This window comes from Dreissena polymorpha, chromosome 13 (genome assembly GCF_020536995.1).
Source record: "Dreissena polymorpha isolate Duluth1 chromosome 13, UMN_Dpol_1.0, whole genome shotgun sequence".
NCBI lineage: Eukaryota > Metazoa > Mollusca > Bivalvia > Myida > Dreissenidae > Dreissena > Dreissena polymorpha.
This window is the reverse complement of record NC_068367.1, coordinates 15,191,670-15,306,592: the sequence shown is the minus strand read 5'-3', so window position 1 is coordinate 15,306,592 and position 114,923 is coordinate 15,191,670. Positions and strand designations below refer to the sequence as shown.

The 114,923-nt window shown below is 35.4% G+C and overlaps 1 protein-coding gene across 2 annotated transcripts; it reads right to left on the bottom strand.

The window, feature by feature from the left end:
• Positions 1-7,989: 7,989 nt before the first annotated feature.
• LOC127855236 (polycomb complex protein BMI-1-like) lies at positions 7,990-69,384 on the bottom strand. Of its 2 annotated transcripts, none has more exons than XR_008037418.1 (3): positions 69,291-69,384; positions 21,436-21,568; positions 7,990-8,107 (listed from the first exon to the last, which is right to left on the bottom strand). XR_008037418.1 is itself a non-coding variant. In XM_052390665.1 (3 exons), the coding sequence occupies exons 1-3, from the start codon at positions 34,229-34,231 to the stop codon at positions 8,007-8,009; spliced, it is 267 nt and encodes an 88-aa protein (XP_052246625.1). In that variant the 5' UTR covers positions 34,232-35,074; the 3' UTR covers positions 7,990-8,006. The 2 variants fall into 2 exon arrangements, 1 of the variants encoding a protein (XP_052246625.1); XM_052390665.1 differs by lacking the exon at positions 69,291-69,384 and adding an exon at positions 34,199-35,074.
• Between the last annotated feature and the right edge of the window lie 45,539 nt (positions 69,385-114,923).

Sequence of the window (114,923 nt, the reverse complement as noted above, 5' to 3'; positions counted from 1 at the left end):
GACGGACAGTTCCACTGCTATAGAATGCCACCTTACCGGAGGCCTAAAAAGAACTCCGATGAAATGGGAAGAAATTTTTTACCACTGCTGCGTTTGGATGTTTGACCAATATAACATCCACTCACGCCACTTTAATCTCCTAATTGCCCGTTTAGAAGCAGAAACGTGAGGCAGCGTACACTAATTATATTTTTCTCATGTCCGTCCGTTTCGTGTTTTAAGATCGGATTGTTTTTGGACAGCGCTCGCTGTAGTGTTTTGCCGACGAAGATTATATCGCAAATCACACGTTTTAGTACTCCCACTGTCAATAATATGCTGCTGCAAAATATTTTTATGGTATGTGTACTAAAAGTGGCACGGCCCGTACAAGAACGTATTAACTGAACCAGTACAAGCAAACAAAACAAGCAGAACCCGTGTCTTCGCTTTTAACGTAAAAAAAACAACAAACTAGTTGTTTATGTTTCACGTGCAGCGCAAAGCGTATAGCCACGTATCACGTATTTCAAATAACAAGTGACTGTCGATTTTTACGCAGTTACACCCAAAACAAAGTTCGTAATGTTAAAGAAGTTTCAACAACAAGGCAAAGTATTATTTGATAAGACGGAGAAAAGAACTGATACCATAACTGATACCGGTAATATTTGTTTGATTTTGGCTTAAAAGCATAATTGACTTGATCGATATTTTAAGAAATAAACATTTCATTCGGATGTGATGAGAACCTGACATTTCTAACATGCCGGCATGTTCGTTTGATATGATTTAAATGTGGATCCGCCATGAAGTTAGTTTTAACAGGAAGCCTCGTGCGGAAAACTGGCATCAGCCATGTTTAAGTTCGCAAGGCCTGTTTTAATTTACAGCTCATCTTTAATTATCATTGGCTAGCACCGTTCATTCACGAATCCTTGCTGATTTACTCCTCCACTCCTCGAGAGAGAACTAACGACGTGCACGAGAATGTGCTGACTTCCAGCCACTCTCAAAAGAGAAAACTGCCATGGCAACGCCATAAGGATGATTATCTGCAAAGTGCTTGTCGACCAATCAGAAGTGACCGTAATTAGAGTCTCGCTCTGGCTTCATTAGATCCGTTCTCATCATGTGCACGCTATATTGTTTGAAGCATTTACAAGAGTATACTGCATAACCTGTAATCTCGTTTAAACGACGCATCTGTGTGATACTGTGTAATCAATCATATATCTCTCTATCGAGTTTTATATTGGTAGGGTAAAATAATGCATAACTCTACATGTCGCACATATTTTAATTGTTAGGGAAAAATAATGCATGTACTATGGTGCACAACGATACATTACTGTCGAATGCAAAGCGACTTGGCTGTCATATGTTTCATTTTCATCTACACCGCACGACCGTTAATCACGGGCGTCACCTCTTTTTTGAGATGCATTAATAAATGAGCCAGTGCAACTTCCGAGGTGGCGCTCAGGCCAGGATGTTTTGAAATTTCATGGATAATTTTACAGGGTGATTATGGTTTATATGTTTTATTCAGAATATATCGCATTATTATTAAAATCGGTCAATGTAATGTGATTCCGCGAAGATTAATTCATCACATGACGTACATTTGATAGATAATGATATTTGTTATATTTATTAATTACTTTATTTTTCAACGTAGGCTCAATACATAGGCCCAAATCTTAACAGAACATATACATTCTATGATAAATAAGATGTAGCTTGTTTAGATGTATAAGTTATCAATTCAATAAAACATATTGTGCGATATATACCAACAAGAGAACCGCATAACGGGTTCCAACGCTCGGCTGCGGGTGCATTTTTGAATAAATGAAAGCTTGTCAGATTTTTTTTTAGAGGTCACAGTGACCTTTACCTTTGACCTAGTGACCACAAAATGGGTGTGGTGTGTAGAACTCATCAAGGTGCATCGAAATATGAAGTTTCAAAGTTGTAGGTGGAAGCACTTTGATTTTAGAGCAAAATGTCAAAGTTTTAGCACGACGCCGGCGGACGGCTGACGACGAGCTGGCTATGACAATACCTCGGGTTTTCTCCGAAAACAGCCGAGCTAAAAATGTGCGATACTCAAAATAATCTATAAAAAAAAAAATGGGGGGGGGTGGGGTGGGGGGGGGTATAGTGTTAGGGTGTGGTGGTCATTTGTGAGATGATAAAAAAATAAATTAGGGGGGATTCGAGGGGGGGGGAATTCGGGGGGGGGGAGGGGGAGGGGGGAAGGGCATGGGGGATGGTTTGGGTGGAGTCTATTGTGGTATGTCAGGTAAGAGTAGTTTTGTCAAAGTTGGGTGGAGTCTATTGTGGTATGTCAGGTAAGAGTAGTTTTGTCAAAGTATCAATATAAATCTAATCATAAATAAAGAAGTTATGGCAATTTTAGCAAAATTTAATAATTTGACCTCGAGAGTCAAGGTCATTCAAAGGTCAATGTAAAATTCAACTTGCCAGGTACAGTAACCTCATGATAGCATGAAAGTATTTGAAGTTTGAAAGCAATAGCCTTGATACTTCAGAAGTAAAGTGGATCGAAACACAAAATTTAACCATATATTCAAAGTTACTAAGTAAAAAAAGGGCCATAATTCCGTAAAAATGACAACCAGAGTTATGCAACTTGTCCTTTTACTGTACCCTTATGATAGTTTGCGAGTGTTCCAAGTATGAAAGCAATATCTTTGATACTTTAGGGGTAAAGTGGACCAAAACACAAAACTTAACCAAATTTTCAATTTTCTAAGTATAAAGGGCCCATAATTCCGTCCAAATGCCAGTCAGAGTTACATAACTTTGCCTGCACAGTCCCCTTATGATAGTTAATAAGTGTTTCAAGTATGAAAGCAATAGCTTTGATACTGTAGGAATAAAGTGGACCTAAACACAAAACTTCAACAAATTTTCAATTTTCCAAGTATAAAAAGGGCACATAATTCTGTCAAAATGCCAGTCAGAGTTACATTACTTTGCCTGCACAGTCCCCTTATGATAGTTAGTAAGTGTTGCAAGTATGAAAGCAATAGCTTTGATACTTAAGGAATGAAATGGACCTAAACATAAAACTTAACCAAAATTTTCAATTTTCTAAGTATAAATAGGGCACATAATTTTGTCAAAATGCACGCCAGAGTTATCTAACTTTGCCTGCCCAGTCCCCTCATGATAGAAAGTAAGTGTACCAAGTTTGAATGCAACAGCATTGATACTTTCTGAGAAAAGTGGACCTAAACGCAAAACTTAACCAAAATTTTAAATTTTATAAGTATAAAAAGGGCACATAATTCTGTCAAAATGAACGCCAGAGTTATCTAACTTTGCCTGCCCAGTCCTCTCATGATAGTAAGTGTACCAAGTTTGAATGCAATAGCAATGATAATTTCTGAGAAAAGTGGACCTAAACGCAAAACTTAACCGGACGCCAACGCCGACGCCAAGGTGATGACAATAGCTCATAATTTTTTTTCAAAAAATAGATGAGCTAAAAAGATAGCTCGGTCGTTTTCCGGTAACTTTTGTGTATAATACATGTGTAATGATCATATCTAACAAAGACGAACGTTTAAATCCATCAAGACTTTATATGAAAACTACTTTTTTGTAATTAAAAAAGCACGCGACTCAAATCTGCTGAAGTAGTCAATTTACAAAATTAAATGTAAGTCATGTTAACATATTAGAAACAATTAAATAACACATGTCAGTTAAATAAGCAATAAATGTGAACATGCGCCACCTCCTATTCTAAGCGCCACCTCATTGGCATTGGCTCCATCCCTTTGAAAAACAAGAGATGTGTTTGTCAGAAACACAATGCCCCCTAATGCGCCGCTTATTATTTTTTTGACCTTTGACCTTGAAGGATGACCTTGACCTTTCACCACTCAAAATGTGCAGCTCCATGAGATACACATGCATGCCAAATATCAAGTTGCTATCTTCAAAATTGCAAAAGTTATGCCCAAGGTTAAAGTTTTGGGACACACACACACATACAATGACAGACAGGCCAAAAACAATATACCCCCGATCTTTCGATCCGGGGGCATAAAAATGCAAATTTATTTACATGTATTAGATCGGCTAGAAGCCGATGTTTTTGTGCATGCATTAACTTGTACACGTTCAAATCAATCTTTTTATGTAATAAACGATTTAATTTGCTGTGAATGTGCTCGCCACACAGGCAGAAGTCTACCATGACATCCTGTAAAGGTCCTTTTGTTCCCAAATTGGTTGTGATTGTATGTGTCTGTACATTTTTGGATGAATGAATCTTCGCTGAATCGCACTACATTTGCCGATTTTTAATAATAATGAGAAATATGTTGAAATAACACATACAACGTAATCACCCTGAAAAATTATCCATGAACTTTCCGAGCCTGCGCGCCACCTCGAATGTAGCATTGGCTCATTTATTAATGCATCTCAAATAAGAGGAAGCGCCCTAGATTCACGGCCGTGCACCGGCTACGTTCAATTCGCCTCTGTAATTGGCTCAGAAAATAGTCCCAATTCACGGAGTTGTACAATCTCATGTAAACCGACAACATGTCACTAACCTCTTAAGTGAGCTCAGAAAGAAGTTCCATGTAATTGACATTAATTAAGTGACGCGCTTTGTGCAGAAGAGAAACCATCTATGCTTTGAAGCATTGAGCCAATGCAGAATTGTACAGTGTGTTCGTCGCAAGGAAACCCTTGTCTGATGCTAATAATGACCGCAAATGTATATGTTTAATATTAAAGGATTTTAAAAATAGATTTATCTTTAACTTTACCTTCATAATTTGAAATTTAAACTTAACAAAATGGCTGAACTCTTCAACGAACGGAAATAGAAATAACCTGAATGACGGCATACTGATATTAACGCAATTTCCCTGCGCATGAAAATTGATCACAAGGCATAAAATTGGACCCATTCCCACTCGCAGACTCATCTGTGAAGATAGGCTGCTAAAGCTCATATGAACTTCCTCGATCAATACCACCGACTCGTACCGCGTGGCCGGGGGCGTGCATACATTGCGCATGCGTATTTCGCGGAGGAGACCGCACGCGAAAGAAGAGAGCAAATATTGAAACACCCTGCGGTTGGGTTTCCCACTAAGCCGGGGCTATAACGGAGCTCGTGTTTAAACATCTTGAGGGAAGTTATTACATTAAACTCATTTGTTCCTAATAGTCGTTGGTACTTTACTAGAGTGCTTCGAACGATATGTGAGACGATATATTGTTTTAAAGTAATGCCATCAACTTAATCGATTTCTGAAACTTAAGAAGAGATGAAACGAGTTATATATTTTATATATGAACTGTGCTAGGTTCTGCATTGTAATACTTCCTTGAATAAGAAAAATGACAATGCCACGAAAATATTTTTTTAAGTTGTACTATAAATGTACTTTAATTCAAATGACTGCGGAATCCCAAGCAGGGTGTGCGTTAACACATCAATTTCTATAAATACAAACTAAATTTATTAAGCGGAAACCGCGATACTAATTTAACAATGACCTCGACTCGATTAGCCCCAACTACAATCGAAAGCTATGTTCACATTCAAGCGCGCGTGGTATATCCAGCGTTTAATCAAAACTGATCAACGCAAACCAACGCCGCCAAACCCGATTCTTCGGGTCCATACTCGGCTATGTTAAATAAAAGTGTTCAATTTAACGCCCGCTTAACTATCGTAAACGATATTGCAATCTTAATCCCTTCCTTAACTTCGGTAGTCGGAAGTCTTCGACTAGACCCAGGGATACACGACTCTGAAAGACTTTTCTAGCTGAAAACCATGTTTAACAAGCAAATTCGTTGAACTGATATCCCCCGCCAAAATACGTCTGGGCACAAATATTTCTGGACAGATGGACAATGCCAACATTATCCTCTTATCCATTTATATACTCATACCAAGTTTCAATGAAATCCGTCAAAGCACTTCCAAGATATGGCTCAGGACTCACAAAAAAGCATTTTCTTAAGATACAAAGGGCCATAACTCCGTTATTATCCAATGGTATACAATGCCATTTGGCGTGCATCATCCTCTTATCCATATATATCCTCATACCAAGTTTCAATGAAATCCGCCAAAGCACTTCCAAGTTATGGCTCAGGACATACAAAAAAGCATTTTCTCAAGATACAAAGGGCCATAACTCCGTTATTATCCAATGGTGTAAAATGCCATTTGGCGTGCATCATCCTCTTATCCATATATATCCTCATACCAAGTTTCAATGAAATCCGCCAAAGCACTTTCAAAATATGGCTCAGGACACACAAAAAAGCATTATCAAGATACAAAGGACCATAACTCCGTTATTATCCAATGGTGAACAATGCCATTTGGCGTGCATCATCCTCTTATCCATATATATCCTCATACCAAGTTTCAATGAAATCCGCCAAAGTACTTCCAAGATATGGCTCCGGACACAAAAAAGGATTTTTTCAAGATACAAAGGGCCATAACTCCGTTATTAAAGGATGGTGTACAATGCCATTTGGCGTGCATCATCCTCTATCCATATATATACTCATACCAAATTTCAATGAAATCCGCCAAAGCACTTCCAAGATATGGCTCCGGACGGAAGGATGGACAACGCCAAAACAATATCCCTACGCCTATGGCGGGGGATAATAAGGGTTCAAACTTATGTACCTAATATGTTTGCTATCCGGAGATGCTACACAAGTGTGGAACATGAAAATTCAAGTATGTGTTCGAACTTAAAACCATAGCAAGAACGAGTTTACCACCGAGTCCCCGATAAACTACATGTAGTTTAGTGAGATTTCACAATTCGTTTATGTACGTACATCAATGAAAACTTCTCTTGTATCTTGTGTTCTAGTTGATATGGAAACGTGAGAAATGTTTTAAGCTGTAGACCATGAATTTCGACATTAAAATCGAGCTATAACATGATTTTTGTCAAACGATGACTTTGAATAAGAATGAGAACCTCGGACAAATGGTAATTCTTACGACCGACTTGCAATTTACGCATGCACCATCAACGCATTGGATAGGGTTACATTTGAATGGACGATAGAATAAGCGACAGTTTTACGACTAGCGTAAATAAGCGAACATGGTCCGTTGTTTGAATAGGTTTCTATAAATGTCAAAATACAGCATTAAATGGGATATATATATATATAATAAACATGCCTTACAGCGGGAAACGGGAATGAGCGATTAACTAAGGCTTTGACTTTGTGTAAGCAGGAATTATTCAAAAACTGAATTTTCCTATCTACAAACTTTGATAGTTTGATAATTATATATTTTAAATAATAGTACAACTTTGATTTGAGGAAAACTCAATGCTCATTAAGCCTAACAATATTTAAGAACAAATCTAGTTTTGTTTGTTTTTAAAAGTTGACAAGCATTATTACAACACTTTTTATATGAAATACAATGCTTCTTCTTCAATGGGGTTTAACGCATATTAAAGCGCATTTAAATAATTAAATTGATAGCTGGTTTCATTCTCTTCAGTGCATGATCTGAATTGATCTATAGCCTTTTTGAACCTCTTTTATTTTCAGGAACAAACATAATTATAGACGCGCTAAAGAACAATATTTCCTTAAAAAATACAGAATTATATACTGAACTATTAGTACTAACAAGTATATAATAGTATTGACGATAATTATGATGGTAACGATGACGGCGATGATATGAGCATTGTTTTGGGGAAATGCGCTTAATGCATGTGCGTAAAATGCCGCCCCATATTAGCCTGTGCTCTTCGTTCAGGCTAATCCGGGACGACACTTTCCACTTATATGGCTTTTTTGTTGAAAAGGACGTTTCTACTTATCCAAAATCCGGTAAAGGCGGAAAGTGTCGTCCCAGATTAGCAAGTGCGCACAGAACAGGCTAATACGGGGCGGCATTTTACGCACATGCCTTCAGCCTTATTTCCACAGAACAAGGCCCATAATGATGACGAAGATTACCTGAGTCTCAGCTGTGGTTTGGTCTTGTGCACGAGATTGTCGCATACTGGACAGTGCTTGCTTGCCTCCAGGTATCCCACAATGCACGTCTTGCAGACTGGAAAAAACACACACATATTGATAAATAAATCACGGAAATTCATCTTCAGTTGAAAATGTCATGCTGTTCAATGGCAATCAGGACTATGTGAATGATTGGGCTGAATCAAATGGGAATTGCACTTCATGATGACGACATAGCTAACGCTCAAAATTAATCGCTTGAGAAATGTGGAAGAAGTTTAATCAGAAGACAAACAGATCGACTGACAAACCAAAAGTGTGTCTACAGTCGACTGTTTTCTGGTGTAATAGACGCGTCAGGCGAAAATGGGTCATACGCCATATCCGGCAATCGTTGCCCCAGACCAGCCATCACAATCGCGCAGTCTGGTCAGGAGCTACGCGGTCCGCTGTACAGTAAAACAAGGTCACGTGGTCTCATTAGCGGGCAGGGTAGCTCCTAATCACACTGCGTGAATGCGACGGATTTTTAAAGCACCAGTCTAATAAGTAATACCCCATGTACTCGAGTTAAGTTACTGCAGTTTGAAGGTTACCAGGAAATAAGAACAGTGAAATAGTTTGGTAAATAAAAATACGCAATGCGCGAGTTTGGCATCGGCATTTGAAATCGGCAAATACAAATGCGCAATACAAGTGTTTGCCAAAGAAATGAACGCAATACACACGATCGGCAAATAATAACACACAATCCATGGAATATGCAAGTACGAACACGTTATCCATGGAATCGGCCAAAACGAACATGTTATACATGGAATGGGCAAATACGAACACGTTATGCACGTGTTTGCCAAACAAAAATACGCAACGCACGAGGTCGTCAAATAAGAACGCGCGAAGCACGGAATCGGCATATAAGAACACGCAATGGACGAGATCGGAAAATAAGAAGACACAATTCATTTATAGCTTGGTATTGTGACACCCGATGCACGAGATCGGAGTATTTTACATAATAGCACGCCTGCGCGAGATATGGCAATTTTTAACACGGAATGTAAGTATTATATACAAACAGACCTTTGCGGCGTGGAAGCACGGAATCACGAGTAACGCTATTAGAAATATGGTGAACGGAGACCCATTTTAAAACATATAAAAACTGTGCTCGTATGCCTTTAATCATAAAACGAAATATAGGATTTGGCACGAGTTGTCATATCATACCATATTTTATTAAACGAGTTCAGGAATTTTGTTAGTAAGCGAGCCTTTGGCGAGCTTAATAACGAATTTCCTGGACGAGTTTAATAAAATATGGTATGATATGACAACGAGTGTCAGATCTTTTTTTATCACATGCTTTTTACTGAGCAAATTAATAAATATTTACGCAAAAATAATGATAAATCCCGAATGTTGTTACCATTTCGTGACGTCATTTGACGTTTCATTTCAGCAAAATAACAAAATACGATCATTGGTCAATAAACGAAAACTAAGCCAATGAAAACGCTTAAAAATGTTGTATAACACATGTGTAATATAAACAAATATGTAATGGTTATATTACATGGGAAACAAGGTATGGCATGTGATAAAAAAACAATATTGAGACAAGTATTATTTTAACACTATGCGTTGTTTAGTTAACACACAAATGATATATTTTTATACTGAGTGTATATTATTTCAAACCAAAATAATTCACTTTTTATAATGTCGGACATTTAACAGAAATGTAACCAAATGCTTATATTTCGGTTGCAAAATATATGTGATATTTCGGTTGCAAAATATATGTGTTAATTGAGTTCACTTTTTTCTTAATTTTTTTTTTGTTAACGCATACGAATTCACTAGCTGTATATATATTAATTTCTATTTAAGGAAAACAAATATAATACATTAATTAATTAATCGGAACAACGATGGAAGTCTGACCTGTTGCGTGACAAATTTAAATAAATAAATAAATAAATATAACTATATGACTTGGATCAGAAACAAGTAGGTAACGTTTTTCACGAATTAAATAAATAATGGAATTATCAGAGTTTTTTGTTTTAATCATTTGAAAAAGTGCGACGTTCGCAATCGTGATTTTTAACGTTTTTTTAGCGAATATTATTATAATATGTCAGTTTCCAAACAACAGCTTTGTACTAAACCATTGAATCTTTTTGAGTGTGTTTTATTTTATTTCCGTATATCACACAACGATCATTTTTAAATAAATATTATGACTGATAAACTTGGTACTCCGATGTAAGTGAACGCTTTATTTACTGAAACTGACATATGCTTATATATATCTCGTTACTATAGACATACATGTTTACAAAATATACAGCACGTTCGTGTTTGCAACATCTCTCCGACATTATGACGAATGATTCTAGATGAAATATTAAATATAAGCTCAAGTATTGCAGAAGGTCTACATGCTGGTTTACAGATTAAGACTTTAGTGATAACACAAATGCATCATTTATATATAGAATTTTCAAAACATACAAGAGCAAGAATGTTATTATGTACTGACAAGTTTTATAAAGTTTCATCATAAAGCTGGATATTAATATTAGTATTTCATATTCAATATATTGGTAAATCTAAGCATTTAGAACCACCTTACAATTTTATGACGCAACGCAATTCATAAAAATATGTTGAGTTTTTGTGTGTTTACGAATTTTTGTTGTGTTGTTCTTACACTAAACACAATCATAAGACTATCGCAAAGCTAAAAATAATAACAAGACAATGCTAAATTTTATTGTAATCGATCTGTTTATATAACAAGTATAATTGCTTTTCACGGTTTCTTTGCGGAAATTAATCAATGTTTCGAGCAATAAAATATTTGTTTTAACTTAATATGCTGAAAATCTATCATTTTAATCGAAGTAACACACAATTGTCATCATCCATCAAATTTAGAGATGTTGACATTTGTAAGCACTATTGCAAGATTTTACGGACAAGGTCTGGTCTTGGATTTGATTGATGGTTTCGAACGATTACTTCTTTCCTAACTTTGCTTAGCATAAAATATTTTATATCTAGACCTATACATTTATTACAGAGTTTAAATTTGACTCATATTTTCTAATTACTTATAATTATAAACAAATAATGCTATGTATACATATAAATACTATATTAGAACAAGAAATGTGTTTGTCAGAAACACTATGTCCCCTTCTGCGCCGCTTTGATTTAGGTTTTTTGACCTTTGACCTTAAAGGAAGACCTTGACCTTTAACCACTCAAAATGTGCAGCTCCATGAGATACACATGCATGCCAAATATGAAGTTGCTATCTTCAATATAGCAAAAGTTATTGCAAAATGTTAAAGTTGGCGCAAACAGACAGACAGACCAACAGACAGGGCAAAAACAATATGTCTCCCACTATAGTGGTGCAGACCAACAGACAGGGCAAAAACAATATGTCTCCCACTATAGTGGTGGGGGACATAAAAATGGATTTATTACATAATCTGACATTAATGGTATTTTGCTAGTCAGGTTATGAAGCTTCTAAAAATCAGTAAATATTGTTACGATGATCAGTACAGCACTTCACTGCCAACATAGTAAGTAGAACACATCATTTGAAAGTTTTGCGTTTATATAAATTAAAAATTGCATACGAAGTTTTAACTGTTGTGAACAATGTGTGTTTTGCTGTGTTTTTTTAAGTCAATTTAACGGTTTATTGCCGTTGACAGAAAAGACGAGTACTACCGGTATATACAAATGGTTATAACTTATAAAACATTGCGCGTATGAAATCAGCCACGTTAGTTTTTAATAAAACACCTTTGAAAAAAAGCATTGTCATTGAATCGCTAACAAATCCGTGATCGGTACACTTTTACACCGAATTGGCAGACAAAAAAGGCACATTTTATCAATGAAATATATATGTCCGACCAAATTTCTCCCAGATCACAGCGGAATTTGTAAGCCTACGCGGAAGAAATAGGACACCGTTCGGTAACAATGTACGTAAATTATGAGCATGTTGCGTGCTTTTGGATCGTTGTATATAAATCCATTTAATGTTTAAGTAAACTGCATTGAATGGCAAAATGAATTCACGCCATTCGTTGCCATTAATGTGGCTAATGTATATTGGGAACTTCGAAAAGCGAAAGAAATATTTTACGCGCGACTGGTGCTGTTTTTAAGCGAAAATAAAATGCGTGATCACGAATCAATTATTATTTCGGCATTAGATATTTTGTTCGCACGTTTCGTTTCTCAATTAAATGTTATTGCTTAGTTATAGAGCTTTATATAGCACAATTTGTAAATACATAATACAGTTTATTATTTGGTTAATTTGCTGTGTTGTGTCTATAGTGCATATTAAACGTCCTATGTTTCCTTTTTTTTTTGGGGGGGGGGAGGGGGGGGGGAGGGGGGACGGGGGAGGGGAAGGGGGGACGGGGGGACGGGGGGGGGGCTTCTTTTTAAAAATCAAAATCACTACATGTTCATTCAGTTGAATACATGAATTTCGGTCACTACTGTTAAATTACTAGACTACTTCTTTGCACGTTGTGTTTGTTATGAGAACATCGATTATTTGGTGATTATAGCATAATAATAAGTTTATCGGATGAAAACATAAATGTGAAATAGTCTCCAAAATAGTGTGTGCAATTCTTTAATTACTCATACGCAGTATTTCATTGTTGATTATAGATTGTTGGCCAACTTGTTGTGATATAAACAACAACATCTGAATTACGAGTCGTAGATATGAAGAAACCGATCGAAACATACACACAACTTATCATTCCTTAAATGAAGAACAGGTATTTATAAGTTTTACAATTATAAAATACAAATAAGTACTATATGTAAAGCACACATAGATCATATTTGATCTATTAATAAAACTGTTATTCTGTTTAAGAAATCAATATCATAGGTATCATTTTTCGGTACAATACGGACATGCAGCTAACGGAGAAATAATAATTATAAAAAAAATGATTGTGATTGGCTACACATGTTGCCTATATTGATAAGTGTTTGTAGAGTTGTTGAACATGTGTGTGCATTTACAATGTTAATATAACGATCAGCTAATAATAAATCTTAATGAGCACAATAAAGAAATTGATAGAAGTTTTAAACTTTATTTTATTGAAAATAAAAATATTTTCTGGACAAGCACCTTCTTTAGATTGTATAGATATGCACTATCAAATAATAATTTATAGTACTTTTAATTAGTTTCAATTTTCGTTTTAAATGCATCACAATTGTTATTTAAGGGTACATTATTAGGGCTCACAAGAGATAAGAGTAGCGACAAGAGATAAGAGTAGCGACAAGAGATGAGCAAAAGCACGAGCTCGTAACGCCGCCCCTTGATTGCTCTGAAGAAAAGTGGGGAAACATAAAAAACATGGAAACTTCCATATGGGCATACGCGTAATTAATACCACGTTTTGAACATTATGCATATTACAGATTATATGACCGAAAGACAAGCGTTCACTTTGAAGTGCTCTCAATGGGTTAATAAATGTATATTCCTAGTATTGATACCAGTTTATACTTTAGCCATTGCTCTTTCATCTACAAAGCTACAAATGCATCAAATGTATAAATCACACGCACGTGACAACGCGTGCTTCAGAAAGGCGAACATGCACACTAATTGCACTTTAGAGATAGACCATTGAACTACGTTATGTACATGTATATACGCATTATATTCAGGCGAAATTGTTACTTATGAACAGCTTCTAGAATTGTACTAATGTACATGTATTTCCAAGAAATCGTTCCCTGTGAATTTGCGACTTTTCTACTCGGGCTTTGCTTAAAGCATTACAGAGAGTTGACTGAATTATATACTAACTTAATTTATAAAATTAAAGTCGCATACACGTGCATCTTTTTTTCAAGATACATGTATGTGAAAAATATGACAATCGTTATTTTGCGAATCTGGTTCTTTCTAAGAAAAACACACACGACTTTTGCAGGAAAGGTGTGTTTACAACGTCAGCTTTACACGTAAAAATAGGTGCAATAATATGCGAGTACAATACCTAAATCAATGTCTTGAACAATAATAGGAGATTAGCATCAGCATCAAATGATGGCAAAGACTAAACTATTCTGTTCAATAATTTTATTTCAGGCTTCGGATAATGGAAAACCAGGTGTTTTTTTTCATTCCGAGTCCACATCTGTAACGGTATCCATCTATCATGATGAACGCGTTTTGTGCACGATTATACCAGAACGCCCAATAAACAAAGTTCTTCTTTACGACCATTGTCAGTTACAGAAAAAACACGTGGGGCAATCGTCTATTACCTTTTAGTGGGTAAGTTTATTATTTCGTAAGTTGGTTCTTTGGGATTTTTTCACTTTTATTGGCTTTGCTGTAGGTGAATCCTGTTTATAGCAAAAAATATTGTGTGACGTATTTCATTTGCTTCGTTTTTTACACAGCAACATAAATATATCCTCTGCAATGTAGCACATTTCAGTAAATAACAAAAGCATGTGGAGTTTTGCGCAGAGGAAGTCCTATTAGCGAAGTGGTTGGTACACGCGTTTCTCACCTAGGCGACGCGGGTTTAATCTCAGTTCCGGTGCTCGTGAGTTTGGCTGCTGGCCATCAAATCGAACAGGAGGGATTTCCTCCGGGTACTCCGTCATACAATGCCCCGCCTAAAGAAGTCCTCGTCAAAACGATTTCTTTATTACAAACTAAATAGCTTGAAATCTTAGCTCTAATAAAATTCGTACCAAATATAAAAAAATCATGTGTCAAGCAAAATTAATTCGCTATAATTTGTACTCAGTTATTTAAGGTTATAAAAATAAATTCGAAACATGCGCTATATATCTATGTGCGATGTTTAACGGTATCTTTATACGAATGTATTTATATGACTGTTCAATAGTAAAACACGCCAAATTAAATTTATACAGATCATGAAATATGAGTTTTAATAATATTTCGGCGATAATGTTAAAAATAATTCAGCGATAAGTTTGTCAGATTGTCGAGTATGTGTGAGGGACGAACTTGAAGTACATAGTCCGAGTCAACATTTGCTCATTAATAGACCCACCTGTTCTGACCTAAATATGCAAAAGGCGTGGTAACACACGTTATCATGTCTGGTATACGCATTAACAGCGCAACATTTTCAGTATACAAACATGATAAATGCGAATTTTATTCCGCTCGTCAGTCGACATTTCTTTTATACAAGAAACATCTTGGTACATTTAAAATGCATTAATTTGCAAGCTGATATCACGAGTGTAACGCAAATGTTTCGTATCACCATTGCTTATAACCGGTGATAAGATAGCTTGCTGGAATCCGGGAGGCATCCGGGTAAAAGACAATTATAACAGAACTTATTAGTGGTTGTTTTCGAGGTAAAGAAACACTACATATTTATAAATAATAATAAAGAGTTTATGTTTGGTAAAATCGGTACACTGACATTTTGAACAGAATTTATTGATGAACAATGCTATGATTTATAAAATTATAATACGTACAACCAGAAACTGCTTTCAGGAGCTGTGAACGATCAACGTATTAGTATTAAATACAATTACACTGTTAATTACCCTATGGTTTGGGTACTTATAGTTTGCCTTGTTTTATTGAAAATACAAACAAATCGACAGACATTTAACCTTTTTATCTACTGCTTGTATTACATTACTTACTAGTATAACTGTTGGGCGATTTTTTGCCCGATAGTTTTTACTGAATTTTCAATAAAACTAATTCTCTATGAATCATATCGGATAAATAATTGAGAATTACGTTTTTCTGTTTAACAAAACTACGTTTCTTATGGAGTGTGACATGTTACTACTGTCTTAAGCAAGTTCAAAATGAAGAGCACTGTATGCACTTAGTCATAAACCGTACTGAAATTATTAAACATTCACAGAAGCGAATGCATTAGTGTATTCCTTTAAACCCATATTGAATTCCCTTTCCACAACGCTTGAGGGGTTAACTATGAGATCGTTATAACGCATAGCGTTTAGAAATCGTAAGCAGTTAAAGGGGCCTTTTCACGTTTGGGTAAATTGACAAAATTGAAAAAAGTTGTTTCAGATTCGCAAATTTTCGTTTTAGTTATGATATTTGTGTGGAAACAGTAATACTGAACATTAACCATGCCCTACTATAGCTTTTATATGCATCTTTTGACGATTTAAAAACCTCAAAATTATAAAGCGTTGCAACGCGAAAGGATTGAATAATTTTGAGAGTTCTGTTGGTGTCGTTCAATTTTGTGAAACTACGAAGATTGCTTATATAAAGTATGAAATACATCGCTCATACATATTTGGCAGGATAGCCGAGCGGTCCAATTGGTTTTTACTCCAGGACTCCAGGGGTCCGTGGTTCGAGCCCCGATGGGGATTACTTTTTTTTCTTTATTTACTTTTATTCTTGATTTTATATTGGATTTTTTAGATCCAATGTTTACATTTACCAATATAAAGCATTTAATGACAAACTTCAAAACATGCCAAAATCTGTATAAAGGCCCCTTTAAGGTACGTACAAATCCAATATAAAAGTTAAGATCTGGAATATGTTTGGAACTGTTCTTGGAAACAACCACTTGCTATATAGGTGTCTGGTAAACGAGCCTCGTGTTATTGTTGCGCAACTGCACGAGATAAGCTTCAGTAGAGAGCACGAAATGCACGTGCTTGGAATGTTTGTCTGAAGAAGTAGATATTACGCGTCTGTTTTTCAGATCGGGTTCTTGGATTATCGCAAGATGTTAGTCTGTTTCTAATGTACACCGATCGTTATTCCAGAGAATGAGTTCAACTGATTACAGCAATAGCAAACAAAGCCAATAATACTGCGCAATATAAATCAAGTATATTGTGCCTCGTGTCTCGAAATGAAATACATGTAGTAGCCCCACCCTTAAACTTATATACTTATTATGACAAGATTCCTGTATTTGATTTACACAAATACATTTGGATAGAGTCTGATCAGAGTCCAATCAGCCTTAATTAGACTTGTTTAACCCTTTGCATGCTGGGAAATTTGTCGTCTGCAAAAATGTCGTCTGCTGAATTTCTAAAATTAGCATTTTCTTCGATTTTTTTTCAAAGAATACTATCAGAATAGCAAACAGTTTGGATCCAGATGAGACGCCACGTTCTGTGGCGTCTCATCTGGATCCAAACTGTTTGCAAAGGCCTTCACAACTCGGTTCCCGCACTGTAAGGGTTAAAGAATTTAGTATTTTTGAAAAAAGTCATTATATTAAACAAGAGATTGCCAAGCAATATTGTCCCCTACCGGTGATACTCCACCATTGTCAGTAAAAAAAAAAATAAATTATTTTTGCCATAGCAACCAGAATTCTTGACGTAGGAACAAAATAAAACTAGAGCTTTGTCACAGACGTGACGAATACCCCCACGTGCCGCATTGACACATAATATTTTGCATGTCGTCTTCACAAAAAACAGCGGACACCATGCTCAATTTTTTTAAACGCACTAAGTGACCCCTTGACCTAGTTTTTGACCCAAAGCCCATGTTCAAACTTGGCCTTAAGATCATCTCCATAAAACTTCTGACCAAGTTTGGTGAAGATCGGATGTAAACTACTTGAATTAGAGAGTGGACACCATGCTGAATGTTAAAAAACGCACTAAGTGACCCCGTGACCTAGTTTTAGGCCCGGAATGGCCCATGTTCAAACTTGTCCTAGAGATCATTTAGATAAAACTTGTGACCAAGTTTGGTGAGGATTGTGTGAAAACTACGAATTAGAGAGCGGACAACATGGGTGAGGTTTAAAACGCACTAAGATACCCCGTGACCTAGCTTTTGACCCGGCATGACCCATATTCAAACTTGACCTAGACATCATCTAGATACAACTTCTGACCAAGTTTGGTGAAGATTGGATGAAAACTACTTGAATTCGAGAGCGGACAGCATTGTGATGTTTAAAACGCACTAAGTGACACCGTGACCTTGTTTTTTACCCGGCATGACCCATATTCAAACTTGCCCCAGACATTATCAAGATACAACTTCTGACAAATTTTGGTGAAGATTGGATAAAAACGACTTGAATTAGAAAGCGGAAAACACGGTGAGGTTTAAAACACACTAAGTGACCCCGTGACCTAGTTTTTGACTCGGCATGGCCCATGTTCGAACTTGACCTACACATCATCTAGTTACAACATCTGACCAAGTGTGGTGAAGATCGGATTTAAACTACTTGAATAAGAGAGAGGACACCATGCTCAATGTGTAAAACGTACTAAGTGACCCTGTGACCTAGTTTTTTATCTGGCATGGCCCATGTTCGAACTTGGCCTTCAGATCATCTAGATAAAATTTCTGACCAAGTTTGGTGAAGATCGGATGAAAACTACTTGAATAAGAGAGAGGACACCATGCTAAATGTTAAAAAACGCACTAAGTGACCCCGTGACCTAGTTTTTGATCTGGCATGGCCCATGTTCGAACTTGGCCTTCAGATCATCTAGATAAAACTTCTGACCAAGTTTGGGGAAGATCGGATGAAAACTTCTTGAATTAGAGAGCGGACACTTAATACGGACCGACCGACAGACCGACCGACAAGTTCACTCCTATATACCCCCCTAAACTTCGTTTGTGGGGGTATAATGACGTGCATAATCTCCATATTGCCATCTATCTGTGTTTCAAGTTTCATGAAAAAATATGAAGAACTTTTAAAGTTATCGCAGGATCCAGAACAGTGTGACGGACAGACAGACTAACAGACGGAGCGCAAACCATAAGTCCCCTCCGGTTTCACCGGTAGGAGACAACTATCACAAAACTGTAACAAAACTGTCACACTAAGTCAAAACGACCATTCTAACCGGTTGTCCTAATTGTATGTCCCGTTTTGACGTGTGTTTGCTGAACGGCGTGACAAATTGTATGACATCTGAACTGTTCACTGTTTGCCATTGTTAGATGGACATTGCGATGCTATGAAAGAAATTTCTTTATAAATTACAAACTGCACGCGGAGCTTGTATTGATCTTCGATAGTGAGGCAACAGCGTCACGTGTAAAATGTTATAAAGACATCATCTGTGTTGTAACGTGTGCAATTTCAAAGCACATGGCACATACCTCACTCTTGAGAACAGCAGTCATAATTCAAGCTTGTTAAATGAGCATGGTATATAATTTAAAGTCACGTGTGGTTTGTTGTCATCGACTATCGTCGGACACTTTGGTAAAGTTGAAATCTGTTGCAAATGCTCGATCATACTTGCCGCTATCCTCTGAAATTCACGACATTATCTCGGAAATTGCCATGGTTGTCACGGAAATTGCCGAGTCATTTACGCAAATTCCAAGACTTCAAGAACATTATGAAATCGATCACCATTTTCGCGGAGATTCAATCACGGGCATTTCCGAAGCATTGCGTAAATTTACGAGCTACGATGCCCGATCAATATCACACTAATACGGAGATAATAGGCTTTACTAAGTTTGACATTTGCATCGCCATTTAAAAATGATACATGTATGTACATGGCTTAAGATTATCAAAACAAGGTCTTAGTTGCCATGTAATGCTTGCACTGTGCACGTATTTATAGACATTCTGAATTTAAGTATAATTCAAAGGGTGAGAGACGAGAATGTTACAAGTTAAGAAAATCATTAAAGTAAAAGAATATTCTTCAAAAACGCACACGACGTAAAAATCATTTTAGTCGGTAGAACGTCCCCTTAATTTGAATCGTTGAATCATCTGTACTACTTAATTTTTTATATAGTTTTTATGCTTAATTACTTTCATCAACACGAGGACGCATATTGCCAAACGTTCTAACGCATTAAGGGACTCAAAACTCGAGGAATTATGCATGATTGCTTCCTGTTTAATGCAAAAAAGCTGACGTCACATCCGGTACATGAGCACAGACCAGTGCTAGAGAATATTCGTGCCCATCAACATCAGTCTGCGAACAGTCGATACTATAATCAATTGCTTTTAATGCCGCTTTAAACCCACAAAATACAGCAATCAAAACTGAACTCATGCGTGTTAAAGCACAAAATAACAATCGAAAATCGAAATCCCCTTTTTATTTGCACGATGACGAAATATTGTTATATGCCCCTGGGAACTATTCTCCAATCTCGCGGTTTGGTTTGGCGAATTCACAATAAATTCTATCAAATGCCCACGTGAGAGAAACGCAGTATATAATTTCCCTCATTACAATGTTTCTTCACGGTCGAAATGTTGTATTTGCATAAAACCGGTGGTCATCGACGGTCAAAGTCGCCCTGCTCGTGGATATGAAAACGCCTTTGGGAGTTTGCGTATTCATTAACCGCCGTAAAGTCCCGGTTCTAATCTGCCTTAATTGAAAGATAACTGCCTTGTTTTGTGCCGAGGGACCTCGTTATTACGATAGTATCAAACCTTTTCCATACTGCAGTTTCTATTGCAGCGTCGGTTCATAAATACAATTGAAATTGATTAGTGTTTTAATTTCCAGCAATTTAAAACAATAACTGTGGAAAGTGATCAAAAGTCTTGTGGGATTATTTACGTAAACAGAGTTTAAGCAAGTTTCTAACACGGATATAACATCTAATAGTAACTTGAAACATTTTCATAATTGTTTAGTTCTTGCTGTCGAACTCGGAGTAACTTGTCTGAGAATGCCTGTCAGAGCGCGCCATTAAAAGCCATAAAAGCCTACAGCGGATAAGTAAGCACTACGACTAGCATAATACGCGAGTAACATGTAATGCTTTTGTTGTTGTTTTTAATTGATGTTGTCATCTTTTCGATACAGTAAAAAATCACCCAAGACTGCCAATATACACGTATACCACTGGGTGCAATAAAAGACTCAAATATGTCAATAATAAGACAGTGGTCCGTTTCTAGATCAGCGTGAAAAAAAAAGTTTTTTCAAGTACGTGAAACAACCCCTCCTCCTTTAGTACGAGTACATGCGTACACTGCCCTCACAGGCCGACCCATCGTGTTTATATGTCTCGCCTACCATAATGCACCGTTCCAGCCCGGCGTCATCCATCATCGGCTGACAGTAATACCATCGGGTCTCTACGTTTTGTCTGCATACATTATTTCCATCTATCTTGTCGTTATCCTCGTAATACTAAGGTAGAGCCACCAACAGTTTGAATTAAGTGTTGTTATTCATTTCCCTACATGAATACATTTAATGCACTCATACGTGAACAATCAATTTGGATCACACGTGACGAATACGCTAAAACACTTCTGGTGTCCTTGGGATTAAAAACGAACTTATACATATTCACTGCATACAACTACATAATTGTTTTAACGATATTCAACTTACATGTGTGCAAACATTCTATGATCGTTGTCGCGTCTATGTAGTAACCCCCGCACAAGACGCAGATAACGTGTGGGTTCACTTCCGGTACGCGCAGCCGTTTCCGGCCTTCCATGCTGCCGGTGCTACTGTCCAGCTGAAATAAACAAAGTGAACCATAAAGTTGCACGAGATGTATTTACTATTAAATGATGCATCTTTTCTTACTCAAATATTAGTATAATACGAGACATTTCGTTTCTGGCAAATATATAACTACGTACTCTTTTACTCGCATAAACTTCGACGTATTCTCGTATTGGAATACTATAAAATATGTCGACAAATTTACTTCTAACTCTTGTAGTAGAAATCGACGTATTCTCTTAATCGCTTATAAGTTGACGTTTTCAAAAAAGTAATATATAATTAATGAAAATTTAGACACGTCATAAACGTGTTAGGAAAATTATATTTGACCCAAACGACTGCATCCGTTAATTAATTTGGGCACATCCCGCTCATCTCATTGTTTTAGAATTGAAGATCGGTGGCAGGCAACGTGCTTTCGGTCATTGCCACTGACTAAAACACAATTATGTGGGTGTGAGAAATATAACAGATTATAGAGAATCACAAAATAACAAAAACGAACCGGCTATTGAAACTTAAATTTGTAACATTTACACCTACAAAAGAAAAAAAATGGCAGATAACTTGTCTTAACGTTGCTAAATCATTGATTTTAACGCTTCATTCAATTATCGTTTTTTAAGTCTGCCTGCAAAGTCGCCGACTGTCAACGCGATTATCCAGCAGAAATATAAATGAGTATCGGCGACCAAGAACCATGCTTAATGTGTCTTTTTATGCATGTTACGTCAAAATGACGCATACATTTCGTTTGTAAAACGCGACATGTATCTCACCTCGAGAATTATTACTTAATAATTCATGTCTCGCTAATTCTAGCAACGATTAAGCCTGTCATGTTTCCTGGTTGTCGCCGCAACTAATTGCCAATTTAAAGCACTCGACAATCGAGAACGGACACAAAACCGGCCTTATATGACTTACACTCACGAAGATTTTTCTTTGAAGACGCCTGATAAGTGAGTCCAATATGAATAGACTCGTAGTGTCATGCCACAGTTTCCAAAGAACCCGCGTTTCCGTAAGAATTTCTCATCCCTAAATTTGCGATTTTCACAAAAGTCTGATTTTTCCGCTCGCTTCGAGATCGGGATTTAGAGTTACAAGTTTGCGATAAAAACAACGTCATTAGATAGTGCAATGTTTGTTTGATGCGCGGCTTTGTAGAAAGTTAATTTGAATAAATTTGCTCGAGAGATTTTAACAAACATGCGCGACATTATCGGCACAAAAGCATCTACTCGACTTAAACTAAGTTTTCAAATTAGGACGAGGTCCGAGATGGTGAGCAACAATTGCATGGTTCAGACTGGACGCACTGAAATGAAAATACGCGTAACAAGGAGCTGAAACGTGAAACTGATTTCAAATAAAATAAATCATCAATAATTAATCAAAATAAATATATAATAATCAAAATAACCTGTATGGAGATTTGTATTATTTAACCCAATTATGCCTAGCGTCTAGAAAAAAGGCCTTGGCAAACAGCGTAGACCCAGATGAGACGCCGCATGATGCGGCGTCTCATTAGGGTCTGCGCTGTTTGCTTATAGGAATTTCTGTAACAAATATTCTAAATATATAAATAAATAAACTAGACATCCCTAATTTTTGGAAATAAATTGATCCAATTTAGAAGGATGGGAGAGTCCACTAGGCATAAATAGGTTAAAATGTTCAAAGTGTATTGCCAGGTCGGCAATGTCGCCTTTGGTGAAAACACCATCAGAACTCTAACAGAGCATGATTACGGTTTGTTAACCTTCAATCAACAATGGATGAATATAACACAGTGCTCCAGCTAGGATTTGAAAAGGGCAGGGGGGCTTTTTTGTCAAAAGGGCACTTTCGACGCGCAGTATTTTGTCAAAAGGGCACTTTCGACGCGCAGTATTTTGTGAAAAGGGCACGTTCGAGCGCACGGGTGTTTCTGGAATGCTTCCTATTGCATGTTATAAATAATTGTATTATTCCCATTATTATTAAACCATTCTAAGATAATGTCTACAATGAGGATTAAACTAATTACAATGTAATAAGGGATTTATGAATTATCATATGTAAAAAAAAAAAAAAAAAAAAAATTTTTTTTTTTTTTTAGGGGGGGGGGCAGGGCGGAGGTTCGGGGGGGGGCAGGGCGGAGGTTCGGGAGGGCAGGGCGCGGCGCCCTTCGATTTAGGCCTAGCTGGAGCACTGTAACAGTTTATCGATTATGAGTGCAAAGTTATCTACATAAACAAAGCCCAAATATAAAGTGTATGCGTGCATAAAAAAAATCCTGTCCATGGGTTTATCACACACATGGACATTTGCTAGTACTTGATTTAAGTTCGATAACAGGAACAGCATTATATTGCTAGTTGTTCGGAAAGGATATACTATGCGCACACCCAACATGTTTTTGGATGAATGGTTTCCAGTGGCAATTGAGCTAATTCTGATAGTCATGAACGTTTTACGTTACAGAATCAATTTAGACGTGAATGCTACTTTTTGAACCAGAATGACGGTGTGCAATATCGACTGCAGCTGAATTTTGATGTGAAGCAGATTTTGAAGCCATATTGTAGAGCTCTAGAAAACGCAGTTTAAACCTTTTTCCCACTAAGAAGCAAAGTGAAATGGCATTTGCAACCAGCACAAAACCAGAACAGCCTGCGAGTTACTTGCAGTCAGTTCAGGTTTAATGCTGTTTGCTGCTCGTCAATATCTTAAGGTTGGAAATGAAGCCTTTAAAACTTGATTCTAGTAAAGAATATTTGTAATTTAATTAGATTTCCTAAGGAACTACAAACCCATCAAAGTTGGTTTATACAGGGTAAAGGGTTAAATTATAACAAAACCCTAAAATATTATTAGTTGACAATGAGTCAAAAAGAACGAAACCCACGTTTCTTAATGCAATTGCTCTCAATGCCAGAAATCTAATACTCAATTAGAAAAGCGGGTGGAAATAAAGCCCGCCTGTTATCTGCAAGACCCATCAACAGGAACCCAAAGACAACAATAAACCCAAATGTAATCTAGCCAACTGGCCTTTCTTCTTTCTGCCAATCCACTTAAACCAAACATTCAATCAATACTCTTATCCAAGGTTTGTTAACGAGCGTATTACTTGTGAATGCAATATAAATCATTCACTGATATCGTCTTTTGTAGTGGTTTCTATTGACCCCGCCCACAGTTCGCAATTTGAGGCGGTGTTAGTCCTCAGTTCTCGAGATTGCAATTTACGATAACTGGAAAGCGAAATCTCGTAAGATCTCGAGCTCGCGCGATATTACGCGACGTGATTAGCAGCATGGGAAAAGGGCATCGGGTCGACATTGGCAAATAGAAAAGAGCTGCTTAAAAACATACGAGAATAATTTACTCATTTTGGTGTGTGAGGAATGTTGAACTGACAAACCGCTGCAAATGCATTGCGTGCAGTTAAACAATGTCATTCATCGCTTCATATTAAATACCGGAGAGCGCCCGTAGTTCCCGGCGTGAACTGGGTCGTAAAACATTTTTCCTTGTATAAACATAGTTTTAAAATGAAATTGGCAAAAAACACAGTTATAAACATATTTGCAAGAGTCTTAAAAGAATCGCGCAATCCATAGTGGAAATACGAGTCTTTTTCAAACATCAGCCGTAATGATTGTTTGAATTGACACGTGTATAAATATCATTTTTAAAACGTAACCGTCACCAAATTTAACAAATAGGGCAAGTTTTAGCTTATACTTTAGTATTGTCAATTGATTGCAAGAAATGATATACAAGACCTTCAATATAAAGCACGACGCCGATATAAAGAGTTCAATATATTTTTATCAGTAAATGGCTAACATGCGTGGGTTCATTTCGAATCATGCGTGTATGCTCCTTATGAAAGATTGCATGTGTATCATTTATTCACGATCAATCAAACAAGTGTTCAAGCGCAACACATGAAACTCATAGAATACTTATTGTTAACCATGTACACTTAACATTTGGAACACTTAAACACTACGTCAAACGAAAGTTAAATCAAATTCGTCCGATATCCAGTTTAGTATCAAACAATGTAATTCATTTAAAGTTCCGTATATTCGTTTATCAAACAATGTAATTCATAAAGTAAACGATCTTGCTTTTCTTCTGTTATTCTTTGTTAAAAAATGCAAATTTACATGCTTGGAAAATTTCATTAACATGGCATACCGAAACTAATTAAAACTATATCAAAATCCGAAAGTCATTTCATTTATCTTTTCAAGCCAGTATTGAGTTTCATAAAACAACGGAAAACGCCTCTACACCCTTTTGGGGATTGTAAGGTCCAATGAAAGGCATGCAGTGTTATAGGCTGATTGGGGAATCGTGTTAAGCCTTTGTTAAACACGGTTTTGTGTTGTATAACATTACGTGGTTGGATTAAATTAATGTCTTTTGGTCGACGTTTTTTAAAGGTACAAGTTGCTGTTAAGTTATGCACTCATTATCGAAAGGCAATGAGTTTAAACTGCGGATTGAAATCGATCTAGATAAAGGACATTAAACCATTTATGCCTAGTGGACTCTCCCATCCTTCTAAATTGGATCAATTTATTTCCAAAACTAGAGCTTTGTCACAGACGTGACGAATACCCCCACATGCCGCATTGACACATAATATTTTGCATGTCGTCTTCACAAAAAACAGCGGACACCATGCTCAATTTTTAAAACGCACTAAGTGACCCCTCGACCTAGTTTTTGACCCAGAAAGGCACATGCTCTAACTTGGCCTTAAGATCATCTCCATAAAACTTCTGACCAAGTTTGGTGAAGATCGGATGTAAACTACTTGAATTAGAGAGCGGACACCATGCTGAATGTTAAAAAACGCACTAAGTAACCCCGTGACCTAGTTTTAGGCCCGGAATGGCCCATGTTCAAACTTGTCCTAGAGATCATTTAGATAAAACTTGTGACCAAGTTTGGTGAGGATTGGATGAAAACTACTTGAATTAGAGAGCGGATAACATGGTGAGGTTTAAAACGCACCAAGATACCTGGTGACCAAGTTTTTGACCCGGCATGACCCATATTCAAACTTGACCTAGACATCATCTAGATACAACTTCTGACCAAGTTTGGTGAAGATTGGATGAAAACTACTTGAATTAGAGAGCGGACAACATTGTGATGTTTAAAACGCACTAAGTGACCCCGTGACCTTGTTTTTGACCCGGCATGACCCATATTCAAACTTGCCCTAGACATTATCAAGATACAATTTCTGATCTAGTTTAGTGAAGATTGGATAAAAACTACTTGAATTAGAGAGCGGACAACATGGTGAGGTTTAAAACACACTATGTGACCCCGTGACCTAGTTTTTGACCCGGCATGGCCCATATTCAAACTTGACCTACACATCATCTAGTTACAACTTTCTGACCAAGTGTGGTGAAGATCGGATTTAAAGTACTTGAAATAGAGAGCGGACAACATGCTGAATGTTTAAAACGCACTCACTAAGTGACCTATGCCTTTTTTCTAGACGCTAGGCAAAAATGGTTTAAGAACAAAAGCAGCTCGTTAACTTTCAATAGGTTGGTATAATACATCAATCTTAACGTGTCGGCCGTGCATACCAGTTTTTGTCGCATTCACATTCCAACATGTTGCCAATATGTTCAAATCGATACCGAATATTTGGCTATTTAACTCATCAAATCTGCATTTACTTTAGTGATTGGTCATTCGCGAACAATTATTCGCTACGAAAATGAAAGCTTCATCTCACTTCGACATGTATAAAGATTAAACAAAAAAAGAGAAATGTGTCAATTCCAGTAAGCGTCAACTTATCTGTTCGGTAATTTATGTATTTTGAAGTGATACATGCATTAGCAGTTTTTACTTAACGTGTGTGCCATGTACCAACAAGATCATTTACGTATGTATACATGTACATGTATATTTTATCTCACCTGCAATTCATCTTGTTTAAGTGAATATTATTTGAGTCTAAGCTAGCCTACTACAGCGAAAATACACAGAGCACCACCTCACAGAGCACCACCTAAACGAACAAAGCTACTTAATATGCCGTAGTTATTAAACCATACGGATGAATCTAATTAGAGCATTTTATTGTCCCACAATCGTATTAGCTGTCTTGTTAATTGCACATTAAAGATTGAGGCACGATGATAAATCGCCTATTCCCGACTCACTGGCAGGCCAATCAAAATTGCAAATGATATTATTGGGGTGATAATTTTGTTCCCGTCGCTTTTGCCTCAAAGGATAACGTCGAAGTCATATACAAGGACAATCGTGATACATCGACTATCTCCGGAATCCTCCGGAATTTATGGAATAAATCGTCGGCTGATCCAGAGTCATACATGGAGAAAGATTTGCAAACTTAAGAAAACAAATACAAGTCGATGTTGGAAACCATATTTGAATGACCATTTAGCTTTCAAAACTCGTTTGTCAAATATATATATATATATATATATATATATATATATATATATATATATATATATATATATATATATATATATATATATATATATATATATATATATATATATGCATTTAAATACAATATTACGTCCAGTTGGAAGCAACTCAGCCTTCAGGTTCATTATTTCCATTGCTAAGAATATATTCGACAAAGTAAACCTGAATATCACACGGCTCAAGACCCGTGTGTGCATGTGTGTACATGCTATTCGTGATCTACGAATTTCATTCCAACCGAAGCATCATCATTATTAAACTTTATACGATATCATGCAAAATAAGTAAGTTATTTCAAACTCCGTCGAAAAACGGGTAGTTTGTATGCTGCATACAACTTTTAAAACTCACGCCTACTCAAATACTATCAAGTTTGACAACAAAGTTTCCAAGAGTCTGTTCAAGCATTTCGCAATGGGACCAAATGTTTGTTCACGCATTTCGTAAAGGGACTATTCAAGCGGTTACTAATTAAGGTATCCACATATGCGAAATACATTGGTCAACTTTGCGATTCTCACGGTCCCGGTTTCTTTTTCTCAACTTTATCGGTCAGTCTGAAACGTTCCGCCGGTATTGGGTCATCCGATACGCAAGGTGATCTTGCGATAATGAAAGGGGGCGTATCAAAACTCATCTGAACAAATTGTGTGTAAAATTGTTTGACGCCATTGTTCAGCTAGTGGACATAAATGAACCATTGCAGATTAATACCAAAATAAGTGATATTAGTGAAGAACATTATTTTGGCCTGTGGGTTTAATTTATAGATGTTTGAGTTAATTTTTTGCCATTTTAGATAAAACCCCTGAACAATTTACTGTTAATGCTACATCACAGGAAACACTGCGAAACTTGCTAAAGATCAGTAATTAATAAACAAACCTAAAGTACACATGGCTGTCCGGCCTAGACATTTATTTTCATCAACATTTAATATTGTTTTATTGTCATGGACCAAAATATCACAAATGAAATAACGTTCAAAATACCAGTTTGACATAAGACTGATGGGTTATATGATGCAAAATAGCAATGTGTTGCACCTGCTCCATTCTGCCACCCACACCTCATTCGATTCCGCGCGCTCTGTTAGCTGCCTTTTTAAACTTATTTTTAGCTCGATTGCATCGAAGGCCAGGGGCATATTGAAAAACTCTCTCGAGTCTGTTTACTGGGTAAAACAGATACTTGAATGTCCTTAGGGGAGTTTGAAAAAACGCCCCCACAGTTGGTATCGAACCCATGACCTCCCGGTCGCTTGGCGGAAACTATATGCACTTCGCAACGGCGACCTTATTTGCTTGGCATCAATAAAATAAAATACTGATGCAATGATGATCTCATGTATTTGCAATTACTCAGTATATGTTTTTATGTTAGAATATTGGTCTTTCTCAATACGATACCGGAAATCTATGTCCAAACCATCGTCATTGGTCACACCATTTCAAACACGAGACGAAATGACATCATTTTATTTACTACGCATCTAAGATGACAAAGTCCCACGTGATCGATTCTAACAACGTGACATTTTAGATGATATTCTACACCACAGAAACCTTGGCGCGCACAATGGATTTTTATATTGGCGCAATAGCGCTGTAATCTATATTGCAGTCATAAACACTGCACTCTCGCTAAATAGGGAAATGCGCTTTATGTCCAAACACTTTTATCCCGTTTCAATGACTTCTCAAGTTGCACAAGTAAGTTAAGACGCACAAATTCAATCTGTCTTAGTGTTCTGATAAGATTGATGCACGGAAGAGTGATTTAATTTTTGTAAGCATTAAACGTTGCAAGATTTGCTACCCCTGGAAAACAACAATAGTTATAAAAATTAATATGGCAGTATTAGAAGAAACATTTAAAGACGACACCAATACCCAATGAATGGTTCTTTACAATACTGACACCGTGCATGCAGCTAACAATCGACAACGAATAAAAACAATCAGGAAGAAATAACAAGTATTGCTGCCGCTGGCTTTTGCTGTTGTTTTAGCTGCAATGCCGCCACGACTGATATTACTGCTACTGATATAACGAGGGCTACTGTTGCTGCTAATACTACCTCCACTCCAAAGACGAAGATGACCAAATCCGAACTAAATATAAAGGTGAAAGGAGCAATGTACAGCAAACAAGAACATACATGCTGCAATTATTTACACAAAACAGCACGAAAAGTATCACTCATCCATAGAGTAATGTGCAAGCTCATTTGCATTAATTTGCGCACGGGGCAGTTGGCCGGGCTTAATCGACATGCGACATATGCTTGCGTGTTCGGCTTTAACATCATCATAACGAGCAAAAAAATTGTCCGCCACACGTCACCGTAACTCGGGGCTTAACTGAGCTAACGTCCTCGTGAGCACAGAAAACATGTACATTCTAATTATATAGTAATACGATACTCCCTGTCTATGGAGCCATTTCTTTTAAATAAAAGATAGCGACTCTTTCCATTGTCCCATAGGTTACTTTGACTAGATTTGTAACTATCGGCTCAGCTACTACTTAAAAGTACTCCTATTTCTAAAACTTAAGTGTAGTACACTGTACCTGGAAAATATACTAAAAGCACCCGGTACAAAGAATATGACCGGATGCCTTAGTTTCAGCGTATTTTTCGTACCCCAGGTACTGTGTGGTATATTTAAAGAGTACTATGGGGTACTTATGAATAGTACCTGAGAGGACAACAACCAACTAGAGCTTTGTCACAGACGTGACGAATACCCCCACATGCCGCATTGGCGCAGAATATTTTGCATCTTGCCTTGACAAAAAAACAGCGGACACCATGCTCAATAATTAAAACGCAGTAAGTGACCCCGTGACCTAGTTTTCGACACGGCAATACCCATGTTCGAACTTGACCTACACATAATCTAGATACAACCTCTGACCAAGTGTGGTGAAGATCGGATGAAAACTACTTGAATCAGAGAGCAGACACCATTAACCGAATGTGTAAAACGTACTAAGTGATCCAGTGACCTCGTTTTTTATCTGGCATGGCCCATGTTCAAACTTGGCTTCAAGATCATCTAGATAAAACTTCTAACCAAGTTTGGTGAAGATCAGATGAAAACTATTTGAATTAGAGAGCGGACACCATGATGAATATTTAAAACACACTAAGTGACCCCGTGTTCTTGTTTTTGACCCAACATGACCCATATTCAAACTTGACCTAGACATCATCTAGATACAATTTCTGACCAAGCTTGGTGAAGCTCTGATGAAAACTATTTGGAATTAGAGAGCGGGCACCATGCTCAATGTTTAAAACGCACTAAGTGACCCCGTGACCTAGTTTTTGTACCGGCATGACCCATGTTTTAACTTGGCCTAGACATCATCTAGATACAACATCTTACCAAGTTTGGTGAAGATCGGATGAAAACAACTTGAATTAGAGAGCGGACACTTAATACGGACCGAACGACTGACAGACCGACCGACAGACAGACAAGTTCCTATATACTTGTACCCCCTAAACTTTGTGTGTGGGGGTATAATTAAGCATTAAGTACTTAGCTCATTGTGTCCACAAGAAATTAAAGACGGGCAAGGTGAAGCAGCACTTATGCCTTTTTATATGCTCTGAACCAAACTGACACACCGCGAACACTGTCTTAAGGGAAAGATTGACACACCGCGAACACTGTCTTAAGGGAAAGATTGACACACCGCGAACACTGTCTTAAGGGAAAGATTGACACACCGCGAACACTGTCTTAAGGGAAAGATTGACACACCGCGAACACTGTCTTAAGGGAAAGATTGACACACCGCGAACACTGTCTTAAGGGAAAGATTGACACACCGCGAACACTGTCTTAAGGGAAAGATTGACACACCGCGAACAATGTCTTAAGGGAAAGATTCACAGATAATATAACATGTTGCTGCGCAATACTCTTAAAATGTTTCCATTTTTTTGCCCATCTGTGATGATCAACAAGAAGTGTCATATTGAATGGCGTTTGCAATAATATACCCTTTACCACTTAGATTCGTATTTTGACGCATGTGTTGTCCCATCGAAAGGTAAATTTAATTAAATATCTTTCTTACTAAATTCAAGTTTCAAAGGCTTCATTTTCAACCCTCGGGTACTAATGAGCAGCAAACAGCATAGAACCTGAACAGACTGCGAGTTACTCGCAGGCTGTTCTGGTTTTATGCTGGTTACAAAAGCCATTCTCACTTTTTTCTTATGGGGAAAAGGGTTAAATAAGTTTTTGCATACAGGCATCGATAAATGTACCGCACTTAAACCTTAATAGGTAACAATTACATTGAGCTGACTTAAACACTCTATTTTACAATATAACTAAAACTAGACAACTCTCAAAGCGAAAAGACGTCAATTAGTATTTTCTGATCTAGATTTTTTCCAATGTTTCATGTCATTGTCCTTATAAATGATTAAAAGTCAACATTCCGGCGCCTTATATAAACGTGAATTCCGCTAGACGATGCATAACAAATCATCGTATGCACATGTCATAAGTTAACAGTATATTATATATATCTATTTTTTGTAACTTAACACAGGTGCGTGATTAACGTTCTGGCGTATTCACTTTTCTACCGTGTGTGAGCATGCATTTTAAAGTTATAACGAACACAAAGTATGCAGCAGAAAACATGCGAGTTGTTCGAACATCGAACAACAAAGCTGAAGCGACCGCAGCAAAAAAGGTTACATTAAACTGCCCTATCATTGAAAATAACGACCGAATGATGGTAACAAAAACTTCATTAAATAAATCGATTGTGATGTGTACACGTGTGTACATGAATGCACGGATATGTATATGTAATATATTTATTTAGAGAATAAGTTCAAAGTGTGTGCATCAAATGATCCGTACTGGTTTTGTCAATACGCTGTAACATTTTTAAACAAAATTCTTGTTATCAATTCTAATGGCCTGTAAGTTTGATTGTTAACAAAAGCATGCTAAAAAAATAATTGCGTCTAGCTCTAAAAAATAACTTAAAGAGTTCATTTTGGACTGCCCTGAAACTAGCTAAAGAAACTTCAGCGTACAGTTTATATAGTATTGACATACCTGTACGCTGAAGCCAACCCCGTATCGAAAGTCAACCAGAGTCGTAACATATTTATGTCACGCTTTAAATCAAAGAAAGCTCATTTTCTTGGATACATTTCTACGTATATTGGTGAATGAATATAAATTACTGCATCGGGGAATATTTTAAGGTTCAAATGTTTAAAATGCATCTTACAATAGATGAAAATAACTCTCATCAGTCTGAAATTCACAATTTTTACGCCATTGTCGCTTTGTCACGTGACGTGTTTTCATAGGGATACTTTCGGATCGACCTTGACATTTTTTGCTGAAATTGTACACATTACTTTCGTTTTCTGAAATCTATTATTTGTGATTAACAACTTACGTCTGGTGGATTATAAGACTGATTTCAGTGTGAATCAGGTAGTTTTAAATAATATTTACCTTGAGTTTGTATTTACACTACAATTTGTTTACAAAACAAGCCAGAATAATCTTAAATACCGGGAAATGTCATTCTGAATTTGAAAACACTTGAGCACATGGTATGTTACTAAAAATAGAAATAACGTCATATGACCGTGAAATCTCGGGAGATTCGCATTTCAAGAAAGTCTGTCACATCACTGTTTTTTTCGATATGTAAGAGCAGAATAGATAAATTTTAAATGTTTAAGATATGACAATCTTTCCGATCAAGTGGTTGATTTGGGCCAATAACTGCATTTAAAAGCTGTTTTGGACCGGTCTTTGTCAACTGTCAACTTTTCGGGAATTTCTGGTTGACTTTCTTAATGGGGTTGGTTCATAACTTTAAAGTCGCGCCTGTCAAAAATCATAAAAAGCGACATGTAAAGTTATGGTAGCCAGAACTACCCTGAAACAAGCTACGCATCGTAATTCCCATACATATCAAAGGCAAAGACGCAAATTATTTTGGAGAAACTTCAATACAATCGATTTACAAAGGCAACGAGATCAAAGAACACGTAATCAGGCGTTTATTCACAAGTCTCCATTTCAAATACCATCAATCTCATGCGAATTTCTGTCGATGCCATTTCACTTACTCGTTTGCAAATATCAATTTTCCCGGTCTCCATTGCTGAAGAGGCTGCTGCTTCAAATCCGCGTTACCTCCCTTAGTTCCAAACAAGCCATAGTCTACAGCCAACACTATCTGCACTACTTCTGCATAAAATGCACTTCTGACAAGCCATGTGAGGACGGTGTGATCACAATTATCTCTGTCCTAGATTTAAGACTGAGTTAAAATACTCCATTGAAAATGAAGGTCTTTAAGGCTTTGAAATTACTCGTAGTCCGTAAACAAAACATATTCACATTATACTCCTCACTTTCTGCGTGTTAACTTAAAGCGCACAATACTATATACTGTATGTACACAATATTAAAACACACGTGTTCAAATGAACATTAACATTTATGCTAATGTACGATCGATCTAATCGAAACGGAGAAATTCCCTCACATTCGCTTCATATTCTTAATTGATTATACAAAAACGCACCACACACATCTAACACAAAACTCCAATGACAGGTTATCCATCTTCAAGCCGGACGAAAGTAACCTTTTGCCGGTCATCGCACTGTTACGTCGCGGATTTAAACCTTCGGCATTAGCAACGTTCTTTTTATCCCACTAATGGTGCTTAATACCCTTAACACCCTTAATCCACCACTTTATATCCGAAGCAAGGACATTTTTTATTATCCGCGTACCATGTCACTTATTCGAGTTTTAACACACAATGTATGTATGCTCTTAGGTATCCGCAAACAGGTTTAGACCTTCGCCGCGTCGAGACCACACTGTATATATTATAACATAACTGACAGAATCAGTAATTTACTTTGTGTGTAGCGAATGATAAATTAAACACCGGGCAATATAAACTTGCTCGCCTTGGAGCACTATCGACTTTTTCGAATCGCATTCGAGTGTAAAACGACATTTATGTTGCTCGCTGTCAATTAACCGCAAAGAGGCGGAGTTATCTCGGGCGCAAGGCAGGGTTTTGGGTCTCAGCCAACAGCTTTTCGTGATTAATTAAATGTGTATGGTAGATTTTATCGCCCGTACGATAATGCTAAAAGCATAGGCCAGAGAGAACGCTCGAACGGAAATGTTGTAAAAACTAATTGATAACGAGGGGATCTGAAACACAAAGAGCTGATTGTAAAAGGTTATGCGAACGAAATATAGATAACGACGCGATGAAACATGACCACACAAAACGCGTACGAAACTACAAGAATTTGTATTTTGTAAGTAGTTCTTTTCGCTGCATATTGAAATTTATGATTACAGGGTCTAAGTTTTTTAATCGTACATTTATCTGCATTGAAATTGTGCAAAAAGATTGGCACACTTTAAGCGATTTTCTTGTTTGATCAAAAACTGTAATTCTAACATTTTATTATTATATTGCGCTAATGAATATAGACAAAAGAACAATAATGCCCATGCTTCATTGAAAGAATGTTCAATAGAATTACAGTTATTATGGTGTTAAAATCTCGCAGGTAAAATGGCTTCATTTGTGCGCAATCTCCTCGTCTTTAATACTGTTAAGTAATTGTTTTACATACTATTAAAGTGAGTGTTTGATATTTTTAATCAGCGATTTTTTTGCCCACTTGGGAAAAGTACCTGTACAAAGCGAATTGGGAGAAAAATCAGCGCGAAAAAAAACACTTTTTTGAGACGATTTGCGTCGTGAAATCTTCAGATTTGGAATTAAGGGTCTTTTGAATCGCATGACATTCAATTGCACAAGCGAATTTAATATTCTTGTTCATTTATTTTTGCTTGAAATGTTCAGTTACAGTGCTCATTTTATTTGTTCATTTGCAGATAATGAGCTTTCGGAACAAAATTGGTGCAAATTTCATTCTTTGGGGGAATTTTTCAGACGGCAACTGGGCATTTTGTAATTTTTGGGAAAGTACCGTAGTTTCACGGAAAGTATATAAAGAAGGATAAAAATCGCTGATTTAATATACAAACCACACTTTTTGCAAAGAGTACAGAAGTCAAAAAAAATTTCAGTACAAAAGTTCAATTATTAAAAATATTATAATTATTAAAACATATTTTTTCTTTTGACATTAATGTATAGCACATTGAATAGTGTCATATTTATTATCGATTAAAATCGTTTAAGTTATCATTAATTCACCTAAGCGTTCAACTGACAAAGAGTGAAATTTAATTGACAAGGATAACTGGTATGTAAAAAATGACACACGCCAAAATTTAAAATTTGAATATAACATTTTCAAAATTTAAAATTTGAACATAACATTTTAAAATGAAACCCGTATCAACTGAACCGTCCCCGCTTACCCCCCTACCCCACCCCACCCCCAACACACACATAACTAAAGACGGTACCAATTTCCGAAACCAATCAATTATTAAGCTCGTGTTTCTGTCTTAAGCAGTTTTGGCACGACGGAAATTGTTTTACAATACCCCAATAATAGTTTGCAAATTACACGCAGACATTTCCCAATGTTGCATTATTTCTTTGGGTTAGTGTTAGAGACAAATATTTGACTATCGCAACATATCGCCAATAAAATCTAGAAATTTAATATTTGTCTATGGGGCTTAAGGGTGGTTAAGAGCTGTAGTAACTTAACTGCCATACAACGATTACGATAACCCCCGAAAGCAGACTGACCGAAGAATTGGGAATTTTTTACGTAACATGGTTACCAGTCATATCGTATAGTGATCTATGGTAATTATGGGGGTTTAATCTATTGTCGTAAAATCTTACTTTGCAAGTTTTATCTTACGTGTGACGTCATTTTGTTTGAACAATGTTACAAACAACTTGTCAGCCGTCAAAGGCTGCACAGTACATTGATAAATAGGTTTAAGTAAACACAACCGCCTGAAAAGTCCGCGCGGAGAAAATTAGCGAGTTATAAATGTTAAGTTGACTTGTTTTCTCACAAATATAGTAAATACTTTTAAACTCAATTAAATATCCTGCAAATAATAATCTGAATTGGTGTAAACGCAGAGTCTTCAAAACAAGGATTAAATACAGCGTGTTACAAATATTAAAACGAGAAAAGGTCGCTTTTTCTTTGCATTTCCTTCTTTTTCGAAAATCTTCTCTATGTGCGATGAAGTGTATCATTGTTTCACTTAACATTACATTAAAGGATACTTTCAATTTTACGTCATATTCTCAGAATTCTATCCTTATACAATGCAGCCGCTGCGAAGATATTGCTATTGAGTATTAATATACCATAAGTAAACAAGTATATACAAAGGATGAACAACCATAAAAATAATGAGGTGCACTTGAATGCAACGAAATATAACACGGTTTGATTTTTTTTGCGCGCCATTGAACAATAAAATGGTCTTCTCAATCAAGAACAAATGAAATTAAAATGATTGTATTGCACAAATATTCGTCAATAATTTACCGAATTAATTCTGAATGCTCCATTTACTCCTGTTCTGTAGCCTTAATTCGTTAGTTCAATCATCCATTTTTTAAATTTCGTTTTATTCTTTAATTCATTATTATATTTGACAAAAATAAAAATTATGTAGACTACAATTCATTTTTTAAAATAAAGATATTTAACGTCAATCTATGTAGCTTTAATATTTTATTTGGATATGATTGCAGATTATCGTAAAAAAATATTACGATGCTTTAAAACGCATCAAATCGTATTATTTAACTGTGGTATTTTACATTAAAATGACATATAAACGGTCCATTTCCATTTTTAGATAAAAATTTGCACAGCAACAGATAAATATATAGCTCGTCTAAACACAATCGCATTGAGTTTAATCCACCAAGTGTTTTATTACCTACTATAAACGATCCATTAAAACAGAAATTGATAGCGATAAAAGCTGACGAATTAGAGAATTAAGTTTGGCATTATCAGTGGCTTGTCGCCTCTCTATCTGTCCGAGGTCTATCCGATTACGACGCCATGCGGCGTATCTCGCCCCTGACCGCATTGTTTAATGAGTCCATTATATTGCAAAACTGTAATGGCCAGTATTGATTATGACAGATTAATGTTCGCATTATCTCTTTATGGCAAAAGATTCTCTGCAGACTTTGCCAAGCTCGAGGCGTCATGCTGAAGTGAAATCTTTGAAGTTATTGCCTCTATGAATTTAAGTCCGCATTATTTACATAAAAGAACACTTAAGTTTCTAAAAGGAAAGTCGTTCCTAACAGATTTTTTTCATACGTATTCTCGATGTTGGCGCGACGAAAACTCTCAAATGTACAGAATATTCTCCTAAATAGTATTTTTGTACAAACAAACGTGCGAACAGACACACGGATGTAAGGAACCATGGGCAGCAGTAACACTTAATTTCTGTTAACCATCTCTTCCACCACGTGCGCAAAAAAAACGCATCTTCAATTTGCTAATTCAAATCACTAAACGATTTATGATTTCTACATATTATCCGATAAGCATTTTAAAACATACATGTCCATCAAATCAAGTAAGAAAATTTCTTATTAAACGTTTAACCAAATGTATGCCAAATGATTCATATTTATTTAATAGTAGTTATATTATGTAACTGCATGCATACGCAGATAAACATTTTGACAACGTGCTTGGATTAAAGCAAAAACTTGTAACGTTTCGTTGTGAATTTCCATTTTCTCTTCAGTCACTGTTCTTTTATGTAAATTACCCATCAGTGTTGCAAGAAATGAAATTCAGATGGTCATGCTTTGCGTTTTAGCTACCGAATGCATCTATATCTATTGCACCTTTTTACTTCAGAACGCGTCTTTACAAAAGCGCAACAAATAAATCATTATACAAGCATAATAAATAATTCACGATGATTAAAACGTGTTCGTTTTGCCGGTATTTTTTTCAACGGATTATATCAGTATCGATCAAACTTGTTTCGTGTTAATTTAAATATAATCAGGTACATTTAAGACTACCATATTTTTTAACGAAACTCACATAGAAAAAAACATTGCACGACAAAGTATTATTTTTTTGTTTTACTATGACATAAAAATGGAATAAATAAAACTGTACGATTTAAAACTTAAAGCAAAGCGTTAACATAATTGGATTTTAATAAAATAAAACGAAAAATATATTCATTAAATATACATTATACCAACATGTACTTGATATGCAAAATAATATTCAACACGTTAATAAATTGTAAATTTTTTAATAATTTATAACTTAAAATCACGTCGTATGAATGATAAAGTGACTAAAGGACACCTGTAGTACAATACAGCGCCTTGTTGCGCTCATATTCAAATATTCACGCGTTCTGATTTATTTCTATTATCGCTCGTTTGTTTGAGAATGAGTACTTACATAAGAAGTAACATAAGGAACGGTATACAGTTTGTGAAAACCAAACAATTATTACCTTTAACAGAACACAGCGTTTGTTTATTTATTGTTCTTGTTGTTGTTGTCGTAGTTGTTGTCGTTTTTTTAAATAAACTTCCATTCTTTAAAATTGCATATAAACAATGCACAAAAAATTCACATGGCATGCAAATGTAAAAAGGAAAAAATATGTTTTCTATGTTAAAAACTTGTCTCTGCTTACGAAAATTTTTCATTTAGCACTAAAATGTTACATTTTTGTTGTCCGTCGTTGGTTTCTATGGAAGAATCGGCAGCAATTAATACATGAATATTGCGTAAATATATATAATTATGTAATCATGTATATTTATTATGTATTTAAATGATCGCTCGTTCATTGAAAATGAAAAATATATATAGCAAAAAATATCAGCGACAAATAATCATATAATCCACATAAGTACAGAGCACTTCGTATATTGTGGTCTGATTAACCCATTTATGCCTAGCGTCTAGCAAAAAGGCATTGGCAAACAGCGTAGACCCAGATGAGACGCCGCATGATGCGGCGTCTCATCAGGGTCTGCGCTGTTTGCTTAAAGGAGTTTCTGTAAGAAATATTCTAAATATAGAAATGAATATACTAGACATCCCTAATTTTGGAAATAAATTGATCCAATTTAGAAGGACGGGAGAGTCCACTAGGCGTAAATGGGTTAATAGAGAGCGAGAGTGTCAGTCCTTCTACGACGTCGAACCGGTTCAGTTTTATATGATATGAAAATAATGTATCATATTGGAAGTACAAGAAAAGAATAGTGAATGTTCATATTAAGCAAGTGTATCATTGATGTTATTGAAAACCCAGTGTTAATTGTGAACATGCTGGAAATATGTCTGAAAGTTATCATATTGTATTTGTTTTTACTTTGCAGTAGACTTGGACTTTACTTTACACTAAGCATACTATAACGGTTTTAAGTGTATAATATCTACATTATTGCGCGGAAAGAAACAGCAAAGTTTCGCTGACTTTTGTGTAAGTGTTTTGCGCATAGTTAACCATTATCATGCATACATGTGCGTTAAGTTTCGTCAACAGATTAGCCTATGTAGTCCGCACAGGCTTATCTGGAACGACAGTTTCCGCTTTTAAGGAATTATTTTGATCCAAACCTGTGCATACTGCACTTGCTAATCTGGGACGATACTTTACGAAATGCCTGAACCCTTATTGCCCAGAGCGCGTTTTAACGATTGTCGTACAATGGTATATGAACGCAGCGATTGTTCCATTCTTTATAAAGTACCCGTAAAAGGTACTTTCCCAATTGAATTTTTTTTTACAAAATTTCCAATTTATGTCTGAAAATTTCCCAAAAGGAGGGCAAATTCCGTCAATTTTGTTCCAAAAGTGCATTATCTGCAAGTAGACAAACAAGAGCACAGCATAACAGGTGCCACGCTCGGATAAGAGAGCAGTTTTGAATAAATGAAAGCTTGTCAGATTTTTTTTGATTTTTTTAGAGGTCACAGTGACCTTGACCTTTGACCTAGTGAACCCAAAATGGGTGTGGCGTGTATAACTCATCAATGTGCATCTACATATGAAGTTTCAAAGTTGTAGGTGGAAGCACTTCGATTTTAGAGCCAATGTAAAGGTTTTAGCACGACGCGGACGGCGGACGTCAGACGGCGGGAGTCGGACGGCGGACGACGAGCTGGCTATGACAATACCTCGGGTTTTCTCCGAAAACGCCGAGCTAATAAAATGAGCACTTACACTTAACATTTGAATGTAAATCAATATGTGAGTAGATTTTTGAATCGCGAATTTTCCCAATTTCAGGGTTTTTCGCGCTAATTTTTCCCAATCGGCATGGTACAGGTACTTTTCCCAAACGGGTTAGAAAAATCGCCGGAACGGATAGACGAAGAAGCTTCGAAACAAAATTAATCTGACTAGTTTGGTCGGTAAAATACCGCAAGATGATGCGGGTATTACGTCAGTGTCATCTACTTTCAAGTTATATTAGTCGATAATGGGCAGACATGTTCTGGAATTAAATAGTTCCCCCTTAAACAATAACAAGGCATAATGAACACACAGCCGATGCAAATTCTTAACAAGTTCTTTGGAAAATAACAACAACAAATAGCCCTGCAGAATACCAAGAATTAGACAATGCACGAATCTTTCCGCGGAAAGTTCAATTATTTCGCGAATGGTTTGCTTTACAACGTAGGGTCGGGAAGCAAGATCGCATCTTTCGTCACAATTGTTCAAGAATTCCTCGGGGGCTCGTGTTTATATTGGCACACTCACAAAATCATAATGAAGCCGAATTCCCATCGCACATTTCATCAATCTCAAAAGTAATGCGCCGTCAAGTATCCAGAAAATTTTCTGGTCAAACTGTGCGAGTGTGCACATGAAATCGGAAATTAACTTAGAGTGTAAAATTCTAAAACTAAACTGTTAAAATGTGCACTATTTAGGTCAAACAAGATATCCTCCTAAGAAAATGCACATCTGTTTATGCATAGTTTGGATTTCTGCAAACGCCAGAATATTGCGCGCAAGCATTCTTATCAAATGTCGCGTTATTGGATACCGAGTTTGGTTCCGCAATTTAAAGAATTTTATCTTTCTCCTTTTGCACCGTACATTAATAAAGTATTAAATGTATACTACCAGCATAAACACAGAAGTTTACCATTAGAACCGTTTCATTCGAGTATAACAACGATGACAACGTGTTCTTGTACCGGGTTGCCAATATATTTAAATCACGTGTTATTCAAATATTTATGATATTAACCTGTATTGCAAACCGATTGCCGATGCGCACATTATGTAACTAGAGCTTTGTCACAGACGTGACGTATACCCCCACGTGCCGCATTGACACAGACTATTAATTTTTGCATGCTGTCTTCACAAAACAAGAGAAGCTAATTTATGGCGAATTTTAAGAAGTATTATGCCATTATCATTTTTGGCCATTTTTGACCTTTGAACTCAAAGTGTGACCTTGACCTTGGAGATATCGACATAATTCTTTCGTGCAACATACCGTCCAATGATGGTTTACAAATGATTTTAAAATCTCACAATGAACAACATATACTTAGCCCGGACAAGCACATTTATGGTCTTTTGTGACCTTTGAACTCAAAGTGTGACCTTGACCTTGTAGATATCAACGTTATTCTTTCGCGTGACACACCATCCGATTATGGTGAACAAATGTGCCAAATGATTAAAAAAATCTCACAATGAACGACATAGTTATGGCCCAGACATAAGCTCATTTATGGCCATGTTTGACCTTTGAGCTCAAAGTGTGACCTTAACCTTGGAGATATCGACCTAATTCTTTCGCGCGACACACCGTCCAATGATGGTGAACAAATGTGCCAAATGGCCCGGACAAGCTTTCGGGACAGACCGACAGACAGACCGAAAGACAGACCGACCGACAAAGTGACTCCTATATAGCCCACATTACCATTGGTAATGGGGGTATAAATAGTTAAAGGCTGGGCACAGAACAAGTGTGTTTGGTAAGACACGAATGGCTATGTACACGACAATTGCGACACTTTTGAAAAGATGAGTAGCGTTCTGAGAAAACGGGGCTTAACGTATGTGCGTAAAGTGTCATCCCAGATTAGCCTGTGCTGTCCGCACAGGCTAATCAGGGACGACACTTTCCGCTTTTATGGTATTTTTCGTTTAAAGGAAGTCTCTTCTACACGGAAATCCAGTTAAGGCGCAAAGTGTCCTCACTGATTAGCCTATGCGGACTACACCGGCTAATCTTGGATGACACTTTACGCACATGCATTAAGCCTAGTTTTCTCAGAACGCGACTACGATTATTCTCATTATGATGCCCGTGTTAAGCAACAAGAGCTGTCGGAGGACAGCGCGCATGACTATTCGAGTGCTTGACAGTATAACGTAAGCCATCATGGGGAATTTTTTTTGGGGGGATAGGGGGGGGTAGGGGGGTGATAGGGGGGTATAATGTGGGGTGTAGTAGTTTATAAGAGACGATGTTTAAAAAAATTGGGGGGGGAGGGGGGGTGGGGGTTGAGAGGGGTGGTAATTTATTAGATGATGTTTAAAAAAAAATGGGGGGGAGGTTGGGGGGGAGGGATTCTGGGTAGGGGCGTGGGGTATTGTTTGGGTGGAATCCAGTGTGGTATTCAGGTAAGTGTTGTTTTGTCAAAGTAATAATAAAATGTGATCATAGATAAAGAAGTTATGGCAATTTAAGCAAAATGTTCAATATCTAAGTGTAAAAGGGGTCATAATTATGTCAAAATGCTTGATACAGTGGTCTGCTCTTGTTTATAGGTTGGGGTCATGTTGGTAAACAAGTAAAGCAATATGTCAAAGGATATAGGAAATATTTGGTGTAGTACGCAAACTTTAACATAGATCTATCAATAATATGCATATTCTAAGTATAAAAGGGGCACTAATTATGACAAAATGCTTGATAGAGTTGTCTGCTCTTGTTTATATAGGTTGGGGTGATGTTGGTAAACAAGTATGCAAAATATAAAAGCAATATGTCAAGGGACAATGAAAATTAATGGGGTAGTACGAAAACTTTAACATTTGCTGCATATTTTAAGTGGAAAAGAGGCCATAATTATGACAAAATGCTTGTTAGAGTTGTCTGCTCTTGTTTATAGGTTTGGGTCATGTTGGTAAACAAGTATGCAAAATATGAAAGCAATATGTCAAGGGACAATGAAAAAAATTGGGATAGTACAAAAACTTTAACATTTGCTGCATATTCTAAGTGGAAAAGGGGCCATAATTGTGACAAAATGCTTGATAGAGTTGTCTGCTATTGTTTATAGGTTGGGGTCATGTTGGTAAACAAGTATGCAAAATATGAAAGCAAAATGTCAGGGGACAATGAAAATAATTGGGGTAATACGAAAACTTAAACATTTGCACACAGACGCAGACGCTAACACAGACGCTAACGCCGACGCCGGGGTGAGTAGGATAGCTCCACTATATATATTTCATATATAATAGTCGAGCTAAAAATACATCTCCATCGTGTTTTTTTATAATATTTAACAATACCGCAATACGCTCGTTGAACGGGAATACTTTACAGAATTCATTCGCTGTTCTGGGCTCTTAAAGTAAAACAACTAGTTTCAGACATCTTTTGTGCAACATTTCTTTTAAATAAACAATCGTCTCGTAAGTACGCACGCACGAGATAAGATCAGAATTATTGCTAACGTGCGTTGCTAGCGATAGACATGATCTGCGAGTGTGGTTGTGCAATGGCTCTAGACAAAACCACCTTGCAGAAATTAAAAAGACGCTGTCTTAGAAGTGCGTAGGTAAATTGGTAATACACAGGTACGCCGGTGCAAAGACTTCAGAGATTCTCCGTAAAACTGCGTCGAGAAAAACAATATTGCAAGTGCGTTAGCGCCCATGATTTATTATCTAGATGAATTTGCTGTCGACATAAAACATTGATATTTCTTGAGCAGTAAAGCAGTTTTCTTTTGGCCACGTGAGCCTGTCCCACTCTGAACGTTACAGTGGCCCAACATTGTGGCATCGCATCCATGAAGTCCTGTATATAAACGGATTAGTTCACAATCATTAAGTTGATTAACATGTTCGCGTCATACAAATGGATGTATTTAGTTCCTATCGATTCTTGCTATTGGCGAACGGACCGGGACGACGCACATGCAGTTTGACGTATCAAATAAAATGTTTTAGATTCAATGCAACAATGATTCATTCTAATGTGGCCGAATACGTAAAATTAATTCCAGATGGAAAAGTATCCCAATACGTTTTACTGAGTAAATCATTACCACCAAACGACGAATAACACTGTTTCCGGTTTATTGATGGTCGTGTTAATCACACCGTTCCCGGCGGTCTAACCAAATCCCATCGGACGCCGTGCCGTTGCGAAGTTTACCTTTGCGCATAGCCATTACGTAATACGTTCAAAAGCCATCTGCCGCATTGCGTTCTCGAAAATCGTAACTACTTGGCGCTTAAAATTGCGAAAAGGAAACCAGAGACGCTTTGGTGCAGTTAAATCTCTCCGAAGAAATCATCAACTGAGTCAAATCAATGAATTTTGATGCATGGAAGTTGAGCGCGTTGAACACAGAGGAAACTGAACTAAATGAGTCGTGTTCTGAGAAAACTGGGCTTAATGCATGTGCGTAATAGGTCGTCCCAGATTAGCCTGTGCAATCCGCATAGGCTAATCAGGGACGACACTTTCCACTTTTATGAAATTTTTCGTTTAAATGAAGTCTTTTTTTAGCAAAAATCAAATTTAAGCGTAAAGTGTCGTCCCTGATTAGCCTGTGCAGACGACATTATATACACATGCATTCTACACCATATTCATAGCGCGAGTATCAACTACATTACACGTTGTTGACTTATACGACTCAGATTGAGCATTAACGTCATCATTGCTAGCCGGCAACTTTACGCACGGAAGTTGGGATAACTAGTGTGTCATGTATTTGATACCATAAATATACACTATTTGTCTTTACATACATACAGAAGAAGACATCCGTACATGTTTGATCACACAAATATAGACATAGATTACATATACATTTGATAAACCGATTTATGCCTAGCGTCTAGAAAAAAGGCCTTGTCAAACAGCGTAGACCCAGATGAGACGCCGCATGATGCGTCGTCTCATCTGGGTCTGCGCTGTTTGCTTAAAGGAATTTCTGTAAGACATATTGTAACAAGGGACAAAATTGTCACAAAACCAGGTTTTCATTGTGAAAAAAAATCTGATAAAGGGAGAAAACTCAAACTGAACTTTTGAAATGACCAAAAAAATTAACCCCCTTTGTAAGTTTTTTTTTTTTTTTTAATCTATTTTAGTCGTGGCGACCTTGACATTGGAGATATTGACGTGATTCTTTCGTGGGACACACCGTCCCATGATGGTGAACAAATGTGCCAAATGATTTTAAAATCTCACAATGAATGACATAGTTATGGCCAGGACAAGCTCATTTATGGCCATTTTTGACCTTTGAACTCAAAGTGTGACCTTGACCTTTGAGATATCGACGTAATTATTTCGCGCGACACACCGTCCAATGATGGTGAACAAATGTGCCAAATGATTTTAAAATCTGACGATGAACGACATAGTTATGGCTCGGACAAGCTCATTTATGGCCATTTTTGACCTTTGAACTCAAAGTGTGACCTTGACCTTGGAGATATCGACGTAATTATTTCGCGCGACACACCGTCCAATGATGGTGAACAAATGTGCCAAATGATTTTAAAATCTGACAATGAACGACATAGTTATGGCCCGGACAAGCTTATTCCGCCAGCCCGCCAGCCCGCCAGCCAGCCAGCCAGCCAGCCCGCCAGCCAGCCCGCCCGCATTCGCCAATCTAATAACCAGTTTTTTCCTTCGGAAAACCTGGTTAAATATATAAATAAATATACTAGACATCCCTAAGTTTTGAAATAAATTGATCCAATTTAGAAGGATGGGAGAGTCCACTATGCATAAATGGGTTCAAATACTATACAGAAGCAATTCGATGTCACATTGGGGTGGCATTTCGGTTCTTGTTATACAAGCTGTTTCAACGGAAGACAACCAGCATGTTTTCCCAACAAAATGAGTATGTCACGAAAATTCTGTATGGCCTATACTAATGATAAACAAGAGGGCCTGAAAGCCCAAAGTCGCTCACCTGAGATAACATGATATTATTGGGACAAATCTTCTGACCAAGTTTCTTGAAGATCGGAAAATAATTGTGGCCTCTAGAGTGTTAACAAGGTTTTACTATAGCCATATAAGGAAAAATGCCCCGCCCCTGGCAGCCATGTTTTTCCACCAACCGGCATCATTTATGAACTCGTCCAAGATATTATCGGGATGAATCTTCTGACCAAGTTTCATTAAAGTAACATTACTACTCAAAATCAACGAAAATTCGTACACTTGTTCGTTAAATAAACTTAGCCATTTAAACATCAGTGTTTCTTATGGCAATTGCCGAAATCTCAACGCCAGATGTGGTCTGGTAAAATAGATGTTTGTAGATACAAAATGCTCGTTTTTATTATTGTTTTGCATATCTATTCATACGACACATGAACACTAACATGGTGTTCGTGTGTCGTATGAAAAGATATATTCGCGGGAATTAATTGTGGCCACAAATAAATAAAAACGAGCATTTTGTATCTACAAAAATCTATGTAATCATACCACATCTAGCGTTGAAATTTTGGCTATTGCTACAAGGAACACTGATTGTTAAGGTGTTAACTTTATTTTACGAAATATTTAACGAAATTTTCGTTGATTTTGAGCGTTATAGAGACTTTACAGTAAATGTGGCCTCTAGAGTGTAAACACGAGTTTACTATAGCCATATAAGGAAAAATTACCCGCCCCTTGGAAGTCATGTTTTTCAAGCAAACATAATTATTTTCAAATTCATCCAAGATATCATTGAGACCAATCTTCTGACCAAATTTCATGAAGATTGGAAATAAATGTGACCTCTAGAGAGTTAACAAGGCAAATGTTGACGCCGCACAACGGACGACGCACGACGGACAAATGGCGATCACAAAAGCTCACCATGAGCACGTTGTGCTCAGGTGATCTACAAAGTAACTTACGTACTACGCACGTGCGGGGGCGTAAGCGCGTTTATTGCATGATGTGAGCTGCGTTCTGAGAAAACTGGGCTTCATGCATGAGCGTAAAGTGTCGTCCAAGATGAGCCTGTGCAGTCCACATAGGCTAAACAGGGACGACACTTTCCACTTTTATGGCATTTTTAATTTTAAGGAAGTCCCTCCTTACCAAAAATCAAGTTTAGGCGGAAAGAGTCGTCCCTGCTTAGCCTGTGCGGATTGCGCAGGCTAATCTGGGATGACACTTTACGAACATGCATTAAGCCCAGTTTTCTCAGAAGGCTCGTGTTATTGAGCCACCTAAGTGTACTTAAAATTATGTTTTGGTCATAGAAGTTTCAGTGCGCATTGTGTCTGATAAATTTATATCCGAATGTTCTCTGTGTAAGCGGCAATCAGTTTATCCGTGACGTATACCATACATCTATGAGATCTACATAAGACAATAATTTCCTTCGGTTTAACATGTTGGTGGGTGCTTTGCTTATACCAACTAATTGAACGTAGGTGAAACAAATGCCCCTTAAAATACGTATGCGAAAACAAAACTGAACAATTAATGGACTCAATAAATTATGACACACTTTATAAATATTCTCTCTAACCATACATAGCCATTGTGCAACTAACGTGATACCATTAATTCGGAAGTCCCCAACATATTTCTATAACTATAATACCATTTAACGTTTAAATAAAAACCTGGAGTGGTTAAATGACTGATAATGGTGAAAAAAATGTAGTCATCAATGTGCAGGGGCGAATGAGGGGATGATTTGTCATTACTAGAAGACCTCTCGTGATTTCCGGAAATGAATAACACAAATACTTGTATAATGAGGAAACATTTAGAATATGTCGCAAGAGAAGTGTTGTCGCATGATGCATTAATAACTGAAGCTTTAGTATGAATCTTTAGTTTGGTTATAATACAATAAAAGAAGAAATCCCCACTCGACAAAAAAAGAAAAAGAGGTATCAAAATGAGAATTGATATGAATTAAAGAGTTGTTATATATAGGAATGGATATAAAAGAGTCATTATTTTTCTGACCGTTTTAGACCGGTGTACAAACGATTATATATTCTGACTAATCGAGCACTAAATAATTATATATGTTTCTGATCATGTTTTCCCTGCATAGTAAGTGCAGAGATCATAGACATAGATGATTTGTAGGTGCCCTTTACATGCATGTAAAGAAACATTATGAATGTACGATGCATGGACTGGACAGATCGATGTAACCTCCTTACTGGGAATTGTGAAAACGATGTGTCCAATTTCTTATTTTAAAATTGAATTTTACTATGAAAAGCAATTAACGTGTGAGTACGTCTTAACTAGAGAAGTGTCTGATATAACTTCAATGCGATTTTTTATCATAGATTGTCCGATAGAAGTCATATTGAAAGTGAAATAATCGGTAATTTTTGCGATTTGTAACTTCTTATATTGAGTATTTTTTTATTAACAATGTCGTGTATATATTTTTTAAACGTAACCAAAGCGGAAACATTTTTTCCAAATAGCTGTTATTGCTATATCGGACTCTATAGTATTATATTTATCGCCGTAATGTGCATCGTGTATATTTTACGTATCTATATACAAATAATGCGTATTGCTGCATACCACCAAAAGCAATCGTCCTATGAAAGTATTGTTTATGATTGTTGAACTATGAACACTGTCGGAACATGTGCACATTTTCTTCAGTTACTTCAATCAATATCCCACATGCGCATGCTGTGGACAATTTCTCACCTTTGGGTCCAGACATTAGCGGTAACTGACATGCAAACAATGACCCATCATTTGTCAATCTCTTTCAATTCCGTCGCATATGGGTCAAACGTTCACGGACTGACTTCATTAAAAGCTTGATCCAATATTTCTCCCGCTCTACTGAAGACCGACAAGACTTTTACCAGCCGGAAACGTTTTTTTCCTTCCCCGAGACTGGTTTCAAAAGCTATGTTGAAAGTCAAGCGTCTACGGAACAATGATGAACCACATTCGCGAAATGATCGATTGAAAATTGGACAGAAGCAGTCGAACTCAGGGTTTAATTGAATTTCCAGACAGGCATCCAATGGTCTTCTGCGCTCGTGGAAAAATGGGTGTTAATGTGTCCAATTAGAAAAATATAAAATATTCATTTTGGTGGTGAATCAATATAAATTGGAATCACGAAACTTGATACAGAAGCAAGGGAAATAGCGATATGAGTTTAAAGTGGATTTAATATAATGGGAAGCAAGAGATCTCCCAAGACAGCGCGTTCGACTGTTCTTCCGCTTTATAGTAAATTGAACATTTTCAGCCTGCCATCTGATATAATGGTAACAATGGCATATCTTATGCTGAAAATATGCCGTAGGTATATAGTAAATGTAAACATTAATCTGAACATTCATGCCTTAAACCAGGAAAATTGACCATGGAAACTAGATTTTCAATGTTTTACCAATTGTTTATGTCAGAGATAAGAATATGAAATGTAATCTGTCCTCATACCTATAAACCGAGATTTAAACCCAAGGACAACTGATCAATTAATAACATAAGACAATAGTTTTTAACAGTATACACATAAATGATTCTTTCACATCGCACTTTTTTCCCCACTAAAAACCCGCTATATTATTATTATTACTATTATTATTATTATTATTATTATTATTATTATTATTATCATTATTTACTCATATACCTTAATTGACCGGAAAGAAGGGCGTTCCCCTTGGATCCCCTCGTGCTTCTAAATTCTACAACCATAGCTACTGCCACGATGAAGTAAACAGCAAAGTACGACCACACGACAAGTAAGAGAGAAACAAAACACAAACAAACAAGAACGCAATTATTACATCTTACGACAAGCAGAACATGAAACATACTTGCTCTAAAATGGCAAAAAAATAAGACAGAATACCATTGAAGGACACACCAAATTGACATTAAACAAGAGAGCCATGGGCCCTAAGACGCTCACCTGAGACCAAAGAAACTAAACTATTCTGAGAAGGGGGAGTTCAAAATAATAAAAATACTTCATACAGACGGGCGTACATACTTAACTTGCGCTTTATAGTTCGATTATTTAGTGTAAAATCTTCAAAAGAGGACGAGTGCTGAGCAGACAGGCGGTAGTACAGACTTAGTGTGCTCTATTATTAAAATACGTTTTCACTGTTTTTGCATTCAAAGTTATTTAGAACAAGGATACTCTGATTTTCAAGTAATACTGCATTACACATACCATACATGACATCTGTATATAAAATTAATTAGAATAATGGTATTTCTGACTTGCACATAATACTGTATTTCACATATCATCCATGTAGGCCTACATGACTTTTGTATATCAATCTGTATTTATGATTTAAAAGGAAATTTCATACTTCATTTAAGAGTTAATTTTTGTTAATTATTCACATTTGTAAGTGTTGTTTGTAAACAATTCCTCTACGCTTCTACTCTTTATTTACAACCAATGCAAAACTAAAATGCATTTTAATTGTGAAATTTATTTTCAAATATAAGCTGCATTTAATATCATAAGTATCGCAAATAGTTGGTTTTAAGTACATTTTCTCTATCTCTTTAATTCTTGAACAAAGTATATCTGTGATATGATATGTGTACATGTAGACACGATAGTTTTTTGTCAATAAATGTTTAACAGTAAAGTTGGAGAATATTTCAATCTATTTTTTTATTGATCAATATAATTTAATTTTGACAACAGTTGTTGCCTAAGCTGTAAAGGATATTTTTACGTACATATCTTTACTTTTTCTTCTTGATATTTATAATATACACTGGGACGTTGTGATAGTTATAAGTTAAATAATAGTCATATTGAGTAAGTTCAATCAGGCATCACTGTACTTAAAGCTAAGAAATATGAAATATCACGCCCATTAAATTTATATATATTGTATAAACCTTTCTTGGAAATATATAAGTACAAAATTTTGCTATTTCAAGAGCTTGCTTCAATGTTGTAATTTGTTCTTTTTATGCAGTCAGCATGCTGATTTTTATACGAAAATAAATGCCAGACAGATGTATTTATGTGTTTATCTCTTTATTGATACTACTGTATAGCAATTTCTGTTCCATGCTGTTCAATGCAAAGGACTGTAAACAAGAGGTTAGGCATAAAACAACTGTCAGAGATAATGAGGTACCTGCTGTGGCTAATAGTTATTTCATTGGTCTGTGGTCATTAAATTACATGCAACAAAATGTGTGAAAAGTGGCCAGCACAGGAATTTAGGGCCTGACTTTAAACTGTTATATACAGTTGTTTCTCCCCTAAGTAATTTTCTGCGAAATCAATATTACTACTTAAAATTTTGAGATTATTTAAAGGGTTTTCAGATGGCAAAAATATGTTTGTTGCACTTCATCCCCAACCAATCATAAACATAATAATCATCTTCAGAAAGGAACAAAAATAAATTTATAAATATTTGCCAATTTAACTGTATATCTTAACGGCAGAATTATTATTCACATGACTGCATGGAGATCATGATTATCATAATATGCATAAATTTCATTCAACGTGTACATCGATAATTTCAAAGTAGAGTGTAAACAAGGTTACACTATAAAGCCATTTCAAGCCATGTTTTTCAACAGACCGCAACCATAAAGGAACTCGGCCTAGATATCATAACAAGATATCCATAAAACCAATGTGTTAACCAAGTTTCGTGATGATTGGACAAAAAAATGTGACTTCTAGAGTGTTCACAAGCTTTTTTATTATACAAATATAAGGAAAAAGACCCCCCCCCCCTGGCGGCCATGTTTTTTTACCGATCCGAACCATTTTTGAACTCAACCGTCGTATCAAGGAAACAAATGTTCTGACCAAATTTCATAAATCTTGGGCAAAAAATGTTTCTTATAGACTGTTCACATGTTCTCACTATATACATATAAGTAAACACTGCCCCATCCCCTGGCGGCCATGTTTTTCAAATGTTCACGACTATTTTCAAACTCACGAGATATTCACATAACCAATGTTTTGACCAAATTTCATGATGATTAGGCAAAAAATATGACTTCTAGAGTGTTAACAAGCTTTTTTAATTTTTACCTTATAAATATAAGAAAAAAAGAACCCCCCCCCCTGGCGGCCATGTTTTTTTTTACTGATCCGAACCATTTTCGAACTCAACCTTCGTATCCAGGAAAAAAATGTTCTGACCAAATGTCATGAAGATTGGACCAAAAATGTGACTTCTAGAGTTTTCACATGTTTTCACTATATACATATTGAGAAAACTGCCCCGCCCCCCCCCTGGCGGCCATGTTTTTTCACCGATCTGGACCATTTTCGAACTCGTCCAAGATATCAATGAAACCAATGTTTTGACCAAGTTTCATGATGATTGGGCAACAAATTGTGACTTCTAGAGTGTTCACATGGTTTCTCTATAGCCATATAAGGAATACTGCCCCGCCCCCTGGCGGCCATGTTTTTCAATGAACAGAAGTCATTTTTGAACTCAACCAACATATCATTAAGACAAACATTTTGACAAAGTTACATGAAGATTGGGCATCAAATGTGACTTTTACAGTGTTCACAAGGTTTTTCTTTTTTTGACCTAGTGACCTAGTTTTTGACCCAGCATAACCCAGTTTCGAACTCGGTCGAGGTATCATTGGGACAAATGTTCTGACCAAGTTTCATGAAGATCGGACAATAAATGTGGCCTCTAGAATGTTCACAAGGCCAATGTTGACGACGGACGCACGACGCACGACGGACAAAAGGCGATCACAATAGCTCACCATGAGCACGTTGTGCTCAGGTGAGCTAAAAAACGTGCGCAATATCAGACACTTCCTACAAAGGGCGGAATGGCCAATCCTGCTTTAGAATAATTGTTGTAGTGCAAAACAATCCCAAAGAACAACATCAAAGATCTAATGTTTAAAGATACAAGTCAAATTGTATTGGAACAGCGTGGAGATATTAACCCATTTATGCCTAGCGTTTAGAAAAAAAGCCTTGGAAAACAGCGTAGACCCAGATTAGACGCCGCATGATGCGGCGTCTCATCAGGGTCTGCGCTGTTTGCTTGAAGGAATTTCTGTAAGAAATAATCTAAATATAGAAATACATATACTAGACATCCCTAATTTTGGAAATAAATTGATCCAATTTAGAAGGATGGGAGAGTCCACTAGGCATAAATGGGTTACCGGGGGATAGACTACCGGTATACTATGCGTAATTTACAAGCAATAAAACCGCTAACACTTAAATTGATGCTTCGTATTTAAAATATGTACTAATTAAAAATATAAATAATAACATACAAATATATTTACATTAAATAGTTGATAGTCAATTTTGTATGACGTTCATGGGATAAGAAATGGACAAAACAAATTATTGACCAATTACATAGAATTCTTCATAAGCTCTATTGATATTGGTACATCTTTCTTTCATCAATGTTCTCATGTTCTCACAGAGACGCATCCAACATAATTGTAGGGGCAATTTTAATTGGAGAAACGCACGCTGGATTTGCAAGTTCTTTGGCGGACACAGCGCAAATAAGTCACTTAAAAGTGTAAAAAGTGTTCCATCAATGCATACAACTATTGACATCTTAAAAGCAGCTCATACGAAAACATGCAGCCCTAAACTCAACAAAGAACACCATTTTTTATCATGTCGGCGAAATAACAAACGTAATCACTATAAAAATAAAGCCATACTTCTTTTATGACCTTGTAAACGAGAAAATGCTCTTTACCTGAGTATGTCCAAATCGGAGATGTTCGGATTTAATGGCCAAAAGATATGTTATACAACAACAACGGGCACGGGATCGTCTGTACAAACATAATAGAGACTGCAATCATTAACAAAGCATGTTCAATCATGTCGACTTGTTAACTGGACTTTATCTAGGATACGTTTTGTTCTAACGTTTAATGTTATAATATTTGGTGCAATATATTTAAACATTTTATCAAAATTAAATCTCACAATCATTAAAATTCTCAACATGTTCACGATATTTTCTAAACATTTAAATAAGCATGAGGTTGTGGTGTATTTGCTTAGAACACATACAATTGAAAAGCGCGGTTTGTTCGGTCACACCCGTACAAAATCATTAAAAAATATACAATATGATACAGATCTTTTAAAATAATGTCGTCAACTTTGATCACACAAAATGGTGTTAAGCTTTCAATAACGTAAGCTTCACAGGCAACTAACTCCGTGGTTTTGCGTACTAATTTGGGCTATAAAACGCCGTCATAATTTAGTTTTCGCGTGTGAAAATAAGAGTTTACAAAAAAACAAAATTAGGCTAAGCGGAAAATACGCCCGTTTGTAGATTATTATTGCTTCAGTTTTCAATGGGTTTAATGGCAAGGATATGAATAAAACATAGAGGCTCGATACAAGTAACGATGAAAGTGTTACACTTTCAATAAAAGCAATTATTTATGCATAGCAGGCCAGTATTTCGTACCACTGACTCCTTAGTCAAAACATAATTGTCTAACAAAAATACTCTAAGCAACGTTTATTTAATAGGTTAATAGTCACTAAACGAATTATCTGAAAATAATCAAGTACATGCAATCTTTTTTGTCATACGCATTTCTTACTTACATCTATTAAGAATAAGCCCAATGATATTTACTAAATTAGAGAGTTGGAAAAAACTCGCCATTTTCCGTACCCCCCATAATAGAAATACATGTACATCAACCGGGCATAAATTGGGGTGGGTGGGTTAAGCCGAATGAGACGCACGTGCCCAGGTGCTTTTACAACGCGCCCAAAGTGTTATTGGTCTCATTAGAAGCGATAACCGATTCCGTGTCCAGAAAATGTCAGTTCCTATCAAAGCAAACTTAATAAGGAACGCAGATTGAAAGACTCGTTTAGCGCATAAAACAAATATCAACAGAGTGTGCAAGCCGATTAAGTAACTGGAGATATCACAAGCTAAAATCCAGAGACATTATGTTATCCGTAAAAAAGTGACATTTATTGTGCAGAAACTTTTTGAACGATTGAAATGTGTCATAAAAATAATAAGTCACGTATTGCAGTGTGTTCATGTAAGAAAAGAGGAGTGAAAGCCAATTCTAGACGTATATACAAACACTAATCACTTACAAAACACATTGAGTGAAAAGTCTCCGCCAGCATGGGGGAACCCTTATTATGCAATGCGATCCTTTATTCATAGCACCGAACCAAGCAGTGAGACACATAACAAATGCCCAAAACAAGACACACACGAACGTAACAAACGCACACACATGAACAAAATTTGGGTCATCGCCTTGAGACGGTCAATTAAAAAGTATTGGGGTTTAAATGTACCTTAAGGATCTCCGAGCCTCAAGATTCGGACGTCATGAGTTACAAGTAGATACGTGATATCCGATTTAATTCAGAGCCCAACAGTTTTCAAAGGTCTTTGCTGTATAAAGTTTCCACATGATTGCGTAAACAAGACTTATATCTGACAGTATATTAATATTGATTATACAAAAATAATTAAAATACAAAATAAACACGGTAGTCCTATCGATCAATTGATAAAATAAAGATTTTGATCAATTCCAATTACATTCGGTCAATTGCGTGTGTTCGTATTGTATCAAATCGTGAACGGAGATTGGGTCACAAGAACATAATCATACGCAATGTAAATGAATTCATGGTCGCACATTTAGCTTTAACATAATTACTATTTCAGGAGGGGGTATAAAGACTTCCCCCCGCCCTTCTGAAATTAAATTGTTTATGTTTGCATTTATATATGACATTGGAAGCGAACATGTTTGAAAACATTTTTACAGGAAGCACACACAGGCGTCTCATCAGGGTATGCGCTGTTTTCTTAAAGGAATTTCTGTTAGAAATATTCTAAATATAGAAATAAATATACTAAACATACCTAACTTTGGAAATAAATTGATCCAATTTAAAAGGATGAGAGAGTCCACTAGGCATAAATGAGTTAAAGTTCCCCTGCATAAACCTTAATAGTGTGATACAGTTTGACGTATTAGGTGGATTGATTTGCATGAGACCACAATTTATTACGTGTGTACGAAGACTTGGTCACCTAACTCAGATGCGTTCGCGATCTTGAATGCCAATGACCTTTGTGCGGTCACCACACACATACACACACACACACACACACACCGTATCTGTATCAACCAACTCGTGGTTTTATGCAAATAAAAATGTACCAATCAATACGGGCACGCGGTCCCCGGTCGATACGAGCATATTCAAACCCAGGCCAATCATCGCAGGGACTTTTGCTTCATTCATTTCAATGCTGATCCAGTGTCGATTGTAAATCATGTATCATTATACCAGACGTAAATGCCTGTACATGTTCGACACAAGAATTCGTACTTAATTATACCTTCATCCGAGTTCATCGATATATATGAGTAACAGGAGCATGGAAAACGTACAATCTTCGGCGAGACTGTTGATCGATCGATAGAAGCTGCTGTATTATCTAGTGCATAACAAGAAGCGAGTTTCTTTTTTTTTCTCGATAAAAACAACAACGGCGACTTCAACAATGAACGATTACAATGTTTTTTTTTTTTTTTTTTTTTTTTTTTTTTTTTTTTTTATTCAATATAATACATACAATGTATACATGTATATGATCATACAACATAGTGATTGTACAAAGCAATAAATTCAGACATGTTATACAAGATATGCTAATATATATATTTTTTTAAAGAGAAAAGAAATGAACAACTGAAGAATAGTTATGAAAAATGATGAGTTGTATAAAGTCGGAAGAAAGAATACTGGACTTGTGTGTTTTGTTGAACATTCACAATGATCTTATAAGATTGAAAAAAAATATATATATTTTAGAAAGATAAACTCACATTAGAGTGAATTGTATATAAGTGGACAAACATTATGAGAATTTAATCCGATTCCATTTTTGTTCAAAGATTTGTAATCTGTCATTACTGAGGGCTATTTCTTTCTCAATTTGGATTTTTAGTTTAAGACTATGGACAAAACAATTAAAGTTTGGTACTTGTTTTTTGTACTTCATAATAAAGATAAAATATTTCATCATTATAAGAATAAAATTCACAATATTATTACAGTCTATTGATTTCAATGTGTTAATTCCGAAACTTACATTTAAGAAAGATAGTTTAACGTTTAGTTGCTGTTGTTCAAGAAAAGATGCTAATTGATTCCAAATAGGCTGGATGTGTTTGCACTCCCAAAAAAGATGTTCTATAGTTTCGATGTTTTCACTGCAGAAATCACACAGATTTGAATTAGATAATTTGCATTTAAAGAGATATTTATTTGTAGCTATAATTCTATGGATGTATTTATATTGAAAATTTCTCAGTGTGCTTTCAACAGTTGCTTTATATGGCATGGTAAATATGTGTTTCCAATTAAGTTCATGTTCTCCGAAAAGGACTTGCCATTTATTTTGGATTTTGGAGTTTTCTGTAGGGTTTTTAATTTGTAGTGTGTACAATATTTTATTTGTTTTGTTTTTTCTTCCAAGTATGTTTTCTACGAATTTTGTTTGAGTACATGGTGTATTATTTGTATTGATTTCAGATTTAATATGTATGGGTATGCTTTTGATTAGTGTGTAATACTTCAGGAAATTATTTGAAGGTATTCCGTATATGTAGCATATATCATCAAAAGAGTAAAAATCCTTAATTCTGAAGTCATATAATTGGTCGACATATTTAATGCTTCGTTCAAACCAATCTTTATAGAAAAACGTCTTATTGTTTGAAGTTATGTCTTTATTGTTCCATAAAATAGTTTTACTGCTGGTTTTGGTTTCAAGTTTATGAGTGACATCACTCCATGCTGATAGAACATCAGACAGAAATATGTTTTCGTTTGCAATTTCATGTAAGATAGTATTGCTGATGTTACATTCAAAGAGTAAGGAGTCACCATATTTTTTTAGGATTTTCTGGTAGAATAATTTCCATTTACTCGTATTGGTATTATCTAGGTATCTTTTAACCCAGCTGCATTTGATTGCCTTCACGAATGAGTCAATGTTCGTTAATTGGATACCTCCATTTTTTACGGATTGAATTAACTGAGTTCGTTTTATTTTATCAGGCTTACCGTCCCATATGAAATTAAATATTGCTGATTTTATATCGTTAATAACATCATTTGGTGGATTTGGGAGAACTGTTAATACATAAATTAATTTAGGAAGTGCAAACGTTTTCAATACTGTGTTTTTTCCGATTAGTGTAAGTTTACGGTGATGCCATGATTTTAAGCAGTTTTTAAAATTCTGCAATTTAGGAAGTATGTTTTTAAGAACTGTATCATTTTCATTATTTGTGAAAGTAATTCCTAACGTTGTGGCTTCATTGGATGTCCAATTAAATTTCATTTCTTTTTGATATTGGACATTACTTTGTTTTAATTTACCTACTCGTAGCACAGTACATTTACTTTTGTTTAGTTTAAGACCCGATATCATTCCGTAAAGGGTTAACGACTCTATGAGGTTATGGAAAGAATCGTAATTGTCGTTTAAAAAATAAGTTGCATCGTCAGCAAATAGGGACTGTTTGATTTCTTCGTCAGGTTCTAGTGATATGCCTTTTATGTGTTTATTTGATTGAATGTGATGTGATAGATACTCGATGCAAATAATAAATAGCGATGATGAGAGTGGACATCCTTGTCGAACCCCTCGTTCGATGTTAAAACTGTTTGAAAAGAAGCCATTGTTAATGATTATACTGTTAATATCGGTATAGAATAGTTTGACCCATTGAATGAGACTTTCACCAAAGTTCATATTTTCTAAGCAAGACAACATAAATGAGTGATCAAGCGAATCGAATGCCTTTTCAAAGTCTGCAAAGAATATTAGACCAGGATTATTTGAATTGTTGAAATAGTTTATGCATTCTTGGATAAGACGAACGTTTTCACCAATGTAACGTCCTTTTATGAAACCAGATTGAGATTTTGAAATGATTGATGGTAATATTTTTTTAATTCTGTTTGCTATACTTTTAGTTGCAATTTTATAATCATTGTTTAGTAAACTAATTGGGCGCCAGTTCGATAAGGATTCTAAGTTTTTTCCAGGTTTTGGAATGAGTGATATTATACCTTGTTTTTGAAGCGTAGTTAAGTTTTCATTATTATATGAATAGTTTAGTGAATTAATTAAATGTGTTTTGATATCATTCCAAAATATTTTATAAAACTCAATGGTGATACCATCAGAACCTGGACTTTTGTTATTTTGCATTTCTTTTAGTGCTAATCCACATTCATATTCATTTAGTAATCCGTCACACAATAGTTTTTCTTCTTGATTTAAAGCGTGTTGTGTATTTTTATAAAGGGTGTTATTTTCAACATTTTTTCGTTTATAGAGGGTTTCGAAAAATAAACGTTGTTCTTCTAGTATTTCAGTTCTGTTTGTTATATCTTTGCCATTGACTACTAATTTGTGTACAGTTTTTTGTTCACTTCTACGTTTTTCAATGTTTGCGAAGTATTTTGTATTTTTTTCATTGTGTTCAACATGCTGTGCACGCGCTCTTAGTAGTATTCCATTGAGTTGTGTATGATAGATTCCATCTAGTATTTGTTTTTTTAATGTTATTTCATTTTCAATGTCGGTGGTATCATTTGTGTTTGTTTGATGTAATTGTTTTTCAAGTGTTTCAATGGTTTTGATGGTTTCAGTTTCAAGTTTATGTGTTTCTTTTTGTTTAAATGATGTGTATCTAATTGTTGTGTTACGTATATTTCCTTTAATTACTTCCCATAAGGTGTTTGGGTTTGCATCTTTATTATTTTGGACTGTATTTAATATTTCCTGTTTTATTTGTGTTTGATATTGTGTATCTAATAAGATGCTGTTGTTAATTTTAAAGTATCCTGGGCCTCTTTCAGGTTGTATATTGTGCAGTTTAAGTTCAACCAGAGAGTGGTCAGTCATAAATCCTGGTTTTATGTTACATGTGTCAATAATGTTGCAAAGAGACTCAGAAATTAAAAAATAGTCTAATCTACAAAATATTGTTGGTTTTGTGTTTGAGTGCCAGGTGAATTTGCTTTCGTTTGGATATACTGTGCGCCAGATGTCTATTATATTGTAGTTTTCAATTATGTTGTTTAAAATGATTCTATTTTTAGGATGGGTACACAGGTTCCCTTTCTTTTTATCTAATAATGGGTTCAGGACAGTATTGAAATCACCACCGATTATAATGTTTTTATCTTGGTTATTAATTATAAAGGATTGTAATGTTTCGTAAAATGTGGAATCATCTATGTTAGGACCATAGATGTTGATTAATGTTAATTGTGTTTCATGTATTTTGATATCTATACTTGCTAGTCTGCCAATTATTATTTCGTTAAAATTATCGACTGTGATCCCTATATTGTTTTTAATTAGAACGGCAATGCCTTGTTTATTAGTATGTTGTCCACTGAGATAGATATCTCCGTCCCATTCATCTTTTAAGGTTTGTGCTAAAGTATGTGTCAAGTGACATTCTTGTAGTAGGCATATATTATATTTTTTATCGTCTAACCATTTGAATATTTTTATTCGTTTATTTGTGTTATTAAGCCCTTTTACATTCAAAGTACATATTTTTATCATTTAAAGAGGTGGAGGGTGATTTAAATGATAGTTTGTGTGTGATTGTCCAGTTAGTTTCTATTTTTAAATATGTCCAGTTGCTTTCCATTATAAGACATAAGATGTACATACATACAAGCAGAAAAAGAAAATAAAAAATATGGAAACATGAAGATGAATGTTCCATAGAAATGAAGAAGTATGAAAAATAATGACAAAAGTGAGAGAGAGAAAAAAACAATAAACAACTAGTCCCAAATAGAGACACAAAAAGCGCACTTCCGTACACTGGAAATACACAAAGATGAAATAGATATAATTAATAATAAAGAATAAAACAGAACATATGCAATTCAGTGTAAATTTAACACAGGACATTTCATATTCGAATATTAATGTTTTATTGCTTAGCTATTGTATACTTTCTTATAATATTAAGAAGTAGATGTTAAAAGTTAATCAGTTAACATTTGAATTATTTTATTTTTTTAAAAGGGTACATGAATAATATTTAAGAGTTTATAATCGAGGTCGTTTTACATTTCATATGCACACAACAATTACATAGTAATACTCATATCTTGTAACAATATATTTTTATAATATGATAAATGAATCTGGTTAAACAAAAGTTGGTTATATGCATTGGACAATGACATATACGAAATCAAGGATTATAGTCATATTCAAACAGCAGTTTTTATCAATAAGCTGATAAATAATTTTTTTATAGAAATAATTAGAATCAGGCAAACATAGGATAAACATAATCATAATAAAATAGGTTTTAGCTTTTTTATAGAGATGGTTGTTTACATGTGGATTAAGGTCTTATACTGAAAGCGTTACATTGCAAGTAAACAATGTAGATACTATTGATTATTTTGCATAAATTTATTTTAATAAATGCCTGAATTAGTTTTTGTGAGAAATATAATGATATACATTCTCTTGACAAAGCCTAAGTGTGACAACCATGCTACTTTTATTTCCTATATGAATTTTATAAGCCATTCATTATTTCTGGTGTTAGATGTAAATTTTATTAATAAAAACTTTCAGTGGAAATCAATAATTTCACAAGAAAAGGCGTTTCTTTACTAGATGTGTAGTTAGTATACTTTAGAAAAAGGATTGAATACTCTGGCCAATAATGTTGAATCATACAGTGAAATTTAATTTAGCATCTCACTTTCATAGAACACTTTAAAAAAGCTTCATGTGAAAGCGAAAATGAAGCAATTGTATAGAAAAATGATGACAAAATTGCTAGTTGAGTAGTGTTAAATGAAAATATAAGAGATGATCTTAGTTTTACCACTTCCAATACCTTCAAACTTTAGTATTTATCACAGTAAACCCTTAAATGAAATCTTTTTTTTGTGTGAAGGTATCTAAGTGCATACATTATTTTTCAAAGGGGACACTGAATGACTTGGTATTACAATAAGGATTTAAAATAAACAGTTTCATATTAATATATTGTTATTTTACACACACACATACACATAAAGACCTTAAAATAGCACTTTCATTATGGGGAACTTATTGTCTAATTACATGAGTAACAGATGATATAATCCTGACTTCAAACAGTAACTGCTTTGATGAAAATCTGATCATCATTGTTTGTATACTCAGTTTCAGCAAACATACAAACAAACACATGCATATAAATAAACATAAAGTTTGCACTAAAAAATACATCATATGCATAAAGGATTTTGTAAGGATAGCAATTAAGATCAAAATGTCAAATTCGTTTGCATATTCAATTTCAGAAAAAAACAAGATGTGTTTGTGAAACACAATGTCCCCCTATATGACGTTTGACCTTGACGGATGGCCTTGACCTTGACCCTTCACCACTCAAAATGTGCAGCTCCTTGAGATACACACGCATTTCAAATATAAAATTGCTAGCGTCAATATTGCAGAAGTGTCATTACATGAGCAATTTTGACCCATATATTTGACCTTGAAGGATGAACGTGACCTTGACCTTTCACCATTCAAAATGTGCAGCTTCATGAGGTACACATGCATGCCAAATATCAAGATGCTATCTTCAATATTGTACAAGTATTCATAAAATAGGCAATTTGGGCCACATATATTTGACTTCTGACCTTGAAGGATGACCTTGGCCTTGACCTTTCACCACTCGAAATGTGCAGCTCTATGAGATACACATGCATGCCAAATATCAAGTTGCTCTCTTCAATATTGCAAAAGTATTCATAAAATAAGCGATTTGGGCCACATATATTTGACCTCTGACCTTGAAGGATGACCTTGACCTAGACCTTTTACCACCTAAAATGTGCAGCTTCATAAGATACACATGCATGCCAAATATGAAGTTGCTATCTTCAATATAGCAAATGTTATTGCAAAATGTTAAAGTTGGCGCAAACCAACCAACAGACCAATCAACCAACCAACAGACCAACCGACAGACAGGGCAAAAACAATATGTTCCCCCGATACTATAGTGAGGGACATGAAAAACACATAAACACAGGCATATACACAAAAGAGAGTTAGCACACAAAAAACAACAGACACATGCATACAGGACATTATTAGGATATCAAAGTGTTGTCAAGAACATTCGGCATGATATGTCAAAACAGGAAATTTATAAAAACACAAATCAGGTTTATTATATACAAACAACTTGAACACAAGCATATATACATACAGAGAGTAAGAACACAAAAAACAACATCATATACATAAAGGACAATATTAGGATATCAAAATGTTGTCAAGAACACTCAGTATGCTATGTAAAAAAAAACAGGCAATTTATAAAAACACATATCAAGTTTATTTTATACATTATTTTGTTTAATTTTCTGTGACAATATAATCTACAACTATGAACATATTTTGGGAATTATTTGAACATTCTTAACATAAAACTCACTTTTTATTTTAAATTAGTTAACAGGAATATCAAGAGTAATATGGATAATCAGTTCATGTTAGTTCAGCATCTTTAACTATAATATTATTTCTATACTATAATTATTATTTAAATGACTGAGGTTAAGTTTTGTTTTGACAAGACGTCAAGAGAAAAGTAAAATAGACAGGTAATATTCCCATTGATCCGAATTAAAAAAAACAACAAGCTCAGAGCCTGGTATGACGAAGATAAAAACATAAGTCAACATCAAGATAAAACAAACCTCTGTAAGTGAATAGTATTTTGCCAACAAAGATGTCATAAACGTTAAATATTAAGGCCTTTAAGTGAAACTTTATTTGCATGTATACATGATATTTTTATTAGAAAGGGGCGTAACTGTGTTAGCAGAGGAAAGCTCTTAAGCACGTGCATAGCATGATAGGTAGCTATACTTGAAATGAAAGCCACAGTATGTTATGTATCGATATTATATTTAAACATTATTGTATATTATTTAAATTACATGCTAAGTTTTACCCGATAGATTAGTATTAATTTCTGAAAGACATCGTGGGAGCATACTCCATTTATTTAATGTTTATTTTACAATATTTAACGTTATTGTATATTATTGTATATTATGATTTTTTGTACATTATTGTAACTGATATATTATTTGCAAATATATCTGTTAATTTTTACACGCAATTAATTAGTAATAACTTACTAACTTACTTTTTCTGTGTCGTTCAATGTGTATTATTTCAGATAAAATATATATTTATTTTGGAAGTAGTAATTAGGATGGATACTTTTGATAGTCATGCAGCATGGGACCACATTTCATACGATGACCGATACACACATAGTTTGCATAGGTCCTTGCTACATACGATAACGCAGTAATTACTATGTGTGACTAGTGAGATGCTACTTTGTTTCTTGCACTGGTGACAGACTCGGAATAGGATTTCTTCGGCCACGGTTTTTCTAGCCAGGTTTTAAACTCGGAATGTTTTATTTGAGTACCTTGCTGATTTCCCTTGAATAGCGCAAATATTTTTCCTTCAAAGGACCACGACCTTTCGACACTGCTAGGTTGTTTCAGGCGCACGGACGCCAGCACCTCTGCGTTCAGTTTGGTAAGGTCTTCGTTCACATAGATGCCTAATCCCTTAAATAGTTTCGCTTTTTGTAGAATGTCAATTTTAGTTTGTCGCCGTACAAATTTCACAATTACAGGCCTATTTGTGTTCGGTTTAAATTTTCCGAGCCTGTGGGCGATGTCTATATCATTAGGCACCATGGAGATGCCCAGATGCGTATGCACAAGGTTGATTATTTGGTTTGTCACCGACATCGAGGATTGACGGTCCTGGTCATCTGGAACACCGGTCATTCTTAGGTTGTTTCGACGGCTATACTGTTCGGAGTTGTTCTCAAACTCCTCGTGGTTTAAAGACTCACTGCCCTTCTTATTTTCTAATGCCGCATTTTGTAATTTTAGATCCTCAATTATTTTGCTTTTCGTGTCACAGTCCATTTTGAGACGTTCAATTTCTCGTTTTTGCTCAAAAGCGTCACTTTCAAGTATTTCTATGCGGCGAATGACATTGCCTAGGAGTTTTTCCTTTAACTGTTCCACGGTTTCTTTAATGATTTCTTTTATGAATGTTGAGTCTTCTTTTGTAAGGACATGAGATAATTTATCGCTTATTTCGTCAAGGCGTTGTTCAATTGTTATTCCACATGTTTCGTGATTTACGTTTTGCGCACTTGTGACGAATGTCGTCATTGTTTTCTGTTTTTTGGGGTCTGGTTTCGTTGTATTCTTTGTATTCTTAGTTTGATTGCTACATTTTGTTGTTTTTGTTGTTGTTTCGCCTTTTTCAAACACTGACGTCTCTAGCAAGCTAGTGTTTATAGAGGTTTCACTCGCTGTCGACGAAAGTGCCCGCTTACCGGTATTCATTTTACTCTGAGTTGTATGATTGTACTTATACAATCTGAATTGTACTTATTGTAAGGCTTGAAGTTGAGGCTTATAGAAAAACGGTAAATGTCGCGGCTTGTACAACTTCCATCGCACTGTTAAATTGGGCTTCTCAATTAATATTACTGCTTCAAGCGTGACGATTGATTTGCTGCGTAGAGCGTGACGGGTTAACGGTACTGTAAAGCCGCTAAAAACCGCTCAAACTACCGTCACTTGGAGCAAAAAAATACCCCACCCGGCGTATTTAGCAATGAAAACTTAGCAGTTTGTCAAAATACTTATTTTGTTTCACATTTTTTTTATACGTACATTTATATTGAAGTTTAGTCCTTCATATTCACTTATTCCACACTTTTCACTCTTCAAATCACACTAATTGCATATGTTTATTAAAAGTTTTACATTTTGTTTAATTATGTTTACACCGGAAACCGGAAACCCACCTAAACTAAACGATTACAATGTTATTTACATCAAATCACCACCATACATTTTCACACGGTAAAATAAGCAAATCTATTTCGCTTAACAGTGCACTATTAAAATCCCGTGCTCGACATGTAGCCATTAAATGTGCGAAAATATTGTAGAAAAACAAACTGATCTTTCACTTTGAAAAGTACGGAAGGGCAAATAATTTACAACGTATACTGTCAATAAATGACAATAAAATCTATGTCCCTATTCTGTTTACCGAAGTTAATTGGTTTCGACGCCGTGACTTTTAGTGCATAGCCATCGTTTACATTTCTAACAGAAAAGTGAGCGTCATTTACGTTATTATTTTGATTGCAATATGATTATAGCAATTTCACCCGAGAGAATCGTTGTTAAGAAGTTTAAGTACACAAGTAAACGTGGAGAATCCATAAATAATTTATTACAAACTGATAGCTTTGAAAGAACATGAATTTGTATGATGATTTAACATTTAGCTTCGAGTCCATGCATATTGTTAGCTACAGTTTTGTATTACAAACTTTCAACATTTAATAGAGAATACTATGAAATAATTGTAACACGAGACCTTTGCCTTTCAAAATAGCTCACACTTATTTTGCACACATGAATTACAATCCCATCCTCGTCCCCTGGTCGAACCCCATGGCAAACATGTGTAATCTAATTTCCAACACCAACCAGATAAATTAAAGATAATGAAATTTGCGAAGACGGTTCGTCCCATCGAAGTTGTAAAGAAGAGGCAGCTGGTCTTCAAACGTATAATTTTGCCATCATTTCGTTATCGTAAAAAGCCATGTACATGAGGGAAAACCTAGACGTGATAGGGGTGTAAAAATCATCTAGAATGTTTTTAATCGTTGTGACTATTGCTTGATGCAAAATGGTTTAGAACTAATGTTGTCGTTATACATATAATTAAAATCATCTCTCAATGTTGTTTATATTGCCATGTACTTGTACACTTGTTCAAATATAAACCTTTTTAAAGTGACACAATTATAAGAAATAATCATACGAAGCATGTATTTATATGAAAACTGCAAGTGGCAACGGGACAATATTTCGACTGATTTATAACAATCAGTTGCAGAGTACAACTATTTTTTTAACCGCGTTTTCGTGATAATAAACTGAAATTCGTTTAGCGGCAGTGCATTTCTCGATCTTAATAATTAAATGTCGCCTTAGAATTGTTTCAGATTTCTCTCCAGCAAAAGCCCCTCACAAAGTTATTAGTACACAAAGTCCCTTTTCAGGACTTAATCGTTGTTGTAAATTGCAATTTTCTGTAACGTTCTTCACCAAACGATAAAATCAATTGCACAAAAGCCTGCTGTATCATACATATTTGCCAAATACCTAGACCTACTTCACAACGCAAGCAAGCGACATGAATCTCAATATTTCGAACTCGTTTTATCTCTCGTATCTCGCGCATTGACTCGACTCAGTTCGCAAATTACACGTTCCTATGCTGTTGTGTGAGCGTCTGCACATCTGCACACCGACCCAGCTGTGTACTAGGGCTGCAAAGTTGAAATTGAAACCACACATGCGGAGTGACAGACGATAAATTATCGCTCTATCGCACTAGCAGTCCAAGGTGGGCGGAGCTAAGTGTGCTACTCAATCAGATTTTAATCACAAATTACAACGAAACCCTTCATAAATTCATATCAAGAAATACACCAATATGCTCTAAGGAGCTAAATTGAACGAAGTTTGAAATTTTAAAGAATTTGATGCTAAATTATCGAAGTTATGAATTAAGTCAATTCACGGACTAGATTTTGTGGCGAAGCGGTTGAGCGAATGCAGCCATTTTGAAATCGGATTGAAGCCACAAAATGTAACATATAAATGCGTTATTCATTAAAAGTCGACCAACAACATGCACGATACATGTCGTAGATTGACAAGTACATTTTAACACTTCGATACGTGTACTTACAATCGGATGAGGCGCGCTTTAAGTCCAATAATAAGGTAGATAGCATTTGTCACTTCGGCTCTTCACTCTCGCGATGCAGAATATAAAATAGTCCGTTGCCAGAATAATATCGCCGGCAAAGTAGGTGGTCACGTGATCAGAATAATTTAGCGATCCATTTTTAGCTTTCATATTTTTTGTCGAGAGCATTTTCGCTCTTGGGAAAATCGACGAGAGACATTTTACACCGATTTTTATATGGGCGCAGCAGACCATAAATAACAAATGAGGAAAATGTAATTATCGTGCATGTATGGACAAATAATTATGCGAGACATAGGCTTGACTTGCGCCCGTTATGTTAATTTCCTTTTTTCTCAATCTCTCGTTTTTGTGTATGTTGACTCATACACTTATATGACAGTACTTAATTTGGTGCCTGTAATAAATTGATTGTATTAATTAATATATTCGTGTAGAAAAAGTACATGTAATTAGCGACTTAAGATTCGTTCAATGCACACGGACATTTCATTCATGTAACTATTATTCAGACATTATAAACGATTATACACCCGACGAGTCTTACAGTAAACGAATATACGACCTACAAATCAACTATTATTACAAATACAAAACGACTGAGTATCGTTCTCAACTCCATTCATATCTTGAACAAATAAACATAAATAATCATTCATATTCTGGCTAAAACACATTTCTTATGCGATACAGTTCTTATTTAAATTATATGCACTTAGCTTTAGGCAATCGATTCTGGAAAATAAGTTGGTACGGTGTTTTTAGGCTAACGAAAGTCCTTTGGTCCTACAGACCATCAAATTGTATTCAGAGTTTTTAAATTTCGCAGCATTCAATTAAATTTAACAAGTGTTATCTAACTGACCGAAAACATGTTATTACAATTGGAACCATAACATCAGGAGTTGTTGCATATAAATCCGGTGTTCCACAGAGATCAATACTGTGGCCTTGCGAATCTGTTTTATTTAAAAGAATGGTCCTGCACTGGAATCATCTAGTATATCATTGAATGCTTACGATCTGAAGATAACTAATACGAACTTGATGCGTTTCAAATGCAAAATGAACATTAGTCTGAAGAGATGACGCGTATCAACAAATGGTGTTTAAATAGTTAATTGTCACTAAATCTAGAAAATCAAAAGGTACTTAAATTTGGTCTCGCCATTAAATAAGTCCATTTTATATAAATCCTTATAGAAATGACATAGAAAAAAACATACAAACAATCGAATTTCATGTTTCATTTATTATGTTTAAGGAGACCACCTCTGTAAACTGCTCAACAGTAAAATAAAATGATTAAAATACATCATATATTTTTTTCTAGTGATAAACTGTAGGATATGTGTTATGAAGCATATACTTTACCAATCATTGATTATTGTAATATTTAATGAAAACCAAATAAATCTTATAATCGTTCTTCATAGACCTGTATGAACACAATTTATCGAACTGTTTCAAACATTTCATTGGATACCATTTGACAAAATAGTTAAATAACCTACTGCAATGTAAGTACCCAATAATCGTTTCGTGCCATCATATATGACATACTTGACATACTTGACGCACATTAAGGCCAAACAAAATTAATTTGAATCGCGTTCTGATAAAACTGGGCTTAATGCATGTGCATAAAGAGTCGATCCAGATTATCCTGTGCAGTCCGCACAGGCTAATCAGGGACGACACTTTCCGCTTTTAATGTATTTTTAGTTTCAAGGAAGTCCCTTCCGGACCGAAAATCAAGTTTAGGCGGAAAGTGTCGTCCCTGATTAGCCTGCGCGGACTGCACAAGCTAATCTGGGACGACACTTTACGCACATGCATTAAGCCCAGTTTTCTCAGAACAAGGCTTAACAAATAAGCCTTGTCTTAACCCCAGACAAAGGGTATGTTGATAGTCTTCTTAATTTTTAAATATTTTTTTACATATGGAAGTTTTTGTTCTTACTTTAAACACGCTCAATAACAAAAATCTCAAATATCTCTGTCGACATTCATGCATGATATGTGCGAAATATGTTTTTTAATATGATCAAATGTGGAAAATAATAAAAATCTCAACACGAAATACCAAACAGAAATCTAACAGTCGGCAGTCAAACAGTGGAGTCGGTCGGTTTAGTGGAAATCAAGTTATTACGACTTGTGCTAAAAGATTTTATTTCGCACTATAAAGCATGAATATTCCATTACAAAGGTTCATATATATATTACCGTGAATCGTATTGAACACTTTACTTTTGAAACTAAATATTAATTTGCCCTTTTTAAACATGAATATTAAAACAAATTGCACAAACTCTTAAATGTTCAAATATTATTCAAATATATGTTAATTTTGCTCGAATGTTTGCTTCATAAGGATACTGAAGTAAGTGTGTAACTATTTTGTGTAAATTTTACGTTTTATGAACATTTTACTTGATGTGTATTTATCAATTTTCTTTTAAAAATATCTTATGAGATGTAATGGTCAGTATGCAATTGAGATTGTAAAATAACTGAAACTGTTAATTAACTTAATTATTGTAATTTGTTTATAATAATAATAATTATTATTATTATTATAATTAATAATCATAGCATATGTAATTGTTTTGTCGGATTTGCAATATTTAAATGTAATGTCATGACTTTAAATTGACATATCAACTATTAATACAATGAAAACTTTATGTAGCATTTTTAAATGGTAGAAATATTAACTATGATTTTGATAAAACAGGTGTAAATATTTTTATATTCACCATTGTAGGCTAGAAGTTTTATTTTAAGCTTAATTGCTGAATAAATGTTGTTGTTGTTGTTTTAAATGTAAAAAGAAAGTAGTATTATTAGTATTATTTATTCTTTATGTTTATAAATAGAAACATTTGCCAGTTTATTTACGTGGGTCATCATTTCAACAACAACAACAACAACATTTATCAGCTCTTAAGCATACAATTGCTTTTTAGCCAAATGCATTATACAATTATACATAATACACAAGTGTAATGACATGGATGATAATTATTATGAAATTAGGTAATGATTATAAAAATTATGTAATGGAGGAAGTTAACAAATATTTAACTGATTCATAACATAGGATATGTTCTTCTAACATCGATAATGAAAGTTGTTAATAAAATAATGAGACAAAGAGTACATTGTTCTACATAATTAGTTTCATTTTAACATTCATATTGATTATTACTCATCAAATTATGGGAAAAGATAGAAGACATAGATACATTAATTTGTTTCTAAACTGTTCCGTAAACAACTCGCATTATATATGTATTTTGAAAGATTAATGATTTCTTTTTTATTTTGTGTCTTCATTAATAAATCAAACTTATTTAATGTTGGCCATCTTTGATAATATGCCTTTAAATAAGTTTTTCAAATATCTTTGTATGTTGGACATATTAATAAGAAATAGTATTCACTTTCTACGACATTAAGATTACAAAATCTACATTTCCTGTTATCCCGAGGAATATTGTGGTATCGACCTCGTTCTATTTCTAATCTATGTGATGATAGGCGTAATTGAGTAAGTGCTATTTTTTTTTTGTTGCGATGATATCCAGATATTGTTCTGTATTAAACGTGTCCTTGATGCGGCAATATGTATTTAGCCTTGATCAATTATTGATCTCACTGTACCAGTATTGCTTGTAATGCTCGAATAATCGCTGTATTATAAGATTGTATATGTAGGTTTGTTCAGATTTTTCTGTCAGGGTTTCTTGTTCAGTCCATACACAAGTTAAACCTAGCTGCTCGAGTGTTGATTTGATTTGATAAGCCCAATTTCTTTTGTTGTATGTTATGTTTTGTTCTGCGTCTTTGAATAGTGATTCATATATTATTTTTATGCGACTATCATTTGTACATGGCATTATTTTAAACCAATATTTAAATATGTGTAATTTACGCATCACAGATAAGGGGTATCGTCCTAATTCGCCATACAGTACTAATAGATTTGTTGATTTGTTGACACATAGAATTTTTCTCAAAAATTTGTATTAATTAGTTCTAATTCTTTTCCTGAATCTTGTCCCCAGATTTCAGCAGAATAGTGAAGAACGGGGGTTACTAATTTATCAAAAAGATTTAATTTTTCGTTTGTTGGGAATTCATATTGGTTTAAAATTTCCATATATATGTGCACACGATAGTATAGATTTTGAGTCAATTAAATTAAACACATCGTTCGGCACGTGCAACAATCATTATACTAATACTAATTCTAAAACTAATGCTAATATTTATAACTTATACTTATACCCATACTTATACTAATACTAATACTACGTATGCTACTACTACTACTACAAATAATAATAATAATGATACTATTAATAACACAACTCCAACTACAAAAACAGCAATAATAATAACAACAACAACAACAACCATTATAATAATAATAATAATAATAATAATAATAATAATAATAAAAATAATAATAAATAAATATATATAAAAAAATAAAATTATAATTATAATTATTATAATTATTTTAATTATCTCAAGAATAAAGATAGGTACATTATCATAACAATAATAATTATCTTCTTCATCATAATTGTTGTAAGGGTAATATGTTGAAGTCACATATGAAGCATCGACAGACAGCAAGAAATAAATATGCATACTCATGAATACATATTAAATTGCAAAAGATATAGAGGATATTTGTTGGATTCGGTGGAATATCGAATTTATTTCACGAGTGATCATAGAAAACAATATTTCCCCGAGTGGCAAAGCCAAAAAATATATTTTTTCTATGATCACGAGTGAAATAAAATCGATATTCCATCGAATCCAACAACTTTTCTTTTTATTTTATGCTTTTTTGACCGTTTATTTACATTGTAAATGAGTTTAACTGGATAATTTTGCTGGATTAATGACGTCATTTCACTGATATCTCTCTATAAACCACCGAAAAGCATAATTTTTTTTTATTGAATTGATAAATAAACATTGTTTCAAATTGCCATAGAGTCTATACGGAGAAGTATCTCGGTTTGGAAAAGATTAAAAAAAACATTCTTCAATAGAACCATAAAAAAGCAATTACAAATATATATATTATTTATTATATATTATTGCTCGGTACGAAAACGAAAAAGCACTCGCCAAGGCTCGTGCTTTTTGTTTTTTAAGCCTCGCATGATAAACCTGATCTATAATCAACACTAACCTATTATTCTCTATGTAATAAACAAAATTGAGCATTACGTTATTTCACTCCTGGAGCGTAGGTCATGTTGTAAGTATGGGTATATAAGTATGGCCACATTTATTTTGGATGCTCAAGAAACTACGTTTTATATGCACGTTTGAATAATAGAAGTGGCGATTTATTCTGTATTTTCAAAGGTTAATCTAATTGTGTCATACGATTGTGCAGTGACATGTTTATATACATTTGTGTAAAAGTGTACGTGGATTTTATGGTGAAATTAGATCTTTGTGTTATAGCCATAAAGTGTATGATTCGTTGTTTGAAGAGGTTAACTGTTCATTTATACGTGATGGCGTCAAATTTCAATCGTTCTCATGTATATGTGTGGTAGTGTGGTAGTTAACTTTTGTCATTAAATGGCGTTCAACGTCACGTTTTAAAAAGTTCAATCGATGGTGTTCGCACAGGTTTATTAGGAGCGATTTAAGCAATTGTTTTTGTTGAACGTTTACCTTTTTAAGATAGTGTATCGGTAAAAACTAGTTCAAACCTAAATTATTTTACTATATTCGCTATCTGCATGGTTTCAACGATTGACATACCAAATGTGATGAACTTTATTCGTCAAATAAAATAGATTATACATTATTTTACTCATGGATTATTTCAAGTCCTGCAAATCACTCAAATGAGCGAACATCTGCGAATATCTATACTACGTTGGTATTTTTTTTCAACTCTAAATACAAATAAAAAAACAAGAACAATAACATTTTTAATTCTGGACGTGTGGCATCAGTAACACTAAAACAATATAATTAACGTGATCATGGTATTAAACGTTATTAACACTTTACAAATAATGTATATAAATATATGCATAGTTACAATAACACGCAGAACGTTAACATAATAGAAAATTTATAGTAATTTTCTTATTTCACCTGTTAAATTTCACAAACACATTTACTTAAGTGCAAATGCTAATTTTTTTTTACAATTATTTGGCGGTTGTATTTATCGTAGAGGTCAATGCAGTGAAATCCGTTAAGAATGACAGCATTTCATTCAATATTAAATAAACAAATATAGTTATATTGTATTAATTAATTAAAAGCATGGACAATAGTTATATATAATTTTACCCGTTTTCATCGTCGAACAATTCTCTTTAAAATGTCATGAACCTGCAGCAAAGATATCTACGGAAATAAGTAGGAAAGTAGGAAATATAGACAACATTTAGTAATATCAGTTTTTGAAGGTCGCTAATTTTTCTCTTTTTTTGCATGGACTGATAAATATTCGTTCAATTGAATGAGAAATCTTAATTTGTGTGCTACGCTTCGCACGTTATCGGGACCTACGAAAAAAGTGATCCAAGCAATGACAAATTTAGGGTCTGCACGAAAAAGGTCGGTGTGGTTAGTGAAAACACCAACAACGTGGTAAAGCCTTATCTGCAAGTCACGACGACCTTTTCCACGTAAAATGATGTATAGTCTCGTCACAAAGAATTGAATCCTATCTATATTTCGTACGATTTATTTCTAAATCAAAGTTATTTGAGTTATTTGATTACAAACATATACATCTTTCTTGAAAAAAAAGCATTCAAACGAACAACAACACATGCACTCACATTTTATTAACTTAGCGTGGCAATGTTTTGAGACAGTGGCTTAAATCTAACAACCAGTTTCCCCAATAACGAAACTTCTTCTCCATTAAGGAAACGCGTGACCTCCTGTTTGTACGCCATGGTCAGAGGCCGTGTTAACACCTTTTCTTGCAATGTCCATTTGTGAAAACAAAGTGATATCACACTTGATTATTGATATTGGTTTCACAAAACATTTTAGAGTTGACATATAACGAATACTATATATGAGTCGCGTTCTGAGAAAACTGGGCATAATGCATGTGCGTAAAGTGTCGTACCAGATTAGCCTGTGCAGTCCGCATAGGCTAATCAGGGACGACACTTTCCGCCTAAATTGGATTTTTGCTAAGAAGAGACTTCATTTAAACGAAAAATGTCATAAAAGCGGAGAGTGTCGTCCCAAATTAGCCCGTGCGGACTGCATAAAATATATACAATTCACTACGCATGCACAATTTGCATTCCTGGGTTTACCACGTGACGATGATGATCAATGTACTTGCGTTATTTATAGTTAACTGGTAGTTACCTGGTACCTGTACATAGTAAAATTGTATTACCGAATATACTAAAAATATGAAAACGTAACAACTGTTTCAAGTAATGTAATATACTAGTCGTGATATTTTAATCAATATAAACTAATAATTGTAAAAAATACGGTATTTTAGAACTTTTATTTTTTCGTCGTTTGTGGTTGACGGTCCCTTTAACAATAATTATAGGTTATTAGACGTTTCACTGTACAAAACGAAGATATATTTGGACGAGCACACAGTTTGACGTCATATTGGACGAGCCGTTAGGCGAGTCCAATATGACTTCAAACTGTGTGCGAGTCCAAATATATCACGTATTGTACAGTTTAAACGTCTAATAAGCTTTTTATTATATATCCCTTTCTTCAGCTCTTTGTGTCATCTTCATTATAATTTTGATTTTGAAATGCTTTGATTGCATATGTGCTATTTTCAAGTTTTTGTTTTTGTTTTGTTTTTGTTTTTCAAGACAAGCGCCTGGGTGAATCGATTATTGTACATTCGGATACTTTTTTCTCGGTAACGGCTTTTATCGTTATAAAACAATTGCTTAGTGCACTTGTACTCAACTGTCCAATATGGAAAAAATACAGACTTTTTGGACCCAATACCGGAATATATTGGACGGTCTCGTGGTTCATATGAAGAATGCCAATTGGATGAATTTATTGGATATATAATAATATAAAATATAGACATCCATGAACACTGTATACACGTATTTTGATCTAGTGATATATACTGCATCTCATATGTTGGAAAGTAAACTCTCATATATAATGAACTGCAATAACAATGACCCAATAGTATGACTATTTTAATTTTATCACCTGAGCTTTGTCGGACCGTATTTGGTACAAAAACGAATATGTACAAGTTTGTACCATATTCGGCCGAATATGGTACAACTGTCTAATTGTACCATATACGTATCTGCAGTTTTGGGGTAAAATGCCTGACCGAATATGGTACAAACTTGTACCATATTCGGATGAAAAATGTACCACATTCGTTCCGAATATGATACACACTCATCATCGTAATCATCATCATCATCATCATCGTTATCTCATCATCATCATCATCATCATCATCATCATCATCATCATCATCATCATCATCATCATCATCATCATCATCACATCAATTATCAACACCCCAATGATCATCATCGTTGTTATCTTTACCAACACCACCATCATCATCACCATCAAAACCAACATCATCATATCCATTATCATGATCGTAATGGTGATCACAAAAGTTTTTTTTGTGATGATAATGACAGCGATGTTTTCGGTCGATAATGAGGATGTTGTGATGATGATGACGACGATGAGAATATCATCATCATCATCGGCCAATAAACATCGCCATCATCATCATCACAAATATTTTGTTATCATCATCATCATCATTATCATCATCGTCGGCCGATAAACATCGCCGTCATCATCATCTAAAAACTTATCATCATCATTATAACCATCATCATCGTCCGATAAACATCGCTGTCATCATCATCCCAAAACGTTTGTTATCATCATCATCATCATCATCATTATCATCATCATCATCATCATCACCACAATCATCAAACCCCAATCATCATAACCACTGTCATCATCATCACCACCACCATCATCATCACAATTTTTTTACCATCATCATCATCACAAATGTTTTGTCATCATCATCATCACATATTCATTTTACATTTTGTATTTTATAATTTGTTTCATTCAAGAGATTCAACAAACTTGTACTTTTTTCATTTATTGGTATACTGACAGGATTTTTCAAAGTAATATTGAAGAACATAGAACAGCATTTAAATTTTAATCCAACTGTAGCATTTTGACAAGACATAATATACATATATACATTCATTTTAGTAGCAGCCAAAATATCCCAAATGTGCTTCGTAAAAAGTTACCAGTAAATGAGCAAATGACAACAAATTTCCGGTAGAAGAACATAATCATCAATCACAAAAATAACATAACAGGTTTCCAAACACCGATATACATGTATATTTCACCTGTAATGTCTGTACATGACATCTATGATATCATACCAACCGATTCCACTAACACGCAAACGCAGCCATGCGTTTGCCCATTTTGGCCCCTTGATGATTTCTTTTATTGCCGAAATAAGACCGCTGTTTCTGCCCGCTCTTGTTAATAGGAAACGAACGCTAACAGGATTTCTGTTACTAGTATCTAGTCCAATATCCGGCCGAATGTAAATTCTAGGTGTTTGCAAACTCATTGACCTTATTAAATCTCTAAAGGGTTTGCCGACCTTCGCCAACACAAACTGGATTGACGGGTTTGATTGTATGCAGAACTTAAAAATTTCAACTTGAATGTGAAGTGGTAAAATCAGAAATGGAAAAGTCGTTCGCTTCTGTGCCCTCCTATTGTTTATCATATCTTGAAGCTCTTTCAGGGCTGAACACACAGAGACGTCACCGTTGTCGCCAGAGTCACCGTTGTCGCCGGAGTCACCGTTGTCGCCAGACGCAGCGTTGTCGCCGGAGTCACCGTTGTCGCCGGAGTCACCGTTGTCGCTGGAGTCACCGTTGTCGCCGGAGTCACCGTTGTCGCAAGAGTCACCGTTGTCGCCAGACGCAGCGTTGTCGCCAGATGCAGTGTTGTCGCCAGACGCAGCGTTGTCGCCGGAGTCACCGTTGTCGCCAGACGCAGCGTTGTCGCCGGAGTCACCGTTGTCGCCGGAGTCACCGTTGTCGCTGGAGTCACCGTTGTCGCCGGACTCACCGTTGTCGCAAGAGTCACCGTTGTCGCCAGAGTCACCGTTGTCGCCGGAGTCACCGTTGTCGCCAGACGCAGCGTTGTCGCCGGAGTCACCGTTGTCGCCGGAGTCACCGTTGTCGCTGGAGTCACCGTTGTCGCCGGAGTCACCGTTGTCGCAAGAGTCACCGTTGTCGCCAGACGCAGCGTTGTCGCCAGATGCAGTGTTGTCGCCAGACGCAGCGTTGTCGCCGGAGTCACCGTTGTCGCCAGACGCAGCGTTGTCGCCGGAGTCACCGTTGTCGCCGGAGTCACCGTTGTCGCTGGAGTCACCGTTGTCGCCGGAGTCACCGTTGTCGCAAGAGTCACCGTTGTCGCCAGACGCAGCGTTGTCGCCAGATGCAGTGTTGTCGCCAGACGCAGCGGTGTCGCCGGAGTCACCGTTGTCGCCAGAGTCACCGTTGTCGCCAGACGCAGCGTTGTCGCCTGACGCAGCGTTGTCGCCAGACGCAGCGCTGTCGCCAGAGTCACCGTTGTCATACGACTGTTCTAAGCGTGATATTATGTCCTTGTACACGCGTTGATTGATACGGATACTAACGTAATGCATGCCAAATCCTTCTGGGAAATACCCCAATGCAATTGTTCCAACATCACCATCGAACTTTCCATCTGCTGACACAATTGATGAGTGTTCTAGTCCTCGGGTAGAAACTACCAGGCACTGCAAATTATATTCTCTCATAAGTGCAATGAGCGTGAGGTTGTCGCCGTATGTCCCATTCTTAGACATATTCTTAACGTATTCATCAAATGTTTCATCATAGACAAAAGTTTCATAGAAATATCTGTTTTCTACAATGTGATGGACTGCTTCCTTACGTAAAGCATCTACGTCTTTGTATATACCAATTTTACCAAGTTGATGCGATATAGCAGCAAATTGACAATTTCCATCCGGATTTGGGTCCATGGCAATATTCACCCCATCCAACAACTGCAGATTTTCATGGTGTGTTAAAACATGATAGTACTTAGTTCTGTGATTTTGTTTCTCTGAGCGGTTCTGTTTTAATGAATGTTTTTTAATTTTTCGTTGTTTCTCTAACGCAACAGTTAGGCTAGTCATGTTTTCGACCCCAACCGATTTGCTGACGAATCCAAGTTCGGGTTTGTTCGGTACTTGAAATGACACGATATAAACACCATTTCGTTTTACTTTTTCTACCTTGCCTTCGATAACATATCTTTTGGTTGGCACCCTGGATTTTCGAAAGGGATAGCGAATTAATACTGTCTCTCCTACTTTGTACTTGCTTGGGGAAGTTGCGTTTTTCAACAGCGACCTGTAAGCCTTTTTATTTGCTCGCCGTATGGTTTTCTTTATTTCACGAGAACTATGACGTTCTTTGGTAAAAACATGACTTCTTCCGTAGTAGGCTTCAAAGGGCGTGAGACCCCCAAGAACTCGTTTGAAACTTGTGTTTATGGCATAGGCTAAATCTTGAAGCCCTTCGACCCAGTTAAATCCACGTTTACTTTTTGTTGCAAATAGAATCTTGGCCTTTATAACACTGTTTGACCTTTCACACTTGCCCTGTGATTGAGGATGATACGGCCTACTATTGATCATTTTGATGTTGTACTTGTTCAACAAAAGTTTCATACTAGGGCCTTTAAATTCCAGTCCGTTGTCACATTGGATGATGTCAGGGGCAAGGTTAACCATCAACACGTCCTCTAATGCCTTTGCAACTTCACGCGAACTCTTCGTTTTCAGGGGTTTTGGCATAACGTACCTAGAATAAACGTCCACGACTTGTAGAATATAACTGTATGTGGACCCCTTGTAGCTAACACTTTGATTTTTCATGTTAATTATGTCAATCTGCCATCTTTTGCCTGGTTCCTCTTCTGTAATTGTCTTTGGCTTTGGCTTGTTTGTAAATCTCGGATACTTCTCATGGTAATACTTGCTATTGTACAGTATTTCAAGGATAGCTTGTTCCGAGAACCCCGTGTAATTTACTTTCAGTTTGTTGTAAATAACCCTTGCTCCACATCCTTTGTTTTCCATGAACATCTTCTCAACAAATCTAGGAAGATCTTCTTTCACAAGGACTTGCTTTCCGCCACACAATAAAGAACCCCGGTCACCAAGCTCGAAGTCCTTACGTTTTCTAATCATGGCCAAACAATTATTCTCTTCAGGTGTCCGTTTCTTCACAGGGACATCGAACGATCCGTTTAAACATCTGACAATAATGTCGTACTTCGACCTGGGCAAGCACCCTAATTGCTTCCTTTTTCTCCTAATTGCTTCCTTCATCTGAAATAATATAATAAGTTATTATACATTTATACTTCATTAGTTAATAGAGCTTGTATTGAACACCGCGTGTCGAAAACGAATGTCTCACGACATGAGCTGAGCTAAAATCACTCGTCTGATAGCTCCGCTAAAATTTACAATCCGAACTTCCGGGCAATATGCGCAATGAAAGTAGCAAGTACTTCATGTAAAGTTTCATTGAAATCCAACCGAATTCAAATTCAGGGGAAAAATAGCGGGCAAACTTATGGCGGTCAACGGACAAACGGTCTGTAGAAACCAATGCTACGTGGATGGAAGGGATATAAAGAAGGGGCCCTGGGGGCCTAGGTCGCTCACCAGAAGTCACGACTAGGCAGGGTTCGAAGGTCAAAGACCTATAAACTCCATAAAATTTAAAATGTTAAAATCTACAGATTACAGGAGCTCGATCTGATTTTGGTGGAAAATACACTTTCGAAAAAATGACTGTAGCTTAAATATTTTAGCAGTTTAGGAGTTACGCACCCGGAAGGAATGCCACGGACAATTGGATAGACGGACGGACAACTGCAAATGCACTCTGAGGGGGGGGGGCATAAAACATAAAAATCAATGCATGTTAAAACATCAATGCATATTAAGACAACTGAAAATTAAAATTATGTACAGTACTTACTGTCAAGAATTCTTTTGAAGTTTGAAGAAAGTTTGGATTTCAATTCTTTCTAGTCGAAAATCACAACTTTTCTTGCCGACCGCCAAGTCAAATATGGTTACTGACTTCTGAGTAAGACTCGTGTGCAAAATTCCCGCCTTTTTAAAGCGGCACGTTATCAAAGAAAAAATCGGAAACTTCAAAGCTTTGTCGGCTTCTCAGCAATATGACGTCGGAACGACAAATCAACTTTACAAAGTAATGTTTAGGAATACAGTCACACCTGTCTAAAGCAGCCAGTCAAACATCCTTATTTTTGGAGAGATATATTCATTTAAAAGAGCTCAAAATCTCTTAAATCGGATTTTGGTGAAAATACACTTTCGAAAAAAAAAGTTTTAAAAATTTGATAATTGCTATTAATGATCTCCACGAAAGTATATGGCCCGCCCGGGAATCGAACCCAGGCCGCCTGCGTGCCAATCTGACGCGCAACCGACTGAGCTAGCCGGCGAAACAGTTACACAACCAGCAAAATCCATGTAAAGTGTGGTTAGGTTAGCTGTTTCTGTTACTGCTAGTTACGACGACGACGACGACGACGACGACGACGATGATGATGATGATGATGATGATGATGATGATGATGATGATGATGATGATGATACTTTTGTCACTTCCAATATTAGGTTAATACAATGTATTTGAGTTTGAAAAAAAGTTTACACATCGGCAGACTATTTCATTTATTAAGAAATACATAATTTATGTACCATATACGTAGGCCATTTTCATTTTTATGAGTTTTTTTGGTATGTACCAAATACGTTTTGGCGAGCATAGAAAAACTTATTCCAACCGAATATGGTACAATGTTTGTACCATATTCGGTCGAAAATTGTACCATCTTCGGTCCGAGTATGGTACATTTGTACCATATTCGGCCGAATATGGTACAAATGTACCATATTCGTTTTTGTACCAAATACGGTCCGACAGAGCTTACTTATGGTTCTACATATGTACTTCGTGTGTTTTTTTTCAACAGTCTGCTTTGTCAATATGTGGAACAGCAAAATAAAGTGTAACGCATTTCCTCAGACGGTTCGAAACAATGTTGAGAAAACCGCTAAAATTTCACAAATTGTTGCTCCGGTCTTATGGACTAACCATGCATCTGATTTCAAAGCGATTTTTTGCGATGCAATTACATCACTGATAAACAAATTGAGTTTAGTTAGTGCATTAATGAATCTTACAGGTAATATTCAATTAAACGTTTTTGCGTTTGTATAACTATTGCATTGTCGTCGAAATTGGATGCACAGCTTGAATCGGTCGCTGAAGCGTTCAGTTGTACAGAAAATTGTTGAATAACTATTTTTTATTACCCTTGAAATCTTTTTAAAGCTCGGATAACAGGTTGACACCATGACATAATACCTGTGTAAATAAGAAAGCGGTTATAAAACATATTTATCATGTGCCATTATTTTATACAGCTATTGGGTAGTTTCCGCTAATGGTGACTGGACTGTATTCCATAAATTCTCCAACAACTGGTATTATATGCATGGGTCCAAATCAGCAAAGCTTCTAATGCAAAAACTGAATACGTAACTCTCGAGCTAAACTTAATGCGTAAGTCTCGAGCAAAATTTAATTCGTAACTCTCGAGCTAAACTTAATGCGTAAGTCTCGAGCTAAACTTAATTCGTAAGTCTCGAGCTATTTTGGGCTCATTTGTATTTTTTTAAATATTTTGTTAATAACTAAATCATATAATAGCTGTGTTGGGCATATTTGTCCTTTTTAAATAAAAAAATTTATTTAAATAACTAAACATGATAATATAATTAGTAATTTATGTGTTTTGTAAGCAGGAAATATTGTAGCTGCAATTTCTCTTCGAATTTATCTTGAATGCATCTTAACTTAAGATTCCCATAGGAAACTTTGTGAATTCCAGCCCCGCTATATATTGTGTAACGTTAGTTACGTCTGCATAAACCAGTGTTATTTGCATTGCATATTACATTGCTGAAATGCTTAGATTATAAATTACGTATGCAGTAAAGCAGTGCACGGCGCTTACAAACATAAATTACCGTAATTAATCATTTCGGAACACGTGGTAAACATGCATACGCAATTAAAATACTAAAACGACAGATATTGCACCATGTCATAATTTACATGGTTGTTCTTACAGAATAAATTTTACATAGATGTTAGCGTCTAAATATAACCAAAAACACTCGGAAACACGTAAAAGTGCCATTTCATTACGTATGATTTTAAATACACTTACTTATAATTTATGTCATGTTCAATTGAATCGTCAATTACAAATGTGTTTGTCTCTCAACGTTTATAACGTCCCTTCTAGACAAAGAAATCTTCAAACTAACTATTGAGAGATCTGTGCTGGAAGCTGAATTTCATGCTTTTGACGAACACTTTGGGACTATCTCAGCATTCCTTAATTATTTACTTTTAAAGTCAATAAAAGCTCAGTCAAATTTCGAATCATGTCGGTATGTTTTAGTTCTTTTTCACTGAAAGTTTTAAATGATGTGATCGTTTTTTTCTTTTTCTTGAGGGGGAGGGGTGCGGATGAGGGGGGGGGGGGGTCGCGGGTGATGGGGGGGGGGTGGAGAAAACATCCGGACGGAACAACAACGGTGATTTTTTTTATATAAATTAATGCATCTATGTTTCGTGTATGGAAGCACTAGATAATAGTAACTGACGGTCGTTTACGTTTGATTTAACATACGGTTTGCGTTATATACTGATTTAGTTCTGTGATATATAAACACTTGAGACGGAATGCATTTATTTTGCAGGAAGCGTGATAAACTTGCACTTACAAACGCGCACGTGATATATACAAACAACAAAGTTGGCAGAGTTTCACGTTGTCTTTATTAAGATTTCGCGATGGGAACAATGCAATACTTAGTAAACTGGTAGACACTGTTGACAAATTTATACGTTTTATGTAAAAATAAATATGAAATCAGTCGTTGTAAGTTTTTATTAACAGCTTGATAGTAAATATGTTTGTTCTTAATCTACAACTGATGCATCTGCATACTGTAAAACATTTCGTTTTCTTGAATTATACGGGGGATGGGGATGGGGTTCTTGTAATAGTATTTAAAGAAGACGTGTATGTTTTGTCGCATTTAAGGTTGGCTTGTTTGATTATTTTTTTGTCACAACTTCATATTTTCACATCATAAAGAAATGACAAGAACACGACGTCGATAAATACATTTGTATTTCAATAAGTTAAACATATAAATTACTAAAAAAAAACATAGTCCATTATGTAAAACTTACAATTAAGAAAATATCCAACCTTCCTACGCCACCAGCCGACAACAGCTGTGGCAAAACAGCTTCAGACTCTGTCAATTACGATAATTAAATATCACGACATGCGAATTCTCTCATGTTAAGCACACATCGGACAATTATTAATTAATAAATAGCACTTTAATATGTCAAAACATGTTTCTGAAATGGTCACCTATGCAGGTCTCAACATACTGGATAATTAATTATACAATGTAATGAACATTCATATTTCGCTTTTAACTTGTATATTATTAATATTTATGTAACACAATTATCGTTCCTGTAACGTTATATCGCACCGATTTGCTTTGGTTCCATGTCACATTAACAATTAACTAACCGGTTCTATACAATAACATCTACAATGCTGTATACATGTATTTTTTTAGTAAGTGGGCCAAAATGAGTTTAATTGTTTACAACAATCACAGCACACACAAGTTAGATTTCTGTATTCTTTTCTTCATTGCGCAGCAACTCAGCTTCCACTTCCGGTTCCCCTGCAGAGCGATCGACGTCGAAGTCCTCGAGGTCGCTTGCATCGTCGTCATAGCTTTCGTAAGATTCGTCGGAAGTGACATCTTGATAGTCGGAAGTGACGTCATCCTCGTCGTCGTCGGACGCCGTGACGATCTGCACCGTCTGGTCGTAAAGCTCCTTGCGCAAGTCAGCGACGTCCTCCGCGCGATCCCTCGCGAATTCATAGAACATGTTTCGGATACCCTCGACAATCGCCAACCGGATGCGGATATTGTACCGGAAGCTCTTGAAGTTCTCCGCCCTGGCAGCCTGGTAGCGCGTCGAGAGTCCTCGGATCTTATCGTTGAGGAGAATCACCTGCTCGCACGCGCGCACGAGCATCAGCTCGTTCTTCACGAGCTTCTCCACCTGTTCAAGCCTGTGTCGGGACTGATCGGCCGCCAGTGCTCTGTGAAGCAGGCGGGCGCCGATGCTGCTCTCGGTCGGAACCCTACGAGGACGCGGGTACCCGGGTCTCGAAGTAATGTCCATTCTCTTGCAAGTTTTATATTTATTAAAATGGAGGTCGTCGAACTGAATGTCAGATAGAAATGAACTAGCCGTATGCGACCTTTTCGTAAATTGCTTACCAATCACACGGGCGTCCGTGGCCTTTTACGAATGGCGACCAAAAGCAAATGGTACACAATTGCTGAAATGTTAGTTATTTATAAGAATTCCATCAGACTGACACCTCATTAATTACCCGTAATATCGATGTAAAATATCGTGCAATTTACAAGCAGCAACCGATAATTGCCCTCTGACTTCCCTCCGCGCGTGTCACACGTTGCCATTGGATACGAAAATTACGCCGTGGATAAGCAATCACGTGTCAAGAACTTAAGTGGACAGGATACGGTGCGGTCCACTTCCCGCAATTTGCGCATGTAATTGTCGTCTGCTGGTAATTTGACCCCTGGACTGCCATTAGCTGATATTGTGTACGTTTGAAGTTGGCAGACTCTGGTCGAAAAGGGCACATTTCGATAAATGTAAATTAAACAAATGAATTCGTAGTTAGAATTATTCGCAATGAACCCTTTATATAATTGAATGATAATTATATTACATACTCAAAGTTTAAAATACTGTAAGCAACAGATTCGGCAAATACAAAACTGTATACTGTTTTAAACACGAGTTTTCTCCATCTAATGGATAGCAAATTATTAATATTTTCAAAATTTATTTATGTTAAATAGAACTGAAATTGATCATCACATATTTGGTCTGTTTTGTTTTTGTATTATATAATCAATTATATGTATCGATGCAACTGAAAATGAAATGTAGAAAAGCAAAAATTCCTCTGCATTTTCCAGTGAAATAAATATAATATGTTTTCTTGTTTATTGCATCGTTTAGAGTTCATTTGTTTTATCTGTCAAAATTCTTACTAATCAAACACTCGTACTTCCTAATTTTAAGTTTTTCTGTTTGATATTCATTTCATTCCGGAATTCAAAATACAAATTGTTTGAATTTAATGTACACAAATATATAAAGAAACAAATGACGACATTATTATCTGTCTATTAGTTTTTAATTCGTTTAAACCATAATGTATCGCAACCATACCACATGTCTAGTTAAACACACAGTTGTAGACTTACACGTGTGGAACGAAATAATGTACAGACATACATGTTTTCGTTGAATAATACAGTCGTACATGTGCACATAGAATAAATACAGACCGTGTTCGGACATGCAACGCGTCGTATGTAATCGCTTTAAAGGGGCCTTTTCACATATTTTGGCATGTATTGAAGTTTGTCATTAAATGCTTTATATTGATAGATTTAACCATTGGATCTAATAAGCTCCAGTAAAAAATCAAGAATAAAATTTAAAAAAGTGATCCTCAACTGGGCTCGAACCTCTAACCCCTGGAGTCATGGAGTAAAAGTCTGCAACTTAGACCATTCGACCATACGTGCTTTTACAATTAGGGACATATTTTATGCTTCATATAAGCAATCCTCGTAGTTCCGCAAACTATAACGACAACGACAGAACTCTCCAAATGAAATCGTTTTTCGTTGCAACGCTTTATAATTTTCATGTTTTTAAATCGTCAAAAGATGTATATACTCGCTATTTTAGAGCATGGTAAAAGTTCAGTATTACTGTTTCCTCACAAATTTGCGAATCTGAAACAACTTTATTTAATTTTTTCAATTTACCAAAACGTGAAAAGGCCCTTTTAATTCCTTCTACAGATAATCGCCAATCGCCACACATCATAGCACGATTACAGTGAGTAAGAATGTAAAACACTTATATAAGCAAACACAACAAAAGGACAAACGCTACGATATTATTTATGTTATATTAGGACCAAACCATTTAATTGTTAAAGCCGAGAGCTCAATCCATTTTTGAAGAACATCATTTCAAATGAAAGTCAAAAACTTGTATTGAAAAAACTATTTTGTACGAAAACAAAAAAAGCCCACGTATACTGCATCCAGAGGTATCACCAGTCATCGCCTGTATAAAATATATTCAATAAACTATAACAAACACTTTGTTTTGTAATTTGTTCGGAATATGTTTATTAGAAACTATTTCTAGATAATTTTGCTTGCAAAATATGATATTAAGATGGTTTTTTAAAAGAAAAATATAATAAGAGCTCCTATACACATTAACGTACGCTGACACGTGTCAGATCGGCAAATACACCGTATCATAGTTGCCCAAGAAACTCGGTCCCGCGTGTGTGTATTTGAGATTTATTTACTCGGCCCCGCTAGGACCACACGTTGCTTTATTCTTCGCAACACCCGTGCCCTCCCCCCCTTTCATCACGCTGTAAGAACGTATCGTGGATTCGTGGTTATGTTTTATGAAAACAGACAATGTAGACAGATGACACACCATAGGTATTATTTTATCGTGTTTTTTAATCAGTAAACAGTGTTCGACCGTGTGACATGTTTTGCAAGGAAGCTTTGTCATTTAGCGTGATTTAAACACGTATGCATATGTATGACAGCTTTTTTGCCCATACTCGAACATTATAATTACATCATTTATTTTAAAACTTAATATCAGCTACCTAGTAGTTTTCTTGTGTTTCAAACTGTAAACTTTGTGAGAAGATCTTTTCAATACTCGAATTTTGAACTGCATTACCTTTGAATTTGGAAGCCGTGCTTGTACTCCTTTGAACATTTGACAATATTTGCATTGAATTTACATAAATACGTACATAAAAGAAATACTTAAATCAAAGCATCCCTACTCCAGTCATGATGTTCAGTCACTACAAGTTGCTTTGTGTTTTGAACAATTTGTTATTTCTAGTTTAATCACCTGCAAGTGAAGATTTTAAGTGTTCGACACTTGAAGTATTTAACATTACTTTTTTTAGCTTTGATCGTTAATTACTGCAAAGATGGCTGACCTGTTACACAAAATTTGCCTCGTTCTGAAAAAACAACAACACAAGGATTGATGCGTGTTCCGTCCCGTATTAGACTGTACAGTACACGTTCTAAGCAAGGACGACACTTTCGCGTTAACCCTTTAAGCGCTGGAGCCGAATTTTAAAGGCCTTTGCAAACAGTTTGGATCCAACTGAGACGCCACAGAACGTGGCGTCTCATCAGGATCCAAACTGTTTGCTGATGTGATAGTATTCTTTGAAAAAAAATCGAAGAAAATGTTAATTTTAGACATTCAGCAGACGACATTTTAGCAGACGACAAATTTCCCAGCATGCAAAGGGTTATTGGTATTTTTCGTTTAAAGGAGGACTCCTCTAAGCGAAAATCCGTAAAGTCAGAATGCTTCGTTCCTGATTATCCTGTGCGGACTGCACAGGCTTCTTTGGGACGACACTAAACCCACATGCATTGAGCCCAGTTGTCCCAAAGCGAGGCTCCGATGAGTGAACAAACAACATCCCAAAACAAAACCCCAGTCGAGAATATTTTTTGATATATGTGTAATAACTTTCATGTCAATAATATTTTACTAGCATTTTGACGTGAGAATAAACGCACTTCTATACGTCTAGTTTCCCTTCCATTTGTGTTTAATGATTACAGGTCAAACCTAATGTCCTACCACAATCTCTTTCGTGGGAGATCTCTAGTTAGAAAATTTAGACTACCCAGCCGACAAGAACTAAATGGCGGTCAATGCGCGAAGCTTAAAACGCTTCTATGTTTTAACAAATTTCGCATTTGAAAGTAAACAAAATTAAAAAAAACGCAAACAATGAACATAGATTTTCCATATATAAATATGTAATTATGTTACGATATATTAAATGCTTTAAATGATCAAATTGTGCTGTTGCTTAATTTATTAAAGAGAATCTGTGATCACGATGGTACGACGCAAACTACCAATATCATACGAGATCCGCATTCCTCGGAAGCCTCAGTAGATCGAAGTTTTAAAACGCTGGATGCTCGCCAGATTCCTATGGCAGAAATACAATAAATCCTAATATTACAGAACGGTTTCCATGGAAACCGTAGTATCCTCTTATTTAATGAAGAAAACAACAATAACAATAAGGTGTTTAGACAGGAGCGCTCAATCAATTTATCTTGCGGATGATACCGAGAGAGGAAATTACGTTGCCGTTGAACATTAACACACTCCCAGAGCCAAGAAATACAAAATAGTAAATGTTTCTATATTGTGTATATTATTTTCAGTCTTCAGAGCCAAAATAATAACAAGTTCCAACAACGTCAAGGCAGACATTCATCATCATATTATCATCATCATCATCATCATCATCATCATCATCATCATCATCATCATCATCATCATCATCATCATCATCATCATCATCATCATCATCATCATCATTATCATCATCATCATCATCATCGCGTCGTATTCTTCTTCATTGTCTTCGTCATCATTTCTTCTTCGTTTCCTTTTTTTTCCTTTCGTCTTATATTTCTTCTTTGTATTATTTTTTATCGTCTTTTTCTTCTATTACATTTTCATCATCATCATCGTAGTTATTTACCGCGGTCGTTCATTTGATGAAGAATCACCCTACGGCTATTTAACAGTCAACGACGTCAATATGACGTGTCCCACCAACCATCAACCTCGCCAACGTAGACATTCGGTTCAAGTGCTATAATTCTGCAGACAGATTCCAGGCAACTTTTCCGAGAACGAGAATCGATCGATGTCTTTTCTCAAGACGACATTAATAACGGAGTAAAACGCCACAGAAATCGATTTCTTCTCTTAAATTATTTATGAGACAAGCTCGTTCGCTGGGGATTCTCACAGACATCCATGAACTCGCTTGAAAGCCATCTTCACAAGTGAATATACTGTATTTGTACTGTAAAATGAAAAAAAGAAAGGAAATGCTAACAACGCAAAGAATGTTGGGTATAGACGAAGTGAATTGTTTTTAATAAGAGCGAAATGCTTTATTACGCAATGCCCTGATATGTGACACTTAAAAAGGTTCGATTTACTTTAAAAACGTCGTTCGTTTTTAACCATGGTGTGTGTTCTAAATAATAATAATTCTTTTCCCATGAGCTTTTATCGGACTCGCGGGCGACAGTGTTCTGGGCAAATATTCTTGAAGCCCTTCTGATTTCAATACAACTGAAGGTATAAAAGCTATGCATTTTCTCAGCAGTTTAGCATACTTTATGGACGTGTATAATGGCCTATTAAAATTGAAATGAGTCGTCTTGTAAATGTGTTCACCTGAAATCCGAAAATTGACAAGAGGCAGATAAATGCAATTAGCCGCGTTCTGAGTAAACTGGGCTTAATGCATGTGCGTAAAGTGTCGTCCCAGATTTGCTCAGGCTAATCAGGGCGACACTTTTCGCTTGTATTTAAAGTTTCAAGGAAGTCCACCGTTACCAAAAATCAAGTTTTGGCTGAAAGTGTCGTCCCTGATTAGCCTGTGCGCACTACACATTACGACACTTTACGCACATACATTAAGCGCGGTTTTCTCAGATCGAGGCTCCAATTTTTTCTTCGCAAATAATAATTCTCACAAACATTAAACAATGAAACTGTAGGAAAAAACTCTTTTTATCTTTCTTTCTATCACTCACGATAACAGTTTTATTTTGAGAATACATTGTATTTAAATTGATCTTTGTTCAAAATGATATATTTTGTATTTACTTGAAATTCATGCTGTTATTGTATAATATGTATGTTTATGACGATAGGCTTTATATGCTTAAGTCTAATATACTATTCTGTTCTGTTCTATGAGGAACAAGTAAAATGCAATTTTAGTCACTTTTCTTTACATATCCTGAACATTTGTCAACTTATTCGGCTGTTGATTTGCGATTCTATCAAGTTCCGCTTGTTATATATACGCCCGCTTTTTCGCCAAACTGATAATTTAGCTGTAAGTAATAAAAATGCCATTTGGTATCTTATTATTATTATTATTATTGTAAAAATGATTTGTTATCTAATTCAACTTACAGAGTGTTGTGAAAACAGGACCTACCGGTAGTCAGTTAGTTATAACCCATACGTTGTAATATATAGACACTTGACAATATTTTGTATTATATTTCATGTATGTAGACGATGCACATATGAATACGTCTTAATAAACTGTCTGTTCTGTTCTTTATCAACTGTTATGTTTAACGACATCCTTATTACACTTCAGTATGAAACTAATTTTGAGCGTTTGTACGATGGTAAAAATACAGGGTCTGGAATGTTAAACTGTTTGTGCTTAACCCATTTATGCCTAGTGGAATCTCCCATCCTTCTAAATTGGATCAATTTATTTCCAAAATTAGGGATGTCTAGTATATTTATTTCTATATTTAGAATATTTCTTACAAAAATTCCTTTAAGCAAACAGCTCAGACCCTGATTAGACGCCGCATCATGCGGCGTCTCATCTGGGTTTAAGCTGTTTGCCAATGCCTTTTTTCTAGACGCTAGGCATAAATGGGTTAAAGTATAACCGCTTGCATACGAACGTTGCGTCAAGTAAGTTAAAACATAACTTCAGTAGTGTCCATTATTCACTAATTACTTTATTTTGCCAATTTACGGCTTTTTATATGTGTGATTTCGTCATAAATAAATATATGTAAGTATAATAAGTCATTGAGTTATTTATTTGTATATAAGTGCATTCAATATAGTTCGAAAACGAATACAGATATAACGCAATACCATATCAACTGACGAGGAGAGCCTCGCTTCACTACGCTATTTGCGCATTTTTTTTTTAACTTGCGCACATATTTTTGTATGGTATATTATGCAATTTATTGTTAGCAATTGACTCATTATATACAACTTATATAGTAGATGCATTACAGAAACAATTGTTAACTTTGTGAGCATTTTAACGTTTATGTTATGTTTATCATTCTTTAAATAAAAAAGTGTGTACAAGTATAAAAAGAATTGCTTGAACTTAGTGAAACGGGGTCCAGGAGAATACGTTATTTAGTTACGATGATTTATAATAATTATGAAGCCATTTTTATTTTTGATTCTACATGCAGAATACAAATAAAGGGAAGTAACTATTAAAAATAATTGTATATTGATTAAACGGAATAACGCCCCTTTGATGATTCGCCCTACGACGTTTCGTACTAAATAAAGCAAAAAAGTTAAACACCGTTAATAAAATTGTGCATTATGAGAGGTATGATTTTACCTAATTATTATTTGTTACAGTCTAACATTGTATCGTGTGTTATAGCGTTTTAAATGGTATAAAAGCAATCCGAGTATTCTATCATGCAAAGTGAAAATTTTCAAAGAATTTGTCAACATTACTAAAATCTCAGAAGCATGTTTGTAATATGTGCGAATTAACAACAGAAACATTGGGCCAATCTTCCTGATCTGCCCCCATGCGATAAAATCATTCGGCTTAAAAAATACATAAAGGAAACATGTATATATAAAAGTAAACATCTCTTGAGAACGACCATTGTAGCGCCGTTAAATGTCGCATCGCCGTTATATGTCGCAGGCTACGAGATTTGTCGCAACGTTGACGATAAATGTCGCAAGGAACGATAAATGTCGCAAATCCTACTGACGATATATGTCGCAACTTTAACGATAAATGTCGCAAAAATTTCAACTGCCGATATATGTCGCAACATTAACGATAAATGTCGCACACCTTTGTAAGTCATGTTAAAAACGAAAACTTGAAGTAAAATGACTTAAAGTTTAAGGTTAGATTTAGATTACCCAACGAGGTTCTTTGAGCCGACTTCCACCAGAATGGTCAGTTTTTTGTAAGTATTGTCCGAAATGGTCAATTGTGGTCAGTATTTTTCATAATTGTCAGTTGCGGTCAGTATTGTCCGAAATGGTCAGTTGTGGTCAATATTGACCCAAACAATTCTTATAATTCTTGGCTCGAGTAGCCAGTTGTTGATTTCCCTGTGCTAAACTGACTGCAGTTATCAAGATTGGCCAAATGTTGTAAGATGTGATAAAACTGTAAAGGGCTCAATTTTTGGCATAACGCGAGTGTTTTAGTTTCTTAACTATGGTGTATACGTTTTTTTATAATGCAGAACTGTTTGATAGAATTAAGAACATGATATTGAAGCGATAGATGCGGAATGTTATGTCCGTAACATTTGAAACATAACCTTGTTAAAAAAACACACTTTAAAAAAAAAGAAGATGTTTCAATCAAGATGCCGTCATGTCGCTGATCACGAATTCGTTGGAATTTTTAAGATATCTATAGCCGTTCAAAAGTTATCAGTTTAAAAAAAAAAAAAATGCATATGTAGTATATAATAAAAAAAATGAATTTTCTTTTTTTTTTTTTAAATAAAACAGAAACAGTTTATAGTGTTTTTTAAAAGTAAAAAAAAAAATTAAACAAAAATAAAAAATTAAAAAGTTATAATCAATAAATATTTTGCATTAAGCACCCTTTTCATATACATGTAAGTACGTTAACGAACGAAATACGCTTGCTCGCTCGCTCGTTCGCTCCATCGAAATCAAACAATAAGATAGTGAAATATACACGAATTCGTCTCGCTGAATCCGAATCCGATGTTAATTTTTCGATATATTGATCCGTTTAAGAATTATTGATTTTAAATGGTAAAATTCGATAAAAAATGCAGCACTGTTTTAACAGAAGCTCAAAATCCAGCAAATACCTTAAATTCCAGTGAAATAAAACAATAAGATAGTCCAACCTATTTGATTTTGTCACCCTGAACCCGAATCCGGTAATACTTTTGCGACCCCTTCAAGAATTATACTGCACGTGGTTATCAGCACCGGGTTCGGTGGACAAGATACAGGTTATATTAGTCTATGACTGTTTTGTATGGAACGCCTTCACTGTCTTATAATACCAAAACTTGTGATATTACGCCAATCTGAGTGTGCATGAATGCCTGTAACCATTATATATATGCATAATCACAATATATACATACACAATTTGAATGTATACAGATAAATATTTAATATATAAAGATACAGTTGTCTTATATACAGATAAATCATTAATATATAAAGATATACTTTTCTTATATAAAGATAAAATGTAAACATATACAGATAAGAATGTATTATACACAGATAATTTTCCATTGTATAAAGGCTTTACTTCTTTATATAAAGGCAAAATATTTTTATATGAACATAAATCGTTATGATATAATGATAACGGATATGTTTTTATTATATATAGGCATAACTTGTTTATATAAAGGCAAATGACCTTTATATAAACATAAATCGTATTTATATAAACACATATCGTCTTTATATGCAGATACAATTTAAAAAATACGTTAAACATCTTAAATATATAATACCAATACGAAGATTTTATTACACACGGGAGACAAATTGTTTTGCATCATTTTACAACAATGGATATGGATTTGATACTTGAGCGACTTGGAGTGGAAGAAGGAGTGATACGGCGCTTCAGACAGGAGAAGATAACACCGGACATCATATCACTTATGTCACTGTACGACTTTAATTGCTTGGGTGTAAATGACAAAACAACTATCATGAAATTGCGTGTTGAATGTGTTTGTTACCGGAGTAATCAGTGGGCACATAATAATGATAGTACACGGTGTCAAGTAACATGATTGAAACATTGTTCGGAGCCGGATATTCAGTGAAGGACACTAGTATTGCACTTGGGGTTTCTGAAAGTACCTTATTCCGGAAGATGGGTCAATTTGGCTTGTCAAAGCTCGCATTTACAGAAATTGATGAAAAAGAACTAAACATTGTTGTTGCCACGACCATCACTGAATTTCCTAGGTGTGGAGAAGAAATGCTGCGAACAGTTTTACATCAAAAAGGAATTTTAAGGTACCATGATTTTACTATGCATAACTAGATCTTTTTATAATTGAAGGCGTATTCGGTACATTGTTGATTGATTTTAGTAGACAGTCTATAAATAAACAGATACGTCTGTCCGTGCAGATTCCAATAAAGTATTGTCAAACAATTGAAAACTAACTAAATTGTTAAGACTAGTTTTAGAGTACAGTTTGATTTGTGCCAAACAATCATACCTGAAACGGCTATCGCTTTAATCTATTAAAAATAATAATTTTGTTTGATTTTTTTCATAGAAAATTCTATTGTTTCAAAGGTACTTGGCTAAAGGTAGAAGTAAATTAAAGCATATTCATTTTTGCATAAAACCAACATAAAGTATTATTTCTTATACAGGTTCAGCGTTTCAGGCTTCGTCAGTGTCTGAAACACCTAGACGAAGATGGAATTCGTGCACGAAAAAGAAGGCGATTACGACGTCGCATTTACAACGTTTCAGCTCCAAATTGTTTATGGCACATTGACAGCAACCATAAATTAAATCGATGGCATTTTGTTATAATAGGCGGCATTGATGGTTTCAGTCGTTTAGTAACATATCTTAAATGCACGGACAACAACAAAGCGGAGACGGTTTTGCATTGCTTCAGAGATGGTGTTTCGAAATTTGGAGTTCCTGACCGGGTCAGATCAGATCAAGGCCGTGAAAATATGAAGGTTGCCGATTTCATGATAAATGCTCGCGGGACAGGACGTGGAAGTATGCTCACTGGTAAAAGTACACACAATCAACGTATTGAACGATTGTGGAGGGACGTGTATGACGGAGTCTTGAGTTATTTTTATGACTTATTTTACTTTTTAGAGGACAATGGCCGGCTTGACATTTTAAATGAAATAGACTTGTTTGCACTTCATTACGTATTTATTTCAAAGATAAATGAAAGGTTAAACACCTTGCAAGGTGCATGGAATCACCATCGAATACGAACAGTGAACTAAACACCAATGCGGCTTTACACGGCCGGTATGATGGACAACCCATCAGCACATGTTGATGATATTCTTCCAAACACTCGTACAGAATCTTCGTCTGATGAGGATATGGAGTCTCTGGACAATAGGCCAGTATTATCTCTTCAAATTAGTGTTGAAGAAAACCGGATGCGACGGCTCCACGAGCTATGTCCTCAAAACTGGAGGTCAAACAATCACGGCAAAGACATCTTTTTGACAGCTAAACAGATATTAACTGAATGACAACACGATTGATTGCTTGATTATTAAAAGCTGCTTTATGATTTCCAAGCGAAGTTTAAGTGGCCTGTTCATAGACTTTTAACCTTTGCAGAAAGTGTTTTCTAGACTACTGTACCAACATACGTTTCAATTATCAAAGTAATTTATTAAGTCCCCGATATGTTAATTGACTTAATTAAATCTACTAAAACGCAAGTATTAATTTAAATAATAGTTTGTACTTAATTATGGTTGTTATGGTGTATTAAAATCTATACTTCAAGATACAAATGCACTTCCTTCATTTGCGCTATCAACGTAACATTTTCATTTTCAATATTAATTGAGAATGAACAATTTTATGATGACGGAGGTGCAATTTCAGCATATTCCGCCTGCACATTATTTTTATCACATGCTATACCTTGCTTCCCCATATTATATAGCCATTACGAATAGTTTTATAATAAACATGTGTAATATACCTGTAAGCGTTTTTATTGGCTAGTTTTCATTAAACTGACCACGTCATAATACGGAATATTACGCTAGTCAATTGTATAATTGTTCCGCCCCAGAGACATGCCTGTTGGTCCGTCGGAACTGACATTTACCCAGCACATTACAATGTATGTGACCTACTTTTCGCCACTAATGTATACCTCAAGGTTGCACCATTTTATTACTAACAAGCATAACAAAAATAATCATATTTATGGTTTGTTACATTAATTTCCTCGTTTATGAACTACTGTAGGTCAAGAGAGTTGATGTGAATGAGGAAATACGGTGTTATTTTTGTCAACACCATTTCAAGCATATAACGGAGTTCAGCTGCTTCTTAGTGCAATTACATATCTCATGCTGGCTGTCTATAATTTCCTTGGGCATTTTCATTTTGCTTCTAAATGAAGTAACACAGACTAACCTCAAATAACTAAACATTTAATAAGATTCTCAATTACATGAACGCAGCTCGTGTGCATACTTTCACAACGTTGTACAAAAGAAATATCACATGAAGTCATTCACACGGGCAACATGTTATTGCTAGAACTATACCTTAAGCTCATTAATTGCGTCTTTACCTGCACCATATGGTCTTGTCTCAAAAGATTGCCATTCATGCTATGCAATTACAAGTACACGTCGCTGTCACAGACCACAAAGGTTATGCTCCCTGAATGTGCATTGTCTCTAATTTTGGCAATACACCTATAACAGTGGCTGAAAAATGGAACATGTGTAAGGTTCAGAGAACTTGCGCTTATTAACATGTAATAACATAGGAATCTTTAAAGGACAATAACTAAGACAAGAAGAACTAACAAAAAGGAATGATAGCCCTATATCGCTCACCTGACTTGTTTTTTTATACATACGGGAACTTTATTCCTTGCCGGTTGAGAGAAAAAGATTGTTTAGTTTTTACTTATTCACTGTGACTATAAATTCTTAAGGAAATCACATTTGTGCCTGGGGTGGGGTGGGCACCAGTGATATAATTAATGTAATCCTGGTAGAGGTCCACTAGATGATGTTTACTGTAAAATATCTATGCTCTTGTGGTGTTGGTCTGGTGGTTTCAGAGATGTTTAAAGTTTTCACTATATACACACAAATAAATTTATTTGCACCCAGTGGCATAATTTAAACAGTCTCGGTAGAGATGCACTAAATGAAGTTTTATGGCAAATATCTGCTTTGCCTTGTGGTTTCGGAGGCAATTGCTGAAGTTTTTCCAATGTTCATATAAAGAAATACATTTTACTTCAAGGTGGGGCAAATTTTGCAGCAGGGGCATAACTTGAACAAGAGTTTTATCACAGACATGACGATTCCCCTACATGCCGCATTGACACTGAATATTTAACTGAATATTTAACACGTTGTTTTCACAAAGTAAGAGAAACTAATTTTATTTTATTTTAAAGAATAATTTATTATCATGCAAGTGTGACCTTAACCTTGGAAATATCGGTGTAGATCTTTCACATGACATACTGTTCCATGATGGTGAACAAATGCACTGAGTCATTCACAAATCTCACAAGGAATGACATAGTTATGGCCCAGACAAGGTCAGTTTATGGCCATATATGACCTTTGAACTGAAAATGTGACCTTGACCTTGGTGATATGGACAGATTTTTTTTTTGCATCACACACCGTGTAATGATGGTGAACAAACCTGCCAAATGATTTAAAAATCTTACAACAAATGACATAGTTATGGCCCAGAAAAACTCGTCTATGGGCATATTGACCTTCCAACTCAAAGTGTGTCCGTGAACTTGGAGATAGTGCACAAATTAACCAAGTCATTTTAAAATATTACGATTAATGACAAAGTTATGGTCCGGACAAAGTTTTGGGACAGACAGACTAAGTGATTCCTATATAGCCCCCCCCTACCACCAATGGTAGTGGGGGTAAAACAGATGGGATTTTTTTAAGTTTTTCCTTTCGCTTGCCATGGCAACAAGAGCCAGAGTTATTCATGGAATGTTTTTGTTTGAAAAACTTTTAAAGAGCTTCATGCAAGGAACATTCTTGCCAAGTTTAATTAATATTGGACCAGCTGGTAAGGAGGAGATGTCCTTTAAGTAAATATGTTGATACAAGGTACAGGACGACCAACAAAGACAGGTCACAATAGCTCATAAGTAACAATTTGTGAAAAAACAACTTTTAAACAATGAAAAAGATATCACAACAAGGGCTGTTTGTAAAACATGCATGCCCCCCATATGGGCTCTCCGTTGTAGTGACAGCCATTGTGTGAATATGTTTTTTTGTCACTGTGACCTTGACCTTTGACCTAGTGACCTGAAAATCAATAGGGGTCATCTGACAGTCATGATCAATGTACCTATGAAGTTTCATGATCCTAGGCCTAAGCGTTCTTGAGTTATCATCCTGAAACTATTTTACTATTTCGGGTCACCGTGACCTTGACCTTTGACCTAGTGACCTCAAAATCGATAGGGTTCATCTGCGAGTCATGATCAATGTACCTATGAAGTTTCATGAGCCTAGCCCCAAGCGTTCTTGAGTTATCATCCGGAAACCACCTGGTGGACGGACCGACAGACCGACATACCGACAGACCGACATGTGCAAAGCAATATACCCCCTCTTCTTCGAAGGGGGGGCATAAAAATATGACAAAGACATGGGGTTACATACCATTAGGAACAAAACCAAATTACATGTCATTTTTATGATTTTGATTTGGGGAAATGGTCAAAATGTTAAATATGAGGAACAGTTACCACTGAGGAGATAATATGGTTTTTAAAAGTAAATTTGAAGGTAAACAGCATAGTTTTTCTTAGGTAAAAGGGTCAATATACTTTGCTGCTGCAAAAGAAGGAAACAAGCCCAGACAACACTTCAATGAACATCACATTTACAATGTAAACAAGCAAAATGTATTGCATGTAAATAAGACATAATTAACAACATGCTAATAGACAAATTTAAAGAATTGATATACTTTACACATTGTGTACACTACAATACATTAAAATTTGTAAATGTTCATGGAAAAAAAGGCTTATTTTCATGCTCAACCAACAATGAACCTATCATTAAAAAAACATTATTACAAAATTACATGAAGATTAGGCATCAAATTTGACCTCTAGTGTTCACATGGTTTTTCTTTTTTGACCTAGTGTTTGACATCTAAATGACCCAATTTCAAACAGAGTCCAGATATCATTGGGACTAATTATCTGACCAAGTTTCATTTAGATCGGACAAAAATGTAGACTCTAGCGTTCACATGGCATATATTGACGATGCACAAAAAAACAAAGGACTATCACACAAGCTCAACATAGGGGCTATAGTGCTCAGGAGAGGTAATAATGTTATGGGGACAAATGTGCTGACCAAGTTTCAAGATTGCAAAAAAAAGGTTGGCCTCTTGAGGGTTCACAAAGTAAATGTTGATTACACCAATATAACTCACATGCTACATTCAAAACATTTTTTACTACATACATATACACAACTAGAGCTTTGTCACAGACGGGACATATACCACAAAATGCTGCAGTGACATTTAATATTTTGCATGCTGTCTTCACAAAACAAGAGAAGCTAATTTATGGCGATATGGAAGAATGATTATGCTATTGTCTTTTATGGCCATTTTGACCTTTGAGCTCTTGAATTCTTTTGCATTACATGCCGTCCAATTCGAATGTATCGTTACAGCCCTAGTTATGGTCCAGACAAACTTTCAGTTTAAAACGCAGTTAGTGACCTGTGACCTAGTTTTTGACCTGGCATGACCCATATTCAAACTTGACCTTGACAACATCTAGATACAACTTCTGACCAAGTTTGGTGAAGATCAGATGAAATTTTTGGGACAGACAGACCGACCGACTTTACCTTTGAATTCAAAGCGTGACCGTGACCTTGGAGACATCGACGTCCTTCTATTGCATGACACACCGTCCTATGATGGTGAACAAATGTACCAAGTGATTTTAAAATCTAATGATAAATGACATGGTTATGGTCCGGACAAACTTTCGGTTTAGAACGCAGTAATTGACCCGTGACCTAGTTTTTGACCTGGCATGATACATATTCAAACTTGACCTAGACATCATCAAGATACAACTTGTGACCAAGTTTGGTGAAGATTGGATGAAATTTTTTGACAGCCCGACTGACCGAAAGAGTGACTCATATAGCCTCTATTACCAATGGTAATGGGGGTATAATTATATGTGAATGTCATTTTTTATTCTAAACCAAAGAATGTGTTACAAAATGCTAGATCAAGCAAATTGAACAGTTCCTCTTGCAGTGGTAGTGGATTACTTTCATCTGGCAATGATAAATTCATTCTGTTTATGCAGGTATTTGCAGTGGGCAGGAAATTAGCACTTTCCATAAATTGAATGGAAGGCTGAAGAGCAAAGCCCAAGGCAGGTTCATCCTATGTACCAGTGGCAAACCTTAATATGCTCCCAAGATTTACAGCACCTCTTCTTCCACCTGAAGATATACATAATACTAAAATAATTTGGGAAATGTTATACTGTGTATACACTCTTACCACTCTGCAAGTGGCAAAATTAAGGATATATCAACTGTTACAATCATGTGTGTGTGTGTGTGGGGGGGGGGGGTTGATGTGCAATAACTTTTTAGGAATGATTTATGACATTTTAAATTTTCATAATACTTACCTTGAAAATTTACTGGTATTAGCTAACTTACTTAAAACATCCAACAAGCTTTAACAGTATTTGAATGCTTGCTTTACAGAAATTATTCTATAATGTTTTGGGCAAAATTTTCTTTTAAAAGGTATGACATATAATGCATAAATATACTGTAGCACCAACAGACATGGCAAAAACAATATGTCTCCCAGTATAGACTGGGGGAGGTTCAAGGTTTGATGAATCTGGAAGTCAACCAGTGAATAGTTTACACAGAAAATAATATGGCTGCCAAATATCATCACACACCAGTTTAAAATGCAGTTTAAGTTTTGCCAGCAAATAAACACACCTTGCTGAACAATTAACAGGAGGGTATATATGGAGGCTTATAGTGGTACACAACTGAGACTATAAATAAAATGCACAAACAAGAGTAAAATAACAAAATAATCGTTAGAAGATCTGTGTAATATATATTACACAAGTAGTCATTTCGCTTGCTATTGGAGTGTTCAACTGCAATATAGCGATTGAAATACTAAACACCAAATTATGCTCTCTGGTGATGACAATATCATTTAAGACAAGCATAGTTTGTAATAAAATATGCGTGGGACAAGACTACTTGGTTTCTAAAAGATGGACCTTTTTCAAATTAAACATAACCATTATGAACATTTGAACTCTTTAACTATGGTAATATACATGACCCTGCCTTTGTGAAGATGAATAAAATATCTTTTGACTGCTACTGTGCAATTGGGGGATAAATATAAACATTACCAAACACAGACAAGAGGATCATGACAATAGCTTTTGACAATCTTTTCCTTTGAAAAGTGGAGCTATTTAGACAAAATTAAAGACTAAGTGTATACAAGATGTGTTTGTGAAACACAATGTCCCCCTAAATGACGTTTGACCTTGAAGGATGACCTCTGACCTTGAAGGATGACCTTGACCTTTCACCACTCAAAATGTGCAGCTCCATGAGATGCACATGCATGCCAACTATCAAGTTGCTATCTTCAATATTGCAAAAGTATTTATAAAATAAGCGATTTGGACCACATATATTTGACCTCTGACCTTGAAGGATGACCTTGACCTTGACCTTTCACCACTCAAAATGTGCAGCTCCATGAGATACACATGCATGCCAAATATCAAGTTGCTATCTTCAATATTGCAAAAGTATTCATAAAATGAGCGATTTTGGCCACATATATTTGACCTCTGACCTTGAAGGATGACATTGACCTTGACCTTTCACCACTCAAAATGTGCAGCTTCATGAGATACACATGCATGCCAAATATGAAGTTGCTATCTTCAATATAGCAAAAAATTTTGCAAAATGTTAAAGTTGGCGCAAACAAACCAACAAACCAACAGACAGGGCAAAAACAATATGTCCCCCACTACTATTAAACAAGGAGAACTGAAATAAAATTTGAAAAACAATTTGCAATAGGAAAACGGTCGTAAATTAATCATTATTTGGACTATATACATCTAAGATGGCACAACCATAATTTTGATTAAAATAGTCCAGTTTAACAAAATAAATCAAAGTTTCAAAGGTAAAACATATTTTGCTGTTAACTTGACTTCAAATGGCCTTGTGACTTGTTCGACATTGGTTTGCATTGGCATGTGATTTGCTAACGACAGACAGGAAAAACAATGACACTGTACTGAATAACCAAATAAACATTTAATAAAATAGATTAGAAAAGTGTACCTGTCGAGATCCTAGATCCAGATGCGGCCGTATTGCTCTCAGCCATGGGCATGATGGACATGGATTGCCAATGCTGCACTGCATTTTTAAACCTAATTCTTTCACCAATGGTCACCAGACCTAAATTTGTTAACTGGTTATCTTCTAACGATTTACAAATCTCAATAGAATCTATTTTTTGACTCATAAAATTTTGATACAGTGAATGTAAACCAATTGAATGCAAAACACTCCTTACGGCGTCGTCTGCCATGATGAAGACTGTAGATTACCGCGCAATTTTCCGGTGCGTGCAAAATATTTGGCTTGTAAAATTCAATTTTTAGTAGTAGTAGTAGTAGTATAATGAGGAAAGCACTTTATATCATGATGAGTGACCAATACATAAATAACGAATAGCTTCGTATAATAATGGCTAAACTTCATATAAGAAAATTAAAATACATATATCTTCATATCAATACATAATATCTATGTATCGAGGTATAATACATATATATAATACAATTTTATCTGTATCTCTCAATGTTTTATGTATATATAAGGATCTTTTATATTTATTGCATAACGATTTATGTTCATATAAAGATCTTTTGCCTTCATATAAAGAAGTAATACCTTTATATAATGGAAGATTGTCTGTGTATAATACATTTGTATCTGTATATTTTTACATGTTGTCTATATATAAGAAAATTATATCTTTATATATTTATGCTTTATCTGTATATATTCAAATTATGTATTTATATATTATAATTATGCATATATATAATGGTTACAGGCATTCATATAAAGACATTTTGCCTTCATATAAAGAAGTAATGCCTTTATATAATGGAAGATTATCTGTGTATAATACATTTGTATCTGTATATTTTTACATTTTATCTATATATATTAATGCTTTATATGTATATATTCAAATTATGTATTTATATATTGTGATTATGCATATATATAATGGTTACAGGCATTCATGCAGAGTCAGTTTGACGTAATATCACAAGTTTTGGTATTATAAGACAGTGAAGGCGTTCCATAGTTTTGTCCCTAATTTCCTACATGTATATTTATCCTGTTTACCTATTTACTGTGGTTGAAGTTAGTCCAGATGTGTGTAGATAGTTTGAGTTTTATTTGGTAAGTAATTGGAGAACGAGTGGCATGGGCACGCGATTTATTAACACGCTTTGCGGGGGACACGTTTTGTCCATATACGTATTTCTGATATGCCGATGGGTTCAAGAAAGGTAATCTATTCAAGTAAAAGCGGGATTTTTTTTAGAATGCCTTTTTATATCGCTTTTCCTTGATTTAATGCGGATATACTACTAATTTTAAAGTGTATTTCACAAGGAAAAGTTTCGGAGAAAGATATCATGAGGTTTTGATCGTTCGAAGGATGCGAGTTTTTTTATATATTTTCTATTGCAGGGGAGGTAATTATAAAACGTTGAAGGCTTCAAATTAGTCTTAGTTTATATATATTAATGGATCTTTTGCAAGATTAAAAAATAAATTATTAGGAGTATATAATCCAAGAGATATTAGAGATATTGGTTCGGATATATGGGGGCCATATAAAATTAATCAGAAATGTGGATATGTATATACCATAATACTAATCCCTCCCCATAGTACTAATTGTCGATCATTTTAATAACAGAGCGTCTCTCTTTTCCTTACATTAATTTTTACATCAAATGACTCATCACAAGCTGTTCACAGTGTTATCCTCATTATTTATAAGTCTAATAGCATTTTCTGTATTTTGTCGATGTGAAATATCATCTAATTTAACACTGTCATACTCGACATACTCGCGTAAAGTGTCGTCCCAGATAAGCATAGGCAATCCGCACAGGGTCGACACTTTTCGCTTTTATAGTTTTTTTGTTGTTTAAATACATAAATCTAGTCTAGCCGGAAAGTGTCGTCCCCGATCAGCATACGTTAATATGAGATAAGACGCTTTAGTCACATGCTTTAAGGCCCGTCTTCTTAGAGCAAGGCTCAATCACTTTCTTTGGTGGCCATGCCACTCGTGAAACTATCTTTGGTGGTCATGCAACTCGTGAAACATTCTTTAGTGGTCATGCCACTCGTATAACTATCTTTGGTGGTCATGCCACTCGTGAAACTATCTTTGGTGGTTATGCCACTCGTGAAACTATCTTTAGTGGTCATGCCACTCGTGAAACTATATTTTTATAACCACTCGTGATATAAAATTCGACATACATATGTACACTGAATGATCGTGACATAAAAAAACAACTTTGTATTGTTCAATTTTAGTCCGTGGACGGTAAATTTGAACTATTTATTTGAGCAGGGTCGTGCCTATGAAACTATGTGCAATATCTGTATAGCATACGACGCACCGTAAGGAGTTTTAACATCCAGGATTATGATATTAACAATTTAAAAATTTCAAATCACACGCGTGTTCCAAAGAACGGTAGAACATTTGCATCAGTTTTGCTCATCGTTTGAGATTGGTTGGAAGCTACCCGCTATACGTCCCGAGCCTCGAAAATCTCATTAATAAGCTAGTTAGATATTCCTTTATTTATTAAACTAATAATTTTAAAACGAAACCTGTATGTGCGTGTATATTTTTGCAACAACTTCAAAGCAGTGTTTTACGATCATGACAAATAATATCATGTGGAAAGAGTGGTTGTTTTATAGCTTATCTTTATTTGTATTGTGAAAGTTTCATTGCATTTGGTATTTGTTTGTTTAAATGCTTTTACCGTTTTAGAATAGTCAAGATGACCATTAAAATACTTATACAATATTATGCTTGAATGGTATTCTGAAAACTTGTATTAGTCGAGTTCGTTTTGTACTGTCTAAGAAAATTAAGTATTGTTTTCACAGAATTACTGTAAGCGCCACGCCATAGCTTGCATGTATCGACACGAAATAATGTAATAGTTACCAGAGGTCCCGGTGTGATCCTGGATCGATGATTCTATCCAAGAATATTCGCCTTCTATCGCTGATTCAAAGATGGCAAAACTGTCAGTCTCCAGCAGAAATAACGAGGCATTCACATGTTGTTCTGACTGACCTTATGTAACCAAACTTGTCAAAACGGCCTTAAACCCAAAGCAAAAACTTACGGGCCCTTCGCTTTTCCGATTTCCGACCAAATTTAAACAAGGATTTTGTCATTTTTGACTACAGCTTAACGTTTTTGGTCGAAAATGAATAAATTTGACCGCTTCGGTCGATCTTCACCGCAGCTGACAATTATGGACTATACTGACAACAACTGACCATTTTGGACAATACTAACTAAAAACTGACCATTCTGGTGGAAGTCGGCCCAAATAAACCTCGTCGGTTAATTTAGATCTAACCTGAAAGTTTTAGTCATTTTTACTTCAACTTTTCATTTTAACATGACTTACAAAGGTGTGCGACATTTATCGTAAATGTTGCGACATATATCGGCAGTTGACATTTTTGCGACATTTATCGTTAAAGTTGCGACATATATCGTCAGTAGGATTTGCGACATTTATCGTTCCTTGCGACATTTATCGTCAACGTTGCGACAAATCTCGTAGCCTGCGACATATAACGGCGATGCGACATTTAACGGCGCTACAACCATTAAACTTGCGTTTTTGTTCTCTCTCGACAATTTGAAAGGATACTCAGCATAATGCTCTTAAATCTTAAGTCAGAAAGTAAACACTGAAATAACCTTTCACACACTACCAAACAGCTATATCTCAGTTGTTAGAGCGGCGGACTGAAGAATTTCAAACAATTGCTAGCCTTTGATTATGGTTCGAATCCGGTTTAAACTAAAAGTATTCGTTTTGCTTTTTTTCATCTTTTTATGATAATGACTTATTACTGCAAATACGTTTTTCTACAGCGTGGTCAAAAGAAACGTTTTTCATTGTGCAATTAGTTTACTTTATACCATATATAACGGTTTTGTCAAGATATAATGTTAAAGCGGGACTGCACGATTTTTATATGTGTTAAATTGTAATATATTGATAAATATGTGTTACAATAACACACAATAGGCAAGAAAAATTAAACATCGAAGACGAATTTCATAAAAGGCAGCAAAGACAAATGAGCGCCCAGAGCCAATTGTGACGAAGATATTTCGTACATATTGTCCTACACTAACCGAAGCATTCATCTTTTTATTAGGATCTGAGTAAGTATTCGTGTGTCGTATGAATATGATATCGTTGCAGGACATTTAAATGATTCGTAAAACTAAATTTAGATCCACACCGTACATGCATGATATACATGCAGGCGAATTCGACTGTGCAGACATTTTCAATTTCAGAATTAAAGGGGCCTTTTCACAGATTTTGGCATTTTTTAACTTATTCATTAAATTCTTTATATTGATAAATGTAAACATTGGATCGTAAAAGCTCCAGTAAAAAATCAATAATAAAATTAAAAAAAGGAAAAGAACATTGCCAGGAGCAGGTTTCGAACCAGTGACCCCTGGAGTCCTGCCAGAGTCCTGAAGTAAAAACGCTTTAGCCTACTGAGCTATTCCGCCGAGTATACATACTTAACGTATTTTATACCTTATATAAGCAATCTTCGTAGTTTCACAAAATGTAACGACAAAAACAGAACTCTCCAAATTATTCAATCGTTTCGCGTTGCAACGCTTTATAATTTTTAGGTTTTAAAATCGTCAAAAGATGCATATAATGGCTATATAAGACCATGGTAAATGTTCAGTATTACTGTTTCCTCACAAATATCATAACTAAAATGAAAATTTGCGAATCTGAAACAAGTTTTTTCAATTTTGTCAATTTACCAAAGCGTGAAAAGATCCCTTTAATATCTGGCTTATTTCGCATTTTTCGACACATGTTCTTCTTAACTTTTAGTTTAATTTATATTAAAATATATGTACATGGATAATATTTTTTTTTTTACATATTTAATATCAATTCGTAAATATTTGACAAAATCGTGCAATCCCGCTTTAAATATTCGTTAAATCCAAACGGATTCCATTTGTAATGGCTAGCTAATTCAGCAATCAAATTAGACACCAGACAAAACATTCAAGCAGCCACTCACTGGATTTCATCAGAGCACAAATTGAGGCTTGGTCACAGACAAAAGAAAATAATAAACACCATGTCTTAAGTAGATTCTAAGAATGGCGACTAAATTTCATGTTGCATTTGATATTGTTACAATATAACATGTTTTGTGACACGCTGTTTAACCCATTTATGCCTAGTGGACTCCCCCATCCTTCTAAATTGGATCAATTTATTTCCAAAATTAGGGATGCCTAGAATATTTATTTCTTTATTTAGAATATTTCGTACAGAAATTCCTTGAAGCAAACAGCGCAGACCCAGATTAGACGCCGCATCATGCGGCGTCTCATCAGGGTCTACGCTGTTTGCGAAGGCCTTTTTTCTAGACGCTAGGCATAAATGGGTTAACACTAGGTTCAGTTAGCAAATGATTTGATAGGGCGCGTTTGTTTTCATCTGTAGTTCACTGTTCAATTTCTCGGAATTCTCCAGAACCATTTTCAAATATAACAATTCGCCAATAAATCTGTCAGAATAATCCACACTTGAGTTCATTCTTGTCTGTAAAAAACTAGCGGCGTATCGTGTAAGCACATTAAGGGAACCACGCATCTTGTAATAGAAGAAACATAACATTTCATGTATTAGCATTAGTTAACATAATTCGGGGCGAGCAGTATCTATGCATAATCAAAGCGCTTAGGGCATTGAAGTTGTTCCTATTGCATTATCTTAGACGCAACACGGGTTTCAAAATTTGGTTATAGATTTTTAAATCGCAAGTTTCAAATAAACACAACCCATTCATATATATAGTGTGTCACGCACAGGTCGAGATGTGTGTGCACTGTTTATCATCCTATTTATTTAGAATAGAATATTAGAGATAATTTAGACAAAATAACAACGTTCTGAAAGCAAAGAAAATATTATGAAAATGGTATAATGAGAACCAGTTAATATAAAATAACATTTGTAATCACCATCATATGAAATTAACATTGTTGGAATATCGAGTGTGTGTATTTCTATGTTTTTGAGGTCCCTCCGCGTCTGAGGCTGCCTTATGTGAAGACCCGGAGTGTGTCCCAGCATTCCTACATAATCAGATTTTAGACTCACTAAAGTTGGGACGAATTTTTGAAAGATAGCTGCAATTTCCAGCTATTTGTTGTGTACTGAAATATTTTTTATTTTGAGGTGTTTTTGTGCTGTGGAAACCGGAGTACCCGGAGGAAACCCGACCTGTCCGGTATGATGACAACCATACCTTGCACAATAAGATTATAATTTCATGATGGAAATTCCTTTACTTTTTTGACACCATATACACATTTAAAATGTACAATAAGATTATTAATGAATTATAAAGAAATTAATTTGCGAGCAATACTTTTAACTCACGAATAAGGTAGTCATAAAGACAGCGCTGTTGACCCGTACTTTGTTGTTGATGCATTGCTTGTTACCCTAGCTGTTCACACGGTGTCAACCAGTTTCTGGCCCTAAACATCGTTATAGAACACTAATGCGCTTTTCTGCATAGCTGTATTACCCTGCTTTTCACCCCAAATGACATTAACATAACACCATCAGAAAATAATTAATACATCGAATACTCGGATATTAAGAAACGCATCAGGCCCTGAGTTGAAAGGTGACAACGCGAAATACACACATGTCCAGTCAGGTGACCAGAACCCCTTTGAACGCGATAAGTAAGCTTAGCCGTGACGCGAAGGATTCGGCCACTGAATTAGCAACATGCTCATTTCATCAATCCTGGTGTTACACCATTGTGGATCTACTGGATGACGTGTGTGGCACGTAGGAAAATGCGTTTCAAGGACTTGACCTTGGGGGATTCCGTAAACAACAGTGTTGTGTCCACTAGATCGCGTATCGCCGTATCTTTTTGCCTAGAGTTTCATCCAATACTATAGTTTTAGCCTTTCTTACATTTTAGAAATTATGATATATTTTTGAAAAAATTTGGCTTTTTTCCCTTTTCAGCAAAGTTGATAACATTGGTTTTGTTTTTGCTTGTTCAAAGCGTGTGAATGTTATATTTCGTTTTGATGACATAAATACATTAGGCAATAATACAGCACAATTTGCGGGCAAATACAATACTTTTACATTATTCACTTTGTAACGGGATATTGGTGTTCGCTAGTCCATAAGAAGATTTATTGTATAGTTTATGTCAAAATCATTACAAACGTACAAATGATGTCTGAAAGATTGTCTGGAAAGATACGAAAGAATTAAACAAACTACTCGGGAGCCTTTCTAGACTTTGCCTGTTTCGAAGGAACTACTCATATGTAAATTAGTTTGTCTTTACTTTGTTGTAAAGACGTAATACATTAATCATAAGTCTCACTTGCGTTGACATTGTTATCATGTAGTATAAAAAGTTCACTTCATCTTAAGCAGCCAAGTACACAAGAAAGGAAGCGTTAATTCATAAGATTAATTAAATCATTACAAAATGTCACTGAAATGGTTCAACTTTCCACCCACCCTCTTTTGAGCAGCATTCTACATTCTGTACTGTACCTTGTTACTGTGCCTTTTGTGATCCTCAATATTCGATAAAAAGGTTAAAAAAGACATCATTCTGAATTCAACAATGTAATAAAGCAAGACCTTATAGTCCTTATTAAAATATTGATAGGTATGTTTACATAATATTGTTTAATGAATAATGTTAACATGATTTAGAAAGCACAGGTACTGTAGCTGTACCTTAGTCCGCCACTGCCATAAATCGTCGAATAATCGAATATATTCGAATAATGGAAAACGAATATTCCAATAACATTTCAGCATTCGTTCCCATCACTAATAAGAAGCAAATAATTTGTTCTGACTACTGGTGGATCAGAGCATTATTGGCTGATGAAGTGTTGTCTTTTTAAAAGGGACACGATGTGTATCACAGCCTGACAAAGAAGCAGAAGAGGTATTTTACTATCCAAATTTCGACTATTCATTTAAATTATAAATTGACATTATAACGCCTTACAAAGAAGTTGTAAGAGGAGCTGTATTGGATTCAGTTTGTGCATTTGGGTTGCAAGAATATTTTGCAAGAGAATTTTGTCTTTGGAATAGCTCGAAAATTATCAAAGGTATCGAAGCTCAGAAACGATTGGCGTATCTGAAAAGAGGATGGGTTGTGTACAGGTGTCTTACATTAAATATTTTATGTTATTGTCCTTTTTTAAATATTAAAAAATGTGCATGTGGTATATCCTAAAACAATTGTTGGAAAACGTCATGCAAGAACCATGACTATTGAGTCCATACTTTTTTGAGTTTTTGCCCTTATTGATTGTTGCATTTAAAGTGTTGGCATGTTTCTTAATAAATTTTAGAATGAATCTCCTTGGATCGATAGATCTCATTGAAGGGAAATGCTTGCACACACTTTTTTTCCCATATTTGTTTGTGTTTGTACGATCTGTGGTGATATTGTTTTTCTCTTTAGTGAGTAACATATCAGGTACGAAGTACAAGTTAAGCGGTGTGGACACTGCATAAGAAACATCATTGTCGATTCAGTTTTAGTTTGGTACAGTATGGTATCAGTATGGTTCACATCTTATAAGCCAATTGAGCGAATAAATGTAACAGTATTTTTAGCGGTTACAAAAAAACTTACACAAAGGTGTTAGTAAAGAAGTCCTCCAGTCTATTTTTTTATTTTTTATAAAAACATCGGCGGAAAAAAATAAACTACGTGCAGTGAATTTAAATGAATCGCGAATGTTTGCAGCAATACTCGAATGATAAGGTTAATAACTACCTCAATTGTTCCATTATCTTAAAAATAGCGTGTACTTTTATTGTGTATTGAACAAACTGACAATTATGAAGAACGTGTAAAATGGAAGTTTATTCTCACCTTCATGTATCCCTGTTTCTCAGCCTGATTTCACGCCAACAGTCTTTCTACGCATTTAGATTTAATATCGGTTCTCATGCTGTAATCTTCATGGACATAGTGACTGAACTGTTATTGTTAGAAGTTATTCACATGAGCTTTCAATGTGTGCCTTTGCTCAGTTACAATTAGGCTATCGGTATGGGTCGAATTTCAGCCGTTCTATACATGAAAATGTACTGGTGTCTTCATATATTGATATTAAACAAGATCGAAATGTATTATTTTGATTAAGAATCGGCTTACGATTTTAAAAGAATATTCATGCGAGCTATGTATAATATATAGGATTTACAACAGTTAATGTTAACTTTAAAACAAAACACATTGGTTATTCATCTAAGAGTGGTATTTTATAGCAGTTTCCGTTATACCGGTAATTATATCGGATTTATAAATGCAACCTTTAAAGTACACGCGACTAACGACAATTGAAATATGGCATTGTGTCAAAATTATGAGGTTAATTCTCTTTTGCGTGAGCAATACGACATTTTTACACTTAATCCCGCGATCTGAAGGTCCGGTCGCGGGAATACCGCGATTTAAAAGTACGGTCGCGGGTCACAGGCGACGTGGTTAATCCACAGCTGGTTAATCCACAGCTCCGTTGCATACATTTGCTGACCTTTTTACTCCCCCAACTATCATCGAAAAGGACATAAAGAGATAGCTCAGGTCTGTATCGGCTCAAAATAAAATAATTCAGAATGCTTTCAAGAACTTCGATTATATAGATAAATACATAAATAAATCTAAATCTAAAACATTTATTTTTTATTGTTTATATATTTGTCTTATATTGGTCACACCTATTAAAGGGGCCTTTTCACGTTTGGGTTAATTGACAAAATTGAAAAAAGTTGTTTCAGATTCGCAAATTTCGTTTTAGTTATGATATTTGTTTGGAAACAGTAATACAGAACATTTGCCATGCTCTAAAATAGCCATTATATGAATCTTTTGACGATTAAAAAAAACTGAAAATTATAAAGCGTTGCAACGCGAAACGAATTAATAATTTGGAGAGTTCTGTTGATGTCGTTATATTTTGTGAAACTACGAGGATTGCTTA

What these genes read in the sequence shown, in the direction of transcription:
- LOC127855236 (XM_052390665.1), bottom strand. Translation starts at nt 34,231, where the DNA reads ATGGAGACCGGGAAAATTGATATTTGCAAACGA. An exon ending in AAATTGATATTTGCAAACGA is followed by an intron (nt 21,569 to 34,198) that starts GTAAGTGAAATG and finishes TGTTTATTTCAG; the next exon opens with CTGGACAGTAGCACCGGCAG. An exon ending in CATAGAATGTTTGCACACAT is followed by an intron (nt 8,108 to 21,435) that starts GTAAGTTGAATA and finishes TGTTTTTTCCAG; the next exon opens with TCTGCAAGACGTGCATTGTG.